This window comes from Xenopus laevis, chromosome 9_10L (assembly GCF_017654675.1).
Source record: "Xenopus laevis strain J_2021 chromosome 9_10L, Xenopus_laevis_v10.1, whole genome shotgun sequence".
NCBI classification, from domain to species: domain Eukaryota; kingdom Metazoa; phylum Chordata; class Amphibia; order Anura; family Pipidae; genus Xenopus; species Xenopus laevis.
In genome coordinates this window covers 129,239,923-129,384,101 of record NC_054387.1, presented here as the reverse complement: position 1 = coordinate 129,384,101, position 144,179 = coordinate 129,239,923, and the positions used below count along the sequence as shown (strand labels likewise).

Below are 144,179 nucleotides of genomic sequence, written 5' to 3'. Positions count from 1 at the left end.
TGTACCCCCTACTGTAAATGATAAGGATATTAGAAGTCACTGAGGGGTTGTTCTGTGAACATATAAAGGCACAAGGCTGCAGGCTGAGTTATACAGGGAACTCTGAGTATCACTCATGTATTATAAGGGATAATGTAGCCCCTACTGTAAATGATAAGGATATTAGAAGTCACTGAGGGGTTGTTCTGTGACCATATAAAGGCACAAGGCTGCAGGCTGAGTTATACAGGGAACTCTGAGTATCACTCATGTATTAGAAGGGATAATGTACCCCCTACTGTAAATGATAAGGATATTAGAAGTCACTGAGGGGTTGTTCTGTGACCATATAAAGACACAAGGCTACAGGCTGAGTTATACAGGGAACTCTTGAGTATCACTCATGTATTATAAGGGATTATATAACCCCTACTGTAAATAATAAGGATATTAGAAGTCACTGAGGGATGCTGTGACCATAGAAAGTTCAGGTATAAAAGTTAGGGTAGATGTTATTAGACTTTTTTCAGTTCAACACCCTGTTGACAGTTCAGTCTTTGATCAAGACCCACTTAGCTCAGATGTAAGGAATATTACTATTTTTGAATCACCGTCACTATTTGTACCTTCCTTTTCCTTGTGTACCACATTTTAGTTTTTGCCTGTCTGGAAGAGTCCCTATATTTCACTAAGGGACTAATTTATGTCTCAGTCATTCAACAATAGTTCCAAAATATCTAGGGCAGACCAGCTTGTGACCACACAAATGAGTGCTGACATGTTCAGAAAAAGGCAGAACTGTATCATGTTTACTGTGCTTTTCCCATCTGGCTGGGCTTGGTTTTTTGAAGCATTGGGAGGATCTATTGATCAAAGCAGGGACAGAGTTACAACCAAAAAGTGCCTTCATGAAAGGGTGCAATTCTCCCTTTCCCTAGTTAGGATGTGATGTTTCAACTGGAGGATAATTATGTAGAGCCAAATGTTATAGATTTCATTTGTCCCAATATTGTCTACAGGTGAGAAGAAGTTTCTCAGTTCTTGTCATTCTCAATTGACTGACATGGTGGGCAATAACTGTATAATGCCCCCAGAGACATATAACAGAGAAACGCAGACTGTAGGAATTATATATTGCCACTCACATACATGATACGTTATCAGCAGCAATAGGCCAAACCACCAAAAAGAAAACGAAAATCATGAAGGCAAAAAAAATCTTGAAATGGTTTAAGGGACCTCTGCCATCAATTATTACGTGACCTCGGCAGGTTTTAGCTGGAGTATTTTCGGATTCAGTTTTTCACAGCTTTAAAGCATAATAAATCTAAAACAATATTTTTTTTTTTTTATCCCGAATAATTTGAGTTTTTAATGTAACTACCCTCGAAAAAAACTAGAATTGTTCTGGAAAAAAACAACTTGACCTTTACTAAATAACCCCCTAATTATTACCTTAGGTACTTTCACCTGCACATTTGTTTGTAATCATAGTTTCACAATTATATCATATAATATATTTCTGGCTCAGCAGTGATGGATGAAACCATACAGTCAGGACAAGACTGGGATTACAAATAGGCCCTGGTACAAAAAGGCCCAAATTTCCGCCCCAGCAGTCCATTAAATAGTGACTGTCTATGGCAGGGGGTCCCCAACCACCTGGCTGTGCCGAACTGGGTCACCTCTGGTTAGGGTTGCCACCCGGCCAACTTTAGACCAGGGGCCCAACCAAAAACCTTAGACCAGTGGCCCACTCTCAATGCTATTATTCTTCCTTTCCTCACTCAACCTCTATTCTCCCAGTCTCTTTTCTTTACATACTATAATCTATTATTCCATCTATTTAGCCTCTTTGTTCTCATAGATATAGAAAATGACCGTTAAATAGGCCAAATGTTTAGCAGCATGAGGGACCACTGACACCTGGGCCCACCGGGAGTTTTCCTGGTATTCTGATGGGCCAGTCCGACACTGCCTAGCCGGTAAAACACCTGCCAAGGCCAGGCCGGTATTACAAATTTTTCCGGCAATATACCTGCTAAATTTGTAATTCGCTTAAAAACACCCCTCGGCCTGCCCCCAATCCCCTGGAACTTAACTTTTTTCTGCATCTTGAAATGTCCATGGCGCGGCCTCGCCCCCTTTTACGTCATGGCCCGCCCCTTTGTGTTCCCGACCCCCACCAGCCGGTAAAAAATATAAGAAAAGGTGGCAACCCTACCTCTGGTCCCAGCTGCAGTCTATTATAGGCGCAAACATACAAAAAAAACGCCCTAATTACCTGAATTCCCAGCTTTCTCACCCCCCCCTTGCTTGAAACTGGTCCATTGTGCAATAAAGGTTTGGAACTTCTGGGTCTATGGCTTCTTACAGGAGCCCCAGCTCCTCTAGCATTTGCCAGAACCCAGATCGCCAGTCCGGGCATTCGTACAGCACTCCTTGTGACTGTCCCCATCCCGCCATGGTGTCGGAGTCTACTATATGGCAGTTGCGCCACTGAACACTAACGATATGGTCGACCAAAATCAGTGATACACAACCATTTCAGACTTATATTGTCCTGAGGAGTCTACAGGGACACCTCATTAGCATTGATACCTGAACCAAAGTCAAGTTTATACAAAAAAACATTGATGTGTTTATGTTTCCAAGTAAGGTTGCGACCTGGTCGGTATTCTACAGGCCTGACCGGTAAAAATGATGGCTGATCCCAATGTTATTAATAGGGAATAAAGATAAATATATAGGAAGGCCAGTGATCCCAATGTTATTAATAGGGAATAAAGATAAATATATAGGAAGGTCAGTGATCCCAATGTTATTAATAGGGAATAAAGATAAATATATAGGAAGGTCAGTGATCCCAATGTTATTAATGGGAATATAAAGGGAATAAAATAATATATAGGAAGGCCAGTGATCCCAATGGTTATTAATAGGGAATAAAGATAAATATATAGGAAGGTCAGTGATCCCAATGTTATTAATAGGGAATAAAGATAAATATATAGGAAGGTCAGTGATATGATCCCAATGTTATTATAGGGAATAAAGATAAATATATAGGAAGGTCAGTGATATGATCCCAATGTTATTAATAGGGAATAAAGATAAATATATAGGAAGGTCAGATGATCCCAATGTTATTTAATAGGGAATAAAGATAAAATTATAGGAAGGTTCAGTGATCCCAATGTTATTAAATAGGGAATAAAGATAAATATATAGGAAGGTCAGTGATCCCAATGTTATTAATAGGGAATAAAGATAAATATATAGGAAGGTCAGTGATCCCAATGTTATTAATAGGGAATAAAGATAAATATATAGGAAGGTCAGTGATCCCAATGTTATTAAATAAGGGAATAAAGATAAATATATAGGAAGGTCAGTGATCCCAATGTTATTAATAGGGAATAAAGATAAATATATAGGAAGGTCAGTGATCCCAATGTTATTAATAGGGAATAAAGATAAATATATAGGAAGGTCAGTGATCCCAATGTTATTAATAGGGAATAAAGATAAATATATAGGAAGGTCAGTGATCCCAATGTTATTAATAGGGAATAAAGATAAATATATAGGAAGGTCAGTGATCCCAATGTTATTAATAGGGAATAAAGATAAATATATAGGAAGGTCAGTGATCCCAATGTTATTAATAGGGAATAAAGATAAATATATAGGAAGGTCAGTGATCCCAATGTTATTAATAGGGAATAAAGATAAATATATAGGAAGGTCAGTGATCCCAATGTTATTAATAGGGAATAAAGATAAATATATAGGAAGGTCAGTGATCCCAATGTTATTAATAGGGAATAAAGATAAATATATAGGAAGGTCAGTGATCCCAATGTTATTAATAGGGAATAAAGATAAATATATAGGAAGGTCAGTGATCCCAATGTTATTAATAGGGAATAAAGATTAAATATATAGGAAGGTCAGTGATCCAATGTTATTAATAGGGAATAAAGATAAATATATAGGAAGGTCAGTGATCCAATGTTATTAATAGGGAATAAAGATAAATATATAGGAAAGGTCAGTGATCCCAATGTTATTAAATAGGGAATAAAGATAAATATATAGGAAGGTGAGTGATCCCAATGTTATTAATAGGGAATAAAGATAAATATATAGGAAGGTGAGTGATTCCCAATGTTATTAATAGGGAATAAAGATAAATATATAGGAAGGTCAGTGATCCCAATGTTATTAATAGGGAATAAAGATAAAATATATAGGAAGGTCAGTGATCCCAATGTTATTAATAGGGAAATAAAGATAAATATATAGGAAGGTCAGTGATCCAATGTTACTAATAGGGAATAAAGATAAATATATAGGAAGGTCAGTGATCCCAATGTTATTAATAGGGAATAAAGATAAAAATATAGGAAGGTCAGTGATCCAATGTTATTAATAGGGAATAAAGATAAATATATAGGAAGGTCAGTTATTCCAATGTTATTAATAGGGAATAAAGATAAATATATAGGAAGGTCAGTGATCCCAATGTTATTAATAGGGAATAAAGATAAATATATAGGAAGGTCAGTGATCCCAATGTTATTAATAGGGAATAAAGATAAATATATAGGAAGGTCAGTGATCTCAATGTTATTAATAGGGAATAAAGATAAATATATAGGAAGGCCGGTATTTTTTTTCCAGAAAAGGTGACAACCCTATTTCCAAGATTTCCGTTTATGTTGATTACAAATAAGCAAACCGTTCATTATGAGAGGGGCCACATACTAAAAACTCTTTATTTGTGACAGGAATAACACAGTGCATCTCTTTCCACTCTCACACCATGTTTTCCACTGCTCAATTTGTCATTTTATTTTATCCTGGCGGCTCTGTGTGGCCATTGAATTGGCTGGAGGGTAAATCAACCTACACCCTCTTATTCAAGTAAATAAATGCTTAACACTCTGCCTTTTCCTAACACTTAGCAACACGGTTGCAGCACAACTATTCCTTGTGGTAAATGCAAGCAACCCCCGCCTGTCTCTCACAGACAAACCCAACGGCAGAAATCTCATCACGTGAGACTGACGTCACTATAACGCTTGAGCGCGGGGACGTAGAACAGACAAATCCCGCCAGCACAAGTCTCATCACGCGAGATTGACGTCACGACTACGCTAAAGCGCGGGGGAAGCAGAACAGACCCGCATTGAGGGAGTGACGGGCAGAGGCGGGAGAACTAATAGTTGCGCATCGGTAGGGGCTGCTTTGTGGCAGTCGTTCCGCTCATAATCTATTTTTTTCTCTTCGCGCAACTCCTACTATAGTGAGAGAATAAAAGCGAGATAATAGCTCTCGCCTTCGTGTTGGTTTCCCGCCATTCCCTGTGGTACTTCAGCTCCCAGTTCTAATGTGTCACGGAACGGGAAACATTTTTCTTTTTTGCCATCTGATCTAAAAGGATAGAGTTTGAGTGCTGGCTGGGCCAGGGAAAATTAGCTTTTTAGGTTTTTTGGGGGGAGGGGGCGTATTTAGAAGATGCCAAACAAGGGTTTATTTTGAAGAAATCTTGGTGAAAATGACCATAACAAGACTGTTACTCGCTGTTTGCTCAGGTCCTAACTCAGCTGCATTCAGCTTCTCTGTCAGTTCCACAGCAGAAAGTTCTAGGATCCCCCAAAGGGCTTTGGTAAAGACCGGTGCTGGCAGTGGTTTCACCGAGGAGTTTGCTTAAAGGGATCCTGTCATCAGAAAATGTTTTTTTTCAAAACTGGTCAGTTAATAGTGCAGCTCCAGCAAAATTCTGCACTGAAATCCATTTCTCAAAAGAGCAAATAGATTTTTTTATATTCAATTTTGAAATCTGACATGGGGCTAGACATTTTGTCCATTTCCCAGCTGCCCCCAGTCATGTGACTTGTGCCTGCACTTTAGGAGAGAAATGCTTTCTGGCAGGCTGCTGTTTTTCCTTCTCAATGTAACTGAATGTGTCTCAGTGGGACATGGGTTTTTACTATTGAGTGTTGTTCTTAGATCTACCAGGCAGCTGTTATCTTGTGTTAGGGAGCTGCTATCTGTTACCTTCCCATTGTTCTTTTGTTTGGCTGCTGGGGGGGGAGAAAGGGAGGGGGTGATATCACTCCAACTTGCAGTACAGCAGTAAAGAGTGATTGAAGTTTATCAGAGCACAAGTCACATGACTTGGGGCAGCTGGGAAATTGACAAAATGTCTAGCCCCATGTCAGATTTCAAAATTGAATATAAAAAAATCTGTTTGCTCTTTTGAGAAATGGATTTCAGTGCAGAATTCTGCTGGAGCAGCACTATTAACTGATTCATTTTGAAAAATAGTTTTTTTCCCCATGACAGTATCCCTTTAAACACACAGAGTGGAATTAAAATTAAACAAGTGACCGGACAAAAGGGCAAATTTACGTGCCAACGGCTTTGCTGACATCACAACACTTCGCAAGGCATCGATTTGCCAGGACAACGCTAATTCACGAAAATCCAATTTGCGTCCAGGGTTCCGAACGCTTGCGAAGTTGCGCTAGCGATAATACAATAAGCAGTTCAAAGTTACGCTAGCGATGCCTAATTTGCATACGGCTGGAAGTTAAAGTTAAATGGACGTATATGTTGCAGCAAATACATTACATTACACAAGCCCAGGGAACCTTAATAAAATAAAATAGAGTTGTTATATTGCCCTACACATGAGCCCAGTGTATAGTTTATGTGCCATATGTTTGGAAATGTAGGGGGGAAGGAGAGAACCCCCCAAAAAAAAATTACAAGCTTTTTCAGCCTATCACCCTGTAAAAAGTAAACAACACCAGCGTTTTTTGGGACTTAGAAAAATTTTCAACTTTTTTTTTTGAGGAAGTCCTATCTACTCTAATGCACTTCGCATAACTCTGCTGCATTCAGGTTCCCTGTGAGTTCTGAGCAGAAAGTTCCGGGGCCCCAAAAGGGCGATGGTGAAGAGCGATGCTGGCAGTAGTTTCCCATTCACAGAGGAGTTAAGTCACACTGGCTGTCACCCACCGCAAAAGACTTTATTTTTTTATTGAATTCTGGTCCAGTGTCATGTCACAACTAGAACAATATTTTTCACAATTTAGTGGCAACTTATGGGCTAATTTAGGAGACTTATGGGGATCAATAATGTTGTTTTAAGGCTCTTTGTTTACAGTGGCATTGGAACAGGCCTTGTTTTCTGCTTGACAGCAGTACCTTCATTTGTCCCACTTTGTCCAAAAAAACAAAACATTTTTGTTTAAATTAGAGCTAGGTGAAATGAACTTATCTTTTTCATTATTCATACATTGGTGTCATAGTTACACAATTGCATCAAATAAAATACAGGAAAATCGCAAAAAAAAAAAAAACCTGGCCAGCTGACTTGTGCAAACTACGGGCAGGTGAAAAATAATTGATCTTTTTATTTATTTCTACTTTGAGAGTCCCAGTAGTTTTGTGCAAACAGGCAAATCTACAACTAATTTAGAAGGCAATGGGTGAAATTGAGCAAATGCAATCATTAACATGAGATGATAATATTTTTCACAATTTAGGGATGACATATGGACTCATTTAGGAAAATCTAATGGGGAGCAACATTAAAGGGATACTGTCATGGGAAAAAAACTATTTTTCAAAATGAATCAGTTAATAGTGATGCTCCAGCAGAATTCTGCACTGAAATCCATTTCTCAAAATAGCAAACTGATTTTTTTATATTCAATTTTGAAATCTGACATGGGGCTAGACATTTTGTCAATTTCCCAGCTGCCCCAGGTCATGTGACTTGTGCTCTGATAAACTTCAATCACTCTTTACTGCTGTACTGCAAGTTGGAGTGATATCACCCCTTCCCTTTTCCCCCCCCAGCAGCCAAACAAAAGAACAATGGGAAGGTAACCAGATAACAGCTCCCTAACACAAGATAACAGCTGCCTGGTATATCTCAGAACAACACTCAATAGTAAAATCCATGTCCCACTGAGACACATTCAGTTACATTGAGAAGGAAAAACAGCAGCCTGCCAGAAAGCATTTTTCTCCTAAAATGCAGGCACAAGTCACATGACCAGGGGCAGCTGGGAAACTGACAAAATGTCTAGCCCCATGTCAGATTTCAAAATTGAATATAAAAAAATCTGTTTGCTCTTTTGAGAAATGGATTTCAGTGCAGAATTCTGCTGGAGTAGCACTATTAACTGATGCGTTTTGAAAAAAAACATGTTTTCCGATGACAGGATCCCTTTAATCTTTAGATTTTAGGCCCTTGCTGGTTTGACCGTTCTCTGATATTTCTCCCATTTTGACCAAAAAGGAAAGCGTTTTTGTGCAAACTAGGGCCATGTGAAAATTGATCTTTGTTTATTTATACTTTGAGGGTCCCAGTATAGAATTTAGTGTAGATGAAGGCAAAGGATAAAACTGACCAAAAATCATCTTTTACTCTTCATATACGCTGGTAGTTCTGCAGGTTTCTAAAGTGTCCTTCGTCTTGGAAAGGGGACTCGCAATATGATTCGGCCTCTTTGGGTTGCATAACTGTGTGGATTGTGGAGGAATAGAAACCTACATTTTCCGCTAAATACATTGTCATTAAAATGTTAATTCTGGCCCTGCACTTTTTTGTGCTTAGACCGTGTACCACAAGACCTTCAGGACTAGAATGTAGGGACTAAGAAGGACATGAACGCTGGTGAATTATTCAAGCAAAGTCCAGTGGTTAGTTATCAGTAGGATCAAGTAGATCCATTATCTGGATATCAGGCAAAGGGTAGGCAACAATTGGCATAGAACCAACAGGGTCCACCTTCAACAGGACATTGACCATAATGGGTTTTTTAAATCTGATTTGAAAATTCCAGCATCTATGCCAGTGGGGCATTGACATACGTCCTTAGGGGAGGCCCAGTTAGTTCTGACTTGACTGTTCTCCTTAAACAAGCCTAAATACAGATTCATAAAGAATGCCCATATTGGATCCATTCAGCTCCTCCAGGTGTCATAGAATCACTTCTATATAACAAACAGCAAAATAACGTTACTCATTCTGCAGGGGAGTCAGTTATAAAATGAAAGAAAAGCGGAAAAGAAATGAATAACAGGGCAACACGTGGGAAGGACCATCTTTAACCAAAAGTGACAGTTATTATGTAAAATCGATGCTATTACACATATCACTGAACTATGGAGAATTCGCAAAATGGTGAAAATTTGCCAAAATGCACATAAGTCTGTGGGCAACACATTTTTTTTGTTGCTCAAGGCGGGAAACTCTGCAAAAAAATATTGCTCATCACTTATTGCTAACAATGAAAGTCTCTTAAAGTTCATTTTCATTTGTTTTATTGAGAAATAGTCTAGCCTTGGGCCACTGCTTCTCATAAACGAGATGATTATTGGGTGTATTCTGGCTTGTAACCAGGGAGCTGAGCAATTATAGGGATTTGTATCCTGCCTTGGTATAAGGCAAATACTCAATGCTAACAATAAAGTCAGCAGCATACCTTATTTACCAAGAACTTTATCAGCACAAAACAATTGTCTTAGCAACAAGAAGAACAAGACCATGTCTTGCAGGAAGCAAAGTGCAAGTCACTGAGCAGAGGGAATCCTGGGAAAATACAGGAATGGCTTTCATAAGGTTCTGATTATAAAAAATAACCAGTAAAAGCAGTGGTTGGACAAACATGGATTTTGTTTGTGAGTTTTAATATATAATGTATATAGGGTTGCAATCTAACCGGTATTTTACTGGGCTGGCCAGTAAAAATTATCCCAATGTTATTAATAGGGAATAAAGCTAAATATATAGGAAGGTCAGTGATCCCAATGTTATTAATAGGGAATAAAGATAAATATATAGGAAGGTCAGTGATCCCAATGTTATTAATAGGGAATAAAGATAAATATATAGGAAGGTCAGTGATCCCAATGTTATTAATAGGGAATAAAGATAAATATATAGGAAGGTCAGTGATCCCAATGTTATTAATAGGGAATAAAGATAAATATATAGGAAGGTCAGTTATTCCAATGTTATTAATAGGGAATAAAGATAAATATATAGGAAGGTCAGTGATCCCAATGTTATTAATAGGGAATAAAGATAAATATATAGGAAGGTCAGTGATCCCAATGTTATTAATAGGGAATAAAGATAAATATATAGGAAGGCCAGTGATCCCAATGTTATTAATAGGGAATAAAGATAAATATATAGGATGGCTGGTATTTTTTTCCAGAAAAGGTGGCAACCCTAATTGTATATGAATGCCCTATCTTTGCTAGTTAACATGTAATGAAAAATTTGTTAGAATTATTTAAAAACTATTTTACCCCATTAAAGTGGACCTGTCACCCAGACACAAAAATCTGTATAATAAAAGTCCTTTTCAACTAAACATGAAATCCAATTTCTATTTTTTATTAAAGCATTCATAGCTGTTGTAAATTCATTTAAACATCTCAGCTGTCAATCAAATATTGTCTGCCCCTCCTCTATGCCAGTGGCATAAAGGTGGGGCAGGCAATTACTTTCACTTTCCATTCAGCACTTCCTACATGTCACTGCTCTCCACACATTCCCCCGTTCTCTTAATCATTTAATTGTGTAGCCAGGGCATGGGGATGGACATTGGGTCCCCTATTCTGGTGCACAAACACGATTCTGAGATGATTCAAGGCTTGTCTTGATAACAGTGTCCACAAAATGGCTCCTGCCTGCTTGCTATAATTTTGAAACCCCAGACTGAAGGAAACAAGATTCAAATAATTTATATAGTGTAATTAAAGTTCATTTTGCTTGACTAATGTGATAAAATAGGATTTTGAATAATTTTTTTGGGTGACGGGTCCCCTTTAAAGGCTTCTTGAGGTTCCTGAGAGTTTTGCTCCTTTCCTAGTCTTAAATACTTAGAGTTTTACATTTTACACCCTTCTCATCTCTTTCTCTAATCACTGGCCTTCCCTGACTCTGCTCCACTCCTCCAACGTTCTCTAGCATTCTCTAGTTTTTTCTACTAAATACATCAAAGAAACCAATACTGAAAAAAAGATTGTTCCCTGCTTTGGCTTTCACTTCTTGATTGCATAATCTAGTCTTGGGCCTCTGCTTCTTCTGTATAAACAAGATGATTATTGGGTGTAAGCAAGCCTGTAATCAAGGCAGGCAGCAAAAGATCTTCCAATAGTTCACAATTAAAGACTTGGTGAGAAATACCTCACCTTAGTATAAAGCAACTAAACTCAAAATTAAGTTCTCGAGAATCTGCCACGATGGATGTGGATGAGCTTAGAGAATATATCCAGTCGTTTAGCCTTAACGAATGGCCACTGGGGAACCAGGGCTACAATCGTGTCCTCCTTCAGCTTTTTGGGTTCCTGGGGCACGGCAAGTCTTCTCTCATCAACTCCTGTAAATATGCTCTGCTGGATACAGAGTTCAAAAAGCATGTGGAGGCTGCAGCCAATGATGGTGGCCTGACCATGGAAAGAAAGTCCTACCCCCTAACAAAAACAATCACAATGGTGAACAATAGAGGATGCGCAATAATAAATCCAAATGAGATGGCGGAAATTTATGCTCAGCTAAGTAATTTGTGTAGTTATTTCCAAGAATGAGGAGAGCACTCAAAAGTAGCAAATTATGCTGTGATTATTTTTATTCAAGGCTACTACATGACATGTTTCGGATCCATGTTGACCCTTTATCAAGTGTAACTAATACAGAATGAATCAGGCTTATATAAGCCATCCTATTAAGTGAATAATTAGCCCGCAGCCATGCCATTAGTTAACTGTGTAAAACAACATTTAACCATTGAATCCATATTTATTATCAAGTGTGTAAAAGTCCTTATTGTCCAAATAAACTGTGCTTAATAATCTTCAATATTCTGAATGTGCTGTAAAACAACATATAAATAAATATAATAATCTATTTAAGAAGAATACTCAACATACATTTAAAAGACATAAAAAACACATGCTCATAAAATGATACTTTTATTGCTTATCTAGCGAATACTAGCAAACTGATACTTTCCTTTCTAATCTAACAAATGTTGTTTTACAGCACATTCAGTATGTTGAGTATTCTTCTTAAATAGATTATTATATTTATTTATATGTTGTTTTACAGCACATTCAGAATATTGAAGATTATTAAGCACAGTATATTTGGACAATAAGGACTTTTACTCACTTGATGATAAATATGGATTCAATGGCTTAATGTTGTTTTACACAGTTAACTAATGGCACGCCTGCGGGCTAATTATTCACTTAATGGGAGGGCTTATATAAGCCTGATTCGTTCTGTATTATCTGTATTATCACTTGATAAAGGGTCAACATGGATCCGAAACATGTCGTGTAGTAGCCTTGAATAAAAATAATCACAGCATAATTTGCTACTTTTGAGTGCTCTCCTCATTCTTGGAAATTGCTAAGTGTATATGGGGATAGCGGTGTACCCGTGGAGGATTTGATGCATTCGACTATACAGCTGAGGCAGTGCGGGGAACGTTCCTATTAATTCAAGATCATTTGTGTAGTTACTATCTATGCTAAGTGCTTTGAGGCTTTGGTGGGAAAACCCTTATTTTGGATCATACTGTAATGAAAATAACATATGCCTTTATAAGACGTTATGCTACACAGGGATATTAGATGAAATGCAGGTCTTGCTGCTTCTTACAAAGGTATCAGATTAATTGCATCATGAACAACAATAAAACTTCAAGGCAGCTATAGGTAACATCTAATAATCCCTGTGTAAGTCTTAACAATAACAGACAGCATAACAGATTGCTAATAGTGTGCATACAGCAAAAATTATTACAGGTATGGGACCTGTTATCCAGCATGCTCAGGAACTGGTGTTTTCCGGACAACAGATCTTTCTGTTTATTTGGGTCTTCATGCCTTAAGTCTACTAGAAATTAATTTAAACATTGAATAAACCCAATAGTCTGGTTTTGCTTCCAATAAGGATTAATTATATCTTAGTTGGGATCAAGTACAAGCTACTGTTTTATTATTACACAGAAAAAGGAAATCAATCAAACTGATTATAATAGAGTTTATGGGAGACAGCCATTCCGTAATTCGGAAGCTTTCTGGATATCGGGTTTCCGGATAAGGGATCCTATACCTGTATAAGAAAAATATCTCTAATATGCAATGTTATTTAGTGTGTCAGAAATATACCACAAGGGTAACGATCAGTTATATATTTATATATAGTTAAATATTTGCATAAATATTTGCTATTGTACCTCTTACTGTAAATAAGGATATTAGAAGTCACTGAGGGGTTGTTCTGTGACCATATAAAGACACAAGGCTGCAGGCTGAGTTATACAGGGAACTCTGAGTATCACTCATGTATTATAAGGGATAATGTACCCCCTACTGTAAATGATAAGGATATTAGAAGTCACTGAGGGGTTGTTCTGTGACCATATAAAGACACAAGGCTGCAGGCTGAGTTATACAGGGAACTCTGAGTATCACTCATGTATTATAAGGGATAATGTACCCCCTACTGTAAATGATAAGGATATTAGAAGTCACTGAGGGGTTGTTCTGTGACCATATAAAGGCACAAGGCTGCAGACTGAGTCATACAGGGAACTCTTGAGTATCACTCATGTATTATAAGGGATAATGTACCCCCTACTGTAAATGATAAGGATATTAGAAGTCACTGAGGGGTTCTGTGACCATATAAAGGCACAAGGCTGCAGGCTGAGTTATACAGGGAACTCTGAATATCATTCATGTATTATAAGGGATAATGTACCCCCTACTGTAAATGATAAGGATATTAGAAGTCACTGAGGGGTTGTTCTGTGACCATATAAAGGCACATTGTTTCCCTGTAGTGTTTTATAATGAGGATATTGATCCAATAATCAATGCAATAATCAATTCAGAAGAAACGGTGTATGATGTGCATTATCAGTTTGATATTGAATGCATAATAAAATGTGTTATCTGTTATAATTATATAAAGCTTGTGTCTTGCATTTTCATAAGTAAAACATATAATGTTAGTAATTTCCAAGGATAATTACCCTAACTGAACCCCGACAATATAAATCATACTCATACCCCTAAAAAACCTACTAAACCCGCCTATCTGTTCCATTTCCTGCTGCCTCCTTTCCCAGGCTGTGCAGGGGAGCCAGCAGCACTCAGCACACTGCACTTTAGTATAGAAACCAATCAGCAGTTAGGATTACCTGATAGGAAACGAAAGCCTTTCTTTGCTTGTGTGACTGCAGGGCTGTGATTGGCTATTACCTTCCTACTGTGCTTCTTGCATGGATCATTAGGATATGCCCACCCCTCATTTGAAACAGGGACAGAGACCACAGCAGATCTATAAAAGCAGATCTATAGGGAGCTGCAATTAAGGGGCATTTTTTAAAGATAATTTTAACTTATTGAGCAACTGTGATTTGGGCAAATACAATTTTATTTCAACTTGGTTTTACCTGTATTCATTAGACTCTCCTGCATGGCGGGTGTGATTTTTCCACTGATGACATCAGCACCACCCATGAAAACCTGGATTCGCCCTATGACTGCCCACTGCCTACTCCATCCCCCGTGATTTCTACATCAGCACTTTTCCCGTACAGATAAACCTATAGTAAAGGCAAAAAAATGCATGAACATTATCCTGAATGCTGTGATGTCACTTTCACCAGCAACTGGTATCATCAATAGATGCCACATTAACTCTTTCCAGAGGCAAAGAAATGTAAAAGCCAATATAATTATTATCAATTTATTTAAAAGAAGCAGTTTATAGTGATAAGCAGTGCTAGTAACCAGACCCGGACTGGCAATCTGTGGGTTCTGGCAAATGCCAGAGGGGTTGCTATAAAGTCCCATAGAAAGTCAGTATTTAGTGGGCTGGTGGGAGCTGTTTGGACCTCTTTGTGGGCTGATTGGGCCTCTGTGTACCTGAAATGCCAGGGCCTATTTTAATTCTCAGTCTGGACCTGTTAGTAAGCTAGCTTGTTTCCCTCCTTCGCTAGGATTCTTACACAGCATTCTATTTTGTACAATCAAGTCCTGCCTTTTCTGTTATTGCCATTTTCCCAAAAATATTGTGAATATATTTACTGTCAATCACAGGCCTGGCGTGAAACAGTTTGTAAAATGAATTACCTGGGAGCACCACGGTGTATGACTTCTCCTCTGTGTGCATCACATTTAGGAAAAGGACCCCGGACAAAACTTCATAGTCAAACTTGTAGGCAGAAACACGGAGCACCACAGGAATGAAGTCGAGTGTTATAATAAAAATCCAAAAATTTATTAATCCATTAAAAACGGCACACCATGGTAGGAACAGTTAAAGAACCATAGGATTAACACGTTTCGTGGCTATCCACGCAAGTGCTTTTGAGAAAGTGGTTGGATAGCCACGAAACGCATTAAGCCTATGGTTCTTTAAATGTTCCTACCATGATGTTCCGTTTTTAATGGATTAATACATTTTTGGATTTTTATTATAACACTCGACTTCATTCCTGTGGTGCTCCGTGTTTCTGCATACAAATCACAGGCCTGGCGACCTGGATCATTGGTTATGAGATACAGTATAAGGAGAAGTAGCTCTATCATGTTTAAAGGGATTCTGTCATGATTTTTATGATGTCATTTTTATTCCTAAATTACAGTTTACACTGCAAATAATTCACTCTACAGTATAAAATGAATTCCAAACCCAACAAGTGTATTTTTCAAGTTGTAATATTGGTGTGTAGGTGCCATTTCAGGTCATTTTGGCTGGTCAAGTGCTTTCAGAAAGAGCCAGTACTTTGTGATGGAACTGCTTTCTGACAGGCTGTTATTTCCCTTACTCAGTGTAACTGATGGAGTTGCAGTGGGACATGGATTTTTACTATTGAATGCTGTTCTTATATCTACCAGGCAGCTGTTATTTGATAACCTTTCCATTGTTCTGCTGATGGGCATCTGGGGGGAGGGAAGGAGGCGGGTGATATCACTCTAACTTGCAGCTCAGCTGTAAAGAGTAACTGAAGTTTATAAGAGCACAAGTCAGATGACTGGGAGCACCTGGGAAACTGACAATATGTCTAGCCCCATGTCAGATTTCAAAATTAAATATACAAAAAACAGTTTGCTCTTTTGACAGAAGGATTGCAGTGCAGAATTCTGCTGGAGCAGCACTATTAACTGATGTATTTTGGAAAAAAAAACCATTTTCCCATGACAGTATCCCATGTTTGGAAAAGTGCATTATGGGATGTGAAGGTTTACTGCTGAATAGAATAGATTTGGCATTTCATCTGTTTAAAGAAGTGCATTGTGGGATAGGAAGTCTGACTGGTGAGAACAGGTCCACCATTAGTCACATGGTTATAGATATGGATTATGGGATATGATGTCGGGGAGGGGGAGGGGCTTACAAATTGCAATGGGAAATTACAAAGGCTGAGCCTTGTGTGGGAATGCAAGCTGGGGAAGAGGCACTGTTTAATCTCCTATATAGAAATGACTATAGCTACAGGTATAACATTGCTTTACAGCCTGTAATGGGAAGTTGTTTTTTCTCTCTCCTGCTTTATTTGCATATCTAATAGCCAAGAACACGACCAAAGCCAGTGATTTGGGGGGGATTCTCCCTTTGTCAGTAAGTTTGACCTGAATATTTATCCTTTATGTTATTCATGCAATATGCATGACAAGTAAATATATTATATCAAATATAATTTGAAAACTATGACACAGTTGTGTTATCTTATCATTTCTAACTGTATTTATCTTTCCACCCAGTGAAAAGTAAGAAATAACTGACACAGACATAAAGGAGATGAAACCTTTTAGAAACTGTCGAGATCTGATCTATTTGTCATGTCCTTTTATTTGCATGTACAGCCATGAGAAGACCTGAAGAAGCAGGAAGAGAAACGCTCCATGGTACTTGCTTGAAGAACCCCCCTGACCGGTGCAGTTTTCTGCTGATAGGAGCACTGGCCTGGGAAAAAGTTTGGGAACCCCTCTTAATTCTGTGGAGTTTTTTTTAAATTAGCTGAGCTTTCAAAGTAGCAACTTCCTTTAAATATATAACATGCCTTATGGAAACAGTAGTATTTCAGCAGTGACATAAAGTTTATTGGATTAACAGAAAATATGCATCATAACAAAATTAGACAGGTGCATACATTTGGGCACCCAACAGAGATATTACATCAATACTTAGTTGAGCCTTTTGCAAATATAACAGCCTCTAGACGCCTCCTTTAGCCTTTGATGAGTGTCTGGATTCTGGATGGCGGTATTTTTGACCATTCTTCCATACAAAATCTCTCCAGTTGAGTTAAATTTAATGGCTGCCGAGCATGGACAGTCTGCTTCAACTCATCCCATAGATTTTCGATGATATTCAAGTTGGGGGACTGTGACGGCCATTCCAGAATATTGTACTTCTCCTTCTGCATAAATGTCTTTGTATATATAAAGTGTGTTTAGGGCCATTGTTGTGGCATGAGTGCAGAAAGGGCTTCTTTCTCATCCCCCTGCCATACAGAAGTTCTTTGTGCAAATTCTGCTGAATTGTAGAACGATGTACAGATACACCATCCGCAGCAAGATATTCTTGGAGGTGATCTTTGGGTTGTCTGTAACCATTCTCACAATCCTCCGCATATGCTGCTCCTGTATTTTTCTTGGCCTGCCAGACCTGGGTTTTACAGCAAATGTGCCTGTGGCCTTCCATTTCCAGATTACATTCCTTACAGTTGAAACTGACAGTTTAAACCTTTGAGATTTGAGCTTTTTGTAGCCTTCCCCTAAACCATGATACTGAACAATCTTTGTTTTCAGATCTTTTGAGAGTTGCTTTGAGGATCTCATGCTGTCACTCTTCAGAGGAGAGTCAAACAGAAGCACAACTTGCAATTGGCCACCTTAAATACCTTTTCTCATGATTGGACACACCTGCCTATGAAGTTGGAGACTTAACAAGCTAATACAACCAATATGGTGTTACCAGTAATTAGCATTGAGCAGTTACATGCAAATTAGCAAAATTACAAGGGTACCACATTTTTGCACAGCCAGTTTTTCACATTTGATTAAATTTCATACAACTGAATACTGCTTCACTAAAAATCTTTGTTCAGAAAACACCCCAGTGCTCATTGTACCACTGTTATTTATTTATTTATTTATTTTTATAAAAGTGGAGTAAATCATTATGCAAGCTGAGAGGGGTTGCCAATCTTTTTCATGTGACTGGATAAATAATCACTTGGGATGAAAACTCAGCCTTCCTTCTCCTTTAACATCTTCAAAACTCTACTCAATGCTACCTCTTGAAGCTTTAAGAATAGATCTAATGCAATATAGGCAATTATAGCTAGAGCCAAGCCAGATGAATGACTGGACTTTTTAGGGGACTCCCCAACTTAGATTGTACGCTATATACAGATGAGTAGCAACCCCTTCCCTTTGATGTTTTTTTTAACTTTACCTGTGATGTAACAAGGTTCTGGAAAAAGGATTTACTTCTGAATGCTATATTGATGTTTGTGCTATTATGGCGTGGGGGTTCCCTAGGTCCTTTCAGCAGAAAAGGATGGCCAGTCAGGTCTTTATATATTGCCAGCTATAGGAAATTGTGAGAGATTTACTAGTTTCACTATGGAACATACATAAAGATAGTTGGTGCTTTTGTGAAACTGGTCCACTAATTACAGTAAGAGCATAATTAAAAGGAGGCAAAGAAAAAAGGGCAAGAGGTAAAAGTGGTGGAGAAGACTAATAGAAGTCAGTAGCTAGAGTAGGTAAATACTTGGTAAGTAAATTGAAGAGGAATGTGGGAGATTAAAGTGAAAACCAAATATAACATTAGGAAGAGAGACTTGACTTTATGTCACATTAGCAACAGTGAAAGGAGGTACAGAAAAGCACAAGGCAAGAAGTGAAGGTGGTTTAGTAATGAAATAAAGTCAGTAGACGAGTAACAGTAACAAGTGCGTAATTGGTAAGTAAATAGAAAAGGAAGAAGGAGGGAGATGGGAGAAAAGAGCAAATACAAAATAGGGAGTGAGAAAAAAAGAAGGAAGAGAAGAGAAGGAGCTTATTAGAATCTCATATGTACAGGAAGCTTGATAAGCACATTGAACCCTTGTGTATTCTTCACATTTGTAAAAAGAAGGGTTTTTGTTCCTGGTCGAATCCTCCACCTGCACCTCCACTACTACTGCTGTTTCCCACATGAAATCCTTCTCTCTTGCTGCTCCTTACATTTGGGATGCTATTCCTGGGTTACTCCAGAGAGAATCCTCCCTCAAAGATAACCTCTTGGAGCATTTTCATAACACCTGAACTGGGAACTGGCTCTTATATGGCAATGTCACCCTATGTGACCCGCAGCACTTAATATCCCTCCGATTTGTGTCTGTAAGCTACCCTCCCATTTAGACTGTAAGCTCTATGGGGCAGGGACCTCCATCCTTTTGTCTCATTGACACTAACTGACATTGTTACTATACTTATACACATATTTATATGTTTTGTATTTTTTTTCTTATTTGTATTCATTATTGCAATGATCCCCTGTTTGTTCTACTTGTTTATTGTTCTACTAAATTATTGTTCTAATGTACAGTGCTTTGCCCTCAAGGAGCTCTATACAAATAAAAATATACATAAATACAAACACAAAATTCTCAGTTATTATGCCCAACATGCCCAACATCAAGAAAAACTCAACTGTCCTAACTGCCTAATTGACTGACTGCTTTTTGTCTGGTTTCATTATTTTGGGAAAGTGTCTTCAAATAATGATCATTTTTAATTACAAGCACCTATGACACCATGTAGACATGTGTTACGTGGGGTCATAGGTAACATGTAGGATACAGAAAGAGTTCCACTAATATTACCATCTTGAGTAAATGTACCATGTACAAAATTAGAAGTGGGTAACTGAGTTCTAGGAGACCTCATACATGGAATATAGACTCATTAGTAGTGATGGGCAAATCTGACCCATTTTGCTTCGCTGAAAATTCAAGAAAAGGCAAACTTATTTTTACATCTAAACACTTGAATTCAGCAAATTTGCCAACGCAAATGTGGAATCAGTAACTCAGATAACTCAGTGACTGTAGATCTTCAATACTATAAGCACTTTTCACAGATGTATTTTTACTTCCAGGTAACTTTTTGCCCCTAAATAAGAGGGTGAATTGGGAAGGTGATTATGAAGACTTTGGGGCAAATTCACTAAGCGCCGAACGCTAGTGTCAATTCGCTAGCGTTGGGCATTTTCGTTACTTCGCAAATTCACTAACGAACGCTGGCGTAGATTCGCTAGTGTTACTTCGCACCCTTACGCCTGGCAAATTTTCGCTACGGACGTAACTACGCAAATTCACTAACGCGCGCAGTGTACTGAACGCTACCTTTTACGCTAAACTTCCTTCGCCACCTCAGACCAGGCGAAGCACAATAGAGTAGATAGGGATTGCTTCCAAAAAAGTTCAAATTTTTTCTAAGTCCCAAAAAACGCTGGCGTGTTTTCTATATCATGGGTGATAGGCTGAAAAAGATCGAGAATTTTTTTGGGGCTCCCCTCCTTTCCCCCTACATTTCCTAACTCATGGCAACTTAACTATACAGTGGGCACATGTGTAGGGCAAAAAAAAAAAATTATTTGATGTTTTGAAGGTTTCCCAGGCATTTGTAGTGATTCTACATATTCCTCCATAGAAATTTGAATTTGGCGCCGTATGCAAATTAACCTTCGCTAGCGTAACTTCGCTTCACTTAGCGAATCAACGCTAGCGCAACTTCGCAACCTTACGCTACCGAAGTTGCGCCTGGCGCAACTACAAATCTTAGTGAATTTGCCCCTATGTGTACAAGCTGGAAGATTCTGAGCTGGACCCAAATTTCACAGACTTTGTTTACATGTTTGAAAGCAGAGGCCATTGTAGCAGTGGAGAACTACTCTAAAGATGATCAGCTACAGACACTGGGGAGAAATACAGATTTCCTTATGCTCCTTAAATCTGCTTTGGATAATGTCACATTCAGAGCTTCCAAGGAAACCAAGGGAAGAACGTATAGAGAGAAAGAAATTCCTGCGCAAATATGCCCGTGATGTAGCTGAGAAACTATACGACACTAGGAGTATGACAGATGCCAGTCAAAGGGAGAGAAGAGGTTGTATGAACCAATGATAATTTGCAGATATGGAAGGGTGTGTATCATAGTGTATTATAAGCAGAAGCAGAAAATCCTGCTCTACATTCACACATTTGGGGAGTTTCCTCACATTATTCTGGGTCCCTTGTGGACGTCACGTAAAAATACACACACGTTTCAGGTCCCCCCCCGTATTCAAAATACTCCTTTGGGGAATTGCTCAGCCTCCTGACTTTCCTCTCAAATTCTTGGTCTAAATGTTGCTCTCTTAGTATTGGCAGGCAGCACCCCCAGCCCCTGGGGAGTTCCTAACACAGACAGGTAACTTCTTGCTCTTTGCCCTGCTCCGAGAGACCTTCCTAAGTTTTCTACTCCAATTAAATCCCTTCTACAGGACAGCCTTCCTGTGATAAGTGAGCTCCATTATGTGAGATGGATTGTCTGTTCCTTCCAGAACACTACAGCTTCCAGGGCCAGACAGACAAAACCCTTCTCTGTTTTATCTCCTTGAAGCTCACATCTCTCACTATGGGGAACTTAAAGGGAAAACTCACCATTTGGCATCTTTACCACAGTATTTAATCAGTATAAAAGTTTCCTTTGTAACTGTATCTACTCCAGGATTTATTTTATTCTTTTAGACCAAGTTCCCCAGGCAAAGTATCACATAAGCAAAACCTTCTACAGGAATTACACACAACTATAAGGTGAAAGGCAGTTACACTTCTGGGAATGACAAGTGACAGATCAATGTTTTGGGATTATATTCCCTTCCTTCCTCAGGAATCCCATTCAGGTAATTGGACACATCTCAGTACCATACCATTCAGATTCAGTACATACTATTAGCATGGCTGCAATTTGAAAACTAATATACAGTATTTATATATGTTTATATTATTGTATTAATAAATGAAGAAAAGCAAAGCGAAAACATCAGATTTAAGGTGAAGGCAAACAAATCAGGTGCCTCTAGAGTCTAGACCAGTGGTCCCCAAATTGTTGGGGTTGGAACCCTGGGGATTCTGAGGATGATTAAAGGAGAACTAAAGCTTTACCAACAAAATAGGCTAGACATGTTGTACATGATGTTTTGTGCTTCTGTACCAGCCCAAGGCAACCACAGCCCTTTAGCAGTAAAGATCTGTGTCTCCAAAGATGCCCCAGTAGCTCCCCATCTTCTTTTCTGCTGATTCACTGCACATGCTCTGTGCTGCTGTCACTTACTGAGCTTAGGGACCCACTCACAATATACAGTACACATAGAATAGAAATGTCACAATATAAGGCTGATTAGTAATTAATACAGATAATTACTACATGGCAGCACAGAAACCAGTGCAATTAGCATCAGAATTGAATAATCAGCAAACCTGTAGCATCAGCTTATATTACAGCCAGGGAAGCTCATTTTCTGCTGGATAATTAGTGACGAGCCCTAAGCTTAGCTTCTCAACAGCCAATCAGAGCCCACTGAGCATGTGAGTGTCACAGACAACTTTCCAAGATGGTTTAGTTCTCCTTTAAGGGTGGGGGAGGATAAAGGATAGTTTAGGCTGAATGCCTATTTGCAGTCCTAGATTCTCCAGGAAGCTTACCAATAAGAGCAAGATTTTGGGTCAGCACTGCTTTTACTTGCTACATTTTATTGGACATATGACTGAATGGCTGATATAACAATATTTTTATATATTTGTAACCATGGTAGAAGCTAAAGGGGGTCAAATGTTGGGCCAAAATCAGGGGCTATGTTCAATTAATAAATGAAAACCACTTCTAGATTTGGGGACAAGTACAGGTTACATAGCAGATAACAGATTTACTCTACAGGATACCATTGTATTCCATTACAGAGTTTATCTGTTATCTGCTATGTAACCTGTGCCTTTTTTTCTTTTTCAGCTTGAATGGCTGCCCCCATGGCTACACAGCAGCTTGTTTATATAAACTATAGTAGTACTTATCTGTTATCTACTGTGTATCCTGTGCTTGAATGGCTGCCCCCATGGCTACACAGCAGCTTGTTTATATAAACTATAGTAGTACTTGTCTGTTATCTACTGTGTATCCTGTGCTTGAATGGCTGCCCCATGGCTACACAGCAGCTTGTTTATATAAACTATAGTAGTACTTGTCTGTTATCTACTGTGTATCCTGTGCTTGAATGGCTGTCCCCATGGCTACACAGCAGCTTGTTTATATAAACTATAGTAGTACTTGTCTGTTATCTACTGTGTATCCTGTGCTTGAATGGCTGCCCCATGGCTACACAGCAGCTTGTTTATATAAACTATAGTAGTACTTGTCTGTTATCTACTGTGTATCCTGTGCTTGAATGGCTGTCCCCATGGCTACACAGCAGCTTGTTTATATAAACTATAGTAGTACTTGTCTGTTATCTACTGTGTATCCTGTGCTTGAATGGCTGCCCCATGGCTACACAGCAGCTTGTTTATATAAACTATAGTAGTACTTGTCTGTTATCTACTGTGTATCCTGTGCTTGAATGGCTGTCCCCATGGCTACACAGCAGCTTGTTTATATAAACTATAGTAGTACTTGTCTGTTATCTACTGTGTATCCTGTGCTTGAATGGCTGCCCCATGGCTACACAGCAGCTTGTTTATATAAACTATAGTAGTACTTATCTGTTATCTACTGTGTATCCTGTGCTTGAATGGCTGCCCCCATGGCTACACAGCAGCTTGTTTATATAAACTATAGTAGTACTTATCTGTTATCTACTGTGGTTTCCTGTGCTTGAATGGCTGCCCCCATGGCTACACAGCAGCTTGTTTATATAAACTATAGTAGTACTTATCTGTTATCTACTGTGTATCCTGTGCTTGAATGGCTGCCCCCATGGCTGCACAGCAGCTTGTTTGTATAAAACAGGATGTTAAAAAAAATTTGGCTGACATTGCCATTGTCTAATGTATTTTCAGCTCATATCTTCTTTATTGTAGATGGCAGCCAATACTCTACCCAATATTCAAGGGCTAACCAGTTCATACTTGGGCTTTCATGACTTCACTTATGTAAGTGTTGGTATCGCCCTGTTACAGTTGTTTCCTAAATTCCGGCAGGACCCTATATATTACTGTCTATAACAGCTCCTGGCTTTGTGAACTATTATATAAACTCAGTGTTTATAGATGACAATAATCTTTAAGGGAAGTTCCATTATGTAACACTAGTTGGGCGGCTGCAGATGGAACACAAGGGTTTCTGTTATCACAATTAGTCCCTTTTATTATAGTGCCAGGATTCTATTGCCTGTGTCTCATCTAAGGTTTCTTACCTTTTCAGTCTGATTGTTCAATCAGTCACAACCCCGTTCGGCAGTACAGAGTCTATCTCTGCCCATAGACATAAAGCAATATATCAGGGCTATATCAGAAAGTCTCATGAAATGATTCTGCAGTGCAGCAATAAACAATGTTTTTTGAGACATACAGACTAACTTTACTCTTATTACATAATCATGTTATTAATACCAGTATCCCTGCAATAGAACTTCCCCTGAGGTTCCGACCAAAGAATAAAACCCTGAAGTCGGCAGTGGGAAGTCCCAAGGCGCCATGCAGGTATCAATGGTCGATTTACTTTCCAAAGTGGATTCAGGAAGATGCGTGGGCATCGAAATATCCAACAAGACCACATCTGTTACTTTATCCTCTCCAAGGTAAAGCCTCTGCCCTAATATATCCTAAAGCCTTAGGGGCAGATTCACTAATGAGCAAACTCTCACCAGCGACCGCTTCACACCCATCGCAAAACTTTGCCAGGCGCAAATACATGACGAATACGCTAATTCACTAAAATGCAAAGTTTCCTGGGCATCGAACGTTGGCGACTTTTCGCTAGCGTTACTTCGGCAGTACGAGCATTTCATAGTGAAGATGCGTAATTATTTATTTGTGCCTAGAGAAACTTCAGTAGTGATCTTGCGCTTAGGTCAATTTGCATAGGGCGGGAAATGTAAAGTTGTACGGACGTCTTTATTATAAATTTTGCTGCAAATGGTTTAAGTTACCGGGTTTATATAACACATGTCCAGGGAACCTTAATAAAGTCAATAGATTTAATATAACCCTACACATGAGCCCACTGTAAAATTAATGTTCAATATGTAATGAAATGTCTGGAAAAAAACGCTTACCCAAAAAAAAAGGAAAAGTCACCATCGTTTTTTGAACTTTGATACATTTTCGGCTCACAGGATATGATGTAAGTGAAGATTTAGCCTCTTTTAAGCACTTCACCTGGTCTGAGGTGGAGAAGGCAACTCTGGCGAAAGAGGTAACGTTAAGTAAAATCAGCATTTTAGTGAATTTGCGCAGTAACGTCCATTCGCCAGAGTGTGAATGACCGCTAGCGACAGTCTGTTTCACTAGTGAATTGGCGCCTGTTAGTAAATTGGAGATGTCCCTGCGGGGGCTCACACTAGCGAATAATCTCTAGCGTTAGCCACTTTGCTCCTTAGTAAATCTGCCCCTTAGACTTTTATAACTATAGCTATGACCAGGATAACTATTAAACTTTATGGAGACTAGGGATGCACCGAATCCGCTATTTTGGATTGGGCCTAATCCTTTGTGAAAGATTCGGCGAATACCAAACCAAATCTTAGGGGTGGGAAGGGGAAAACATTTTTTACTTCCTCGTTTTGTGACAAAAAGTCATGCGATTCCCTTCCTTAGGATTTGGTTAATCCGAATCCTGCTGAAAAAGACCAAATCCTGGCAGAATCCCGGATTCGGTGCATCCCTAATGGAGACTAGTTGTCTAAACTGTGGGATACCGAATACAGAATAAAGTGCTTCTTAGTTTTTCTTCCTGAGTAAAACAATGATCCTTTCATGTCTGAGAGATATTTAGTTCTTATTAAAGACAGAACCCTGACACTGTTTCTATTCCCATTGCAGCACCTACTGTGAAAGTGGCTACGTCCATTCTCCACCACCTCCCACCATCTCTCCTAATGCCACTGACTACTGTGTGTTTGTGAAGAAGGCATTAACAGCCCGTGGCAGCGTGGGGGTCCTCACTTATCATTACTCTACATCACACACTATAGCCATTCTCTTCTCAAACCCCTTCGACTATAACTTACACAGCATATATTTTGGGGTGTGGATCACTGATCAGATCCGTAAGGCTGACCACACCCTATACAATGAGATGTACTACAATAAACACCCGTCCACTGAATTTAAATGTGTTGACGTCAAAAGACACGCACAGGCCTTAGAGGTTTTTCATGGCAACCTGAAAGTCTTGGCCACAATGTCCAATGACTACAAGGCCATCCTAAAATTAGATATTGTAGAGACTGATAAATAGGCTACTGGTAGGTATTGATCATATGGCTGATTGTCAATCAAAAGTCAAGAAGCTTATTAACTACTAAATAGCACCAGTCTAGATATCAATAGCAATTAATAAGAGTTTTACTTTCTACCTTTTACTGAAGTAACTGCTGGTTGGATCAGGAAACTGCAATTTAGCATCTGTCTTAGTAAAAAAGCCTCAAGTCTTTATAACTAAGGCTTATTCTGTACACATATATACTTGTAATTGCCTTGAAAATAATATTATTATGTTATAGTATTTGCTGTAAGAATAACTGATCATCCACCTATTTCAGATACTGAGGAAATGTAATAAAGGTCACAAAGATTGCAATCCATAACAACCAACAAGACGATGGCACCTGGCTTGTACCATCATAAACGCTATTTACTAACTTCCTATTGTGTTTGTTGAATAAAGTGACTTCTGCAAACTATGTACAGTATTATTTTACTAAGGTCTATATCAGCTAAAGTTTTCAGAGGTTTTTCCATAATTTGTAAATGTAAAGCAAAAGGTTCTTCACGGGAGGAGGGGGTCATTCTTCCACTGTATAGAGCACTGGTAAGGCTCCATCTAGAATATGCCGTATAATTTTGGTCTCCATCTCTCAAACAGGACATTATTGTATTAGAGAGGGTACAGAGAAGGGCAACTAAGCAGGTAAAGAGAAAATCTTAGCTTAGGAAAGACTGGCCAAATTGGGGATGTTCCCACTGGAGAAGAGGCGCTTAAGGGGAGATATGATAACTATGTATAAATATATAAGGGGATCATATAATAATCTCTCTATTGCTTTATTTACCAGTAGGTCTTTCCAGCTGACACAAGGTCACCCATTCCTATTAGTAGAAAGGAAGTTCCATCTAAATATTAAGAAAGGGTTTTTTAAAGTGAGAGCTGTGAACAGGGTTGGACTGGGCTGGCGGGGCACCAGGAAAAACCCCAGTGGGCCCAGATAGCCCAGTCCCTGCTTCCTGAATACTCTTCCTGCAGCAGGTCAGGCAAATATACAGTAAGCGCATGTGCATCAGGGGGTGGGTGGCTTGGCGGGTGGACCCAGCAGCAGGGGACCTAGAGGGGGGCCCTGTGACAGCAGCCCCAGTGGGCCCTGGGCCTCTCAGTCCGACCCTGGCTGTGAAGATGTGGAATTGTCTCCCTGAATCAGTGGTACAGGCTGATACATTAGATAGGTATAAGAAGGGGTTGGATGGTGTTTAGCAAGTGAGGGAATACAGGGATATGGGAGATAGCACGTAGTACAAGTTGATCCAGGGACTGGTCCCATTGCCATTTTGGAGTCAGGAAGGAATTTTTTTCCCCCTGTGAAGCAAATGTAGGAACCCATAGGGTTAATGTGCCCCTATGGCTTTATTTCCCTATTCCTTTCCTAGTTACTGGGGAAAAGCTCATGTATCTAGTTTAAGTATTTGCATATCCAATGCTATTGGCCAGGAGGCACTGTGACCACTTCCTGTCACACTTTGTTATAGTGAGTGACAAGGGGTGGATCTTCCTGTTTGGCTGCTGGTGTCCTGATCGACTGGTTGTTCCCATTGAGCCTGGTTACAGCAAAGCCCAGTAAAGTGTGAGCCCTAGAGGGACCGGGTTGGGGAGCAGGGAACCCCGTGAATGAGGTTAGCTAAACAGGGTTAGTTCTGTCATAGACTCTCTAGGAGAGTAAGGTAGAGAGGACCGATAGTAAGAGCAGTTGGAGCTCCATTGAGGATTGTAGTAGGGAGGAGCTTCCCAAGGCTTTTGAATTGCCTGGAGTGAAGGGACTACAGTGGATAGGGTGTCAGGATTAGAAAGGTTCTCTCGTTGATCACTCCACTGGGTGGGAGCCGGACCATTTTGAGATATGTTGCAGAAGAAAATGGATGTACTACCTGACTACCTTGCCTGATGGGACTCACTGTTCTGTAATATAACCTGTTTCAGCCTACTGTGTGGCATTGTGTATGCTTTGTATCTCTGTAAGTAAACCCCGGGCTCATTTGTCATATACAAATAAACTGTTATTCATTTGGTTCATCACAAGAATCTCCTGGCGCCCATTATTACTATTAGTGTGAGAGTTGTAGTTATACTACACCACCTAGGAAATCTTCCATGTAGAGAAGGCCCTAGACGGAAGAGTTTAGAGTAGTGTGTAACCCATGCTCTAACAACTAGCTGGACATTAACCCTTTTTTGGTCTGCCTAGTCAGATTAGCATTACATACATATTGGAGAGGATTCAGAAGGGTTTTTTGCCTTCCTCTGGATCAACTGGCAGTTAGGCAGGTTTGTTGGATGTGAGTCTTTTTCCACTCACTGTGTTACTGTAAGATGCTGAGAATGCAAAACAAAGTACAATGAGCAGAAAAGGAAACTGAAAGGGACAATTTGGGTGTGAAACAGAACATAAAGGGGAAATAGAGGAATCAGGAAGCAAGAAAAACAAGATAGTAAGAGTGTCAGATAGAGAAGATCAGTGAGCCAGAATAAAAAACTAAAGAGGAATCAACACAGAAAGATCAAAGATGATAAAAGAGAAATAGGGTGGGATAGATGGGGCATATTAATGGGGTATGATAACATTCATTTTTAATCTCTAAATCTCTGCATAAAGTTCTAATTCTTCAGTAAAAAATACAAATTAATTATATGATTTGTTTTAGACTTTTCCTTGTATACTGTTTGCTGTAAAATATTAATCTGCACCCTGGGAAAGGAGAGAGAGGGAAGAAATAGCGGCACAGGTACAGGAGAGAAAGAAATAGGGCCCTTAACTTATAACGATGGCCCAAATGCATAAAAGTTCAAAAAACGCTGATGACTTTTACTTTTTTTTTTTAATTGCAAAAGTCCTAACAAACTATTTTTGTCGGGAACTGTTTTTTTCCAGACATTTCATAACATATGAAACATTAATTTTACAGTGGGCTCATGTGTAGGGCATTATATTAACTCTTTATTAAGGTTCCCTGGACTTGTGTAATAAAAAGTGGTAACTTAAACCATTTGCACCAACATTTATAATAAAGACGTCCGTACAACTTTAAATTTCCCGCCGTATGCAAATTGACCTAAGCGCAAGATCACTAGTGAATTTTCGATAGGCACAAATGAACGCTAGCGCATGTTCGCTATGAAACGCTCGCACTGACGAAACTCTGTATATTAGTGAATTAGCGTTGTCTGAGCGAATTTGTGCCTGTTGAAGTAAATACCCCCCAAATGGGCAAACTTACAGAGCATTTATTTTTTTAGATGGGTCAGTGACCCCCATTTGAGAGATGGAAAGAGTCAGAAGAAGACAAATAATTCAAAAACTATTAAAAATAAAAAAATAGAGGTCAATTGCAAAGTTGCTCAGAATTAGCTATTCTATAATATACTAAAAATAACTTTCATTGGAACCACCTTGTGTTTTTGATGTGAGCAGATTCCACATGTGGTGGATAGTTGGAAGACTGCAAGTGGGATAGAGCAAGGGGGGTGTGAGCTGGTGTCATTGGGAAGATCAGTCAACTGAAATATCCTAATGATATAAAGAAGGAGGCTGGTCTGTTGTGCTCTGTGCTGAGGATCAGTCAAGTAATCTGATGTCCCTGCGGATGTAACGTTGGCCAATTGTCGCTAGCGTTAGCCACTTTGTCCTTTAACTCAAAGGTGCACAACCTCTTTAAGACAACTGTTCTTGGTTGCCATGTCCCAGCTCTTATAGATGGCTTCCCAAACTGCACCCTATAGTCAAGGGGAGGTCTAACCAATCACTCATACTTTGACTTTCGTAATATCTACTCTGTGGATGGTACAAATATATTGGTATTGCTCTGTGACATCTCCTTATAAAGCGATTGCTTTACCTTTTTGGTTTTAAACCTATCCAATTAATTTTTTAACTACAACTTTGGTCTGGGTTCTTTGCGGGTGTGGGGTGCAGTGATTCCTGCTCTAATCCTCCTTCTCTAAGATCTCCAACTCTTCCTTCATTCCCAAGGGGCCGTGCATTTGTGGCCTTTTAGGTGTAGCTTAGCCTTTCTTAAAGATCAGGGCAAGTTAAAATACGAGGCCACAGTCCCGGTTACCCTGTCCTGCTTCCATCTTTGTGGTGTCCCAGGTTTAGTAAAACAACAGGCAGTAAGCTTTTGGGACAACTCCACCATCTATATTTTCCAATTTCTCCTAACTACTGAATGGACTTTAGCAACTTGATCTCAGAATTCACCCCAATTTATGGTCACAATTTTTAATCCTCTCTAGTTATATATTAATCAAGTAAATTAATTCTATTTATTGCACTGCACTTAATCTAAATAAGATATGAATTTTGAATGAATTTATAACTTTAGTGATTATACTATAATTAATCGTTACACTTTCTAATTAGCACTTTATATTCAATTACTGGTTTTGTTTAAGCATTCAAACCACACTTTATTCTAATTTGAATTTCATCTAAGTTGTGAATTTCGAATGAATTTACAACTTTATTGATTGTTTTACAATGAATTGATACACCTTCTAATCAGCACTTTATACCTAATAGTTTAATTCTCTATCTCACAAGAAATTTCGAAGATATACAAGCAGCTACATATACTTACATATATTTACTTACCATCTAATAGATTTTAACAATTTTATTTACCCCCCCCCTCTGAGCTTTAGCTGTTCCACTGCCATTGATAAATCAGTGACAGATCTTGATAATCTTTTCAGATAATCAAATTCAGATCACCAAAGTTACCTCTTAGGACAAGGTGAGTAAAGGGAGCTTAGGAATATTGTACATTCTGCTGTTTTCCAGATCTATCAAACCTCCATCTGTGTTTATACTTTTATTGGTTTTATATTGGTTTTATAGGTGTATCTTTCTATCCAGGCTACAAGTTACATAAGGGAGGTTATTCTGCAAGAGGAGCAGGTTATATTTAGAAACATTGGGATAATAGTCACTCTCCTATAGTTCCAGGGGTACCCAGGGCACAATCACTCACCCCAAATCTCCCCCTTATTGGCCTGCAGCGTGGGCCCCCTTAGCTCATAACAAGGTTACAGATATATAGAAACATTGGGGTGTCACCCTGCTATAGTTCCAGGGGTACCCAGGGTACAAATAAGCACTCACCCCAAATCTCCCCTAACTGGCCTTCAGACTGGGCCCCCTTAACTCATAACAAGGTTACAGACTAATGGGGTATTTTACTTGTTCAATAACACTCAAATCCATCATTTCTGTCCCAGTATAGGAAATACATTGCCAGCCAATCGGGGGCTGAACACTACCGGTTTCAATATAATTTGTATTTTCTCATTAAATCAGGCTGATTTATACAGTATTTGATTTATATATTGTACAAAGCTGAGCGATGTTTATTTTCTCTGTTGCACAAATCGCTGTATTCACAACTATACTCAGTGACCAACACATATCATGATAATCTTTTTTTTGCCAATTGGCTTATTTTTATTGCTTAATGGTGTTTGCATCGTTGGAAAGTTTTTATACATATTTTTTATGCAATTTGTCTCTATCAGGGTGTCACAAAAAACATTTTGACTTTTCCCTCCCCATGATCATGTCTGACCATTTTCTATTAAAGGATAAAGGAATCAACAAATATGTTTAATTAAAGTTTATTTTATTGGTAAATCAGTTACAAAGAACAAATACATTTCACAGGTCTATAACATCAGCATTTTACAGTAGATCGGTCTTTGCGGCAAAATCTGTAGGTAAGAATAAGATTATGTTAGTATATTAATCAGCTATAATACAGTTAAATAAAACAGACTCTAAGGGGGGTATTTACTAAACTCCGAATACAAAAATCCCAATTTTTTTAGTATAATATCAAACATTTAAAAAATTATTATTTTTTCAGTAAACCCTGAGGATGGAAAAAGTCCAAATTAGAAAAACCGGGATCTTAGACCTGTCGAGGTTGCATATAAGTCAAAGGGAGAAGTGTCAAAGTTTTTTTGATGTGCGCCTGGTTTCGTGCAATTTTCGTGAAAAAGTAATAATAAATACACAGAAAAAAACCTGTGCGGATTAGATCAGGGTTTGCGGCTGGAAATGTTGAGATAAATTGGACTTTGATAAATAAGGCCCTATCTATAAACCTACATGGAACAATCTAAACAGATATAAATCTCACCATTAGTCCATTGTGCAACAAGGTAGAAAAGGTTCTGCAACTCAATGTCTCTGGCACTTCAATAGTGTTAAACACGTCGGGCATCACATTTCTTCTATTCAAAATATTTCAGGCCAGCGTTTTGAAAGAAGTTTTCCAAATATTGCCAAGATGAAATTAATGCGAGGTGGCCTTCAATCCCAGCGAAAGACAAGAATGATTTGGCCAGATCGAAACTAACGTCGTATCTGACAAAGTTACAGTTCTCGTTGTGTAGAACAGGCTCAAGGAGGTTTCGGAGCATCTCATTGTAAACAGCTCCTGAAAAGGAAACGGCACTACATTGTTATATAAATACACGGTAGTCTTTCCATTCCACCAACAAACAATGACCTTGGATTTATCCAGCAAAGACTTGTGCACCTTCTTAATGTGCAGGAAAGATTTTTAATAAAATGTACAGCTGGAACTATTTAGCAGGGGTCAACTCTCCTCCAGCCAAGAGGCCTACTTTCCTTAATCTGTTGCATGATCTGTGATAAACAAACCTGTAAAGAATCACATCAGTGTGCAAGGCATTGTGGGAGCTGTAGTCTTGGCTGGAGGAGAACTGGCTACTGCTTCAGTGGTACATGTACTCTGTTCAGTAGACGTATGTTTAAAAGTGAGACCTTACCTAACTCATCTCCCTTCACAGCATCTTTGCACATTTCAATACGAGCGGAGTGATGGGGAACAAGGTAATCTTGTAACGCGCTCACGAGAATCACATTCTTGAAGTGCTCCAAGCCTGTAATACAATAATATTCACCATGAGATTCCAGAACAATATTAAGGCATCAATACAGACGTATCTTTCATGAAGTCACGGGCATAATACTTTCAATAAGATAAATTTTAAATCACTAATGTAAGTTACTGAAGAGTATTGGGTCCATGTCAGGTCAATGGTAAGACATGGAAATCTCTTAAAATACTACCTTGCTGGTTATGGTTAAAATAGTTCCCAAAAGTTTCTAATAAAACTTTCAGATCACAGCAGCTTTATTTTAGGGTTTTATATGATTTAATATACAGATGAAAGCCATACGAAAGATGGGCCATATGTCTTACCTTTTTTCTGACTGAGTTTGTAGAGGAAACTTTGTCTTGGGTCTTTGTGATCTGATAATGCCATCTGAGATACGGAGACACCTATATGCAACCGCTTCTCTAACCACAGGCCTATAACAAAAGAGATGCACAGATTTATTCATTGTATTATATGAAAGCATGTTAAAGTTCATTGAAATGTAGGTGTGGGGTTATATTATCAGGAAACACACTGCATCTTGAAAGTTCTAAAATACAGCCGTGATCTTTCCCAAACATAATTTTACATTTTTGACTTTTGTCCTATCATAATGATATATTAATTGTACTTGATGTAAATGAAGCATGGTTAAATCCATATACATATATTACTTGTTGTTTCTAATCTTTGAATTACTTGTCAATAATAAAGCAATGTCCAGTAAATCCCTACCAGTTTTAAAGAGAAACGAGTTGGGGTACAGAAGGCCCATATGTGGTCCACCGAAGGAGAGGTAAGTGTGCAGGTTTCCACGGTAGCCTTCAAATTCAGGTCTCCACAGGGCTGAGCGTATTATTAGATTGCCCAAAGAAAAGCCGATAAAGCTGCGGGGAGAGAAAAGTAACATTACTATAAAAAACTCATATATATATGAGATTATATAGAGATTTTTTGCTAATTACTGTACCTGATCCTGGAAATAATGAGCTTCTTGCTTGTTATGTACTGTAATATTTCATTTAGGAGACTGCTGCCTAATTTATCAATATCACCAGTGGTGCAGCCCTTTAAAGAAAACACAAGAAGTGAAAAATAAATATTGCATCAGAATTAAAACAAGACATACACAGAGACCGACACTAATGAAAACATTATAATTGCCACAGTTATTTAATGGTGTATAAAATAGTAATATTAAAGGGCCTGTCTGCTAACAATCAGCAACAATAATCTTCTATAAGACCTATCCACTTCCCACCTTGTCAATGCGACATTTTTCATGCAATTTAATATAATTTTTCTATATATTTTGAGAAATCAAACCCCACAGAAGACGTTTCTGTTCAAAAGGAATTGTCATTGGTCGATCTATAATAGCGTCAATTTGTTACAGACCAGTTGTTACAGTTATATATCAGAATGATCTTTATGGGCCCCACTATAACTGATCATTTCATATTAATCATCAGTAAACCAATAAAATACTAATAATAAAAGGATTTCTCAGGACAGTTACATTTTATCATCATTGCCTATTAGTTCCCATTGAGCTGAGATGGATAGAATGTTTGAACAGTTTCATATAGGAATGGAGATGACGCCTCATAACTAGACACACAGATATACGTACCTCGTTGCAACAAGACATTAGGAACTTGATTTTCCCATGTGTCACTCCAGACTCGATATGAGGTCTTATTAATAGAAGATCAAGTGCGGAACCTAGAGTAGAAATAAAGTCATTTATTTTAACAGGGCAGGGCAATGGTAAATCATATGACAAAACACACGCAAGTGTTTGTCTCATAATCAAATCTTTAAAATTTTACTTACCACCCAAGCCGTGCGCACTGACTATTAGATGTGTTTCGTCTTCACTACTGGAGTCGTCTTTGGAACCTACAATAAAATAAAATAAGTCAATTTTATCAAAGTAATGTCCTCTTTCCTTTGAAATCAAATGGGAAAATCAATGTTTAACTCACCAGTAGAACTGCTCTGCTGTTTTTGTGTAGGTATAAGTCGCTCCCAAACGAGTTTCTTTTTGCTGGTTTCTTGGAATAATCTACACAATAAAAACACACAATGTTGGGTGTCCATCAGCAATATTAGCATTTATTTTTGCTCTCTGGGTGTGTTGTTGCTTTTCTACTCTATGAGCTAATATTCTAAGAAAATGTTATAATGCATTTCTATGTATACATATATATATACAATATATATACTATATATATATATACAGTATTTACAGTATCAGATTGCATCAGACAACATTAACTTTACATAAGAATAATGATTTGTAAAAAGCACCAGCCCCAGTAATCAATAGCAACCAATTAGATTCTCCCTTTCCAATGGACGACCAATCACATACTGATTGGTTACTCAAAGTTACTTGTCCTGGTGGAAAACTTACAACTTCCAATTCTATGTAATGCGCATAGTAAGTGCCCTGTCTGCTGCCTCCCTCTCTTTGTAGATATATAGATTGATGATAGATATATGATAGATAGATAGATAGATAGATAGATAGATAGATAGATGATAGATATATGGATAGATAGATGATAGATGATATTATGGATAGATAGATAAATATATAGATGATAGATAGATGGATAGCATTTCTGTATGTACAATATCACATTCTTTACCTGATCCTGGATATGATTAGACTGTTAGATTCCACAAGTTTTGCAATTTGGCTCAATAGAGAATTAGCCAAAGAATTATATTCATCCAGAGTTTGATCCTAAGAAAACAAACAAACAAATATAATTAGTAATTTGAAATAAATGCAGCATTGCCTTGAAAACCAAAGAATTAGAAGACTAACTGAGACAATGCCTTGGCCATTCTAACGACTAATTTTAAAGCCCCTTTCCTATAACAACTTATAGGGGCTGATTATAATAAAACATCAAAAACATCAAAATAAAACTTTGATGCAACAAAGCAGATTAGACTGTATTTCCTCTTATCATTTGGCTGCTACAATATTGTTTCAATAGTCAGAACCAGCTATGCAGGAAATAACAAGGGGCAAGCAAATAATATATTCCATAATCATTTCTCCCTCAGTTATTGATCTTGTTCCAAGTCCCAGCTACATACTGTACCTTGTTTCCTAGATGTCCGATGACAGCAGTTCTTCCACCGAGACATCCATATACAAAGGTAATTATTGCTTGCGGATCTGTTGTATCTAGGGTAAAAATAAGAACATGGTTAATGTTCAAGTTACGGTAAAATATGTTATATTCATATTTCTCACACGAGAAGATATAGTAAAAAGGGAATTACAATAAGTAGGTCTCATCCTGATATGCACAGATATTCCTTCATTTGATCCGTTGTCTAGTTCCATGCTCAGAGTAAACTCCTTGGAAGGGTTGTTGGAGAAGAATTGACTTATCCATTTTCTCAGTTCTTTTTTAACGTCAAATAACCTAAAAAAAAAAAACAAAATATATATTTTTAGGCTAATACCGATATCTGTAAAACTAACTGACACCACTAGGGGAAATCCAAAATTCTTGGTGAAAACACATAAACCTGATTTAACAATAGGGTATTGACTAAGCAAAATCTAGTCTTAAGTATATATACATTCTCTATTTGCTTTAGTAAAGCATGAGAAGTCTGTGTCTCTTGGATTAAGAGTCTTGAGCTCCAAAAATAAATCATTTGTAGAAAACAAATGTCCCCAATGAGGTGCTTGTATGCCATACCCAATGGCTCGGCCTCTGCTAGCCTGGCTTTATGATGAAAAGAACTTGGGGGGATGTTACATTCTTATAAGCACAGTGAGAATATGACCGCTCAAGACTCCACCCCCACCCCACCACGCAACAACAGGCCTATGATTAAGGGAATGTCTCCCGCAATGCGTAAGACGATTTTGTTACCCTAATGTTGCAATAAACTCCTTCAAATTTATCCGGAGTGCCGCTTGTATCGCTCATTTTGATTCTTATAAACAGCAAAAAAAATCCAGTTGTTCCAGTACAAGCCACGTTATCTTTTATAGCTGAATGCAAGTGACTATAGTTAACTAGTGATCCTGGGATACATACTTATTTAGGATTGTTATGGCCCTTTATATATTTTACGATTTGATTTTATTTACATTACATTTTGTGCATTATATTTATATTTGGTAGGAATCAGAACTTACCCTTTCTTCAAAGACAATGGCATGGCATAAAAGTAGGGATTTAAACCATCGTCTGCATTGATAGCTGACAGGAGTGACATAATTCTCTTGAGGTTATCTTCAATACTGTCAACAGAGGATGGTTTAACTTCTGCTGAACAATCGATAAAGTCTCCTGAACAATCGATAAAGTCTTCTGAACAATCCATAAACTCTTCTGAACAATCTATAAAGTCTTCTGAACAATCCATAAACTCTTCTGAACAATCTATAAAGTCTTCTGAACAATCTACAAAGTCTTCTGAACAATCTATAAAAACAAAATTTTTAACGTTAGCAGGAAAATGCCTTCCCATCCACACTCATATATAGAAAAGTGATCTTATCTTTCATTCAGTACGTCACCTCAGTGGTTCTATTGTACAGAGCGGTGGGATACGTTGGCACTTTAGAAATACGTATATAAAAAATAATAATGAACGGAAGGAGTTCTGGATGAACAACTATCACACACTGAGGCAGCAGCACCTGTGGATTCTTTCCATACGTACCTATTGCTTCAGGCTCTAAGTACCGGTCTTCAAAGACAACGGGGGCAGATTTTGATACCATGTCCGTGTCCCGGCACTCGAGACAATCGTCTTTTGGAGCTTTTTTGACTTTTTCATAAATCTCTTTGTGGCTTTCGGTTCTGCAATGAGAAACGGGTATATTTAGAAATAAATCACATCCAGAGATCAGTAAACTAAAAACTGAGGGATGGAATAAAAAATCTGGAGTATCCAAAAGCAACCAATCCTATGATTTTAAACGCCTGATAATCAGGCCAATTACATCTGTTGTTTGGTTGCTAAGGATACTAGACCATTTATTATATTCCCATTTATTATATAAGTATGACAACAGCATGACATTTTTATATATAAACATCACTTGCAAGTAAAACTGTAAAGGACCGTAAATGTCCATAAAATGTGTAAATGTAATATTCCCCAATCAAATAAGAACTGGCTATCTCTAAACATAAATATTTGAAGAAACACCATGTACTCACATCTTCTCATCATATAAAATAGCTTCTTGTTGGGGATGGTCAGTAGAAAAGAATAATTTCTTGAACTTTTCTTCCTATAAAACAATAAAATAGACACAGTTCATAAGCACAACCTTGAGAGATAACGGCAGTGTAAAACAATAAATGGAGTCACACTGAAGATTGAGCACTAAGCTTCCCCTGCCTTAAAGCCTATTCAATGCGCTTCTTACCTTTATTTGCTTCTTCTCTTGTTCACTCTCGAAGGAGGATTGAAGAAATTTTCCCCACAAATTGAGAAGTTGAGCTGATACTTCTATTAGGCTGCTATTTATTGCGTCTGCCAGATCATTGGGGTCTTCTATTTCCTATGGTTAAAATATTAAATAATCAACAATTTGTGTAAACACAGAGAATACAGTATGTAAAGCACTTTTTAATACCCCAATAGTATAAGGAAACTAGTTTGGGGTGACAGGTTAGTATCAGATTACAGAATAAGCAATGAGCAAACTTACCGCCACTTTGTCAGATAATTCACTGAGCCGGACTTTCAGATCCAGTTTTTCTGTGGAGGAAACAAAGACGGCATTATATTACATTTCACAATAATGTTTTGTATATCTAAGAATATAAGTTTATTCCCTTTCCCACGTGTGTTACTTTGCTGTTGTGATGTAAAATATGGAGTGGATCAGACTGGAGAGGAATGAGAGCCCCTAGGATATAGCAATGGTGCAACAGAAGAATCTAATCTTGGGAGTTTTCCAGGTGACCTATGTCATTCTCCAACATCTGTTACCCACCACAGGGAACATCTCAATAAAATGAATAAGAGGAGCCTTGTTAGACGTGTAGGCAATAATTGTAGGTGCCCAGTTACTCGCGGTGCTTCCTAATGATGGTGAGTGACCTAATATGAGTAGCGGGTGTTTTACCATTTGCCACTGCCCTAATATTGACTCTATGATGAAATCAAGGCCAGTGTGTAAACTAACGGTCACTTTGGGATACCTAAATGTGCACTTTGTTTGATCATGCCCATAATCTTTCAACTTCCAAGAGGAAAGAATGTTTTCATTGACTCATCAATATCTATTATTCATTTTGGATGTTGGGTGGTCAGAGAAGGGTCAATGTCTAAATGAACTAATTTGAACAAAACCTAAAGAACAGGACAACTAGGTGTCACAAAGTAGAAGCAATCACATACCAAGCTCCAGCTTGCATGAGGAAGGCAGCGTTTCTGAGACGGAGATGAAATAACTGTACAGTCCATCATAGGAAAGCAGCAAGCAGGATCGTAGTGTTGAAAGGAAACGGTAGGCATGCTGCAAGTATTTCTCTTCTATCACAAAGCTTTTACCCTAAAATAGAGAAACAGAGTCATGAAGCAAGAAAGAAAGCAAAGAGGACACAAATCATTACAAGATGGTGCCCTACTACCCCACAGCACTACTCTTTTGCCAGTTAAAGACATCGGTGAAATGGTGAGACTCGTTGGGGTTCAGGAGGAGGGAGGGAGGCAGTTAGTGGGGCCTGGGGTTGTCTGTAATTATAATTCCACTCACAGAACTGTTTTTACCCTCTGGAAGGTTCAAATACAAATTCATGTTTATTACTTACGTCTGCTGCCAATTTCTTTTTGAAGTTTTTGCCCAAAATGACACTTTCCACTTTCGTTTTTTTAGCCTTTGTCCACCGGCTGGGAAGAATTCTTTGGAATACTGAGTTTTTCTTGGAAAAGCTATAAAAACAACAAATACAGATGATTGTATTATCTTGAAATTGATATTATTTCTTAATGGAATAGTAAAATAATGTCATCATCTCTATCTGACAATAACAATCCGTGTACTTACGTCTTCAGTGGGGGTTGTAATACAACCAACAGGCCATGAACAATGATCGACAGCTTTGAACATGACTCAAACACTATATTCGTCTGGCCGTGAATCCCTCGATGCAGGTTAAAGTGCAATTTCATGTCCTCTCTCCACATTGGTGCCGAACGCTTACATTTGCTTAATCTGTTCAGATAAAACCAGAAGATCGATATGTTAAACACAAATCAGATTTCACTAACCCATCAGTCTTGTTAGCTTTATTGTATTAGAATTAATTATATTCTGATTAATTGAACAGAACTGATGTAGATAGTGATATTCTGAGACAATTTACAATTGGTTTTAAATTCAAATTAAATTAAAAAAAAACTATTAAAAATAAATAATGAAGACTAATAGGAAAGTTGCTTATAATTAGCAATTCTATAACATATGAAAAGTTAACTTAAAGGTGAACCACCCCTTAAACTGCTCAGGTAGAAAATCAGTTTCTATATGTAAGTCTAACTGGCCAATACATGGGGGGTTGGGGGAATCTAAACATTTTCCAGTAAATCAAAAACATTAGAGAAATGGGAAAGAAAGGAATTACAGCACAAATATAGAGTCAGAGTTTTAATCTATTCTTCAATTCTGATCATTTCTCTACTTACTCTTTATGGCTTTCTGCATAGTAAAGGCCAAAGTTCATCTTGCTCTCCAGGGTATTCAGAGTCTCTTCAATCTGCCATTGTAGAGAGAATAGAAGAAACATAAGATACGGTATACGGAACACACAAACACAAAGCTGATCTAAAAGACTTTTTATCACTTACTTGACTCTCATCCAGGAGGATATTAACGGTGTAGATCACAACGTCGTCAATTCTAATAGCGCGTTTGGTTTTCTTTAATTTAAATGCACTGCTGAAAAGGACACTGCCCTTAACTGAAGCCGGATACTTCACGTTATCTAAAACAGAAGAGTTTTAATCAATTTACCAAACTATAACACAACAGAGTGAACAAAGAAGACTGTCAGCAATAAAACTCCATATGCAGAACTAGGTAACGAGGTTATAAGTAACAAGTACCTTCAGTATGGAAAATCCTTGCTTCGATTGTGTGAGGGATGCTCGTCAGAATCTCAAAGGATGTCTTAATTTGGTAACATCTAAAAGCAAAAACAATGTGACATTAAAATCAAACTCTCTCTGCTCCTCATGAACACGTTCTGTTAAAGGGGAAGTTCATTTGCCTGAATGTTTCTATGTGCTCCTTTCACTGCTACACAAGCCGCCCTTTGCTGCTGTCCATATGTAGGGGGTTATTTACAAAACTCCAAATGCAAAAATCACAAAAAATCATGATTTTTTTGTTTGTAAAATCAAACTTTTAAAATATCACGAATTTTTCTGAATTTATTAGGATGGAAAAGTCCAAATCGGAAAATCCGGCATCTCAGACCCGTCAAGGTTGCATATAAGTCAATGGGAGAAGTCCCAATGATTTTTTGATATGCGCTGGGTTTCATGCAATACCCCGAAGTTTTAAGAGTTTTCGGGTGAAAAATCCGAAAAAATCGTGAAAATCAGATTTTTTCCAGCAAAGCACATTTTTGGGAAAATGTAATAATAAATAAGCGCAAAAAAAAAACGTGAGCGGATTTTATTGGAGTTTGCAGCAGAAAATACTGAGATAAATTTGGACTTTGATAAATAACCCCCACAGTATAAATGTAATTTCTATGAAGGAGATGCCAATCCAAAAACAATTGGAATATGTTGCTCAATGTCTAAAGGACCTAAAATGATTTTACTGCAGGGCCCAGTAACTTGCAGTTTTACTATTTACTCAACACTGATCATAGGACATTGTGAGTATGTGAGAGCAATTGCCTTACAAGCTGCCATATTGAAGTATGCGCCAAATCTAACATTCAACTCAGTCCTAGGACGTTTTTGGAAGATTTGGATTCAACCAAATTGGACTCCTTAAAGCATCAAGACACACTTACCCACTTTGAAGAAAAAACGGAATCTGGAATTGCTTTAGTTGTAGTGAAAATTCAAGTGTAGCTTGTACTTTTTCCATAGTTATTGTTGTTTCAGGTTAATATTCTAAAAAGCAAAAGAACAAAGAGGAAAATCATGTTAATGCTTCAAATCATCTGATAATGTGGCTGTAAAAGGTGTTGTACGTGTTCCCTGGTGTGTGTAGGTTTGTGTTACATGTGAGTAATAAACCATCCTACCGGCCAAACCCAAATCTACAAAGCTGGAAACGAATGAACATTGCAAAATGCACTTTTTTATCTGTCTCATTAATGAAATATGTTCAAATGTAATAAAATTCAAGATTTCAGGGTTTTTTTTCACTTACCTAGTAAAAAAGATGAAATTGAGAAGGAAAGAAAGAAAGAAATAAAGAAAGAAATTGAGAAAATCGAGAATAGAAAGAGAATTGAGAAAAGTCGAAGTAAAAGCGGGGAAGTTTTTCTGCGATGCGTCACGATGCGAAGATGCAGGAAAACTGATGCTTAATATGTGTTTACTGACTTATCACAGGATGCCTTGTGATGTCATAATGGCATTGACTTGTTTACTGATGCCGTTGCCATGGTGACGATGATGTCATAGTGGTGCAGCTGTAAGGCAAGTTGAAGTGTTGACTGAACGCAACTGGTGATGTCATAATGGTGCGTCATGTGACCCAATGTCCAGCCTCCCAGAGCTGCAAACAGCTGTTTAACTGCACATCATATAAATGAGCCTGACGCTCGTAATGAGCTCAAATGTCTTTCTCTTATTAAATATCTATATTTACTGACTGTTACACAAACGGACGATATCAGCAGAAAATAAGTGAGGCTTGAGGAACGGATCAGTTTAATCACGACCATATCAGTCCTCATTCCCCATGTTTATTCTGCCCTTATACAGGACTTTATCTGGCCTTTTAACTTACACTTTTAATTCATTCCCTGCTTTTTGTACTTTTATACATTTTCATGTTTTATTATTTTGTGGTTTTTGAGTTATTTTTGAGCTTTTTATCCAGCAGCTCTCCTGTTTGCAATTTCAACAATCTGGTTGCTAGGGTCCAAATTACCCTAGCAACATGCATTGATTTGAATAAGAGACCCCTGTTGGATAAGAGCAACAACTGTGTGTGATGTACAAAATGTACAGTAAAAGTTCAGAGTAACCCTGCCATGTGGATCCGTTATCCGGAAACCCGTTATTCAGAAAGCTCAGAATTATGGACTCCATTTCATCCAAATAATCCAATTCTAAATATGATCTCCTTTTTCTGTGTAATAATAAGACAGTCGTTTGTATTTGATCCCAACTAAGATCCTTATTGGAAGCAAAACCAGCCTATTGGGTTTATTTGACGTTTATTATGACTGTCTTGCTATAGCAAAATAAAAGCACCTTGGGAAAGCAATTGAGCAGAAAAGGAACCATTATTGGCAAATATATATATATATATATACTTTATGTATTTCATCTGTAACTTCAACTTAATTATAATAATAACACAGAAGATGCCAAAAGGTGGATTGTGTTTGTCAGTAAATGTCTCAGTTGGATTTTACAAGAAGGCAGTAGCACCCAGACCCCACGTACAGACCAGTGACTATGTTGGCCCATGTATTGGTCTAGGTTTTTTTTATTAATTTAAAAAACAATTCCCTCCTCATGAGTTGCCCGACCACATTCCCACATTAAGTCATACTCAAATGAATTGTAATATCAATTTCCACTTTAGTGTAGCTACATAGTCACTAAATGACTCCCTATGAATTAGGAAAGTAAATTATTACACTTTGAAGGAAAAAGTGGATTTTTACATTTAAGGTTTTTCTTTGTTTATTTAATTGAAACAATATATGTAAGAATAGAGAGAATGTGCCACATGTAAACAGAGTCCCCAGGTCTCCTTGAAGGCGACTGAACTCGTTGCTACACTGAATACGGGAAGATGTGCGGCCATTGAAATAATCAATAGGATCTACCACTTGGCTTTCTCCATGGGAAGCAGAATGTTATGTCTTCCGGCTTATACATCTCCCATAGTGAAAATAAAACTTATTAAAGATTCCTGAGAGGGCTAAAGTAACTTCAGAAATAGGACATGTTCTTTGACTGGATAAGGAAAGGGTCTTCTTTCCATAAAATTCAATCATTTTTATTCACTGTATTTGGTTTCAAAGGAACATATTGGGTTAATGTAATAAAGCAAATAAAATAATATAATAAATAAGCAGGAACCATATTAAGGACCAGTGTAAATGTGGCATTTTATGTTTATTACACACACTGGGCACCGGTGCAACGAGAACAAGTTGTTTTTCACTGTGAGCCTTTGAAAACTTGTATTTTATTATATTTACACCAAGGAAAAGTGGTTCACATCATACAAATTTTAACACACAACATGTTGGTCAAGCAATAAGCACCAGTTAGGTTATTATTCTTTACCAACATCTCTAATAAAGATCTATATGACCTATATGTACCCGTCCTATTCAAATTGACCTAAGCGTAAGAGTATGAACAACGTTTTCCTCGGGGGAAAGAACGAACGTTCGCTACTTTCCGATGACGAATTTACACTTGAGAAACTTAGCCGGCGTTCAGTTGCATTTTCGGAAATTAGCATAGTGGTCAGTGTCGGACTGGCCCACAGGGATACCAGGAAAACTCCCGGGGGGCCCAGGTGTCAGGGGGCCCTTGTGCTGCTAAACATTTGGCCTATTTCATGGTCATTCCTAGGGATGGGCGAATTTTTTCGCCTTGTTCCGCTGAAAAAATGACGCCCATAGACTTGTATGGCATTGTGCGTCACAATATAAAGACATGCGTCAAAAAATTTTTGCTGCGCGACATTTTTTTGACGCCCATAGACTTTAATCGGCATCTGCGATATTTCACCGGCGGCAAATTTTTGGCAAAACTAAATGGGTCAAATTCGCCCATCCCTAGTCATTCCATATTTCTATGAGAACAAAGAAATTAAATAGATGGAATAATAGATTATAGTATGTAAAGAAAAGAGACTAGGAGAATAGAGGTTGATTGAGAAGAAGAAGTATAATAGTAGTGAGAGGGGCCCCTGGTCTAATGTTTTGAGTTGGGCCCCTGGTGTCCCAGTCCGACACTGATAGTGGTAACGAATTTGCGCCTGATGATGGTGAAAATTCTCACTTCAGTGAATTTGCCACACTGTATTTATTGCAGCACATGATCAGGTCTAAAGAACATGCAGCACCATTATATACTTATACATATGTAGTTTTAATGAGCAATGCCCTTTATTTGATTGCAGATTATTCAGAGGGCTGTTCATGAGTGGGAATTATGTGTGTGACTATAGCAGAGCAGTTGTGTTTAGGCAACAAAGGCTGCAGAGCTGCTGGGCACATTGAAGTAATGAAACAAATGTAGGATACAGACTAGTAATAAAGGATAAAGACTAGTTTTAATTGTTTTGGGGTCACATATCCCCACACCAATGATTTGCACACCTTATAGGAAGGCCTAGAGTTTGTGTTATAACTAAACAAATAACTAATGGAGGCTGGACGCAGTCATTGCTTCATTCAGAGCACGGCAGTAGGACAGATATTGGTTCCTGCAGTTAATATGTAAGTTCCTCTGCCCAAGAGACTCGGTATTCATGTTCCCCACCTCTGACAGCTGCTCCCTCCTGTCCCCCAAAACAACTGCATAGTTTTGTACGAATGACAGAGAGAGGCGGGAAACAGCAAACAGGAAATAGAGGCGGGACATGGAGAATGGCGACAACAAACAGGAAATGGAGGTGGGACATAGAGAAAGGCGACAGCAAATAGGAGAGGGAGGCGGGAAATGGAGAATGGCGACAGCAGTCAGGAGAGGGAGGAGGAAAATGGTGACAGCAAATAGGAGAGGGAGGCGGGAAAAGGAGAATGGCGACAACAAACAGGAGAGGGTGGGGGGGCATGGCGACAGCAGGCAGGAGAGGGAGGAGGAAAAGGGAGAATGGCGACAGCAGGTAGGAGAGGGAGGTGGGGCATGGAGAATGGTGACAGCAGGCAGGAGAGGGAGGAGGAAAAGGGAGAATGGCGACAGCAGGTAGGAGAGGGAGGTGGGGCATGGAGAATGGTGACAGCAGGCAGGAGAGGGAGGAGGAAAATGGAGAATGGTGACAGCAGGCAGGAGAGGACTGTGACGATGATGCGTTACAAATGCACGTAAGGGGGAGGGGCAACAGCGCAAATAAAAAGACCGGGCGCGGCAGAACTATTGCGTAATCCTTATTGGAAGCAAAATCAGCCTATTGGGTTTATTTCATGTTTACGTGATTTTCTAGTACAGGTATTGGATCTGATTTCTGGAAACCATTTATGCAGAAAGCTCAGAATTACAGAATGGCCGTCTCCCATAGACTCCATTGTATCCAAATATTTCATGTTTAAATAATTTTCTAGTAAACTTAAATGGGTTTTTCACCTTTAAATGAACTGTTAGTATGATGTAGAGAGGGATATTCTGAATAGAAAGACCAGTAATAAAAAGCAGTGATAACAATATATTTGTAGCCTTACAGTCCTACGGTTGGGTACCCGCGGGTTACCCTTAAAAACCTGCGATACCCTGCGGGTTGCAGGTAGAAATTTCGGGAGTGGGTATAGACGCAGGTCGTTAGTTCTCTGTGTTTGCAGGTAGTGGGTCGGGTCACGGGTCTTCTCAATAGCGGGTTTTACTCCTTTTTTTCTGATCACGCCTACTTCTAATGATGTCACTTCCGCTTTACAAAGACAGCACTTCCTGTTTCTTGATGGTCAGCGGATCGGGTTGCAGATAAGGTCGGGAAGCAGGTAATTATGCGGGGTGTGGGTTGCGGGTCGGGTTTAACAATTTGGTTCCAAGCAGGACTCTACCTTACAGTACAGTTTTCTAGATAGGGTCACTGACCCCATTTGAAAGCTTTAACGAGGCAGAAGAAAAGGGCAAATAACTCAAAAACTATAAAGAAAGAAAAACAAGTGACCAATTACTTAGAATTAGCCATTCTATAATATACTAAAAGTTAACTTAAAGGTGAACCAGCCCTTTAAGGTATGAAGATCCAAATTACAGAAAGGTCTGTTATCCGGAAAACCCCAAGTTCCGAGCATTCTGGACAACAGCTCCCATACCTGTAGTTATCCTGCGCCTTTTGCTAGGGTGCCTGCCCAAAAAACTGGCAAATATCTCCGTTCTCTGATAAGGCAGCGAAATGAAGGAACGCCTGTTTAATTTTTAAAATCAAATGACTTTTTTTAGCAGATGAATTGCTGCTGAGGTACAGGCGCTATATGAGGAAGCAGCAGGGACTTCATCTTTGAATATTCCATCCAAACGTGCAATTCTGCAGTCCCCAACAATGAAAGATAAAGCGGATCAGTTAAAACTGCCTTTTGAATCACTTTCTCACAGACCGATAATAAGTCACAGCGTAACAGTCGCAAAAACAAATAATCTAAAACGAGCAGCTGTCAGTTGCTCAATATGATCAGCAATTATAAAGAGAAGTTATCACGCTTAATAAATCAAGTAAACAGAGAGATGAGGCAGGAACTGGGAGATGTAAAACCAGCCCATCCCTTACCAACATTTATTTGGGGTTTCATTTCCCTCATTTCAATTCTAGGGGCAGTTAGAAAGACTTAGGGGCAAATTCACTAAAGGACGAAGCGCCTAACGCTAGCGTTAATTCACTAGTGTATCGCATTTTCGTTAATTCGCCGATTCACTAACAGACGCTGGAGTAAATTCGCTAGTGTTTCTTCGCAGCCTTACACCTGGCGAATTTGCGCAACGGACGTAACTACGCAAATTCGCTGACGCACGCATTTTTCTGAACGCTACCTTTTACGTCCAGACTTCCTTCGCCCCCTCAGACCAGGCGAAGTGCAATAGAGTAGATAGGGATTGCATCAAAAAAATTTAAAACATTTTCTAAGTCCCGAAAAAACGCTGGCGTTTATGGGTGATAGGCTGAAAAAGATCAAAAAATTTTTTGGGGCTCCCCTCCTTCCCCCCTACATTTCCTAACTCATGGCACCTTAACTATACAGTGGGCACATGTGTAGGGTAAAATAAACATTTTATTTGCTGTTTTGAAGGTTTCCCAGGCTTGTGTAGTGATGCTACATATTCCTCCATTGTAACTTCAATTTGGCGCCGTATGCAAATTAATCATCTCTAGCGTAACTTCGCTTTGCTTGTCGAACTAACGCTAGTGCAACTTCGCAACCTTACGCTTCCTCTGAGCGCAACTTCGGATTTTAGTGAATTTGTGCAGCGCTGGCGAAAATACACGAAGTGCGGCGAAGCAGACGCTGGTGCAACTACGAATCTTAGTGAATTTGCCCCTTACAGTGTCTCTAAAAAGCTCCCCAATTATAAGTCTTCTACTGAATCAGGATCCTTAGATAATACACAAGGGCTCCCAAGTTTTATACAAATGTATCTCAGTCATCATGAGAATGAGATATTAGTTCTGCCATTTAAAAGGTTCTTTAAGGTTTCCAGACGTTCGTCCCTGTAGCCGTTTCTGTCCCGTTCTCCAACCAGTAAAACAATGTGTGAAACAGTCGCTTCACAAGGAAGCTCAGGGGAAGACAAAACAAGAAAGAAATGGTGGAAATATAGTGTAGTATATTTTGTTGATAATCAGCCACTCCAACGTCCACCAACGTGTCTTTATATGGTCACAGAACCCCTCAGTGACTTCTAATATCCTTATCATTTACAGTAGGGGGTACATTATCCCTTATAATACATGAGTGATACTCAGAGTTCCCTGTATAACTCAGCCTGCAGCCTTGTGCCTTTATATGGTCACAGAACCCCTCAATGACTTCTAATATCCTTATCATTTACAGTAGGGGGTACATTATCCCTTATAATACATGAGTGATACTCTGAGTTCCCTGTATAACTCAGCCTGCAGCCTTGTGTCTTTATATGGTCACAGAACAACCCCTCAGTGACTTCTAATATCCTTATCATTTACAGTAGGGGGTACATTATCCCTTATAATACATGAGTGATACTCAGAGTTCCCTGTATAACTCAGCCTGCAGCCTTGTGTCTTTATATGGTCACAGAACAACCCCTCAGTGACTTCTAATATCCTTATCATTTACAGTAGGGGGTACATTATCCCTTATAATACATGAGTGATACTCAGAGTTCCCTGTATAACTCAGCCTGCAGCCTTGTGTCTTTATATGGTCACAGAACAACCCCTCAGTGACGTCTAATATCCTTATCATTTACAGTAGGGGGTACATTATCCCTTATAATACATGAGTGATACTCAGAGTTCCCTGTATAACTCAGCCTGCAGCCTTGTGTCTTTATATGGTCACAGAACAACCCCTCAGTGACGTCTAATATCCTTATCATTTACAGTAGGGGGTACATTATCCCTTATAATACATGAGTGATACTCAGAGTTCCCTGTATAACTCAGCCTGCAGCCTTGTGCCTTTATATGGTCACAGAACAACCCCTCAATGACTTCTAATATCCTTATCATTTACAGTAGGGGTACATTATCCCTTATAATACACGAGTGATACTCAGAGTTCCCTGTATAACTCAGCCTGCAGCCTTGTGCCTTTATATGGTCAGAGAACAACCCCTCAGTGACTTCTAATATCCTTATCATTTACAGTAGGGGGTACATTATCCCTTATAATACATGAGTGATACTTAGAGTTCCCTGTATAACTCAGCCTGCAGCCTTGTGTCTTTATATGGTCACAGAACAACCCCTCAGTGACTTCTAATATCCTTATCATTTACAGTAGGGGGTACATTATCTCTTATAATACACGAGTGATACTCAGAGTTCCCTGTATAACTCAGACTTGCAGATTTGTGATTGGGGTTGCTCTCACTTCATGTATATTTTTTGTTTCTCACTCCTTCGGGTTTTTTCCCAATTGTTGTCCTCACCTTCAAAACAAGTGGAAATTATTTTGAGGTTGAAAAGATGTTTAGATGTTTGGGTGCAGAGGTGATTGTAGCAGTGGAGAACTACTCTAAAGATGATCAACTTCAGACACTGGGGAGAAATACAGATTTCCTTTCCCTCCTTAAATCTGCTTTGGATGATGTCAAATTCCGAATGGAGAGGAAGAAATTCCTGTACAAATATGCCCATGATACTGATGTAGCTGAGATAAGAAAGAAGGATGCTGAGAAACTATACGACACTAGGAGTATGACAGATGCCAGTAAAAGAAAGAAAGGAGGTTGTATGAGCCAATGATAATTTGCAGATTTGGACGGGTGTGTATCATAGACAGAAGCAGAAAATGCTTAAACCTCTAGCCTCTATTAAAAACCATAGTTGTGTGTCCTGCACAGGTCCAGTTGGGCAAAGCAGTGGCCAACCTAAACCTACTGACCCACAACCAACCCAGACCCAGTACCCAGGCAGGATACCCATAGGCTGGATGGAATCGGGGATTTTCCACCCCTACAGATATTCCATGGATACCCAACCCAATGTAGGAGTCCAGCATGTGTATTGTAAGCTTGTGGGATCCACAACAGACACTGTCTTCAAATTAAGGCAGTTTATGTATTTAAACACAGGGTGACCATTTTAGCATGAGAAACACAAATCATAAAAATAAATCCTGCTCTACCTTCACACATTTGGTGAGTTCCCTCACATTATTCTGGGTCCCTTGTGGACTACAAGTAAAAACACACACATGTTTCAGGTCCCCCCCTGTATTCAAAATACTCCTTTGGGGAATTGCTCAGCCTCCTGACTTTCCTCTCAAGTTCTTTGTCTAAATGTTGCAGTCTTAGTATTGGCAGGCAGCACCCCCAGCCCCTGGGGAGTTCCTAACACAGACAGGTAACTTCTTGCTCTTTGCCCTGCTCCGAGAGACCTTCCTAAGTTTTCTACTCCAATTAAATCCCTTCTACAGGACAGCCTTCCTGTGATAAGTGAGCTCCATTATGTGAGATGGATTGTCTGTTCCTTCCAGAACACTACAGCTTCCAGGGCCAGACAGACAAAACCCTTCTCTGTTTTATCTCCTTGAAGCTCACATCTCTCACTATGGGGAACTTAAAGGGAAAACTCACCATTTGGCAACTTTGCCACAGTATTTAATCAGTATAAAAGTTTCCTTTGTAACTGTATCGACTCCAGGATTTATTTTATTCTTTTACACCAAGTTCCCCAGGCAAAGTATCACATAAGCAAAACCTTCTACAGGAATTACACACAACTATAAGGTGAAAGGCAGTTACACTTCTGGGAATGACAAGTGACAGATCAATGTTTTGGGATTATATTCCCTTCCTTCCTCAGGAATCCCATTCAGGTACAGTAATTGGACACATCTCAGTACCTTACCATTCAGATTCAGTACATATTATTAGCATGGCTGCAATTTGAAAACAAATATACAGTGTTTATATTATGTCTTAAGGCATGCACTCATAATATAAAATAGAAACAGAAAAGAAAAGTAAACACGTCATTGAAGTTGAAATCAGGTGCCTGTAAAGTCTAGACCAGTGGTCCCTAAACTGTTGGAACCCTGGGGATTCTGATGGTGGTTAAAAGAGAACTAAAGCCTAACTAAAGAAGTAGCTAGAAATGTTGTACATGATGTTTTTTTGCTTCTGTACCAGCCCAAGGCAACCACAGCCCTTTAGCAGTAAAGATCTGTATCTCCAAAGATGCCCCAGTAGCTCCCCATCTTCTTTTCTGCTGATTCACTGCACATGCTCTGTGCTGCTGTCACTTACTGAGCTTAGGGAGCCACTCACAATATACATTACACATAGAATAGAAATGTCACAATATAAGGCTGATTAGTAATTAATACAGATAATTACTACATGGCCGCACAGAAACCAGGGCAATTAGCATCAGAAAATGCTGAACCCAATAGGCTGGTTTTGCTTCCAATAAGGAAAATTACTGTTTTATTATTACACAGAAAAAGGAAATTATTTTTAAAAATTCGGATTATTTGGATAATACCGAATTCGGATAATTCGGTAATTCTGAGCTTTCTGGATGTCGGGTTTCTGGATAAGGGATCCTATACCTGTATATTTTTCAAAACAATAGTTTTTGCTAACAGGATTGTTACCATAATCGACATTAATAGATATCCTATCTGACGGTTCTAATTAGGGATGCACCAAATCCACAAGACGGAACCCAGAATCCTTTGCGAACGATTTAGCTGAATACCAAACCGAATCCGAGCCATTAATTTGCATATGTAAATTAGAGTAGCAAGGGGAGAATAGAACATGTACACAGCAAGCAGCTAAAACATTTTTGACTTTCTTGTTTGTATGACAAAATGTCACATGATTATTTGGATTTGGTTCAGCCAGGCACTTGGATTCGGCTGAATCTGAATCCTGCTGAAGAAGGAAGAATCCCGAACCGAATCCCTATCTCTAACTACAGTATAATGTTCTGATCATGTTTTCGATAGGCTGGCACCAAAAAAAAAAAAAAGCACACCGCCTCATAAAATAAAAAACACTGTTTATTAAACCATTAAAAAACAGGTGGCTGTAGTGTGGCAGATGCCCAACGGGTTTCGGGAACACCCCTTAGTCATAGGCTGAGATGGCAGTGAGATGTTCTTTTATACCCACCATCTACTGTCAAAAATCTAAAATACACACAGTATGTAAACAATATGAACAATTAATAGAATGCAGAAAAACTATATGTTTAAAAATCGAAACAATAAATGAGTGACAGAGAGACGCACAACAAGGCATACAGGATAGAAATGTATAAGTTATACAATTGTATATTTATATATCAAATTATTATCTACTTCCCTAGAGAATGATGGACAAGAAAAAGGAGACTTTACATAATAATATGTAAAAAAAATATAAGTTAATATTAAATAAATAACATGTCAAATTGTGTATGAAATATCCCATCTTGAATTTAAACCCAAAGGAGACTGTACTGTATGTTCAATTCGAATATCCAGAAACTTCTCTGGAGTTCAAAATCCTTAGGAAATCACCTCCTCTGATTGGGGTTTCCACTTTTTTTATTATTTGAAATTTTATATCTTTAGAACCTCTGGGAGTACAATTTTTAAAATGTCTACTTAAAGGGGAATTAGAGTTCTCTTTCGAATAAATATGTTCCTTAAAGGGCATGTGAAGGCAAAGAAATAAAATCCCATTTTTACTTTCTTTAATGAAAAAGAAACCTATCTCCAATATACTTTATTTTAAAAATATGTACTGTTTTTATAAGAAACCTGACTGTATGCAGTGAAATTCTCCCTTTATTTACTGCTGTGGATAGGAATTGTCAGATGGTCCCTAACTGCTCTGCAGGGAAACAATCATACTTATGTACAGCAGGGGGAGCCCCCGCCTTACTTCCCAGCCATGCAGAACTCAAGCAGCTTTGTTTATGACAATCCCTAAGCAGCCCAGACCACACTGAGCATGCGCACAGTCTTAGTCTTGCAAAGATGTTTAACAAAGTTACAAGATGATGACCCCCCTGTAGCCAACTTTGAAAGCATAAATTATTTGTTTGATTAGGCTTGTCGTGCAGTAAGTTTATGTTTATGTTTAGTATACAAAATACAGCATTTCTAGCCGTATTCTATTTTAGACTTTACATGCCCTTTAATCCTACTTTTTAGGGAGTGTATAGTGCGGCCAGCGTATTGTTTATGACAATTTAAATATTCTAATAAATTCTAGAATTGCAATTATCATAATTTCTTATCTTGTATTGTTTCTGTGTAATGTTAGACCTAAAGTCTACACTCTTAGATATAAATTTACAGGTTTTACACTTATCGGATCCACATGGATATTTACGAACTCTACGCAACCAATTTAACTGAGAATACCCTGAAGTAGAAGGAACCATACTACAGTAGGAGCGAGTTCATTCGCCTGGTAGGTGCTTTGTGAGAAACAAATTTAACTGAATAGGTTTGCAATATGTCATTCAACTTAGTATCACTATAAAGTACAGGAAGAAATTGTTTGATATGGCAGATTTTGCTAAATTCTCTGAATATTCAGTTGAAAAATAAATATCTTTGCTAAAACCTTCTTGGCATTTATCATTTTTAACAAAGGGAAAGAGTTGTTTTAGGGAAATATTTGATTTAGGGAAAGACCTTAGGGTTGGTTCTGGGTTTGGGACACCATTTGTTACATTATATTGGGCCATACATGGAAGCTGAAGGAGCAGCTGCATCCCATGCCACTACAGAGGTGATCCTGATGAGCCTTCTCAAACATCTTGGAGAACAAGAGGCTAAGCAGGATCAAATTGTCCAATGCCTCCAGAGGTTGTCCGAAAGACTGGAAGTTATCCAACAACAACCGGCCATTCCTGCTCCAGCTCCCCTCCCGGGTAAATATGTGGTAGAACCTAAGATTCCGTCCCCCGCAAAGTTTAGGGGGGATCGGAGTAAATTTTTCGACTTCTAGGATTCATATAAACATGTTGGGTTCCTACACTGCTCTTTTCCCATGAGGAATCCAGAATTGATTTTGTTATTGCTCAACTCCAAGGGACCCCCAACTGCAGGCTTTTAACTTATCACCTTCTGATCCAGCTTGTCTCTCTCTTGAGGTCTTCTTCAAGGTTATGGCAATAATATGAAGACCCTGACAGTCAGGGCCGCCTTCAGGGGGTCGCAGGGGGGACAATTCTCCCGGGCCCAGAGTGTTTTCAACTCTAAGGGGTCCCGGCCGTGCCGCACTTTTGTGATTAGCCTGGCCCCACGTTACTTAATCCAATAGGGCCTGCCCGCTGTAAATTACATTGGTGGTCAGCGGCTGTTCTAGTTGGCTGTAGCCCTTGCTTACGCATGACGTCAGTACGCACGGGCACAGCTCTATTGAAGCAGCCTGTAGTGTGCCGGCTGCAGGCAGAAGATTGAAGACGCGTCGGATGGCGGTGCTACTTCCCGGAGAGGAAGACGCCACTTGCTGGAGACGAAGATGCCACAGAAGTAGTTGAAGACGCGCAGAAGGAGAAGAGACCACAGGAGGCTGAATTTGCCATGAAAGGATGACACCATTAAGGAGGCACAAAATTCTTGATATTATAAGTCCTGTCAAATTTCATTCAGTGCTACCAGCATCTGTTAAAATGTGCAATGTGTTTCATGCTTCTTTGTTAAGCTGCTCCAAGCCACCAAATAAGTGGTCTAGTGGCCCCCCTGAGAGAGGGGGGTTATGTAACATCCTGCCTGGAGTTGAACCAGGAACCTGGTGTTTCTGTGCTGTCTTTATTGCTGCTACTCTATGTGATCAAACAGCTAAAGCCCTGATTCACTCATAAAGTATGGCTAAGCGGTGTAATTGCTAGTAGGATTGGCTTGTTTCACCTGTTGCCAATCTGGCCACAGGTGATCAGTGTAAGCCATTCGTCTGCCTATAAAACCCTCTACCCTGCACTGTCTGATTGCCCAACGTACGTCTATTTTCATAGTTCCTGGGTGCTATTTCTTGTAAGCCTTGCCTGTTTCTGATCTTGCTAGTTCCTGACCATTCTACTTAGCTTTCTGTCCTGACTTCTGCCCATTTATTGACTACTCTCTCAGATCTCAACTTTGTACTTTGCTATTGTTGCTATTGCTCGCATTCAAGACTTTGCTGCACCCCTCCTCTGAAATTCTCTCCCAAAGTCTGTCCGACCTTTCCAATTTCAAAAGATCTCTTTAAACGCAATTATTTAAAGAAGCCTACCCCGCTCTGTTTAGCTACATCTCCCACCTGCGTATTTCTGATTTTGGCCACTGTAATAACTAAAGCCATTACAAATCAGTAATTAACATATATAGGAAAGATGCCTAGAATTACATTTTCCTCTTTTATACCTCCAAAAGGAAAAACACATTGGTGGTGATTCCTCTTGCCGATTGAGCAATATTATGACTGCTCTCATTCGTGTCAAAAAATAATCAAATGAAATGTGTAGAATATCCTATGCAAATATGTCTCTCAACATTTACAGAAAAACAACAGGAATGTACCAATAATATAATCCATTTGTCTGGAGCAGCTGTACCAGCTTTTTGTTTCTTTTTTTGTTATGCGTCTGCATTATTTGCCTAATTATATTTATTAATCCGTTTACATTATAGATAGGTATTTCAGCTGTGTTTTATGCACTGTATATAACTGATACTTGCCTGTCATGTCTCTGCAGTTTTTTAAAAAAAACGTTCGTTTGTTGCATCTCCTGCTCTGGTAATGTGACCATCACCTTGCAATAAAAGAGCAAAAAAGGAAAGTGGAATCAAAGCTAAATATGGGCAAAAGTTTGGGTTATTTGTATTTTTTTATGCCTTAAGGTGATACTCAAAGTGATACAATTGGCAGATGATAGAGTTCCTCATGGTTGGCACATGCGTTGCATGCATTTAATTATTGTAGTAACTGTACAATCCTTGTGCATGTGCCCAACATTTCAGTAATACTGTAAGTATAATTAACACCCAATACAATCACAATGTACTCCATGTAACACTGTCTTTTTTGTCCGTAGGAGTTGGGACCAAGGAGGAAGATGTGTGCAGATTGGCAGCAGAAGTCCAAAACGTGTTACACAGAGGGTTAAGCAGATCAAGGTCAAAACCCAGGCAAGATGGTCAGGCCAGGTAGTGAATCAGCATTGTTAGAATCAGGTAGAAGGGTCAGGAACCAATGGTGCACATTATAGTGCACCCAGGAAGCCAGAATTAAATCCTATATTTGGGAATTGGTCCAGGGTACATCGCACACTGGTGAGAAGCTACTTGGCGCACCAACATCATAGCATTGTGCCAACTTTAATGTGAAGAAGAGAGCTCCTGACACTATTAGTCTTCTCTAAGTTTGCATAGATAAATGTAATAGTAAAAACTTTACAGGGAGCTCAAGTCCTTGAGTGGTTCCCACCTTGCTGCCAAAGTGTCATGTGGCTGCTAGATACAGATTTGGGGCTTGATATTAACAGTGAGATGAAAGCAGCTGGGGAGCCATTTTTATGGCCAATATTATAATTGCAAAGTAAAGAACTTAAAAAACATTCCTTACTTATAAATATATACTGGAACTATGAAGTCTGTGTAATTTGGGTCCAAATCAGTATCTTCTAGCTTCTACATAAAGTCTTCATAATCACCTTCCCATTCCACCTTCTCATTAAGGGGCAAGAAGTTACCTGGATAGAAAATATTAATCGATGAAGCCTCCAGCCTTCTCTCTCAGATCAGCAATCCCATCCTGCTTTATAAGATTCCAATTTACTTAAATGATTTCAGTAAATAGTTCCATCAGAATTCATTCAAGTATATATTTTTTTACTTAAATAGATGCGTCAGTAAGTAAGTTCCTATTTGTATAATAACCAAAACCAACACTACCTCTTAGAAGTCAAGGAGCCTCCAAAAACACTAGGGGCCCAACAGAAATCTGTTATATATTTACTATTGAGACAGACACTAAACTGAAGGCGCATAGGTTGGATTCCGTTGTGGATAGAAACGCTAAGTGAAAGAACTGTATAAAATCTTCTTTTATTGAATCTTCATTAAAAGCACCAAAATCTGGATGAGCAGAGCCGGGGAGTGCATGGCTCAATGCGTTTCGTGACTACAACGGTCACTTCATCAGAACTTGAAAGTGTTCACTTTCAAGTTCTCTTATATATTTACTATTGACTATTATATATTTATATATTTACATATTGACTTATGAAAAGTCAAACTTCTGAAGTTATAACAGTTATAGCAGCAATTATGGAGTTTGAGGAGGGGTTACTACAGCCTTGGATTAAGTTTTTCTTTTCTTTTCCACTAATTTCCTTCAAGTTAGGAATACAAAGGAAGGTAATGTAACCTTGAATGGCTTCACTGCTGATAAAAAACATTGTGCAGCTGGTTAGTTTTGTATTATTTCTGAATGTATCCAGTTTATCAACCTTCACTGAACTAAGACATTTCCTATTTAACAATTTATTTTCTGTGGAAAAGAATTGTCCGAGTCCTTTCTCCCTGTGTGGGATTTGTATTGAGGAGTAAGGATTCAGATACCTGCCATTGTGCTGACACTCACTAAGGTGTTCAAATAGGTTGAGCATATTCAGACCTATGCTTAAAGGTATATTGTTTGATAAATGTGTCAGTTTGTTAAAGTGGACCTGTCACCCAGACATAAAAATCTGTATAATAAAAGTCCTTCTAAAATTAAGAAAGAAATACAAATTCTTTCTTTTATTTAAGCATTCATAGCTGTTTTAAACTCATTTAAAAATCTCAGCTGTCAATCAAATATTGTTTGCCCCTCCTCTTTGCCTTGGGCATAGAGGCGGGGCAGGCAATTACTTTCACTTTCCATTCAGCACTTCCTACATGTCACTGCTCTCCCCACATTCCCCCGTTCTCTTAACCATTTAATTGTGTAACCAGGACATGGGGATGGACTTCAGGTCCCCCATTCTGGTGCACAAACAAGATTCTGAGATGATTCAAGGCTTGTCTTAATAACAGTGTCCACAAAATGGCTCCTGTCTGCTTGTTATCATTATGAGTTCCCAGACAGAAAGAAACAAGATTCAAATATTTTTAAAGTTCATTTTGCTTGACTAACGTTATAAAATAGGATTTTTAATATTTTTTTTGGGTGACAGGTTCCCTTTAAAGCCCTATTCTGAGCATCAGTAAATTGTTCCTTATGGTCAGAAATGTGTTAATAAATGAGGAAAATACTTAACTAATGAGAATTCCAAAGGCTCCTCTGGTTTGGTATGTGATATATACAGTATATAAGCCCCTTGATTTGAGTTAATGGACATTTTTTAAGAAAAGATTTGGACATTCTGTGTCAAAATAGGTTTTTAACGTGATATCTGTCATCAATGGGCCATATTTATAGAACTATGTAAAGCTGGCACAAAACTACATTTTCCCACATTGTTTTTTAAACAGCAAAAGGCAAACACTGTTCACTAACCCAACTGAGCCTCCTATGGATTAGCACCTCGTATTTTCGTTCAAGGGTGTGCGTCTTCTTACTTTGATATTTTCACTTCCCGGATTAAGGGCCTGATAAAGATACTTTAACTATAGCTACACGTAACCGTTTTTTTTTTAGTTCTTAAAGTAACATATGCTATAAATAAAGTGAATAGAAATCGAATCACTTCTTAAAACTTTGCAACACAAAAAAATGCTAATTTATCAATTAATATTAAAGTGACTAGTGATAATTATCATGGCCAACCTGCGGGGTTTCACACCCCTCAGTTACAATTCATTGCAACTAATAAGTGACTTGAGCGATTATTTATATTAAACAAAAAAACACCACACTTGACCCCCTCCATTGATCATGAGGAAATAGGGTACGGAAAATTAATTTTTCAGAAGGTGGAGGATTCCCAGAGTATCTGCCAACTCAATAGTTCTGGAGATACCACAAAGAGTAGGAGAATGTCAGGACATCAATGGCGGTGGTCTTGTGAGTACATTCCCTATCTCTTAATAAAGAACTGTATAACCTGAAAAACCACAAACCCAAAGCACCTTGGAAAATTAGAAAGAAGAAATAGAGTTATGCAGGTCTGGAGATTTTACAAGGAAATATTGGCTTGTAAAAGAATTACAAGCTCCTACCAACACCTTAAAACACTTGTTAAAATGTTAAGATATTTCTAGAGATTGCCTTTTTTTAAAGAGCACCATCATGCCACTCAAAACAGTGTCTGCGTATTGATGTAAGCTCCTTGTCATCATTTATTGTACATTAGCCGTGGCTTTAAGTGATGGGCGAATTTATTCACCAGGCACAAATTTGCGGCGAATTTGCGCGATTCACCGTCGGCGAAAAAAGTCGCGACACGCCTGCAAAAATTTGGGCGTTTCGCGGATTTTTCGCCATTTCACGAATCTCGCAGGAAATTCGCAAATTTTTCGGCGAAACGTCGCAAATTCGCCCATCACTAGTGGCTTACAACACTTTGCACACATTTTTTGCAGGTACATAGCACAAGGTCCACTACCCCTTAAGTATTAAGACTAAAATATTGTTTGATTTTACATCTTTTATTAAATCTGTCCAGTTTGCATTTACCACAAGGTCTCGTGTCTGATTGCTGAATGGGTTTATACCAGAATCATAATCAAACCTGATCAATTTGTTTTAGGGATTAGGTGCCTTCTGATAGGTTATCTGATCTGATGCCGATTCCTTTGATTTCTGTCCACTTATTGGAATAGGCACAAATACAGTAAATCTTCTCTTTTTGAAAACTGTACTATCTGAACAATTACTTCGCGAATGAAGGAATTCTCCAGTGGGTATACCACACTTTACAGCCTTACAATGATGGCTACTGTAAAAGAAAATCTAGTTAGCGGCCATTGGTTTTAGGAAGAGATCACTACCAATGTCTTCCTGCTTATAAATAAACCCAAGAAATCATCCTGGCTGGGCTTTAAGTGTGTGTTTATTTAATGTTAAAGTCTCAATAAATTCAAAAAGTAATTAATCATTACCAACTGTAAAACGATAAAGGTTACTATATACCGATGCAGATACTCCAGTATCAAATGTTGAACACACTATTTGCCACCCCATGAGCAAATTTGTGTTCAAATTTGAGTTGGTGCAAAAGCAACACCCACTGCTTCTTCCTGGGTTTGTAGTTAAAATCTTTCATTAAAGACAGATTCATTGTGGGTAAGGCAGAGACCAAGTCCTTGTAATCCATATCCTAATCACTGTGTGTCTGTATCTAGTTTCCAGGAGGCTTGTTTTATGGGAAATATAATTATTCAACTCTTCTGCATCATAACCAACATGACTACCAGCCTCCCCTGTGCCTCTAATACAGGATGGGAGGTTGACCACAAACCCGTGTATACTCCTATCAAGAAACTGGTTTATTTACTCAAACTGCCCATTCCTGACAAAATTGGTGGTCTGTGGGTATTGTTGTGCACTTTAGGTAGTAGGTAAAATATAGGAGTAGTGGACACAACCCTTTGAATTTCATGTATGATAAGACCAGTGTCCAGGGCATCCCTCACAATCATATTATGCGCTTTTCTAAACTATATGGTTGGATCGAAAGTCAATTTTTGGTAGCATTTCTCATCTGATAGCTGCATAAGTGCCTAAGCATATGTAGATCCGTGCCTCCTGATTGCACTCCCACCAGATAGTTAAATTAAATAGTTAAAATGTTTAGTGGTTGCGCCCAACTCTTTTTTTGTAAATTTCTAGTTTTCATTCTATGTACCATTGAAACTGTTGCAGTAATTAGTCTTCTTCTGCCAAGACTCCAATTCACTGAACTGAGCAATACAGAAGTGTGTAAAGCAATATGGGGAATGGAGCATTGTCTGTTGTGAGAAGGAGCCTAGCGTATAAACCATATCTGAGATTAGTCCTATAGGATAGAACAGAGCCCAACCCCTTTTCTGAGGAACTCAATATCAGCCTCCGTTAATTTAGAGATTAATAACATTAGACATTTACCTACTGCATGTGTAGATCTGTGCCTCCTCCCATGTTGCCTGACCCTGTATTCTCCACCTCCCACATTTACTAATGTACCTATGAGGTACCTCGATAAAGCACATTTGCAAAATTGTGTCTGTTGTACACCACTATTGAGCTCCACTCCCAATAAATGTGCTCCGGATGAGACCTATAATCTTAGGGAGTGAGCCCTCACAACGGTGTGGAGGCAGGGTGTAGTGTAACTGTAACTGGATTCAGGGTATAATAATTGGGCGCCAGTGGTTCTTATAACTTAAACATGAACTTATTTATTGAACATACACAATCCTCAGTGGAGTATACAATAGAGCATGACAGGATTTGGCATCACATTGAATAGGCAATACTCATTTGGTCAGTATTAGTCCCCACAGTCAAGAGGACGTGCTCAGCAGCAATAAAGGTACACCCAGCTTTCAGCCTTTTCCCTAAGTGGAACCTGAGGGGAATCTATCTACCCTGTTCCTATACACTTAGTCCCTACTTCTGGGCTATTTGTACCCGGGATCTTAATCCCTCTGACTCTCCTCATTGGAGCCTTGAGCTGCTCAGATAAATAACCTGTCTGTCTGTTACTCCTAGAGTAACCTATAATGGTGAGTAGCCTATTCTTACTAGACCTGACCTGTCTAGGTTCCACAGGGCTCTACCTGCCTGTTCAGGTCAGAGCCAGCACAAAATGGACACTGAAAGCATGGCTTCAGAGCCTTTTATATCCCAGCACAGTGCCATCTGCTGGTCACTGTGAGAAGCAGCAAGGGGCATAGCTTAGAGCAGAAAGAGCAAACAGTACCCCTCCTAACTGTATTTTAGGACCCAGTTAGGTGTCTATAACACTGAGGGACTGTCTGACAATAATACTAGGGGTGGCTATTTTACACATCCCTACAGTACGTTAGTGGCATTTTACCCTATTTTTTTATTTAAAATTTTAGCCGGATTGACTTTTAATACAAATACAGGAGTGGAAAAGCTTTTAATCTATAACAAGCAATTACATTCTCTTGAATTCTCTCTCTTCAAGACGCATTGGATTTGTGTTTTTTATAGGGAAGATAGCAAATAACAGATAGGCAAGGTAAAAAATGAGACCACAGTCCTATGCGCTCTGTCTTCTTCCTCTTGTGGTGTCCCAGGTGTGGTGTCCTCATATAGAAAGATACCAGATAGGACAAACCGGGACAGCTCCACCTCTATAATTATTCCTTTTCCAAGTCCTTTACTAATTATTAACAAAAGGCAAACACTGTTCACTAACCCAACTGAGCCTCCTATGGATTAGCACCTCGTATTTTCGTTCAAGGGTGTGCGTCTTCTTACTTTGATATTTTCACTTCCCGGATTAAGGGCCTGATAAAGATACTTTAACTATAGCTACACGTAACCGTTTTTTTTTTAGTTCTTAAAGTAACATATGCTATAAATAAAGTGAATAGAAATCGAATCACTTCTTAAAACTTTGCAACACAAAAAAATGCTAATTTATCAATTAATATTAAAGTGACTAGTGATAATTATCATGGCCAACCTGCGGGGTTTCACACCCCTCAGTTACAATTCATTGCAACTAATAAGTGACTTGAGCGATTATTTATATTAAACAAAAAAACACCACACTTGACCCCCTCCATTGATCATGAGGAAATAGGGTACGGAAAATTAATTTTTCAGAAGGTGGAGGATTCCCAGAGTATCTGCCAACTCAATAGTTCTGGAGATACCACAAAGAGTAGGAGAATGTCAGGACATCAATGGCGGTGGTCTTGTGAGTACATTCCCTATCTCTTAATAAAGAACTGTATAACCTGAAAAACCACAAACCCAAAGCACCTTGGAAAATTAGAAAGAAGAAATAGAGTTATGCAGGTCTGGAGATTTTACAAGGAAATATTGGCTTGTAAAAGAATTACAAGCTCCTACCAACACCTTAAAACACTTGTTAAAATGTTAAGATATTTCTAGAGATTGCCTTTTTTTAAAGAGCACCATCATGCCACTCAAAACAGTGTCTGCGTATTGATGTAAGCTCCTTGTCATCATTTATTGTACATTAGCCGTGGCTTTAAGTGATGGGCGAATTTATTCACCAGGCACAAATTTGCGGCGAATTTGCGCGATTCACCGTCGGCGAAAAAAGTCGCGACACGCCTGCAAAAATTTGGGCGTTTCGCGGATTTTTCGCCATTTCACGAATCTCGCAGGAAATTCGCAAATTTTTCGGCGAAACGTCGCAAATTCGCCCATCACTAGTGGCTTACAACACTTTGCACACATTTTTTGCAGGTACATAGCACAAGGTCCACTACCCCTTAAGTATTAAGACTAAAATATTGTTTGATTTTACATCTTTTATTAAATCTGTCCAGTTTGCATTTACCACAAGGTCTCGTGTCTGATTGCTGAATGGGTTTATACCAGAATCATAATCAAACCTGATCAATTTGTTTTAGGGATTAGGTGCCTTCTGATAGGTTATCTGATCTGATGCCGATTCCTTTGATTTCTGTCCACTTATTGGAATAGGCACAAATACAGTAAATCTTCTCTTTTTGAAAACTGTACTATCTGAACAATTACTTCGCGAATGAAGGAATTCTCCAGTGGGTATACCACACTTTACAGCCTTACAATGATGGCTACTGTAAAAGAAAATCTAGTTAGCGGCCATTGGTTTTAGGAAGAGATCACTACCAATGTCTTCCTGCTTATAAATAAACCCAAGAAATCATCCTGGCTGGGCTTTAAGTGTGTGTTTATTTAATGTTAAAGTCTCAATAAATTCAAAAAGTAATTAATCATTACCAACTGTAAAACGATAAAGGTTACTATATACCGATGCAGATACTCCAGTATCAAATGTTGAACACACTATTTGCCACCCCATGAGCAAATTTGTGTTCAAATTTGAGTTGGTGCAAAAGCAACACCCACTGCTTCTTCCTGGGTTTGTAGTTAAAATCTTTCATTAAAGACAGATTCATTGTGGGTAAGGCAGAGACCAAGTCCTTGTAATCCATATCCTAATCACTGTGTGTCTGTATCTAGTTTCCAGGAGGCTTGTTTTATGGGAAATATAATTATTCAACTCTTCTGCATCATAACCAACATGACTACCAGCCTCCCCTGTGCCTCTAATACAGGATGGGAGGTTGACCACAAACCCGTGTATACTCCTATCAAGAAACTGGTTTATTTACTCAAACTGCCCATTACTGACAAAATTGGTGGTCTGTGGGTATTGTTGTGCACTTTAGGTAGTAGGTAAAATATAGGAGTAGTGGACACAACCCTTTGAATTTCATGTATGATAAGACCAGTGTCCAGGGCATCCCTCACAATCATATTATGCGCTTTTCTAAACTATATGGTTGGATCGAAAGTCAATTTTTGGTAGCATTTCTCATCTGATAGCTGCATAAGTGCCTAAGCATATGTAGATCCGTGCCTCCTGATTGCACTCCCACCAGATAGTTAAATTAAATAGTTAAAATGTTTAGTGGTTGCGCCCAACTCTTTTTTTGTAAATTTCTAGTTTTCATTCTATGTACCATTGAAACTGTTGCAGTAATTAGTCTTCTTCTGCCAAGACTCCAATTCACTGAACTGAGCAATACAGAAGTGTGTAAAGCAATATGGGGAATGGAGCATTGTCTGTTGTGAGAAGGAGCCTAGCGTATAAACCATATCTGAGATTAGTCCTATAGGATAGAACAGAGCCCAACCCCTTTTCTGAGGAACTCAATATCAGCCTCCGTTAATTTAGAGATTAATAACATTAGACATTTACCTACTGCATGTGTAGATCTGTGCCTCCTCCCATGTTGCCTGACCCTGTATTCTCCACCTCCCACATTTACTAATGTACCTATGAGGTACCTCGATAAAGCACATTTGCAAAATTGTGTCTGTTGTACACCACTATTGAGCTCCACTCCCAATAAATGTGCTCCGGATGAGACCTATAATCTTAGGGAGTGAGCCCTCACAACGGTGTGGAGGCAGGGTGTAGTGTAACTGTAACTGGATTCAGGGTATAATAATTGGGCGCCAGTGGTTCTTATAACTTAAACATGAACTTATTTATTGAACATACACAATCCTCAGTGGAGTATACAATAGAGCATGACAGGATTTGGCATCACATTGAATAGGCAATACTCATTTGGTCAGTATTAGTCCCCACAGTCAAGAGGACGTGCTCAGCAGCAATAAAGGTACACCCAGCTTTCAGCCTTTTCCCTAAGTGGAACCTGAGGGGAATCTATCTACCCTGTTCCTATACACTTAGTCCCTACTTCTGGGCTATTTGTACCCGGGATCTTAATCCCTCTGACTCTCCTCATTGGAGCCTTGAGCTGCTCAGATAAATAACCTGTCTGTCTGTTACTCCTAGAGTAACCTATAATGGTGAGTAGCCTATTCTTACTAGACCTGACCTGTCTAGGTTCCACAGGGCTCTACCTGCCTGTTCAGGTCAGAGCCAGCACAAAATGGACACTGAAAGCATGGCTTCAGAGCCTTTTATATCCCAGCACAGTGCCATCTGCTGGTCACTGTGAGAAGCAGCAAGGGGCATAGCTTAGAGCAGAAAGAGCAAACAGTACCCCTCCTAACTGTATTTTAGGACCCAGTTAGGTGTCTATAACACTGAGGGACTGTCTGACAATAATACTAGGGGTGGCTATTTTACACATCCCTACAGTACGTTAGTGGCATTTTACCCTATTTTTTTATTTAAAATTTTAGCCGGATTGACTTTTAATACAAATACAGGAGTGGAAAAGCTTTTAATCTATAACAAGCAATTACATTCTCTTGAATTCTCTCTCTTCAAGACGCATTGGATTTGTGTTTTTTATAGGGAAGATAGCAAATAACAGATAGGCAAGGTAAAAAATGAGACCACAGTCCTATGCGCTCTGTCTTCTTCCTCTTGTGGTGTCCCAGGTGTGGTGTCCTCATATAGAAAGATACCAGATAGGACAAACCGGGACAGCTCCACCTCTATAATTATTCCTTTTCCAAGTCCTTTACTAATTATTAACATGTTGAATTTGTGAGTGGACCGGAAAATAATTGGATCAAAGTGAAACATTGTTGCGGGTTAAGGTTGTTTAATAGGGAACTTAGTTGATGGTGGGAGGTGTGAATTGATGTCAGCACTGAACTGGCACCTTAGAAATGATCACTGTGTGAAGCACTAGCACTTTATTATACTTTTGATTGAATTCATCACATAGAAGTTAATGACTTTAATTATGGAGCAAAATGAATTATGAGCGAGATAAGCACATGGCACTTATAAAATAATTGATTTATTATATATACGGTACAGAGGTTAATCAATTAAAACTTCAACATCGTTAATTTATTTTTAATCATTTATTACGTCCTTTTTTGCACACAGATACCAATAAGTTATAAGGGTAATAATACAATCGAGCAACATAAGTAAACCGGATCCAAGGGAAATCAATTGGTCCACTTTATAGCAATATATAATTGATTTAAATAATCACTGAATGTAGGCGGGGTTAATATACTTCTTAAGTAGTAAATAGTAAATTAAATTGTAACATGTCATTGAGTTGTGCATGTTTTCTTTTTATTGCTGCTACTAGCTGGATCACATTCTTCTTGTTCGATTGTTGCCTCAGCCAGTCTTGTAGCCTCTTCTTGTTCCATTGTTGCTTCAGCCAGTCTTGTAGCCTCTTCTTGTTCCATTCTTGCCTCAGCCAGTCTTCTAGCCTCTTCTTGTTTCATTCTTACCTCAGCCAGTCTTGTAGCCTCCTCTTCCTTTCTTTTAATCTCATTGATCTTATTAGTTACATCAGTATCATGGACATATGTATTTAGGAATTTCTTTCTCTGTATACGGTCTTCCTTTGGTTTTCTTGGGTGCTCCATCCGGAACATGACATTATCCACGGCATGTTTGAGGAGTGTAAGGAAATCTGTATTTCTCCCCAGTGTCTGTAGCTGATCCTCATTGGAGTAATTCTCCACTGCCACAACCACCTCTGCACCCAAACATCTAAACTTCTTTTCAACTTCAAAATAATTCTCACTTGTTTTGTGTGTGAGGACAATGATTGGGAAAACACCTAAAACAGTAAAAGACATAAATATGGATGGAGGATAAGATGGTTTGGCTAGGCAGAAGCATACAGTAGTTATATATCAGCAGCACAGAAGTTAGGTTTGTCTAAGTTTTCATCTATTGTAGACTCTTTCTTTCTGTCTCCATAAATTTTTGTAAAAAAAAAAAATATATATATATATTGTAGGGAAATCGCTCAGTGTCGGACTGGCCCACCGGGATACCAGGAAAACTCCCGGTTGGCCCAGGTGTCAGTGGTCCCTCCTGTTGCTAAACATTTGGCCTATTTCATGGCCATTCCCTATTTCTATGAAAACAAAGAGGCTAAATCAGGGATGTCCAAACTTTTTGCAACGAGGGCCAGATTTGGTGAGGTGAAAATGTGTGAGGGACGACCATTCAGCCTGACATCCATTCCGAGGAAGCTAGCTTGTAATCAGGATCATTCACTCCTGGAGTTGGACACGTACACGGGGTTTAGGCAGTGGAGAAGTGGAGTATGTTTGGACTTATGCTCAACACCTCATTTAAACAAGGAATCGCGTAGCCGCAGCAGTAATCTTTGGGCACATGATTAGTGAAATGATTGTCTATACTGCTGCCTGTGAGCTGAAGGTGTTAGTAATAGACACGTACTGGCACATAGTGATGCACCGATCTCGCATACGTCTTTAGTTTACTGTACTGGCACGTGAGTACGTCTATTGACACCTTCAGCCCTAAAGAAGTATGTGAGAGCGGTGCATCACTATGTGCCAGTACGTGTCTATTACTAACACCTTCAGCTCACAGGCAGCAGTATAGACCAAGTGGCAGATCATTTCACTAATGTGCCCAAATATTACGCTACGGCTACGTGATTCCTGATTGCACTGTGCTGGCGGGCCACATTATTATTAATTTCTTGACGGAGGCTGAGGGCCGGTTTAAATTTGAAAATGGGTCGCAATTGGCCCCCGGGCCTGACTTTGGACATGCCTGGGCTAAATAGATGGAATAATAGATAATAGTATGTAAAGAAAAGTGACTAGGAGAGGTTGAGTGTGGAGAGGAGGAATAACAGTACTGAGATGGCCCCTGGTCTAAGATTTTTGGGTGGGTCCCTGGTGTCCCAGTCCGACACTGGAATCGCTCTTTAGGTAGTAGCAGCAAATCCTTTCACACAGTTAACATACAGTGCACAGGGTTTCCAACTGAACTTTGTGTTGAATTTATTTGACATAGCAGCTTAGACATGAAAGGCGAGTGCATAACTTCTGAGGTTGCAAAAAAGCAAAATAGTAACAGCCTTGCTTTTAAAGAAAAATATTCGTTCCCAAACTTGGGCAAGTTAAACCCGACAAGCAAATGAAAATTTGCATTTACAGTCCTTTTGGAAATTCCCAGTGCTTTTTTCTCTGATGCAGCTGCAGCTCACGCCCAAGTCTATAGAGCAGCTTGTAGTCAGTAATTAACAGTAAAATAATTAACCGCTATTGGAAAAACGCTTATAATAACTCGTCAAAGCCAAAGGGGATTTACATTTTTGACCATAGATCCCCTTTAACTTCAGGTGAGGCTAATCAGACCTCACAAACAAACAAATCTAAGGAAATTACCTGTTTGACTGAAAGAACAAGATTCTCATACTTGATTAACGTGTTAATTAGCCAATCAGAACACATCCCTCAGTGAGACTACAACTGTATATCTTAGGTAGTTCTCACAGAGAGTGAAGAATACTAAGGAAGGTCAAGGAAGAGACTTGTGAAGGCTGTTCCCTATACAATATATCCTGTGGGCACAGTTTAATACATCTTTGTATCATTTGCTGTCTCTGGGCTGAATAATCTTAATAAATCATTTCATCCCTTGGAACCGCAATGTTACATCCATTTACCTGTTGTAAATTGCAAAATCTACTGTTTATCTCACACACTATACGAATATACAAATGTATAATGCATAGAACAGTAAGGACCAGAATGAGTGCAAGTTGTTTTGCTGATAGCATTTAAGTGCACAGTTTTATCTGCATTTTAGGCATTTTCTACTGCAGGTCATAAGTGCTCCTTTATACAACAGATGAATAAGAAGAATGCAAGACATTGCAGTAACTGGGGCTTTGGCTGGATGGGAACTGACTTTTTTTTAATTGTTTCAAGAGTTAAGCTGGCCATAGACGCAAATATCCGTGAATCCTCAAACGATCGGACTTCCCCATCTCCCGACCTGCCGCTAATCATTCAGATCAAATAAAGTAGTAAAAGAACAGATCAGCCGATATTCTGCCCCTGACAGCAATCTTACAAAAGTTAAGTCCAACCAAAGTTAGTGACAGTCTTCCTCTGAAAATCGTACGATCGGCGATACACGCAGAGATATTAGCGGCAGCCGACAGAAATTTTCTAACCTGTCCCATCGACCAAACGACCGGATGAAAAATGTCGGGACTCTCCACACACGGTCCGAAAATCGGATCTTTGCGTCTATGGCCAGCTTAAGAATTATCCGTGCAGCAATGGACAAATAAAGCTATCGGATGTAAAAAACGCCAGTGTATTTCTACCTTTATTCTACCATGTCACATGTCACAGTAATAATATTAGTACCATTGTCATTACATGATGTCTCTACACTGCATGTAACTGATATTTACCTGTCATGTCTCGGCAGATTTTACAAAATGCTTTAATTTGTGACATCTCTTGCTCTGGCAATTTGGTCTGCACCCTGTAAGTACAAGATAAATATCAGGGGAAAAGTTGTATTTGCTCCCTAAGGTGATATTTAAAATGACACAGCAACAGTGGATTTATAGAAGGAAGTAAATGATGAATTTATATACAGTAGTGTGTAAGGAGCAGGTGTCCAACAAGAATCAGTAAAGCAATTCAAAAACAAAGTAATAATGAAACACCTAGGGGCCGATTCACTAAGGGTCGAATATCGAGTGTCAATTAACCCTCGATATTCGACTAGGAATTAAAGTCGAAGGATTTAGCGCAGATAGTTCGATCGAAGGATAATTCCTTCGATCGAACGATTAAATCCTTCGAATCGTTTGATTTGAAGGATTTAAATCCAACGATCGAAGGAATATCTTTCGATCAAAAAAAGTTAGCCAAGCCTATAGGGACCTTCCCCATAGGCTAACATTGAGTTCGGTAGCTTTTAGATGGCGAACTAGGGGGTCGAAGTTTTTTCTTAAAGAGACAGTACTTCGACTATCGAATGGTCGAATAGTCGAACGATTTTTACTACGAATCCTTCGATACGTAGTCGTAGTCAAAGTAGCCCATTCGATGGTCGAAGTAGCCCAAAAAAACTTCGACATTTAAAGTTTTTTACCTTCGAATCAATCAATCGAAGTTAGTGAATCGGCCCCCCATTATCATCAATCCCCACAATGCTGTGCGCGGTTTAACAGTAAATGTAGTTAAGACTGAATCCCAATATTCAGTGCAGCACTATTATGAATAAAGTCGCGAAACACTGGTGAAAATTCGCCGGCGTCAAAAACGAGACGCCGCAAATTTTCCAGCGAAGCGAAACGGCGCAAATTCGCAAATCACTAAAGCTTGGCAATTAAGATTCACAACGCAATAAAAGCCTAAAGAAGAATATTACATTCGGCAAGTGAATTTGTTATTTGCGAATTTGTTCTCTTTGCGAATGTATTCGTTTCCCACTAAGTGACTCCCACCTGGGTGCCAATGTGCAATGAGACTAAAGGAGCTGAGCTGAAGCCTGAATAAAATAATTACTTACTTATAAACAAAGACTGGAACTATAAAGTCTGTGTAATTTGGATCCAACTCAGAATCCTCGAGCTTGTACATGAAGTCTTCATAACTGTCTTTCCATTCCACTTTCTCATTAAGGGGCATGAAGTTACCTGGAAGTTAAGAAATAATCCTCACAAGCATTCCTGTGAACAGTAAGGGGCAGATTTGTCAAGGGTCGAATTTTGAGTTCATGGGAGTTTTTTTAAACTACCATGAACTCAAAATTCGATCAATCAAAAAATTTTTTTAAAAAAATCAAATTTCTTTCGGGTGAATAGGATCGACCTGCAAACTCGAATCAAATTCAAACCGAGTTCGATTCAAGTTTTTTCGCCGAAAAAACCTCAAATGTCAACAAGGCTGCAAACAACTCCAAATTGATCCCAGGACATCCATAGGCTACAACAGCAATTCAGCAGGTTTAAGGCAGCGAATAGTCGAATTTGAGTTCTTAAAGGGCCAGTGCATGATCAATTTTGAAAATCGAATTTTAACAATTCCCTAGTCGAATTTCACAGTTTTGGCAATAAAATTTTTTACAAATTAGAATTTTCACTTGGACCCTTAATAAATCTGCTCCTAAGTGTAAGCTTTATGACTGACCCCAATCCATGTGTTTTGTTACTGGTAGCCCACAAATACTAGTCTAGTGGGGGAACTTACCTCTACCCAGTGGACAGGATTTATTTTTATGATTTATGTTTTGTATTCTGAAATGGTCACCCCCTGTGTATTTATAAATTGTCTGAAAGTGAAGAAAGTGTCTGTTTTGGATCTCACAGGCTATATATTGTCTCCACTTAACTTAAAAAAGGAGAAGTTAAAGTTATAATTACCTCTCCATAAAAATTATAGTATTAAGGTTAATGGATGTTACTCCTCCACCTAAAAAAAACATAAGGGTTAAAGGGTGTGCCCCTTCCCTGGAAAAAAGGGGAAGAGAGTTGAAAAGAAGTTTCCTCTACACTCGAAAAATAAAGAGGGTTACAGAATAAGTTGCAGTTCTACATATACAGTAAGATAGAGTTAACAAGCAAAGGATGAACTCAAAATTCGACCAATCTGAATTTTTTTTTTTAATGGGTGAATAGGATAGACCCACAAACTCAAATCAAATTTGAATTGAAATCGATTCAAGTTTTTTCTCAGAAAAAAACTCAAATGTCAAGAAGGCTGCAAACAACTCCAAATTGATCCCAGGACATCTTCTATAGGCTAAAACAGCAATTCAGCAGGTTTAAGGTGGCGAATAGTCGAATTCGAGTTCTTAAAGGGCCAGTGTATGATACAGTTTGAAAATCGAAGTTTAACAATTCCCTAGTCGAATTTCACAGTTTTGGCCATTTAATTTAAATTTTCACTTGGGGTGTGCCCCTTCCCTGGGAAAAAGGGGAAGAGGGTTGAAAAGAAGTTTCCTTTACACTTGAAAAATAAAGAGGGTTACAGAATAAGTTGCAGTTTTCCAAATATAGTAAGATTATACAGGCAAAGGATTCCCCAGTTCAAGTTAGCATAGTCAATTTGACTCAGACCAGCTTATGACTTGATATCTATAAATAATGGGGCCATATTTATATAAACTGTGTAAAAACTGTCACAATGGTACAATTTTTGGGATAACTTTTTACGTAACACTTCACTTACCCAACTGAGCATAAATCATGCTCATCTCATAGTCATTCATGAATACAAGTCCTCTGTTATCCACAACTGTGATGGTGGGTGTGAGTGTGTAGACTCTTCTCTCCATAGTGTAAGAACCACCATGAGTTGTCACCCCTGATTCAGCTTCAACTGAAAATGATCCTCTATACAGAACATATTTGAGTGAGTTTATGAGGGCAGACTTGCCGTGCCCCATATACCCAAACAGCTGCAGTAGGACCCGGTTGTAGCCCTGGTTCCCCAGAGGACAATTGTCCAGACTGAAGTTCTGAATGTCGTCTCTGAGCTGGTTATATTCCATTGCTGAATTAGGAATCTCTCTCCTGTTCCAGTGACTGTTCCTCGGTGTATCTCTTGTCTCTAAATCTTTCACTTTCATTTTTCTCTTTTATATTTATTTGTGATAACTATTATCAGCTCTGTCTTACCAAAGGTCACATATTCATATAACAATAATTCACTTTTTTTATCATCACATTACATTTTAAATGTTTTATTACACTTTTTTTAGATTTGAATTCACCAGATACAGGAAACAAAACATTCAATATTCAATATATGAAAGAAGTTCGCAATTCTTCTCTAATTTTGCCTAATCTGGGTTCACACAACATGGTGATATCACTGGCCCTGTGTATGTGATTGAAACCATTATATTTAGTAACACACGTTATTGGGGCAGATTCACTAAAGGACGAAGTGACTAACGCTAGCGACATTTTGCTAACATTGACGGTAACACCCTCCCTCTTCATAACACGCCCACCGACCTAAACATTAGGTTACAGAAGTAGCCAACCTTATTAACCCCCCAATTGAAGCAGCCTTGGATAAAGCAATTAATAGAATCCAAGCAGACATACATAGTCTATCTAGCAGCACAACTTTCCTCACAAAATGATAGCATTTCTGAGATGGAGGAATTGGTTTCTTCTTTAGAAGACAAAGCCTTCTCATTAAACAATAAACTAATGTTCCTGGGAAAAAAAACAAAAAAAAAGAAAACAAAAATGAAGACTTGGAAAACAGGTCCAGATGAAATAATTTACGCTTTATTGGCATACCTGAAAATGACAAACAACAGTCCTTAATACCATTATCTCAATGTATACCCAAGGCTTGGGGTTACAGAAAGAGATTCCAGTACTGAAAATAGAAAGAGCTCACAGAGTTGGCTCAAATACAGAGATAAATAGACATAAACCAAGAACAGTATTGGTGAGATTTCTAGACTACAGCGATAAAAACAAAATTTTGAAAGCCTTTAAAAAATGTAGAAATATGCTTATAGAAAACCATAAAGTACTGGTCTTTCAAGGCTTTTACCCCGTTTTATCAAAAAAAAAAAAAAAAGACAAAATTTCAACAAAGCCTGCCAAATGCTGTTTCAACTCAAAATCAAATTTGCATTGCTTTCTCCAGCAATCCTAAAAGTGTTCCTACCCACAGAGACACACTCATTTGAAGACTACAGAGATGGAGAGAAATTCATTTCCAGGCTAGAATCTCAAACTGGTCCAAAAAATCATCCTGATAATTTTTTAGATAATTTTTCAGCTTCACAAAAAAATGAAGGTTCCTCTAAGAGAGCATCCAATTCAGATATGTCCTCTGAATCTCATATCTCCAGAAGTAACTCAATTCAAAAAGAGATATATAAAGCACTCTTCTAACCAGCGCTCTAGCTCTCCACACACTCCAAGGATCTCCCCTTCCAATTCATCTAAGATGGACACTTAAGAGGTCTTCTAGAAAACTATTTATATTCATTATCTATATTTTCACCATTAATTGACATATTCCATTTAATGAGGAGGTAGGTTAAGCCTCTATAGGTTAGATTTGTTACAAGAGTCTATTTAGCTATTCTCTAACCTCTCTAGGAAAAAAGAGTCTTTGATATAACTTACTAAATAAGCAATTGTCACTCAGTTTAGTGAATTTTATTTACAATGTTATATGTACTTTGTATTACATTATATGTTTATGTTTTGTTTATTTTATATATGTATTATAGTTTTTCCTTTGTACTGTTCTGTACCACTAAGATTATTTTTTGCAAGGCTTGTTTATGCATAAATGAACCTATTTATTTCTTAATACTTTTTATTAAGATCTATGGATGCGTTTAAAATGGTATCCTGGAATGTTAATGGAATGAACTCTCCGGTGAAATGTACATTTTTTTTTACAGGAATTAGAAAAATTGAAAGCAGATATTGGTCTACTACAAGAAACCCACTTAAATAATGACCATAACCAGAAGTTATGTTCCTCCTAGATAGGAGAATCTTTCCACTCCCCAACCATTAAGAAAAAGGAAGGAGTTTCAGTCTTATTACATAAAAATTTAAATTACCACTTGTTAAATAAGAAAATAGATAACAAGGGTAGATATGCACATGTAGAGATGCTCATCGACAACCTGCGATGGAATATCTGCTTTATATACGTCCCTAATGATGATAAAGTGGAATTCTATTTGGAAATGACCCACACAATTTGCTCCCTTAACCCTCACAATTTAGTTGTAGGGGGGTGATTTCAATGAGTCTCATATGTGGATACTAGATAAATGTAATATGAGTTTAAAATCAACTCATAAAAAATCCAAACTTCTTTCAGATTTTCTTGAGCTAGCTAATTTTAATGACAAGATCTTCAATCTTCGGGAAAGAGACTTTACCTTCTACTCACATTCCCATAGCTCAACCACAAGAATAGACTATATTCTAACTTCCACAAATCTCTTAAAACATATACAAGAGGCCAATATAGGAAATTTTTCATATTCAGGCCACACTCCAATCAACATTATTCTTACAACTCACTCAGTCCCTAGATCTTACATTCCTTGGATTTTTCCTTTATTTCTGGCTTCAAAACTAGAGTTCCAAAAAATGCTAAAAGATTAATAGGATATTTTTTTACATGACAATGTCAATCACAAAGACAACCCAATTCTCCATTGGGACACATGGAAAGCATTCACAAGAGGTGAAATTACTTTCAAATCTGCTTTTACAAAATGTTTACAACTAAGAAAAAAACATAAAGAAACATATACTGTATATCATTCAAAACAAATACTACTCATAATTAGCGTTATATATACATCTAAAGCAAAAAAAAAAAAATACCAACTACTTTAGTTGGCATTGATGCGGAGAGAGCGTTCGATAAAATTAGCTGGAATCACCTGAATGACTCTCCTTGTGCTTTTGGATTTCAAGGACCCTTTATTGACCTTATAAAACTATTGTATTCTTCCCCGGCAAAGAAGATAATTGCAGCAGGTGAAATGTCTGAATCGATCCACCTGAAGAGAGGAACCAGACAGGGTTGCCCTCTTTCTTCACTCCTTTTTAACCTATCTCTGGAACCTCTTATCAGATCCATAGTCCAAGATTTCACCGCAATATCGGGATTTAAAATAAATATTAAAAAAACTTAGGAATAGTTAAGAGACAAACTTATATAAAATACTTGGGTCTTCTCTTACCTGTAGACCTACATAGATTATATGCATTAAATATCCCACCAATAATAAAAATGATCACCCAATTCTGTGACAAATGGATAAATGCAGTCCTAAATCTAAAAGGGGGAATTGCCCTTTATAAAATGATAGCATTTCCTAAATTCATCTATCCTCTTATTAATCTTCCTCTAATGCTAAAACACAAGGACATTAAGACTGTAGAATCTTCACTCTCACGGTTCCTATGGAAAAGAAATCCACCTAAAATAGCCCTCCAAAAATGGAAAAGCTCAAAAAAATACAGAGGACTAGGAGTACCGGATTATATAGCATTTAACTAATCAGCTATTTCTCGTTATATTCTGGAATGGATTCGTAATACTGGAAAATATACCAACTCTTCAATCGATTATATACAGAATCTCACAAAGATATTTTGGTAATCTTCACTCTCATGGTTCATATGGAAAAGAAAACCACCAAAAATAGCCATCCAAAAACGGAAAAGTTAAAAAAAATATGGAGGACTAGGAGTACGGGATTATAGAGCATTTAATTTATCAGATATTACTCATTATATTCTGGAATGGATTGGTAATACTGGTAAATACACCAACTCTTCAGTCGAATTATATACAGAATCTCACAAAGATATTTATCTACAGAGATACTTTTTCCGTATGGGGAATTATTCATAAACTATATAAGTTCAACTGTCAACCCATTTCATACCTACCAGTAATAAAAAATCTGAGTCTCCCGAGTTCATATTCACCACCTTTTTCATCTTCCTGAAAAATTAAAGGACATGACTTCTACGAGACATCATATCTCCTATTTCAAAGAAAATATTATTTTGGGAAGACTTTGGGGCACATTTACTAAGCTCGAGTGAAGGATTCGAAGTAAAAAAACTTCAAAGTTTTTTTTGGGTACTTCAACCATCCAATAGGCTACTTCGACCTTCGACTACGACTTTGATTCGAACGATTCGAACTAAAAATCGTTCGACTATTCGACCATTCGATAGTCGAAGTACTGTCTCTTTAAAAAAAACTTTGACTACCTACTTCAACACTTTAAACCTACCGAGCTACAATGTTAGCCTATGGGGACCTTCCCCATAAGTTTGCTAAGCTTTTTCTGATCGAAGGAAAATCCTTCGATCGATGGATTAAAATCCTTCGAAACGTTCGATTCGAAGGATTTAATCGATCTAACGATTTTTCCTTCGATCGTTCGATCAAAGTATTTGCGGTAAATCCTTCGACTTCAATATTCGAAGTTGAAGGATTTTACTTCGAGGGTCGAATATCGAGGGTTAATTAGCCCTCGATATTCAACCCTTAGTAAATGTGCCCCTTTATGTCCAAATTTCTGATTCCAGGTAAATAAAAATGCAATTATATACAATTGGTCCATTGGTTTAATGAATTAAGACCAAATGACTCTCTTTATTCTTATAACTCCTCCTTAACATAATTTAACATAATAACTTCTCTTGCTCTCCACCAGATAAAAGAGTCAGATTTATCCAGATGAATTTATGAAATAATAACAATGACCTAGCATCTCATCTCATGGAACCCACAGCAAAAAATGCAACAGGATATCTCTACAGACTTCTTGGTTAATGCAATTATTTTGACAAGTTAATTTCCTCGGAAATTTGGAGAGAACAAAATTACAAGCTAATTCACTTGGCTTATAAAGCTTTCCATTTTCCATAAAAAATTGCAGTTATCTCAACATATGCCCAAAACGTGACTCTTCCTCTCTGATCACTTTTCATTTGATATGGGATTGCCCATTAATAAAAAGTTATTTGAAAGAGATAAAATAAAAAATCTCATATTTCACTTTCTCCAAAAACAGCCCTTTTTGGTGATGTTACTGATATGGATTTTAAAATCTTAAAAAGGAATACTAAAGAGTGGAGCATTTCAAATATATCTACTTTTATCACATTGACTTTGGCCGCTGCACGTAGAATTATCTTCAAAAATTGGATAAAGTCCATGACACCTTCTGTTAAGGAGGTTCTATCAGAACTTCGAAGTCTGTTTATCAATGAACCTTAGTTTTGATAAAATGAAGACACAACAAAAACTAACTTCCAAGTGGAAAATGTATTTACATATCTTAGACTAGGAAGATAGAGATAATATTAATATATTCCTTTACAGTTCCTATGATTTATTATTTTTTTTATGATCTAGCCTTAATAATATAACTACTAACCACAAATTTACTTAGCATTTTCCTTCTAGAAAAATGAACCTACTTTTTAAAGTTAAATAGTTTATTCTAGATCTAATTTCATTAAGACAATCTTTCATATATTGTTTAATATACTAAACATTTAATTTTGGACATACATTAATTTTTCAATATGTTAAATATTGGGTATTGGAAAATATGTTATACTCCAGTATTGATTAAGTTAAAATATGTTTCATTTGTGCACTCATGACTTGCCATTCAAACATCCATTGTTCCTTAAAGGGCATGTAAAGGCAAAAATATAAAATCCCATTTTTACTTTCTTTAATGAAAAAGAAATCTATCTCCTATATACTTTAATTAAAAGATGTCTACAGTTTTTATCATAAACCTGACTGTATGCAGTGCAATTCCCCCTTCTTTTACTGCTGTTGATAGGAATTGTCAGATGGTCCCCAACTGCTGTGCAGGTAAACGATCATACTTTCAAATGGCAGGGGGAGCCCCCCCACCTTACTTCCCAGAACTCGAGCAGCATTGTTGGATTCCCTGTAGAGATTTGTATCCAGAGATGCAGTGCAGTCTCTATATTATGATTATTAATCAGTCTTGCTGTATTGGCTTCTATGGCAGATATTATTTGACTTGTGCTGTTTTGATAATTTATGACGATCCCTAAGCTTAACCTCCCAACTGAAGCCCATACCACACTGAGCATGTGCGAGTCTTGATATTGCAGAAATGTCTAACAAAGTTACAAGATGACAGCCCCCTGCACCAACTTTGAAAGCATAAATCATTTGTCTTATTAGGCTGCTGGTGCAGTAAGTTCATGTTTATATTTAGTATACATAATACAGCATTTCTAACATTATTCTATTTTAGACTTTAGTTGCCCTTTAAGTCTGGAATAGGATTAGGTTTCAGGAAATATATGGAATGTCTTATGGGTAGGCTGGGGGGAGGTGTATACACAGTTTTTTGAATATATCCCTAGACAAAAAGCAGTTTTACAGAAACACATGGACTCTCACACAATATAGACATACATAGACTGTCATACAGCATATTAATATATACATACATTTTTGTATTATTTTGGTAGGCTGTCAATAGAGCATTTGACTGGCTAACTATTTGATAATTTGTATGTATCTTCTGTAATGCATTTTTACACATTAAATGTATTTAATGATCACCTTGGTGAGTGATGTTTGTTGACCATAGAACTTACACAAATTATTTAAATATATAAACAATATTATATGCTATATTGATTTTCTTTTATTCTGGCAGGATTGCTACTTTTATTGATGTTATTGTTTTTGATATTGATTTTATTACTTAATTTATCAATTGTATTCTTTTTCTTATCTACTAATAAAAACATAAAAAAAAAAGCTCCAGCTTTATTACTCTTTACTTGGTGGTTTTCCACTTGGTGCACTTCCTTATCTTAGCAGTTTCTCTTCCCTTTCTCTAACAATTCTCTGAATTTTAACAGCTGAGGTGTTATACATGGAATTGCCATCCTACTATGAATTCTGGGGGTATTTATACATGGAATTGCACTGTGCCGTCCTACTATGAATTCTGGGGGTATTATACATTGAATTTACCTGTGCCATCCTACTGTGAATTCTGGGGTATTATACATGGATTTGCCCCTGTGCCATCCTACTGTGAATTCTGGGGGTATTATACATGGATTTGCCCCTGTGCCATCCTACTGTGAATTCTGGGGGTATTATACATGGATTTGCCCCTGTGCCATCCTATTGTGAATTCTGGGGGTATTATACATGGATTTGCGTCTGTGCCATCCTACTGTGAATTCTGGGGTATTATATATGGATTTGCCCCTGTGCCATCCTACTGTAAATTCTGGGTTTTTATACATGGATTTGCCCCTGTGCCATCCAACTGTGAATTTTGTGAGTTCATACCAGAACCATAATAAAACCTAATCAATTTGTTTTAGGGATTAGGTGTCTTCCTATAGGTTATCTGATATGATGCACATGCGCATTAGAGTGAAAAGTTAAAATTTAAAAGGTCGGCTTTTTCGTTCTACTGCACATGCGTCCGCTCCGGGAAATTTGAAGAAAGAAGAAAATGGAAGAGGATCGCTCCGTGGTGCTCACTGGTATAACCCCAGGCCGGTGCAGTTTTCTGCTGATAGGAGCACCAGCCCGGGGTTTCAGGTAAATACATTCACTTGGGGTGCCTAACATTTGAGACCTCCAAGTGGTAAAGGACTTTCCTTCTCTTTAATGTTAAAGCTAAGAGTCTCAATAAATGCAAAAAGTAATTAATCATTACAAATTGTAAAACTATAAGGGTTGCTATATACTGATGCCACTCCATGATCAAATTTGTGTTCAAATTTGAGTTGGTGCAAAAGCAACACCCACTGCTTCTTCCTGGGTTTGCAGTTAAAATCTCATTAAAGACAAATTCATTATGGGTAAGGCAGAGACCAAGTGAATCCATCATAATGTCCTTGTAATCTATATTCTAATCACTGTGTGTCTTTATCTAGTTGCCAGGAGGCTTGTTTTATGGGAAATATAATTATTCATCTCTTCTGCATCAATGACCATGACCAACGTGCCTCTAATACAGGATGAGAGGTTGACCTCAAACCTGTGTACCCTCCTATGTACCTCTATACACCCACCTGTGTACTGGTTTATTTATTCAAACTGCCCATTCCTGATACAATTGGTCTTATTGATGGTCTGTGGGTATTTTTGTGCACTTTAGATAGTAGGTAAATCATAGGGGTAGTGGAGGACTTCAATCCAGTGTCCAGGGCATCCCTCACAATCATATTAAACTCTTTCCTAAACTGTATGGTTGGATCAAAAGTCAATTTTTGGTAGAATTTCTCATCTGATAACTGCAAACGTGCCTAAGCATATGTAGATCTGTAATAAAATCACTAAAAAAGGAAAGCCAGCGCCAAAGGCACAGGAGACAGACAAAACAAAATATAGGGTAATATTGTTTTACAAGGTTGCCACCTCTTGGGTGCAATAAAAACAATTATCTCCACCTTATAAGTATTACCCTCATTTGGTATTAACCACCACCAAAATGTTAAAAAACTTTCCTTAGAAAGACTTGTTTAGGTGGGTACGTGAACTATCAAGTATCAACAAGCATGTAAAGGATCATGAAGTACTTCTCCTGTATACGCTGTAGAATGACATGCAGCAGCAAATCGTGTAAAATTACCTCTTTATTTTTTTTAAATAAAAGATTAAAATGCACTCACATGGCAATGGTTATTTAAAAAGCATATCTATGCATCGTCCTACTGGAAGCTCCCCCTGTGTAGAACGTCCGCACAAAAAGTCCCAAGGGTCAGAGTTTCTTGGGAAGGTATTAGGTCAGCTTAAATCGTTATTTCGGACTTGAAGGGATACAAGTAGGAGCCAGCTGGGATTTGTGGACACAATTGGACCTTGGGACTTTTTTTCTAGAATATGTAGATCTGTGCCTTGCCTTGCCCTGCATTTTCCACCTCTGACATTTACTGATTCACTTTTTGGTTAAAAAACACTTCACTTACCCAACTGAGCATAAATCATGCTCATCTCATAGTCATTCATGAATACAAGTCCTCTGTTATCCACAATTCTCTCCATAGTGTTAGAACCACCATGAGTTGTCACCCCTGATTCAGCTTCAACTGAAAATGATCCTCTATACAGAACATATTTGAGTGAGTTTATGAGGGCAGACTTGCCGTGCCCCACATACCCAAACAGCTGCAGTAGGACCCGGTTGTAGCCCTGGTTCCCCAGAGGACAATGGTCCAGCCTGAAGTTCTGAATGTCGTCTCTGAGCTGGTTATATTCCATTGCTGAATTAGGAATATTTCTCCTGTTCCAGTGACTGTTCCTCAGTCTCTCTCTTGTCTCTAAATCTTTCACTTTCATTTTTCTCTTTTATATTTATTTGTGATAACTATTATCAGCTCTGTCTTACCAAAGGTCACATATTCATATAACAATAATTCACTTTTTTATAATCACATTACATTCTAAATGTTTTATTACAATTTTTTTACATTTGAATTCACCAGATACAGGAAACAAAACAGTCAATATTCAATACATGAAGGAAGTGTGCAATTCTTCTCTAAATTTGCCTAATCTGTTCTTAGGTGTTGGTAATGGAAATCTCTCCCCTATAAAAGCAACAGTGGGGTGTGATCAGTCTGTGAGACCATTGACCAAATAATACATGCAGGGAGGTGCCAGCCTATAAAAAACATGACTAGTGATGAGCACATTTTTTCGCCAACCATGGATTCTAAGCGAAATTCCACATTTCGCCAACTGCAATTTTTTTCGCAAAACTGTCACAAAAAAGACGGCAAGATAAAAATGTCACTGAGACAAAAAAAGTCACCATAAGAAAAAATGCCAATCGAATTTAATTTGGAGCTAGAAAAATATTGCACGTGTAAAAAATTGTCACTCGTAAAAAACATTTTTGTCGCCATTTCACTTTATTTCATTTTTTGCTGTTTTGTGAATTCAACCATGAGAGTTCACATCTTATAAAGACATAAACAGGGAGCATTTTTGGAAATGACTTATTGACAATGATCAATAATATTAGATGTCCCATTTCAATCTCTTCTAAAAAGAATAGTTGACTTCTAAAATTACAGGTATGGGATCCGTTATCCGGAAACCCATTATCCAGAAAGCTCCAAATCACGGAAAGTTCGTCTCCCATGATATGACTTTATGACTTCAACTAAGCTCTCTTAGAACCCAGGGGTGTATGCCATCTGGCCCTGGCACCTTGTTCATATTCATTTTTATTAAGCTTTATGGTACAGGTATTTTAGATATCAACTATCTGTACAGTTTTACATATAATAAAGTACATGTTTTTCAATAAGAAATTGTTTTGCACCTTGCTTGTTGTGCATCTGACTTATTTCCCTAATCAAACTGATCAGGGGGCTGCAGAACTTTTTGCTCCATTTTAGAGTGCTGTGCCCTGAAGCAATTTAGAGGAGTGCAAGGTATGGAGCAAAGTGCAAAACAACATAGTGGATGGCACCCAATTTCTGCTCCTTTCCACCAACCCCCTACTTAGTAAATTAAATGGTTTTGTCTTGTCAAGTGTGTACCACCCTTGTCCAGACTGGCAATCTGTGGATTCTGGCAAATGCCAGAGGGGCTACTGTAAAATGCCATAGACAGACACTATTTATTGGGCTGCTGAGGACTGCTTGGGCCTCTCTGTATTTGAAATGCCAGGGCCTATTTTGACTGCCAGTCCCACCTGGGTGTCATTCTGCCATGTGACTGAATCATGTGTTCTGAGTGGAAACAGGCTTGGGGTTTGGTCAGATTGGTCTGAATGGTAGGAAAGAATAACTTATCCTAGAATATGATAACCCACTTCTATTTCTGTATATGCTTTGTTTAAACAAGATGGTAATATACATGGCTCAATTTCGGTGACTTTTGTTCTTCATACTTTAGCAACACATGTGTCTGTGAGTTCCTAGGTGAAATAAGATGTATGCCCTATAGAAAGCTACAGCAGGAAATGATTAGTCTTTGAAGACAAGGCATTAATATGAAGATACCTTTTTCCACCTACCATGGCCCAGGAACCCAAACAGCTGCAGTAGGACCCGGTTGTAGCCCTGGTTCCCCAGAGGACAATTGTCCAGCCTGAAGTTCTGAATGTCGTCTCTGAGCTGATTATATTCCATGGATAAGCAGTCCCCAAGAGCATCTGTGAGTTTAATAACTAATTTCCAATTGGGTTTATGCTGAGTTTTTATGACTGTATTCTGCATGATCTAATAACACACATCTACATGGTGTCATAAGCTATAGTAATTAAAGGGATACTGTCATGGGAAAAAATGTATTTTTCAAAATGCATCAGTTAATAGTGCTGCACCAGCAGACTTCTACACTGAAATCCATTTCTCAAAAGAGCAAACAGAATTTTTTTTATATTTAGTTTTGAAATCTGACATGGGGCTGGACATATTGTCAGTTTCCCAGCTGCCCCAGTCATGTGGCTTGCACTCTTTACTGCTGTACTACATTGTTGGTGGTAAAAAAAACATAGGTGGTCAGGGGCCTATATAGTATTTCAATAAGACATTGGTGGCCAGGGGTTTAATAAAAAAAAAAAAACACATTGGTATTCAGTGGAACATACCTAACATACCTTAGGCTACCTTTTCACGGCTTCAGGCCTTCAACTTCGGGTCTTTTCACAGCTTCGGCTCAGTTTGTGGCTTTTGTTTGTGGTCTTTGGGACTTATCGTGGCTTCAGGTCTTCGGCTCTTCGGGACTGTGGATCTTCGGGTGTTCGGCTCAATGGGACTTCTGCAGTTTGTCGCTGCCAAGAGGGACCCGGCTAATTCGAAAAGTGCAGCACAGCCAGGCCCCTTACAAATGTACCCCCTGAGCCCCCCTGATGGCGGCCCTGCTTCAAGTTATCGAGCTAACACCACTCATGGATAATGATAATGTGTATACAAAATCTAGGAACAGCTATAGCATAACACCTTCATGTAATGTTGCTCCTCTCGGTTTGCATTTGGATATGAGTGTAAAAAAGTGGCCTGGTGAAGTTGTAGATGTTTTTGCTCTCATGCATCTAGAAAAAGATTCAGTGGATAACACCATGTGTAGAGCAGATGACTCAGAGAATAAAGTAAAACAAATGGCATACACTATTAATAATTGGTTGCATGTTTTTAGTTCACACGCTAGTGTGTTGTACCAGAAATTCCCAGAAAAAGGTTCTTCCATTTTTTGTTACTTATTAATGATTTGGGGTGCTTATATGATGTATGGTGACATGGCTTGAATATGACAGTTCTGACAAAGAATGGTAGGTAGAGCCATAACTCATATTTACTAACAGTCTTAAGTTCACTTTTTCAAGAGAAATGTGGTGATTTTTTTCCTAGCATAAATTTTCTGTGAGTATATTTTCCCCATAAAATAGTAGTAAGTAGGTCATAGTAACAGTAGGTAAAATTCCCTAGAGAATTTTTATGGTCAATGTTTATGGAGATTAAAAAGTAGATGCTCTATCCTATTGAAGTTCGCCAGCCTAAACATGGAGCTATTTTTCCTTGGAGAAAATACATTCTTGTGCTCTTAGTGAATTGGAGAATTTCTACTGGAGAACAAACCTGGCTTCGCCACTGCAAAGTTAATTCTCCAAAACTTTGTGCATTCTCCTTTTAGTATATTGACGATGTTGAGAGAAATCATCAATTTTTAATGAAACTACACAACATTTTAATTTTCACCCTTTAGTAAATGTGCCCCATTGTCTCAAAACACCTTTGAGACATCTTATCCTAAAGGTGTCTTCTGGTCCATTGAACTTTTTAATGGGAAAAAGATCCACTGCTATTTGTCTATAATGTACTCACAAGTGTCTTTTTCGTAATTTGGAGTTATTTAGCTTTTTATTCAGCAGCTCTCCAGTTTGCTATTTCAACCATCTGCTTGTTAGGATCCAAGTTACCCTAGCAACCATACATTGATTTGAATAAGAGACTGGAATATCAATTGGAGAGTGCCCACATACAAAGATGAGTAATAAAAAGTAGCAATAATAATACATTTGTAGCCTCACAGAGCATTTGTTTTTTAGATGGGGTCAGTGACCCCCATTTGAAAGCTGGAAAGAGTCAGAAGAAAAAGGCAAATCATTTAAAAACTATAAAAAAGAAAAAAATTAAGGACAATTGAAAAGTTGCTTAGAATTAGTAATTTTATAACATACTAAGGGGCCGATTCACTAAGGGTCGAATTTCGAAGTTAAAAATACTTAGAAATTCGACCCTCGGATTGAAATCCTTCGACTTCGAATATCGAAGTCGAAGGATTTAGCGCTGATCCTGCGATCGATCGATCGAAGGATTTTTCGTTCGATCGAACGATTAAATCCTTCGAATCGAACGATTCGAAGGATTTTAATCCAACGATCGAAGGAAAATCCTTCGATCAAAAAATCACAGGCAAGCCTATGGGGACCTTCCCCATAGGCTAACATTGACTTCGGTAGCTTTTAGCTGCCGAAGTAGGGGGTCGAAGTTTTTTTTAAAGGGGAAGTACTTCGACCATCGAATAGTCGAACGATTTTTCGTTCGATTCGTTCGATTTCGTTCGACTTCGAACGAATTTAACCAATTCGATGGTCGAAGTACCCAAAAAATACTTCGAAATTCGAAGTATTTTTACTTCTAATCCTTCACTCGAGCTTAGTGAATCAGCCCCTAAAAGTTAACTTAAAAGTGAACCACGCATTTCAAATGTGATTTCATAATTTAATGTAATGTACAACAACTTTACAAGTGGTTTTGTCACCCAAACTTGGCTTAAAACAATACATTTTATAGACAGATATAACATTCATATACAGTTAAGTACACAGTTATGTTGCTGCTGTGCAGTCTCTGTGGCTGCTCTAACCATTGGGTTTAATTTTTCTAGCATTTAGTGATGCACCGAATCCATTATTTTGGATTTGGCCGAACCCCCAACTCAGCCGAATCTGAACCCTCATTTGCATATGCAAATCAGTGAGGGGGAGGGAGAAAGAAATCTACGCACTCAGCGCGCAGCTAAAAAAAATTTACTTCCTTGTTTTGTGATGAAAAGTCACATGATTTTATGGATTCGGTTTGACAAGGCACAAGGATTTGGCCGAATCCTGCTGAAAACAGCTGAATTTTGGCCTAATACTGAACTGATTTCTTGATTTGGTGCATTTCTTAACCTGAAAGCATTGGGATAGTACAAGGGACTATGGCACATATATACAGTCAAATATACAGATGTAGGTAGAGATGCCAACTTTCTGTTTGACCAACTCCATGTAGGGGGCAGAGCAGGTGACATAGGGGACGGGCTGGGTGATGTAGGAGGTGGTGTCATTGCTGTAGGGGTGGGATTGACTGATCGCCTTGCCATTTACCGCAAATGTCCTGTCAGGATTTCCTAATTTGGAAATCCGGACAGGCAGTTTGCAACCGAACAATCCTTCCAAAAACCAGGCTGACTCGGTGAAAACTGGACAGGTGGCAACACTAGATGTAGCTGAGCTGTGTACACTTGTCAATCCTCAGTGTTGATTCTGTGCAAACAGGGGGAGGAGCCCCAAACAGGGGGAGGAGCCCCACCCTCTGTGAGTTGACAGGAAGGAAGTGAGAGAGAGGAAGTGCTGCTGGGAGAGCGTAGCAGCACAGTACAAGCAAAGTGCTGCAAGCTCCCGCAGTTTTTCTGTGTACGAAAGTTAGTAGGGAACCCCCAATGGCCGAAAAGCATTCTCTCTTTAGGGTGCGGAAGGAAAGGGGGTCCTTGTCAAGGCTCTGAAGTGCTCTTCTCAGGGCAGGGGAAGTCAAAGGGAGTCCTTCTCAGCAGGTCTGGACTGGGAGTCAAACTAGGCCCTGGCATTCCAAGTACCTAGAGTCCCAAACAGCCTCCACCAGCCCACTAAATAGTGACTCTCTATGACACCTTACAGCAGCCCTTCTGGCATTTGCAACCCACAGATTGCCAGTCTGGGCCTGCTTCTCAGGACTTTAAAGCAACTGCCACATAAGTGGGGACTTCCCTCAGCAGTTCAGAGATCAATAGATGTGTTATTTCAGTAAAGTTGCTCCTGGCTGGCAGGCTACCTGTATCACTGTCATTTAAAGTTATAGTGTCCTGCCAATAAATCCATCAACCTTCCCAGTGTGTATGTGTATTGCAGATCAAATAAGTTTCTCAGGGAGGGGTATTACAGTTCAGTCTGTCCTGACCCTGGGTGGAGGCACGACATTTTATAGTGTACCTGCTCTCCCATATAGCGGAGGCACAGGACTAACGTAGCCACACTCCAGTAAATGTGTTAGATCTCACACAGTAGCAGAAGAGGGCTATACAGACTTAGTTCACAAAATACACAATGAAATGAAGCAAATGTATATGTGGCTTGCAATAAAACATATATATATATATATATATATATATATAATACTTATGTGTGGTATGAACAGTTGTAGATTTGTCACAAAGCAGAAATACACTGATAAAGAGCAAAATTACACATAGTAAATGTACATACAGCACCCAGTATTATATAGAGATATGTGCTGGAGAGCAAAGCTGCAGTCCAGGATTAGAGTGGCATCTGCATGACAAGTGGGCTCTAAGCTTTATTTACAAATGTAAATTAAAATAAATGCCCAAAAACGTAGTGGTACCAATTTGAGAGGCACCTCTGTAACCCTAGATCCTGGCTAGATATCTCAGGTCTGATGTTTCTCCACAACTCATGGCAGAATAAATTACAAATAAATAATACCCCAGCATAGAGCGTGATAAATACAGTGTTAATACAACTGGGACAAGTCGACTAAAGTGTAAATTGATTTCACCTCAATTCATCAAGTGTATTTTTATAGAACATCCCATGTGCACTATAAATCAGGCTGTTGGGGGCACAGTTTTCAGCACCTACAAAAAGTATGAAAACTGCTGCTATCTGTTTTTCAACAAAGGGTCTGTCGGAAAATTTCTACTAAGCAACACAGCCAGTGGTCATCAGAACATACTTAATTATAAACAGCTGTCAGGTCAGAACGTTAAGCATCCAATTCTGAAATATGCTGAATTTTGTCATTTTGGCATAAACATTCACCAGTGATTTTCCCCATATAATTGCTGTGAACAAAACACTCTAGAGAATGTACGCAGGGGCGCTTCACCAACGAGGCAAGTTGAGGCTCTCGCATCAGGCTGCAGCGCCCCACTAGGTACCAGGGGCAGCAAAAATGCTGCTCCTGGTGCTTTAAGAGCCGAATTTCTGGTTTTCAAACCGGAAATTTAGCTCTTCTAGCACATAGAGTGCAATTAGGATCTCTGTGATAGCGTCCTGGCCCTCTGTGCCGCCTAGTGGACCCCCCTGGACCCCCTCAGGCACAAAAAGGTAAGCGCCAGGGAGAGGGGGCGGCTTGCAACTGCTGCCTCAGACGTTGGATGGGCCAGGATTGCCCCTGAATGTACACCGCAAATAAATGACTTATGTGGGATATAAGCATGAAGGAGGTGATGCTCCACTGCTGCATTAATGGTCTGGCCTGTGAACTGTTATAGTTGGTGCTGGATTGGCTGTACCACTGCTCCGGGGCATTCCCCCACTAGTCTGCTTCAGAAGTCCAAATATCATGCGCCGCCCCCCCCCCCAGAAGCCCCAACTGGGGTTGTGCAGCTCCTCCTCCCATTAGCAGGGGGACCCTGGGGGTGGTACCCTCCTGTCATCCCCCAAGGCCTCATCCTGTTCAGCACTCAAAATCTGCCCCAGGCTGTAGTGAGACCTTTATAGTAAAAAAAACCTTTTTTTTAATTATTTGATTAAAATGGAGTCTATGGAAGATGGCCTGCCCATAATTTGGAGATTTCTGGATAATGTATCCCATTCCTGTTCATACATTGTGAGGTTTTTTTGTGGGATTCTGAATTTATAAATTGTCATTGAATGTTACAAATGTTGTTCTTTGCTGTTTGCTGTTCCTTTTCTTTTAGTTTCTCTTCCCTCTTAGCTACATCAGTATCATGGGCATATTTGAGCAGGAATTTCTTCCTCTCTATACGTTCTTCCCTTGGGTTCCTTGGATACTCCATTCGGAATGTGACATCATCCAAAGCAGATTTAAGGAGCATAAGGAAATCTGTATTTCTCCCCAGTGTCTGTAGCTGATCATCTTCAAAATAGTTTTCCACTGCCACAATCCTCTCTGCACCCAAACATCTAAACTTCTTCTCAACCTCAAAATAATTCCCATGTGTTTTGCTTGTGAGGACAACGATTGGGAAAACACCTGAATGAGTGAAAAAAATTATATTGTATAATCAAACTCCCAGATACAGTTTATACAATCCCGTACATTACAAGGTGCTAATAAACAGTCCATAGAATGAAATATATAGATACATTCAATCATGATCCTAATCAATGATTAGTCCAGTTGTTTTAGAATTACTTATATTAGATATACCATGACCTGGATGAATGAAAATCTTCATAGTCATAAATACAGTCAATCATACATTTTTAAACAACATTACACCCTTGTTTAAAAACTATACAAAGCTCTGTTGTATTGATTAAAAAGCTGCTGTGTATTTGACTTGCTTGTAATGGGATGGACTTGCCTAGAATTAGCTAAATACTCTCTGCACATTACCTGCCATCTCCTGCTGTACAGTAGGCCCTCAAGGCATCCGTTGAAGCAATTTGCTTCAAGGTGTTGTTCTGTTTTAATTTTTTTTTTACATCTGTATTTAATATTGTGGCTTGTTTGTTTCTTCTTTTATGCATTGGGACATGGTGTGAACAAATACAATTAAAGTTCTCAGTGACTATCCTCTCATCCACAGGGATGTCAGCTACAGTACTTTAGTTTAATAAAAAATTGATCCCTGTTCAGTGGCCCATGTCATTTGCTATTTCGTGCTGATGCCCATGGAATCAATAACACTTTGTCAAAACAATCCCTAAATTCAGTTGTTAAATCCAGGGTTCCCTTGAGTCCCATCTTCCCAGTAGTTTGCATGTCACATGCTATTGCTTGCAATTCATAATAGCAGGCTCAATCGGGACATTGTTTGAACATGAATAGGCACATGTCCATTTGTAAATAGCATTTAAAGGGGTTGTTCACCTTTGAAATAACTTTTAGTATGATGTAGAGTGATGTTCTGGTTTTCATTTTTTATTATTGAAGGTTTTTGAGTGAGACTGGAATCTGAATAGGAGAGGCCTGAATAGAAGGATCAGTATTAAAAAGTAACAAGAACAATACATTTGTAGCCTTACAGAGCATTTGTTTTTTAGAAGGGAGTCAGCGACGCCCATTTGAAAGCTGCAAAGAGTCAGAAGAAAAAGGCAAATAACTATTAAAAATAAATAATGAAAACCAAATGTTGGACTGGCCCACAGGGATACCAGGAAAAGTCCCGGTGGGCCCAGGTGTCAGTGGCCCCTCATGCTGCTAAACTTTTGGCCTATTTCATGGTCATTCCCTATTTCTATAAGAACAAAGAGGCTAAATAGATGGAAACATAGATTATAGTATGTAAAGAAAAGAGACTAGGGGAATAGAGGTTGAGTGAGGAGAGGAAGAATAATAGCACTGAGAGTGGGCCCCTGGTCTAATGTTTTTGGGTGGGCCCCTGGTGTCCCAGTCCAACACTGCTTAGAATTGGACGTTCGATAACATAATAAAAGTTACCTTAAAGATAAACCACTCCTTTAAGCTTTTACCTGCCAAGAACGTAGGTACTGTACTTAGTTCTTGCAGGGAAAAGCCCCAACTGCCAAGCACTTAGTACCTACATTCTTGGCTGTGAAGGGCTCCTCTCTGCATTAGCAGCAATTGCCACTTCTGCAGAGGGCTCCAGTGCTCTTCCAACCCCCTAGGCAACGAGGAGGGGGAGGTCACATGCAGGCCGGACTAGCAATCTGTCTGGTCAGCAAACGCCCGAAGGGCCACTACATTTAGGTCAGGGGTAGAGAAGCATACAGGCTCTGCTTTGATTTTTGTGATTTTAATGTTTTATTTAGCGTAGCTTTGCAGTATGATAGTTTGGAGTAGAAATACATTTTTTGCAATTTTGTATTCATCAGAATTCGTACTTTACAAAAATATGTGGTTTTGGGGGGTCTTTGTGCTGTTAGAAGGGTCTTGTGACAGATAATACACAGTACGGGTCTTTCATCAGAGAAGGCGAATCGACAACAGAGAAAATTCATATGCACTATTTTTATTTGTGGTCCACACATGCCACCCGCTTTGGTATATCTATGCATATTGGGCATCACACTGTTCAGTAGACCCTTGGCCTCAATATTTAGGGTGTTTTACAATTGTATGTAAGAAATTGGGTGAGATAAATGTGGGAAATTGCGATATATTTAGGCAGTTTTCAGAAATGTCATAAAAACCGCTACCATTAGCAAAGCTTTGCACTATGGTGGTTTGGAGTAGAAAGACATATCACCTACAGTATTTTGAATTCATCAGAATGTGTACTTTCCAAAAATATATGGTTTTGGGGGGGGCTTTGGGCTGTTAGGATTGTCTTTTGGCAAATAAGCAGTCACTGGTCGTTGTTCACAGAAGGCAAATTGGCAGCGGAGAAAATTCAAACGCACTATTTGTATTTGGGGTCTGCACATGCCAGCTGCTTTGGTATTTCTATGCATATTGGGCATCAAACTGTTCAGTAGACCCTTGGCCTCAATATTGAGGGTGTTTTACAATTGTATGTAAGAAATTGGGTGAGATAAATGTGGCCAATTGCAATATTTTTAGCCGATTTTCAGAAATGTAATAAAAACCGCTGCCTTTAGCATAGCTTTGCTGTATGGTAGTTTGGATTAGAAAGACATAATTACCCATTTTGAATTCATCAGAATGTCTACTTTCCAAAAATATATGGTTTTGTGGGGGTCTTTGGGCTGTTAGGAGGGTTTTTGGCAAATAGTATGCAGTCACTGGTCTTTGTTTAAAGAAGGCGAATTGGCAGCAGAGAAAATTCAAATACAATATTTTTATTTGGGGTCTGCACATGCCAGCTGCTTTGGTATATTTATGCATATTGGGCATCAAACTGTTCAGTAGACCCTTGGTATCAATTTGATAGGGAGTTTTACAATTGTAAGAAGTGGGTGAGATAAATGCGGCCAATTGCAATATTTTTAGGTGATTTTCAGAAATGTAAAGTAGAGAATCAGATGGCACACACTCTGGCAATTGTGCTAAATACTTGTAGTCTATTGAGATCAACACACAACGTTTCGGAGGTACACCCTCCTTTCTCAAGTGCTCTCTTAAGTGTAACTGAGTTCACAGGTATATATAGGTGCACTGGAGGAATACTCCTCCCTTCCAATTAAGTGACATTACAATGTGTGTATACAAACATGATTACAACAAAACTTGATACTGTGTAAATTATATGCTACTAGACATTAAGCCCGTTAAATTAACGGGCGCTAGAACATATTAGTCTGAACATACCTCCCAACATTTCAGAATAAGAAAGAGGGACAAAATTGTTTGCCGCGCCCATTTTTTGACCACACCTCCTAATTACCATATTAAGTTTACAAAATGTGGCTGCTTATGAAAGTTTAAACACACTCCCTTTCCCTCCATGTTTGCTGTTCAGCCCTCCCTTCCCCTCAGTGCTTGTTGCTGTCAGCCCCCCTTCTGTGTCCCTGTTTGTTGCTGTCAGCCCTCCTTCTGTGTCACTGTTTGTTACTGTCAGCCCCCCTTCTGTCACTGCTTGTTACTGTCAGCCCCCCTTCTGTGACCCTGTTTGTTGCTGTCAGCCCCCCTTCTGTGTCACTGCTTGTTACTGTCAGCCCCCCTTCTGTCACTGCTTGTTACTGTCAGCCCTCCTTCTGTGTCACTGCTTGTTACTGTCAGCCCCCCTTCTGTGTCACTGCTTGTTACTGTCAGCCCCCCTTCTGTGTCACTGCTTGTTACTGTCAGCCCCCCTTCTGTATCACTGCTTGTTACTGTCAGCCCCCCTTCTGTGTCACTGCTTGTTACTGTCAGCCCTCCTTCTGTGTCACTGCTTGTTACTGTCAGCCCCCCTTCTGTGTCACTGCTTGTTACTGTCAGCCCCCCTTCTGTGTCACTGCTTGTTACTGTCAGCCCCCCTTCTGTGTCACTGCTTGTTACTGTCAGCCCTCCTTCTGTGTCACTGCTTGTTACTGTCAGCCCCCCTTCTGTGTCACTGCTTGTTACTGTCAGCCCCCCTTCTGTGTCACTGCTTGTTACTGTCAGCCCCCCTTCTGTGTCACTGCTTGTTACTGTCAGCCCCCCTTCTGTGTCACTGCTTGTTACTGTCAGCCCTCCTTCTGTGTCACTGCTTGTTACTGTCAGCCCCCCTTCTGTGTCACTGCTTGTTACTGTCAGCCCCCCTTCTGTGTCACTGCTTGTTACTGTCAGCCCTCCTTCTGTGTCACTGCTTGTTACTGTCAGCCCCCCTTCTGTGTCACTGCTTGTTACTGTCAGCCCCCCTTCTTTGTCACTGCTTATTACTGTCAGCCCTCCTTCTGTGTCCCTGTTTGTTGCTGTCAGCCCTCCTTTTGTGTCCGTCTTGCTTAGCCCTACCTTCTGTGTCCGACGTGCTTGCTTCTCAATATCTCACCCTCCCTTCGTTCTATGTCCATGCTTGACTCTGCTCTCCGCACCCGCCTTCTCCTCTGATCTCAGCCAGCCCCGCATTCCTTTCTCCTATGCACTCTGCCTGCCTGCCTGCCCGTTCTCGTCTCTCAGCCAGCCCCTGCTGCTCAGAGGAGAAGGGCCTGTTGTGAGAGAGTGTGGCTGACTGGAGCGGGTTGTGGCTGCAGCATGACCCGCGTTAGTAAAATAAAGATGGCGGAGCCGGCTGGGCTGCAGCATATGCGCAGTAACTTTGCGGGACAGTTAGGAGGTATGTCAAACATTCGCCAGAGACGGTCCGTGGGGCACATGCGCAGTAGCGCAATCCCACGGACACAGGGACTGGACGCAGAGACACTTCAACTTTATTATATAGGATTATAATACCTGTGTAGTGACAAGCAGTGCTTATTAATTGTGCCAAAACAGCAGTGATAAAGGTGAAATGTCCATAAAAATTAATGCATTTGCACATGGATGAGTATATTTAAGCTTACTTTGGGGGGGACGGGACTTGGTCCTTGATAGAGTAGCAGCGCACTGTAAGAGCTCCTGCATGTGAAGGCGATATTTTTCAGAGATTTGCCCGATTACTGAACTTAAAAAGAGCAGAGGGTTTCCATAACACTCTGGCAACATGGTGAAGAGGGGCAAGAAGCAACCATTGAAGCTTACTGAATTCTATGGTAAGAAAACTCCAGATTGCGCTCACCGCATGGACGACAGCCAAGATGGCGGAGCCGCCAGTCCACAGGCCCTGAGAACTGCGTCAGAACCGTTCAGCCCAGATCGGGTCCTGCATGCACGCAGAAAGGACTTGGGATTCGCTGAAGAGTCCCCGTTACCTGCCATTAAAGACATGCTGGCAGAATTTCGAGCAGACCTGCGAGCGGATCTGGCGGGGGCAGTGAAAGAGCTGAAGTCGGAACTACGCTCCATAGGAGAACGCACTGACCATTTGGAAGGTAAAATGTCGGAGATGGTCTCAGCTCACAATAACATTGTTGACACAACGCATGCCTTGGAGGAGGAAGTGGCAGGGCTTAAATCTAAATTGGCGGATCTTGAAGATCGTAATAGACGCAACAATTTACACTTTCGGGGCATTTCGGCAGACGTTAAGCAAGAGGAGTTAGAGGACTATTTACAGGGCCTCTTTAAGGTGTTATTGCCGCAGATGGAACAGCCGCTATTGCAGATTGATAGAGTGCATCGGCTCCCTAAATCCAGGACCGCACCTAAGACAGCCCCGCGTGATGCCATTGCCCGTATTCATTTCTTCCAAACCAAGGAACAGATACAACAAGCGCATCGCAACATGAAGCAACTACCAGATCCCTACAAGGATCTCAAAATTTTTACGGATCTCTCGGCGCAGACAATACAACGGCGGAAAGAATTCCAACAGGCCACCGTAATACTCCGCGACCATGGGATAATGTACAGATGGGGATTCCCCACCAAGCTCATCATATTGAGAGAAAATCGGGCCATCTTCGCAAAATCACCTGCGGCAGCGATGGCGTTAATTGAGGAGTGGGATCTTACTGCACCGGACGCGCCAAAGCAAGCTTCCCCACAGCACTCCCCTAAAGTTGGCCCAAGTTGGCAAACCTCTCCAGTGAGGAGTGAGTGAGTATAACATCATTGTTACACAAGCCTAGATTCTGGCGCAAATCTTATTTCCTCTTCATAAATTTGACTGTTTACCTGCCTTTCTTTATGGCGTGATCTGCTGAATGCAGCGTTATTCTTACCCTATGTTTGTGAATTTTATACTGAAGGACACCAGCGACAGCTTTTATTTTTGTTCCAGTTCGCATACCTACCCCCACATCGGAATATATTCCTATTGCTGGCTAGCTCCGGAAGCTATGTGGATTCCAGATTGCTATGCTACCCAGTTGTTTTTGATTTATATGTTAATTTTTCTCTCTCTACTTTCTACTAACACTTTTATAGGCACTTCCAAACAATTTACGTATATATATGCGATCTCTGCTCAAAACTTGTTTGCAGGCACTAGGAGACGGTTGGATATTGGTTGCCAGCTGGGTCACCCCATATCAGTTCTCAATCAACCATCATGTCACTGAAATGTATGTCACTTAATGTGCGAGGTCTTAATACCCCTTACAAGAGATCAAAACTTTGGAATGAGGCCAGAATCCAGAAACCAGATTTAATCTGGTTACAAGAAACTCACTTCAGGAAATCTGATCCTATGTTGTTGCATAACACAAAATATCCGACTATACGAATGGCATCTGCTTCTACTAAAGTTGCTGGGGTTGCCATTTTGGTCAAACACGATTTAGGTTTGGAGATAACTGATGAATGGGTTGATCCAGCTGGAAGGGCCAACATTAAGAATGTCGAATATACTTTGGTGAATGTGTATGTTCCCAATGAAGGTCAAAATCCCTTTCTACATAAAGTTTTCACTAAAATGAATCAGATGAAGCGAGGTTCCCTGATAGTTGGAGGTGATTTTAATCTTCCCCCTGACCCAACTATAGATACCACTAATCAGGCATATTCCACCCAAGCCTCTACTGGATACTATAAACGGATATTGGCTAATGCAGCGAAACTTAGGAAGTTGTTCCACACTGAAGGTTTATACGATATATGGAGAACCCTTTACCCGACAGCACGGGATTATACCTACTATTCCCCCACTTATAAAGAATATTCTAGGATAGATCTATTCCTGACTGATGCAACTTTTTTACAAAGTACCCTTAGTCTCACTGTCGGCCCGATAGCCTGATCGGATCATGGTCCCGTCACTATGCTCATTGCCAATGGTGCTTCTATGCCACGACCTCAGGGCTGGAAATTAAAATCACTTTTACTTGCTGACCCAGAATTTCATAAGACAATTAAAGCAGCGATACACAACTTTTTCGTAGAGAATGATACTCCCACTTTGACACAGGCCACTATATGGTGTGCACATAAAGCCACAGTTCGGGGGCTACTGATAGTCATATCAAAAAACAGAAGGCCCAAAAGAAAAGGGACTTATGGGGACAATTGACCAGTTTAACAACCCTTAATAAAAAAAATCCCACAGGAAATAGGGCAGCCCAAATTCAAGAAATTAGAGACCAGTTGCAAGAAATAGACATGGCCAGTTGCGAGATTGCCCTTAGGTCACTTAAATTGGAACATTATTATAAGGGGAATAGGGCCTCCAATTATTTGGCTAAGCAGGTCAAACACCAAAGGGCCAGAAACTCCAACACAAAGATAGTACCCTTTACAACACAAAAGATATAGCGGACGCATTTGCTGATTATTATACTAAGTTATATAATCTCAGGGACGACGACAACATATCTCAACCTACTACTGAGGCAATTCATGATTTTCTGGACAGTTTGGCTCTCCCCAAATTGACATTGGAACAACAAGACGGATTAAATGCCCCTTTTTCCTTACTTGAGATTCAGGAAGCTATTAAGGCCCTACCCCTCCACAAGGCACCAGGCCCGGACGGCTTTTCTAATGTTTATTATAGGGAATTTACAGATGTCTTGGCACCTCGTCTTCTCCTGCTATTTCAGGAGGCTCAAAGACAAATGTCGTTTCTAGCAGAAATGTTAACAGCTACTATTTCCACTATCCCAAAACCAGGTAAAACTCCTGAATTGGTAACGAATTATCGTCCAATAGCGCTACTAAATTCGGACGTAAAGATATATGCCAAATTGTTAGCCACTCCGCTTCAACGAGTCATGCCATTTCTAGTGAACCCGGATCAAGTTGGCTTTATCAGACAACGCCAGGCGTCGGATGCAACGAGACGAATGATAGACCTAATTCAAATAGCTCAATGTAAACGCACTCCAATGTTATTATTGGCCCTAGACACAGAGAAGGCCTTTGACGGGGTTCACTGGGGCTTGGTTGAAGAAGCGATGAAACGCTTTGAGCTAGGGCCACTGTTTATAAAGGCTACAATGGCTTTATACTCCAACCCTAGGGCTCAAGTCAATGCGGTTGGTTTTTTATCACGTCAGTTTGCCCTAACGAATGGCACGAGACAGGGCTGTCCCTTATCTCCAATTATATTTGACTTGACAATGGAAATTTTAGCCCAAAAAATTAGACAGGCCAACATGATAGAAGGAATTACTGTAGCTGAGACGGAACATAAAATAGGCCTTTATGCCGATGATGTCATTATTATGACCACTAACCCTCAAAATGCAATCCCACATCTTTTACAAATCATAAAAGATTTTGGTGACATCTCTTATTACGGAATCAATGCGGAAAAAACTCAGGCGTTGCCAATAGGTCTCAGTTCACTAGTGGTAACAGAATTACAACAATGTTATACTTTTGATTGGAGATCTGATAATCTTAACTACCTAGGTGTTCGGCTCACCAAAACTATACATGCTTTATATAAACACAACCACTGCACTCTGGCACCGGTTTTAAGAGATTTTGCAGTATAAAATGACATATGTTTCATGGTTGGGTCATGTCGCTGTAGTTAAAATGCTGATGTTACAGAAAATGTTGTACATGCTCAGAACGATACCTATATTACCTCCAGATATCTTTTTTTATGTCAGTTCAAAGATTAATGCTGGACTTTATATGGAATGGCAGAAGAAGGCGGGTTGCTAAGGACACTTTATTCCGACCACGGATCTCAGGGGGCCTGGGTTTGCCGAATCTCAGGGAATACCACAAAGCGATAATGTTGGAGGCAATTCTTTACTGGTCACTAACTAAACCCGACAAACATTGGGTGGCCATTGAAAAACAGGCTGCCTGCCCGCTAAATATTGAGGAACTTGCCTGGTCTCCAACAGCGATCAATCCACTCAAGTATAATTTTACCTTACAAACCATCAAAGATATACTCCTAATTTGGAGACGTGTCCGGAAACACAAGATGTTTGCTTTTATCACAACTCAATTACAACCAATATCCAGTTTAGAAAAAGCTATACCGGATTTATCTCTGCAAACCTGGAAACGTCACAGCATCCGCAATATAGCGTCGATTATAAGTAAGGGTTATATTCAATCATTTCCCAACCTAGTGCTGCAATATGGGTTACCCAATGCTGACCATTACAAATACCTACAAGTACACCACTATCTCACTACACAAACAACCTTCCCTTAGGACAAAAAAACCTGGTTGGAAACTGTTTGCCTCCAAGATAAGCCATTAAAAGGCATGATATCCTCCTTATTTAGATTGCTGCTTTCGACTTATTTAGAGACAAAAAGTAATCACATGGTAAGATGGGAAACTAAACTTAATTTACAGTTGGAGGTGGCTGATTGGGAAAGAGTTATTCAACACGTCAAAAGGGCCACCAGATGTGGCAATCATCTGGAACAATATACCAAGCTCCTACTTAACTGGTACCTGACTCCGCATCAGTTAGCACATATTTATCCTAACACCTCTGCTCTTTGCTGGAGACAATGTGGAGCCGTTGGTACTTTACTGCATGTCTTTTGGGACTGCCCCATGTCTTTTTTGTCTTTTGGGACTGCCCCAAGATTAAGCCATTATGGAGGAGACTTCTTACAACCAAGCTGAATATTACAGTACTGGTCACCCCAGCTATGACTCTGTTGCATATTTTCACATCAAATCTTGAACGTGGGGAAGAATTTATACTACATCACATGATGTTTGCAGTGAGGGCTTCCATAGCTAGACTGTGGAAGGCAAATACAGCACCAACTAAGCATCAAGTGATTAAAGATGCTCAATTCAGCATGTCAATGGAGGAATTAATGGACTGTGATATTAAGCGAGCAACCCAAAATACCGCTAACTGGAGAGTCTGGAGACGCACACAATTACTTGACCTGTGTCGGCAAACCTTATCCATTCCAGGGTCAACGGTCCCATTAGCCTGATCTCACTATACTGTGAAATACTTTGTTGGTTTTTTATTTGAGCAATGTGATCTTGGGTTAAACTCGGGATATGCCTTTTTCTTTTTTCTTCCCTTGTCCTCCTCCTCACTAACAAACCTCTTCTCCCTTCCCCAACGGTATACTTGGTTAATCATAGAGGAAACTGTATGTTACATGAAAATATGTTGTATACCTGATCTGCCTTACTCTTCTCTTTGGAAAATAATAAAGAATATTTGGAAATTAAGCTTACTTTGGCTTTTATGCTAACAAAATAAACGCTATGTTTTAAACTTTTATATAATGGTGTGCGACCACCATATATATATATAGAAAAAGAAAAACCAGCACTAGGGGTCTTTTGCATCAAGCAAGCAATGTATTATTTTGCATGTGAAACCAACGTTTCGGTCTCCATTGGGACCTTTTTCAAGGTGAAATTACATACAGGATCAACTCTTAAATAACTTCCACCCACATAGTGAGAACATGTCAGTGACATCACATGCGCATCTAACTCTTGTCTGGCTGAAAACAAGCCTGGACAGGCAATCTGTGTGGTCGGGCAAATGCCCGAAGGGCCACTCCATGTAGTGGTGAAATGGGCCGCTTCTATTTGTGGCGTCTGGTCAGTAGTAGAGAGTACAGCAAGCACTAAGGCTCTGCTTTTCCCTTCACACACACACAGAGCTGCCTTACATCTCTCCCTCCTCCTGTGATCAGTCAGGGAAAGGCAACGTCCCACTTATTGGCCAGCAGACTGGTTGGGAGGTGTCAGAGTTCCAGTCTTGTTTCTGTGAGACACGAAGCTCTGAGGAGAGAGGTAGAGGGAGGGGAGTGTGTGGGTGTGTGTTTCTGTCTGTGGGTGTGTCTGTCTGTGTGTGTCTGTCTGTGTGTGTCTGTCTGTGTGTGTGTGTGTGTCTGTGTGTGTGTCTGTCTGTGTGTATCTGTCTGTCTGTGTGTGTGTGTCTGTCAGTGTCTGTCTGTGTGTGTCTGTCTGTGTGTGTGCATGTGTGTCTGTCTGTCTGTGTGTGTGTGTGTCTGTCTGTGTGTGTGTTTGTGTGTGTCTGTGTGTGTGTGTGTCTGTCTGTGTGTGTGTGTCTGTCTGTGTGTCTGTGTCTGTCTGTGTGTCTGTGTGTGTGTGTCTGTCTGTGTGTGTGTGTCTGTCTGTCTGTGTGTGTCTGTCTGTCAGTGTCTGTCTGTGTGTGTTTGTCTGTGTGTGTGCGTGTGTGTCTGTCTGTCTGTGTGTGTGTGTGTCTGTCTGTGTGTGTGTCTGTGTGTGTGTGTCTGTCTGTGTGTGTCTGTCTGTGTGTGTGTGTCTGTCTGTGTGTTTGTGTGTGTGTGTCTGTGTGTGTGTGTCTGTCTGTGTGTGTGTCTGTCTGTGTGTGTGTGTCTGTCTGTGTGTGTGTGTCTGTCTGTCTGTGTGTGTGCTGCTTTTATTTTTTTTGTCCGGGCTGCTTTTTACTCTCAGTCCGGCTCTGGCTGAAAACCTTAAGTGTTAGTGCCTATATTTGGCCACTATAAAAGAAGGTGCCATTCGACCATATAAATATCTTAAAAATGCCCTAAGGCATGTTGAAAAGTGCTAATTAATAATTGTATTAAGATTATTTATAAATACAGAAAGGTTTTTTAAAAACAAAATGCAGCCATACATAATTTCTTGCAGATACCCACCACCTGTGTCTCACTTTACCCCATACTACATGGATCCATAAATATTATAAAGTATCAAAATATATTGAAAGTATATATATAACTATATAGATCCACCTCTTTGTGCTTATGCATGGAATACTTCTGGCTTCAGTCTCTCTATTAAAAAAACGAGTAGAAAATAAATTGCAAGGAGCAGAATGCAGCATTAGTGGGTGTATGGCTGCACTGTGCTTACCGTCTGACAGGTCCGGACTGAGAATTAAAATTGGCCCTGGCATTTCAGTTACACAGAGGCCCAATCAGCCCACAAAGAGGCCCAAAAAGTCCTCATCAGCCCACTAAATAGTGACTTTCTATGGCACCTTATAGCAGCCCCTCTGGCATTTGCCTGAACCCACAGATTGCCAGTCCGGGCCTGCTGTCTGTCATAGGGCAGGTGGCTAATTGATCTGAATGATGTGCAAGTTAGGGGAGGGGCAGTGAAGCGTTATATTCATGGGGACAGTCACAGGCCTCTGTGCAGTACAAATAGAGTAGAAACAGTGTGGGAATTGAAGTCTTGGCTGTAAGAAAACTGGCTTTTGTTACATTGAAGAGTCAGAAACAGCAGTGCATTGAGGGATAAATAGTTTCTTTTGCAGTAGCAATTACCTTTGCAAATTACTTTAAACCACTGAAAACTAGTAATTTTGGATCCAAAAATGTCCATATCCACAAAAATATTTGAATCTGGTGTAGGGGCCCCTATGGGTTAATCTGCCCTGCAGCTTTAAGGCCCCCACCTTTTTCTTAGAGTGATCTGCCAGGAGAGGTGTGACAGCTTCCTGCTACACTGCTATATAGTGAGTGGCCACTTCCTCTTTCGCCTCTGGATGTGATTCCAGCTGGATGAGCTCAGGGGACTGAGTGCAATAGGCCCAGAAGAAGTCATGTGACCAAGTCGGGGACCAGGAAACCCCGTGAATGAGGAATAGTTACACTAGGGCAGACTTGTCATAGTCTCTCTAGGAGAGAAAGGCAGAGAGGTGAGAGAGAAAGAGCAGCTGAAGCTCCAACAAGGATTTGCAGTAAGGGAGGAGCTTCCCAGAGGCTTTATGTGTTGCCTCCAGTCAGGGACCTCAGTGAAGAGGGACTGTAGGGTACAAGCTGCTTCCTGACAACTTCCAGGAGGGAATGAGTGTAATACTGAAAATGCCTAATGGAGGCCTCATGAAATACCTGTGTCTGCTCTAGGTGAGCTGCCTGCAGATCTGTGTGACCTCTCTATATGCTCCTGCGTGAGTACAAACCTGATGTCACTTGCCTCGTGCAGAGTAATAAACCTTGTTCTGTTTTATATAGAACCTCCTGGCGCCTAAGTCTTTTGTTATTGCACAGTAGCCTGTGGGAGTTGTAGTTACACTACATCTTTAATCTGCCATATAGGGAAGGCCCTAACCTGAAGTGTTAGAGTCACGTGTAACCCATGCTCTGTTGCACTAGCTGGTGAATTAACTCCATATGGCCCAAATAGGTGTTACACTGTTAATGTAGCAAGCCTCTAATCACTCACTCCTCAGTGGGCCAAAACTGAATTTGAATGCTAGAGATGATGCTAATTTTTCCAAAGCAACTTCTGCCTTGCTATACATATGACAAGTCATATTTGAGGTTCCGCCTAAATATTGGAAAGGGGTTACAGTAAGAGCTGTGAAGATGTGAAATTGTCTCCCTGAATCAGTGGTACAGGCTGATACATTAGATAGGTATAAGAAGGGGTTGGATGGTGTTTAGCAAGTGAGGGAATACAGGGATATGGGAGATAGCTCATAGTACAAGTTGATCCAGGGACTGGTCCCATTGCCATTTTGGAGTCAGGAAGGAATTTTTCCCCCTCTGAGGCAAATTGGAGAGGCTTCAAATGTGATTTTTTGCCTTCCTCTGGATCAACTGGCAGTTAGGCAGGTTATATATAGACTTAAGGTTGAACTTGATGGATGTGTGTCTTTTTTTCAACCTAACTTACTATGTTACAGTCTAAATGTATTTAGTATGAATACATTCTAAATATATTTCAATCAGCCTTTTGTAATGATGTGATTAATATTTACCTGTCAGGTTTCTGCAGTTCCTAAAAATATCTCTCGTTTTTCCCTTTTCATTTTCTATCAGCACACATTGTACACTGCAAGATAAAAAGCAATAGTAGAAGACTGGCATGAAATTGACAGTTTTGAGCTCTAAAATAACACTAATAGTAATACAGCTGAAAGAGTTGATGATGGTTGGTGTATGTATTAGATGTACCAAATTACTATCTTCCATTCCTTGCTCCATTAAAGGAACAGTTTAGTGTAAAAATAAATACTGGGTAAGTTAGCCAAAAATGTTTTACCCAGTTTTTATTTTTTACACCAAACTGTTCCTTTAAGTGAGTTCAGCTGCCAATGTAAAGGAAGCTAAGTAATTAGGCTGCAGATGAGCAGTAATTAAAAGGAGAGCTTCCCACTAGAGACATCCATGATTGGAGGAGGGCTGTTAGAACCTCCTTGAATGGAGGAAGGAAAAGTGTGTGTAGCTGGGAAAAGAGTGTGATTCCCACTGAGATAAAGAGTTGGAGAGAGCTCAAAAATGACTGGAGAGAAACCCCTCGCAAGAGACAAGAGTGAGCCACAGAGAGGATCCTGGGAGTTGTGTACATCCACACCAGTGAGTGCTGGAAATGTGAGTTTGAGTGAACACCAGTGAGGATGTTAAAGCGGGACAGCCTTTGTTGAAGCAAGTGTGCTAAAGAATTGATTTGTGTATAATAAAGGCCAGCAAAGCTGTATTTAAACTCTTAAAGGTGGTGTCAGTCTACATTTCTGTGCTGAAAACTGTGCCGTGGCTGTGGTTTTCACTACCTGAAGGTCACAACAGGTATGGGATTTGTTATCTGGAAACCCATTATCCAAAAAGTTCCAAATTACGAAATGGCTCCATTTTAATCAAACATTTACCATTTTTAATAAGTATTTCCTTTTTCTGTAATAATAAAACAGTAGCTTGTACTTGATCCTAGCTAAGATATAAATAACCCGTATTGGAAGCAGAACCAGCCTATTGGGTTTATTTAATGTTTATGTGATTTTCTAGTAGACTTAGGGGCAGATTTATTAAGGGTCGAATTGAGAATTCGAATGTTAAATTTTTTTTGTATGGTCAAAACTGTAAAATTTGACTAGGGAATTATCCAAATTATTCCAATTTGATATTTTCCTACTCTGGCCCTTTAAGAGTTCAATTTCAAAATGAAAAATGTATCTAATATAGTTAGTTAGGCAAAAATGTAATGTATAAAGGCTGGAGTGAGTGGATGTCTAACATAATAGCCAGAACACTACTTCCTGCTTTTCAGCTCTCTAACTCTGAGTTAGTCAGTGACTATAAGGGGGGCCACATGTGACATAACTGTTCAGTGAGTTTGTAATTGATCCTCAGCATTCAGCTCAGATTCAAAAGCATCAGTTATGACCCATGTGCCCACTCTCAAGTCACTGATTGGTTACTGCCTGGTAACCAATCAGTGGAAACCAAGAGAGCTGAAAAGCAGGAAGTAGTGTTCTGCCTACTATGTTACACATCCAATCACTCCAGCCTTTATACATTACATTTTTGCCTAACTAACTATATTAGAAACATTTTTTATTTTGCACGGCCTATCTATTTTTCCCATTTTTATTTTTACACTGAACTGTTCCTTTTAAGATATTTGATTTTTTCTTAAATAACCCCCCAGTCAATTTTCAAATATTTGAATTTAAGGGAGTTCTAAAAAAACTCACATTAATTCCAAATTTGTCCCTTGATACTGCAAATGTGCCTCCTTATGAATGGAGATCACAAATTATGGAAAGATCCCTTATCCAGAAAACCCCAAGTCCAGAGCATTCTGGATAACAGGTCCCATACCTGTATCAGTAACACAAAAAGAAAGATAAAATCAGCTGGGAGTATTGGAATATTATTTTTAGAGAAAATGAAATATTGCAGAGCAAATAAACTTTTCATACGTATGAACAAATACTGGAACTATGAAGTCTGTGTAATTTGGATCCAAGTCAGCATCCTCTAGCTTGTACACAAAGTCTTCATAGCCATATCTCCATTCTACCTTCTCATTAAGGGGCATGAAGTTACCTGGGAATAAAAAGAAATTATTATAAAAACTCTTTATGCACAGTAGCTGTACGTACCTTTGGCAAGTGTTAATCTCAAATTGATGTAGATATCAGTGGCCTAATGGGCCCACACCTCCTTGGAGCCTGTCAGAGCCACAATTATTTTAATATTGTTTGTTTGCTTTGGACAGTACATCACTTAGATTCTAGCTATCTGTATAACAGAGCATTGTGTCCCAGTGGCTGCACAGATCCTATCTGATCCCCATTGTAAGCAGCAGTCCTGTCCTGCTTTATGGCAGCTGAGATTCTAGCTATCTGTATAACAGAGCATTCTGTCCCAGTGGCTGCACAGATCCTATCTGATCCCCATTGTAAGCAGCAGTCCTGTCCTGCTTTATGGCAGCTGAGATTCTAGCTATCTGTATAACAGAGCATTCTGTCCCAGTGGCTGCACAGATCCTCTCTGATCCCCAGTGAAAGCAGTCGTGCATCAGAGAGCTCTCAGAGAACCAGAGGAATGGAGAGTGTCAGCCCAGGCCATGCAAGGCCTGGGTGGGCAAACCCCCAGCGTGAGGCCCAGGCCTTGGGGCCTACACTGGAAGGTGTGAGATCCACCAGGACGGTGCAGACAAGGAGTAAAGCAGCAGGGAGTGAAAGGAAAGGAGCAGCAAGAAGGTCGAGATCGGTTTCCTTGGGAAGGATTTCTTCCACAGACATGGAGGATTTGGGAAAGGCAGCTGCCAGTGCTGTGAAAACGCCTGACAGGGAAGTAAAGTGTGTGATGAGTGAGAGGGGGGGGAAGGAAGGAGATTGTTGGTAAAGAAAGACAAATGGAAAGTAAAGCAGAAATTGTATCTGTGACAAACATGGAGGGTTGTGTGCAAAATGTCAGTTCTGATATTTGTGTCTTAAAACATAAAATGGAAAGCAGTCAGCATTTTATTTCTCCTGATCTCTTTGAAATCTCTGTCAGGGCAAGACTGTGAGTTTGCGGGTGGAGATGCAGCACAGAGCAAACCCAGCAAACAATCAGGGGCTGAATATGAAGCAGCTGCTTTGCACCATGCAGCCGACATGTAGTCTCACGTGGCTGATTGTGGGGGAGGAATGGCTGCTTCTAAAACTTCCCCTGAGAGGCATCAAGCATCCCATGCTCTGGTAACAAAAACTGCCTCATGTGCATGGGTGCGGGTGGTGTCTGGAGCTGGTGTGGAGTCAGGGGAGGCAGTGAGAACAAACTCCAGCAGCCATATTGCTACTCCCTCTGTAGAGATGTATAAGAGTCTCACAGGGAACAGCCATTTTGGTACTCCCACATCAGAGAGAAACAATTGTTCTGATATAAAGGAAAAACCCCAAGCAGAAAGCCTCTTGAAGGGACAGTATGCTGGTTCAAGTCACAGCCAGGATCAAACACCTACCACTGATGAACTGGTTGAATTAATAAAACTGGCAAATGAACAGGAGCTGCAATGGAAAAAATTTAAAGTTGAGTTGCAAAAAGCATTTTATAACTATTCAACTGCTGATGTGGAGAAGCAAGACTTTTATTTAGCAAAAGTCAACAAAATAAATGAAGAGTTCAGAACCTTAGAAAAACAGATTTTGCAGAATTATACAAAAATTGGTCCCCTTTCTGAAGTCTATACAAACAGGTTCTTAAACAGCCGGCTAAATACAGGTCCATGAGGCAAATTGCATCTGCTTCATCTACTTCTGATAGTGACAAGGAGACTAGAAGGATTGGCCAGCTGAAACCAAAGAAATCAGTTGTTGCTCAGATACATGCGCCCAATTTTATCTTCAGCTTGGATGAGGCAAATAAGATAAAATGGGAAAGAGAAGCCAATCTGCTCATATGGAAGAGGAAAGCTTTGTTTTCTCAGAACAGGATTTTCCCTCCCTTCCCTCTACTTCTCAGAATGACTGTGCCCATCAGCCCTCAGCATCCAAGGAGACCTTCACTCATCAGCCAATAATACAGAGACTTCTGCAGTTGTGCAGAGTGCCCCAATGTCCTTGGCACTGGGGCATGGGAAGCTGAGTGAGCAGGAATTGACGACAGCTGCTTGTGTGGGAGAGTCTGGGAAGGATGGAGTGGATGGAGTGGAGGCTGGAGCAGACTATGTGAATGCAAGTGATGTTATGGAGTGCGGTGGTGGAGACATCAGTGAAAGTGTTGCAAGGCAGTGTGTGGAATCTGTGCTTGGTGATGATAATTCATTGCCCAATGTGATACAACCTGTTCCTTGTACCACCCCTTTAAGTACTGCAGCTTTAATTTCTATTCCATCTTCTTCTGCTATACTCACCACCTCTTCTATGGCCTCAACCTTTTCCCCAGCCCTTACAGTTTCTCCAATAACAACTTCCCCTTTAACTACTCCAGCTGTTTCTCAGAATACTCTGCCTACAGTGCCCTCCGCACAGCCAAGTTCTGTATCTGCACCTGTTTCTTCCTCTGTAAGAAGACCAAATGGTCAGCAGTCAATTCCTTCAGAAAGTGCAGGCAGGAGAAATGTGGCCCCACCACCTCCACCAAACGCTTGGAATAGGCCACTGAATAGGGTGAGGGTGCCTGGAGTGCAAAACAATATCACTCGGCCGGTTTTCAAGCAAAAGAATGTGATTAGGCTCAGGTGGCAGGGGGATAAGGAACAAATGCTTTCTAGGGATGTGATAGCCAAGGAGATGCTGCTTAAGCAAAGTACTTTAATACCTGTAGGTGTCAGGGCTTATATAAAGTTTTCTGACACAGAATATGACATTGTGTTCAAAACATCACAAGCCCTGGAATTTTTTTGGCAGGATTATGACAGCTTTAAACATTCAGTCCTGTGGGAAAGTTTTAGAGTCATCTCAATAACTAAACCTGAGACAAAGAAAGTCACCATTTTGTTTAAGAATGATTGTGTCCCACCCGAGGATATTCTAATATGGCTTAGACGTCATTGTAAGGTGCTTACCCCTTTAAAGAAGGACATTGATAATAATGGATATTGGTCAGGTGGGTGGTGTACTAATGTGGAATTGTACATGAGGTAAAATGTGCCACAGCATCTTCCAAACTCTGTCTTCATTGGTAGTGAGCGAGGGGTGTTTTTTTTTTATCCTGGTCAGCCAAGGGCCTGTTTCAAATGTGGTTCTTACTGACATCGGGCAAGTGCCTGTGCAGTGGTCAAGTGTTCACTATGTGGTGATGTAGGACACTCCGGGAAAGATTGCAATGATGTGAAATGTAACTTGTGCGGAACCTATGGCCACTCACATAGGGCTTGTCCAGAGGCTCTTCATAACATAATGGAGAGCTGCCCTCAGTTAGAGGAAGAGATGGCAAAGGATATGTTGGAAGAGATACGGGATGAGATGGATTATTTCCAGTCTGATTCACAACCATCGGTCATTCCCCATCTCAGCCTCATGATACTGTAAAAGATCAGTCAGCTGTGGCAAGAGATGCAGGAGATTCTGTTCCCCTTACTGTTTCCTCTTTGTCTCAGGGAGCAAATAATGAGTTGCCAGTTTCTATAACAGAGGCCCCTATCATTCAGCCTTTGGGAATACAGCCTCTTCCCCAGAGACAGAAACTCTTGCACAGTCTGGAAAGGGAAATTGTGAACCAGCAGTTAAGGCAATTCCACCAGTAAGACTAAGTTAGTCCCCTTCCTCACAAGACTGGACAATAATAAAGAACAAAGACCTTTCAGGAAAGCAGTCCCCTCCAAAATACATTCCACCTATGCAAATCAGCCTAGAAAACAAATTTGAACTTTTGGCAGAGAAAAAATCTTGGGCAGATGCTATGGAAGAGCAAGATGAATTGGAAAGGATAGATATGGAAGACAAACAAAGTGTGAAACCGTGTCATGGTCAGGCTGATGTGGGTACAGATAGTGGTGCTGAAGGCAATACTGACAGTAAGGGAAAGGAGGAAGTTGTTTCAGGGTCTGAAATGGAATGTAACAAATTGCAAGTCCGCAGGAAAATTGTCTCGGTTGAATTCAGAGAAGGTGATAAGGCTTTATCTGATGATGCAAGTGAGATGATATCGTTAGATGATGATCCAATCCCATCTGGTACACAGATTAAAAGATTTGGTGATCAAGATGATAGTCAGGATGAGAGGAGTAGAAGGAGGAGGAGGCACAAGAAAATTAATAACACTTAACTATGGCTTCTTGCCCCCTCAGGTTTATTTCAACAAATGTTGCAAGCATTAAAGTGGCCAGTACAAGATATCAAGCCTTTGCAGCCTTAAGGTGGCCATAGACTTAAAGATCTGCTTGTTTTGGCGACCGCCAAACAAGCGGATCTTTCCCCGATATGCCACTAAACTGCGTGGCTATATCGGGGGTAATTTGAGCGTTCGGCCGTATGGCCGAACGATCGAATTTCGATGCGCCAAGCGGCTCCGACGGGTAAAAATCCAACCTTCCCGATCGATATCGTAGCCAGATATCGATCGGGATGACCAGTCGGAAGCCGCCATACACGGGCAGATAAGCTGTCATATCGGTCCAAACGACCGATATCGGCAGCTTTATCTGCCCGTGTATGGCCACCTTTAAGCCACACCTCAGCTGACATCATCTTCTTGCAAGAGACCAGACTGACCACCACTGCAGATATCAAGAAAGCATCAAAAGATTGGCTTTGGGGTCCAGCTTTTTTTTCAATTGCTGCAGAACCTGGGGGCGGTGTTGGTATTTTGTTTAAAGGCTTTTCTGGAATATTTGTGCACCGCCTTATAGAGGTGGAAATAGGCAGGTGTCTTCTATTAGATGTCTCTGTTGCAGGACGCAGACTGAGACTTATTAATGTTTATGGGCCTCAATCTGGGCATGGGAGAAAAAACCTTTTGAGGGAAATTCAGCCATATCTCCATACCTCCACTTCAGTCATCATGGCTGGTGACTTCAACCAGGTCCTTAGAGCAGAAGATAGATCAAGGCTTTCCTTTGACAAATATGAAAGTAATTTTCTTACAAACATACTTGAGCAAACAGGCTTGGTTGATGTCTTTACCCCTGGCGGTCGGATGTCAAAGCATACTTACCATTGTGCAGGTCAAAGCAGCAGGATTGACATGGCTTTTGTTCGGAGGGGGGAGATCTTTACACAGACTGAGGAAATCTTGGTTGATTACTCTGACCACCTTGCCTTATCTTTTTTGCTGGGTGTCTCCTCGGTTCCAACAAAAGGTAGTGGGTTATGGAGATTGAGTTCAGATACCCTGGAGAGTGAATCAGTGCAGCACTCCTTTGAGGCACTCCTTCAGTTTGAGTTGACAAAGATTGTGTTTTTCGACTCAATGTCACAGTGGCAGGAGGAGGCCAAGAAGTCATTCCGCACCTTCTTCCACAGACTATCTGTTACAAGGGAGGGAAACAAGTATAAAAAGTACCTTGCCCTATGAAGAAAGCTTGAATCCTTAATTTCGGACAGGGTGGTTGGGGAGAAAGTTTCCAGACCAAAGCTTCAGATCAAACGGCATCAGTATAGTCGTTACAGGTCCTTGGTTTTGGAGAGGGATTATGGGGGATTCCATTGCCCGGATCCCTGTCGGAATTGCAGGGAAGCTGTGACGAGGAAGTTGATTGTTGGTTTGAAGGACTCTCCGGGTATAGTTCAGAAATCTAAGGGTGGGATCCTGTGAGTTGTTCAAACCTACTATGCTAGTTTGTTCGGAAGTAAGGTTTTGGATAGGGGAAGGATGAAAGCTTTTCTGGAGGGAACCCCAGGTCCAGACCTGAAAAATTTGGATTTTTCACCCTTGATTGAGGACATCACAGAGGAGGAGGTCAAAAAGGCAATTGAGCAGCTAAAATTAAAGAAAGCCCCAGGTCCAGATGGCCTAACAGCCGAATTCTATAGAACTTTTAAGAACCTTTTGACCCCGATTCTTGTGGAGGTCTTTAAAGAGGCATTTTGCCTCCCTCCATGAGAATCTCCTCTTTGGTGTTATTATCCAAGGGCAAGGATCCTACAGATGTCAAGAACTGGAGGCCAATTGCCCTCTTGAACACAGATAGGAAGCTTTTGGCAAAGGTTTTTTTTCTAGGCTTGTTTTATTTTCAGGCACGTTATTGTCCCGTGAGCAGTTCTGCATGGTGAAAGGGCGGAGCATCTTTGGGGCAGTCTTGTCTGTACGAGAAGTGCTTGAAACATGTAAAGCCCAAAATAAGGGGAAGTATGTGGTAGGTCTTGACCAAGCTAAGGCTTTTGATAGGGTGGATCATGATTATCTGTGAGCGACCTTGCGTAAGTATGGCATCCCGGACCAATTTGTTGATTGGCTTTCTGTTTTGTATAAGGAGGGGGAAAGCTTCCCACTTGTCAATGGGTGGTGTGGTGAAACCTTCGGGGTTGAGGCTGGGGTACGCCAGGGTTGCCCTCTTAGTCCACTGCTATATGTCTTTGCGATTGACCCATTTCTTTGTGGAGTTCAGGCTTTGGATTTGGAGGGCTTCCAGTTCCCCTGTTACCTGCCCCTGAAGTCGGTATCCTATGTGGACGATGTCTCGGTTGTCATCTCCCGTCCTGAAGAAGTTGGGATGTTGGCCGGGGTTATCGAAAGTTACTCAGAGGCTTCAGGCTCTCTGGTCAACGCTGATAAGTCGGAAACTTTCTGGACCTTGGATGGTGAGCCGGATTTTGCGCTCCCTGATTTCCAGCATGCCTCCGGTGAAATAAAGATTCTAGGGGTCAAATTCGGGAGGGGTGATAATGCCAGGTTAAATTGGGAGTCAAAACTGGATGCTGTCGACTTAAGGATACAGCGATGGAAAAACTGGAAGCTGTCCTATAGAGAAAGAGTGAAGCTCATCAAAGCTTACCTGGTTCCTATCCTCCTGTATGTGTCTTATGTTTACCCCTTGACAAAAGCTTTCTATGTAAGGATCCACAGCTTGTTCTTTCAGCTCCTTTGGGGGAACAAGCTGAATCATGTCAAAAGAGGGATCACTTACCTACGGACTAAAGAGGGTGGGCTGGGCATGTTATGTCCTGTGGCCTTCTTTGGCACAATTTTCTTGAAATTTAATTTTGGGAATCTGGGCCAAAGAACTGATGTTCCGTGGGAAAACACTGTCAGGGCCTGGGCATCCCCTTTTATAGGGCAATGGTTACAAGGCGATAGGGTAAAGTTGGTGCGGGTGCGACATGGTCAACTCCCACTGGACTTTGTTGCCGCACTGAAGCTTTTAAGAGTTTGGGACATAAGGATAGGCGAACTTGGCACAGCCTCCAGATGTGATCTTTATAAGAGGGTGTTGAGTGTCTATTTTGCTGTTCCAATGGCCTTGAAGGACTGTGTAGGGGGAACTCTTGTGGAGAGCCTGCGTTACCTAAACAGTAAGAGATTACCCCCAAAGTTTTTTGATCTGGCATGGCTCTCTCTTCAGGGAAGGCTCTTTGTTAGGGGGAATGTGAAATACCTGTCTGCAGTAGATAAAAATTGTCCCTGGGGGTGTGGTGTGGAGGAGACCCAGGAGCATTTTCTTTTGCAGTGTCCCATGACAAGCAACGTCCTTCATCAAGTTTCCCAGGCCATATCTGCCCCATCTTTAAGTTCCCTTAACTATGCTGAACTTGCATATGGTGTTTTGGCAAGAGACCTTTCATATCAAAGGGAGACAGTGTACATCATTATTACTGCCTACAAATATCACCTTTGGCAGGGTCGTTGCAAATACACTTTTGGTATGGATATTAGTGCAGAGAGGATAGTGTCTTTTATACTCAGAGAGTTATGTTTTATAAGACAGATGGAAAGATCAAAATCCTCATCCAATATTTCTTCATGGAGGGATTTCATATTCTAATGTTTAGTTTGAGCCTGATGTTTTGTTCAATGTTTATTATTTTACTATGTACACCTTGCAGGAAAATTACTGCCTGCTTTGTTTTGTCCTTGGGGGTCCTTTGTTTTGGGTGGGGGATGGGGTTAGGGTGGAGGGAGTGTGTTATGAGGACATTTCAAGCAGACTCTGGACTTGAATATGAATGTCCTTTATTATAGGGAGGGGAGGATGTCAGTATGGACAGAGTTTGGACAATGGATTCTGACTATCCTCTGGAGGGTGGATTGGGTGGTTTGGTGTCACATACTACATGAGCTGCCACAAATGGACTCTCATTAATTAGTGTTTGCCTCATGCTTGTAATTTGATGGTGTGCATTATTTTGTAAAAGGGTTTTTATAATATATGTAAATAAAAAAATTCCTATCTGATCCACATTGCAAGCAGTCATGTGTCAGAGAGCTCTCTCATGTCTGGAACAAGCCCAGGCCCTGCTAGGGCTGGTCGGGCTACCCGGAAAGCTGAGGCCCAGGCTTTGGGGCCTGGCCATGTGGCTGAACTTTCAAGGCCAAGACTGCGATCCTCATCTGCTGGGACCCCAAGAACACCACGTGGAAAAACCAGCAGTGAGAGTGAGATGGAGGTGGAAAAGTTTGTGGCTTAGACCAGGAGGCAGAAGCAGAAAAATGCAGCAGCAGCTCGTGCTCAGGAGGTGGAACGCCGCAGAGGTGCTCTTAAAGGAAAGATCTCCCCTGGAGCTGCTAATGTTAACCCTGTGCTAAAGGGGAAAGTGGAGTGAAAGCAAATATCGGATGAGGAAATAAATCAGCAGGAACATAAAGGTATGGAAATACAAACTGTGCCTTTAATTTCATCAGAAGTTAAAGGGATACTGTCATGGGGGAAAAAAAATTCTCGAAATGAATCAGTTAATAGTGCTGCTCCAGCAGAATTCTGCACTGGAATCCATTTCTCAAAAGAGCAAACAGATTTTTTTATATTCAATTTTGAAATCTGACATGGGGCTAGACATTTTGTCAATTTCCCAGCTGCCCCAGGTCGTGACTTGTGCTCTGATAAACTTCAATCACTCTTTACTGCTGTACTGCAAGTTGAAGTGATATCACCCCCCCTCCCTTTCCCCCACCAGCAGCCAAACAAAAGAACAATGGGAAGGTAACCAGATAACAGCTCCCTAACACAAGATAACAGCTGCCTGGTAGATCTAAGAACAACACTCAATAGTAAAAACCCATGTCCCACTGAGACACATTCAGTTACATTGAGAAGGAAAAACAGCAGCCTGCCAGAAAGTATTTCTCTCCTAACGTGCAGGCACAAGTCACATGACCAGAGGCAGCTGGGAAATTGACAAAATGTCTAGCCCCATGTCAGATTTCAAAATTGAATATAAAAAAATCTGTTTGCTCTTTTGAGAAATGGATTTCAGTGCAGAATTCTGCTGGAGTAGCACTATTAACTGATGCGTTTTTAAAAAAACATGTTTTCTGATGACAGGATCCCTTTAATATTGAGCTGGCAGTAATAAATGTTAATGTACAGGAAGATAAATATGTTTCTGTGAAAAAAACTGACTTTAAAACAAATGTGCAAAGTGATTTAAATATTTGTCAAAGTGCCTCCCAGCAATGTGTGACTGTGGAGTATGAGCAGCAGAAAGTCCAGCGCTGCAAAACCAAACAAACTGTTTCTCCATTGTGTGAGCTGGAATCAGTTGGCAGGTGGGGGAGGAATCAGGTGCAGGAATTAACTCTCCAGTTTGTGTGTTACCATCACAGCCAGTTTTCCAGGAGAGTGGGGCTACGGGTGCAGCTGCCAGACCTTGCACTCAAGCAACCACATCTTCACACCATGGAGCAGCCGGCGCCACTTAAGTTCCCAGTGGAAAGGAGAGAAGGAGTAACGTTTCCAGAATTGCACCAGTTCCCCATGGGTCAGAATGCAACAGCCCTGGTGTAAGCCCTGGAACCAGCATTGTTCATAACACCAGTAAAGGAGCTGCATTTAAAGGGGCAGAGCAGAAACATGCAAGTATTAAAGGTAAAGTTAAAGAGACAATTACTGCAGAAAAAGTAGCTGAAGCATTTAAAGAATTGGCTACATTACAAAACAGGAAAAAGTCTTTGGAAATATCAATAAAACATTTAACAAATGCAATGGTGTTTTCAGATGATAAATTTAAGGAATCCATCAAATGCAAATGAGATGAACTGGGGAATGAGCTTGCTGGTATAGAGCTTCACATTTCTGAGCTGTATAAAGATGTCGGTCCCTGGAAGGAAGTTTATCAAAATAAACAGAGATTTACAGCAATGGCAACCAGTGTCCGCACTCCAGCAGCAAAACCAGCTTTGGGAAAGTCATTTCAGACAAGCACATCTAACAGCCCTGTGTCATCTGAGAGTGAGGCGGAATTCATAAAGCCTTAACCCCCCCAGGCTGCAGAGGCGACGGTGGCAGTGGAAAAGAAGAGCAAGGAAGTGCCCAGGATCCAGCTGGAATTGTGTCAGTAGAAGAGGAAGAACTGCATGCAGAAGAGATGGGTCATTACACCAACAAAAACTACTTCTTCCAGTGTGAAAGAGAGTGAGAGGGCGGAGAGTGGGGTGATTGAGGAGAATGAAGTGGAAACCTCTGTAGCTGTTGGGAATGACAGTGTGAGTGAGGCTGTGACAGGTGTTGGGGGAATGGAGGGTGAATGTGGGGGAGTGAAAGCTGGAGGGGTGGCTGGGAATGTGGCTTTTTCTGCTGCTAATGTATTGGCAGAAGATATCCAGGGACAGGTAGATCAAGGGCTTCCAGAAGCTGTAGAGGTAGTGTCAGTTCAGGTAGTTCAGCAAGTTTCTGGGAGAGAAGGCGCCTTTTCGCAGTCCCTGATTTATCTGATAATGACCCCTTTAAGAAAAAGAACTGGGTTAAGCTAAAGTGGGATGGCAATAAAGAAGATGCCCCTTCAAGGCGGCTTTGTAAGTACCATGTTGTTAGATGGGATGGGTTTCTCACCAGATGACTTATCAGCTGTAATTGGACAAACGGCAATAGATTACGACATCACCTTTAAGTTGCCTGAGGCTTTAGACCATTTCTGGTGGATTTATAATTTGCAGAAAAGAGCAGGACGCCAAAACTGGGAGAACTTAGTTGTCATTCCAATGACCAAGCCTGAGACTAAACTCATTACTATAGTAATGAAAATTGATGTGGTTCCCCAGGAGGATATCTTGGTTTGGTTGCAGCGCCAGTGTACAGTTTTGTCTCCATTGGTAAAGGTCTATGATGAGGATAATGTCTGGGGAGGTGTTTGGCGCACAAAAGTTAGGCTGGAGGGGACAGGCCCAACCATCTGCCCAATGCTTTTTTCATAGGGAACGAAAAAGGTTCTTGTTTCTTTGTAGGCCAGCCACGGCGATGCTTTAAGTGTGGGGCTAGAGATCATCTGGCAAAAGCCTGCGCTATACTGAAGTGTGCACTTTTCAATGCTATGGGGCATGAGGCAAATAGCTGTGACCAGGTCAGGTGCAACCTGTGCAATAGAATGGGCCATTTCCACAGGAGGTGTCTGGAAGCATACCATAACATGGTCAGACTTTTCCCTGAGATAGACCAGGAGATGAGAAAGGTAATGGAGCCGGCGGAAGGGGAAGGAGAGCAGGAGCAAGAGGAGGAGGTACCAGCAACACAGGAAAAAGTCATTCCTAAACGGCAGAGGTTTAGGCAGCCAACAAAGGATCAGAAAAAAGGAAAGCAACGGCCAACAAAGGATCAGAAAAAAGGAAAGCAACCAGAGAAGGCAACTAGAGGGAGTGAAGTTGAGGTACCAAATGATGGCAATGAAAAAGATGGCTGGGAAAAAGTTAAAAACAAAAAGTCTAAAAAATATGCCCATCAGTTAAATCCAGGAGAAGGTCTCTCAGGAATAAATACTTTCTCTCTTAGTACTGGGAATAAATTCTCAGTGCAGGATAATCATTCTGAGACCTGGGGTGACAGGGCAGAAAGAGAAGAGCAAGAGGAGCTGGAGAGGATAGAGATGGAAGAAGCTGGGGAGAGGAACCCAAGGGAGTTGGAGGAGGAGGATATGGAGATTCAACTGGCTTCAAAGAAAAGAACTAGGGAAGGGGGTGAGCACCCAGTCAGTAAGAAAGGTGTAAGAGAACCTGCAAACAGCTCCCAGACTCCGGCCAGCAACCCAGTGAGTGAAAATGAAGAACAGCAGCTGCAGTCAGGGCCCCAAGTTAAGCGATATGGGGATGCAGTTGGTTTTTCAGCAAAGGGAAAGAAAGGCAAATCTATGACAAATATTCATGATGGCGTCGTCTCCAATTAGGTTTTTAACATCTAATGTGTGTAGTGTCAGAACTCAGCGAGTCAGATTTTTGGCTTTTGAAAGCCTAGGTAACTCCGACACTGAGGTGTTTTTCCTTCAGGAAACCCGTCTTACTACTCAGGCAGAACTGAGAAAGGCAAAGGCTGACTGGCGGCATGGGCCTTCATTCTGGTCCATAGCGGAGGAGCCATGTGGAGGTGTAGCGATATTATTTAGAGGTGGCCTCAATATAAGAGTACATCGTCTCCTCAAGATTCAAGTGTGGCGCTGTTTGATGTTGGACGTGACTGTAAATAGCAGACACTTTGGTCTTATAAATGTTTATGGACCGCAGTCTATTTCAGATAGGAGGGCTTTGCTGGCTGAAATCAGGCCCTATTTACATACATCGCTGTCTGTCATCCTGGCTGGCGATTTCAACCAAGTCCTTAGACCAGAAGATCGGTCAGGTAGATCAGAAAGCTTTTTCTTTTTTTTTTGTATATTCTTTATTTAAGGAATAAGCATTTTCTTATACAGAAAGGAAAAAAAAAAATAAAGCAAAAATATTCACATAGCAAGTACATCGAATCCAATAATTTCTCATACAAAGTGTGTTTAAGTAACTACGTATAAGGAAATTAAGCAAAAGCATCATGCTGAATATGCAAACACATTATCTCGGTTACTCATCTAGGCATTCATGAGCTAAAGGCAATCCTGAACAGCGAACCATAAAGTGATACAAGCCTATGCATGTCATATATTAACCAAATAAGCTGTACAATAGTACCGAGATAAAACTAGTAACAGTCTTTATAGGATTCAGTCATATATCAAGCTAGTGAGGAGATAAAAAAAAACAAAAACAAGAAGAAAGAAAAGAAAAGAGAAGTAAAAGTAGGAGAGAAAAGAGTGCTCAGCCAAATCCAATATAAAAAAAAAAGAGAACATATGCCTGATACTATACCGAGTATGTACCCATACAGGCACCAATGAAGTTATTGTGTAAAACGTAGCCCCTAGTCCGGGTAAAATTACATCGGAGGTAAGGTTGCCACAAATGTCACCCAAGTGGACCAAGTCCTCACAAAGCTGTCTTGTCGGCCCTGTGCAAAACTCAAAAGCTCCTCCATGCGCATAATTGAGCCCATTTCCGTGTACCATTCTGTGAGCGTAGGTGCGACAGCTGATCTCCAATGACGGGGTATCACCGCTCTGGCAGCACCCAAACAATATCCTGTAAGTGATCTCTTATATGGAGCCACAGGACCAGGTAGAATTGACAAGAGTCCAATAGCTGGATCGAAGGGGAAATCAACACCTTCTACTGTTTTAATAACCTGAAACACCTGTTTCCAAAAAGGCACAAGCAAATGGCATTGCCACCAGATGTGCAATGGAGTGCCAGCTGCCACATCACACCTCCAACATAACTCCGATACTGCCGGGAAAATTTTATGCAAAACATCTGGACATTTATACCATCGAGAGAGGATTTTGTAATTAGTTTCTTGTGTTCTACAAGCAACTGAAAATTTATGCGTTAAAAGGAAACTTGTATTCCATTGATCTTGAGTGAACTCCACCTGTAATTCACATTCCCATTTTCTAGTAAATTTAGGTAGGACTAGTTTGCCTGCAGACCCTATCAGTTTATAAAGTATGGAAATAAGATGTTTCATTGGAGCTTTTGCTAGACACAGTTCTTCAAATGGTGTAGAAGGTGAAAACCTAACTTTTTTATTTTGGGGGGAACATAACCAGTGTTTTAGTTGATTATATTTAAACTTAACCAAAAAGGAGTCTGAGTTCCCCGGGCATAATGTAGAAATCGGCAATAAAGCGTTTTTCTCCAATACATGGAAACACACAAAATTCTCAGTGCGCCTCCTACCCAGAAATCCTGCACTTGCCATTCCTGGAGGGAAACCAGGGTTCCCCATGATTGGGGTAAGGGGACCTTCCCGGGAGATCATATTTGGGTTCAAGCGTAAGTAACGGTCAGCACAGATTAGTGTTTCTCTACAGATTTTTGGTAGGGTGGAGGAAGGAGGTCTAAGGATTGGGTATAACCACCAAAGTGCTTGCAGAGGTCTATCCACCAAAGATTGTTCAATTAGGATCCATTTCTTATTGTCATAATTGTGAAACCATTCCAAAATTCTGCTCAATATGGAGGCTTGTAAATAATCTTTCAAATTAGGCATTCCCAAACCACCTTGCTCTTTCGGTTTGGACAAAATATGTTTGTTTATTCTAGGTCGCGAACCATTCCAGATAAAGGTACAAAAAGCTGATTGTAGGATATCAAAGAAACGTTTTGAGGGTGTTATCGGTATCGTTTGAAACTGGTATAAAAGTCGCGGAAGAATGTTCATTTTGATTAGGCTAATGCGACCAAACCAAGACAGCATAAGTGGTTGCCACCGTTTAAGATCTGACTGTATTTGCCCCAACAAGACCATATGGTTCAGCGCAGAGAGTTTAGTAAGGTCAGAAGGAATTTGAATCCCCAGATATTTTATGGATTCAGTCTTCCATTTAAAAGGGTAATTTGCTTGTAAAGATAACTGTGTTTGGTGAGGAAGTGATACATTTAGCGCCTCGGACTTATCGAAGTTTATCTTGTAATTGCTGAAAAGACCAAATTCTTTAAATTCCTGCATTAAAGAAGGCAGGGAGGTATGTGGTTGTGTTATGAATGCTAAAAGGTCATCAGCATAAAGTGCCAACTTATGGTTGACCCCTTTGATGGGTAGGCCTGTAATATTTGGATTTTCCCTAATCGCTATAGCTAAATGTTCCATAACCAAGGCATACAATAGAGGGGAAAGGGGACACCCCTGGCGCGTCCCATTGCTTATCATTATAGGATCCGAAAGTTGTCCATTAATTTTTAATCTCGCTTGGGGGTTAGTATATAAAGCCATGATACGTTGTAAAGCTTTTGGACCTAGGCCAATTTGGATTAAAGATTCCCGAAGAAAGGCCCAGCTGACCCTGTCAAACGCTTTTTCAGCATCCGTTGACAGGGCCAGCATAGGAATCTTGTTACTAGTGGCATGATCAATTATTGTAATAGCTTTTAAGGTATTATCTTTAGCCTCCCGAAAAGGGACAAAACCCACTTGATCTAAATCTATGAGATAAGGTAAATGTATTTTGAGTCGGTCGGCAAGAATTTTAGCGTATATTTTAATATCCACATTCAATAGGGAAATAGGCCGGTAACTAGTGCACGTTAATGGGTCTTTACCTGGTTTTTGAATAAGGGAAATATGAGCCTCCAGCATAGGTGAGGGGTTGCAGGGATTTGAATCTAAATTATTAAAGGCATGCAACATTACTTTCAAAAGGTCTGTCTGTAAAGATTTATAAAAGATGGCCGTGAGGCCATCAGGGCCAGGCGCCTTACCCACAGGCGTACTCTTAATAGAACTCTGTATCTCTTCTACAGAAATAGGGAGTTCCAGGAGTTCAATCTCCTCTTGGCTAAGTGTCGGCAGTGCCGTCTTTGCAATATAGTTTCGTAGACGGGGTAGTAACCTATCCTTACCTTCGCTAGAGGCGTTATCGATGTTATAAAGTGCTGAATAGTATCGTTGCATAACTTTCAGTATATCTTGGTTTTTGTACACTATTTTGTCCTTGTCTGCTTTAATAGCGGGTATGAAGGACGACCCTTGTGTTAATTTAACAGCTCTAGCAAGTAATTTCCCGGGCTTATTACTATGTTCATAATATCGACTTTTGCATTTTAGCAACGCAGCTACCGATCTCCTATTTAGTTCCCCTTTTAATAATTCCCTGGTTGCCGTAAGCTCAGACCAAGTATCCCCATCCATGGTGTTTTTGTGCTGCTGCTCTAACATTGCAATTTTTTGGAGTAGATCAAAAATACGTATAGAATAGGCCTTCTTTAACCTAGCCCCATGCTTAATAAAAATACCCCTAAGGACAGCTTTCAACGCCTCCCATTTTATTACTGGGTGCGAATCATCTGAAGCATGCACTTCTTGAAAGCAGGTTATTTCCCGTTTTATCTCAGATAAACAATCAACATCCTTTAAAAGGGAATCATTGAGTTTCCAACTCCAAATTTTACGTTCAAGGCTAGGGAGGGTTAGCTTCAAAAATAGTGGTGCGTGATCAGATAATAGCTGAGGCCCAATTTTACAGTCCTGTACCCATTGTAATGCATAATGAGAAAGAAAAAGATAGTCAATACGGCTATAGGACTGATGGACCTGAGAAAAATATGTATAGTCCTTATCTAATGGATGAAAAATCCTCCAGGTATCCATTAACTGATTATTATGAAATAGATTTTTGATACGTTTTAAAATCTTATAGGATAGATGAGAATGTCCTGAGGAAGAATCGAGTTTGGGGTCCAAAGTCAAGTTTAGATCCCCACCAAACACAGTTATACCTTCGGAAAAGCCTTCAAGCCGGGTCAGGACCATATCCAAGAATTTATATTGATCTTGATTAGGAGCATAACAATTGACTAATGTGAATTTATGACCGGAGAGGAGTATCTTAAGAAAAACATACCTCCCTAGTGGATCAATTAAGGAATCTATCAAGGAGTATGCGAAATTTTTATGGAATGCTATAGCAACTCCTTTACTTTTGGAGTCAGGATTATCACTGCAATACCAGGTGTGGTAGTACCTATTTTTGAAGGATGGCCTGTGACCCAGCTTAAAATGTGTTTCCTGTAAAAAAGCAATCATGACATTTTGTTTATGTAGACCTGTGAGAATTTGGGACCTCTTCATTGGGAGATTTAAACCCCGGACATTGTAGGAGCATATTCTAGTATCCGCCATCATAATAACTTCTGTTCGAAATGCGCACAAAAGGAATGGCTGAGCAGTAGGAGAAAGAAAGGAAAAGTTAACATTAAGAGAAATGTCATTACAACTAAGTCTGAAAAACTCGAAACAACTCTAAACATTATGTTTAGTTTAACATTATCGAACTCAATATCATAAGATGGGCATTCCTGCCTGACCATCTGATACCTAGGGGGGGGGGCATAGGTGGATCGTAACCTCACGATTTAACCTGCCAAATAAAATCCTGCAAAACTCACGTACAACTCACAAGCCGAAGCATATTTAACAAACTACAATAAGACTCAGCAAAAGAGAAATTACGTAACATAGCACCCAGTCATCGCCACCAGCTGAAGTCAGAATCTGTAGCATTCCTCCAAGACATCAGAGAAAAGTCAGCGGTTGAAGTTCCTCCTCTTAGTGGGGGTGTTCTGACCACTTCTTGGAACTTGGTTTCTGGAACGATTCTGGTTAGCATTGGTAAAGCTGTTCTGTAGATTCCCTTGAGATGCCATCCAATCCCAGGTCTCCTAATTCGGGACATCAATATGTGGTAAGTCGAGAAGATTCAGAAAGGTCGAAATATCTCTGTGAAATCTTATCGACACAGGCTTCCCATTTTTAATAACTGTAAGGGCAAACGGGTATCCCCATTTGTATCGGATCGAATGTTCTTTAAGTAAATCCAAAATGGGTTTCAGCGCTCTACGTTGTCGCAGAGTGTTCCTAGAGATATCCTGAAAAAGTCGAAGTGTAGTACCTGCAAAGTCTATGTCCCAAATGTCTCTTGCCTTCAACATAATGGTTTCCTTAACCTTGAAGAAGTGTACCCTGCAAATCACATCTCTAGGAATTTCTGACGATGGGTCCTTTGGCCTCAGTTCTCTATGTATTCTATCAATTATCATAGGTTTCTCTGGAGGTTCTCCCAGAAGAGTATTAAAGAGCTTTTTTATTGTGGGTAGAAGATCTTGCGAAGCAACAGACTCTGGTAAACCTTTAATTCTGATATTGTTTCTCCTAGATCGGTTCTCTTGGTCATCCAAAAGATTTTGCAGATGTAAAAAACGTGAGTCATGTTGTGCTAGAGTCTTTTCAATATGCGCAAGGTTCGTCGCGTTCTCATTAACGGACTTCTCCAATTGCGTGTATTTTTCTCCCACTTGCTGTAGTTCTGTATGCACTACATTAATTTCAGACTTTAAAGCAGTTTCGGTGTTAGAAATAAGCTGTTCAATATCCCGTCTGGATGGGAGCGACAATATGTGTGCTCGCAGCTCATTATCCCCAGATGCACCAAGGCCTAGACAGCCTGATTGTACTGCAGGCCTGCCTGAGTTAGGGTAACTGGGTGTCAAGGGGTCAGGGGCCCGTTCCTGATCGAAAAGAATAGGTGGAGTAGTGGGTCGCATGAGATGGGGATCGAGAACATCATGCAAAGGAAAATGTTCCTTACCGGGCAAGGCATTAGGAGGATCCATCAAATGCGTCACAAGCGGAGGCGCAGGCGGTATTTGCCAGTCATCGCCGCGATCCCAGCTGGGTGAGGCCTCTTGCGGCGTCATAAGCAGTGGATTAGGGGAAGGGGGTCCGGACAATTTTCCGGAGATGGTTGGAGAGGCATGTAGTTCGTCTGCGCCCTCATTCCCCTGTGAAAGGCTGTGCGGGGAGCGGCCCGATGGAGAGGGCTGCCAAGATGGCGGATGTTCGCGCCCGTCCTCTTGCACATCTGAGCAGGAGGCCGAGCGTCGTTGAAAAAACTTCGCTAAATGCGACTTTTGCGGCAGCTCCTGTTCTTCCGGGCCTTTCCGCCCTCTCTTGGTCTTCCCCATGGGTGGAAACTGCAAATACAAGTCTGCTGAAATGGCTTATAATCGGCTCTGTGTACGGAGCTCAACAAAGCACGTCTTCACTCGGTCATGCCCAGACCACGCCCCCCAAGCTTTTTCTTTTAACAACTCATCCAACAAGCCAGATTGGGTGATGTTGCCACGTGGGGAGGCCGGAGAGCGATTCATAATTACAGGTGTGGGCCTAGGAGTAGCCATCTGGATATGGCTTTTGTCTAGATGGGTGAGGAGTTTGCTGATGTTAAGGAAATCGGGGTTGAGTACTCCGACCATATGACCTTTTCCTTTACATTGGGCACTTTGTCTACTCCAGAGAAGGGCAAGGGTCTGTGGCGGCTCAGTGCAGATTCCCTGGAGGGTGAGGCAGTACAACAGTCTTTTGAGGCTCTTCTTCAGCACCAGTTTGGGAGAGTTGATTTTTATGACTCTATGTCATTGTGGTGGGAGAGTGTTAAGCGCTCATTTTGGGCTTTCTTCCAAAATCTATCTGTACGAAGGGAGGGCAATAAGTATAAGAAGTATCTGACTTTTATAAAGAAGTTGGAGTCCTCTTTTTCAGATGGCGTGGAGGGGTCAAAAATTGCCCAGCTGAACCCAGATCAGAGAATGTCAGTACAGCCGGTACAAATCTCTTGTGCAGGAAAGGGACTATGGGAGTTTTCACTCGCCGGACCCCTTTTTAAACTGCAAAGAGAATGCTGGGCGAAAACTTGTCACCAGTCTGATCGATCCCAAGGGTGAGTTACAAACATCAAGGGAGGGCATCCTTGGGATTGTGAGAGACTTTTACACTTCTCTGTTCCGGGCTAAGGCTTTGGATAAGGGGAGGACTTCATCCTTCCTGGAGGCAACCCCAGGGCCTGATGTAACGAATCTGGATTTTGAGCCTTTGACAGCTAAGATCACAGAGGACGAGGTCAAAGCTGCCATCGACTGCCTCGTTAAAAAGAAGGCTCCAGGACCGGATGGCCTTACAGCCGAATTTTATAAGAAATTTAAAGATTAGCTGGCTCCGGTTCTTGTAGAGGTCTTTAGAGACTGCCTGGAAGGGGGTATCTTGCCCCCCTCTATGAGAGAATCCTCCTTGATCTTGCTGTCAAAGGGTAAGGATCCAAAGCGGGTTGAGAAATGGAGGCCAAGTGCCCTTCTCAACACTGATAGGAAGCTTCTCGCACGGATATTTTTTACTAGACTGAGTTCATTTTCAGGCACTTTATTATCTCCTGTTCTGCACGGTGAAAGGGCGGAGCATCTTTGGGGCGATCCTTACTATTAGGGAAGCCTTGGAGTTATGCAAAGTCCAAAACACTGGGTGTTACTTTCTGTCTCTGGACCAGGCTAAGGCCTTTGATCGAGTGGATCATGAATATCTGTGGGCTGTTTTGGCAAAGTATGGCATCCAGGGAACATTCATTAGATGACTCTCAGCTTTGTACAAAGGGGCAGTAAGCTTTCCACTTATCAATGGGTGGCGTGGTGAAAACTTTGAGGTCGGGCAGGAGTGAAACAGGGGTGTCCCTTAAGCCCTCTGCTGTATGTTTTTGCGATTGATCCCTTTTTAAGGTGTTTGCAGGCAGTGGAAATGAGGGTCTCTCTGTTCCCTGTTGCCAGCCCCTCAGGTCGGTAGCCTATGCGGATGATGTCATGGTAGCAGTCTCTTGTTCTGAAGATGCGAGAATGTTGTCGGAGACAGTCAGAAGTTACTCAGAGGCCTCTGGGTCTCTGGTCAACATGGATAAGTCTCAAGCTTTTTGGTCATTAGACGAGGAGCCGGCCTTTCCGCTCCAAGAATTTTCAACAGCCCCAACTCAGATTAGAATTTTAGGGATCAGATTTGGGAAGGGAGATGATGGTAGGCAAAACTGGGAGGAAAAGTTGGATGCCGGAAATCAGTGGCATAACTAGATGTTACTGGGCCCCACAGCAAATTAATTTTAGGGCCCCAAACATATCTAGAGGTTGTCCTGTTTTACCAAAATGTATTGAAATTGTATGAATTTGAGCCTCATGGGGCCCCCTGTACCTCCTGGGCCCCCTGCAGCCGCAGGGTCTGCTTCCTCTGTAGTTACGCCCCTGCCGGAAATGCAAAGGTACAGCGATGGAAGGGATAGAAGCTGTCCTACAGAGAAAGGGTGAAGCTCGTGAAGACTTACCTGGTCCTATCTTTTTGTTTGTTTCCTACGTGTATCCGCTGCCTGAAGCTCTCTATGCTCGGATCCAAAGCCTGTTCTTCCAGTTAATCTGGGGGAACAGGCTGAATCCAGTAAAAAGAAGCATTACTTACCTGCAGAGGAAAGAGGGAGGATTGGGCATGTTGTGTACAGTGGCTTTCTTTGGATCCATCTTCCTGAAGTTCAACTTTGGGATCTTGGGCCAAAGAACTGATTCCCTGTGGGAGAGTTGCATCAGGAGCTGGTGATTTTGAGAGAGAGCTTGTGATTTTGACTTACCCAGGCCCTTCTGGGTCTGGGGAGGTTGATTTCTCAGCTGTTTTTGCGGCTTTATAGCCTTTACTTTTCATTTTTGTTTTTGATTATTTATTTATTTATTTTTGGAAATGGGTAAGAAGTTGCCCCCAACAGAGGAAGCAGGGGCAATGAATACCCGAGCAAGGCTGGGATCCAGCAGGCGTGCAGTGAGCCAGAAAGCTGTGGTTGGTGCAGAAAAGAAAATGGCTGCTACCGTAAAGAAAGTGAACAAGAAAGTGAAAGGTTTGCCAAAGGAGGAGGAGGTGTCTGTGGAGGTTGAGGAGAAAGAAAAACTGGATGAGGTCCCTGAATCAAGTCTGTCTGGGTTTGCGGCATCTGAGCCCCCTGTGCAATGTGTTGTGGAACTACAAGTCTCTACATCTGGAGCTTCAGCAAAGGTTGGTGAATCCCAAGCTACCTGTGTCCCAGAGAGCACCCCCAAGGAACGAGCAGGTCCCCCATAGCTATGGAGGAGGAAAGTCCTGTGGCCAGCGCAGACTGGAGCCCCTGGTCTGGTATTTGCATCAGTCAGGGAGCAGAGGGGAGCGGTGCTTTGCTGGGTGAAAATGAAGGTACAAGCAGCTGTACTGACACACAAGCAGCTGCTGCTATGGAAAGTGACCCCCAGCTGAGGGAGAAAGCAGGTACCAGCTGCACTGCTGTAATGGAGGCCGGCCATGTGCTTGGGAAGGAGGAAGCCATTTCGGAAGCAGAGACAAGCTTGTGCACAGCAAAAGGTAAGCTCCACCCATCCAGTGAGAACTGCAGAGAGTCCAGCAAAGACAGTGAGAAAGGAAAGATTCCAGCAAAGAACCAGACAACCCCCCACAAATGGCACCGACTGCTGCTGCAGCACCAGAGGGAGGAATGGAGGCAAGCATGGACTATGGCTACCTGGCAGAGACTGTGGCTTTACAGGTGCTGGAGGAGAAATCTGCAGGTTACAAACAAACTGACTTTTCCTTAATTGCCTGTGTGGGGGAGGAGGTTTCCACTAATTAGACTGTTGCTGCTACAGACTGTGTCTCTAAAGACTTTTCTGGGGCCTCCACCTCTAAAGACTGTATAAATCAGGAGGAAATTGTTAAAGCTTTAAAGACTATGGAGTATTTGCAGCAGAGGAAAAAAGAACTAAATAATGTAATTGCAAAAGAACTTAGTTTGGCTGCCAAAGTGACTGGAGAGTTAAGAGGGCAGAAAACAAGAGGGCAGAAAACAAGAAGGACTGCTAAATACAATAAAGAGTTGGAGGAACTGGAGGAAGAAATTAAAAAGACTTTCCTTATAATTAAACCATGGGAAGAGATTTATAAGAACTGGGAAAGGTTTGAGCAGATGGAAAAAGGGAAAAGTTTTTCTTCTAATGTTTCCTCTAATATCCCTGCTGATGTTGTTGTGCAGCCAGAGTGTGTGAGTGCAGGTGTGAGTGGGACAAGTGGTGAGAGGCTGTGAGTGAGGGGGTACAGGGAGGTGAGAATGCTGGTGTGGGGGGGATGGGAGAGGGGACTATGGGGGGCAGTAAGGCTGCTCCAGAGGTTGGGCAGAAGAAGGGCCAAGCACCTGTGAATGTGTGGGAAAGGAGGATTCTGTTTGCTAACTCATCTGGTGTAAACAGATTACTTGATGGCCCAGTATTAAAAAGCGCAATGTGGTGAGGATTAAATGGGAGGGGGAGCCAGACAAATTCCCTGGTTGGCGGTATAGTTAGTTACATAGTTAAATTGGGTTGAAAAAAGACAAAGTCCATCATGTTCAACCCCTCCAAATGAAAACCCAGCATCCATACACACACCCCTCCCTACTATTAATTAAATTCTATATACCCATACCTATACTAACTATAGAGCTTAGTATCACAATAGCCTTTGATATTATGCCTGTACAAGAAATCATTCAAGTCCCTCTTATAGTCATTAACTGAATCAGCCATCACAACATCACCCGGCAGTGCATTCCACAACCTCACTGTCCTGACTGTGAAGAACCCCCTATGTTGCTTCAAATTAAAGTTCTTTTCTTCTAGTCAAAAGGGGAGGCCTCTGGTACACTGATCCACTTTATGGGTAAAAAGGTCCCCTGCTATTTGTCTATAATGTCCTCTAATGTACTTGTAAAGTGTAATCATGTCCCCTCGCAAGCGCCTTTTTTCCAGAGAAAACAACCCCAACCTTGACAGTCTACCCTCATAATTTAAGTCTTCCATCCCTCTAACCAATTTAGTTGCACTTAGTCTCTGCACTCTCTCCAGCTCATTTATATCCGTCTTAAGGACTGGAGTCCAAAACTGCCCCCATACTCCAGATGAGGCCTCACCAGGGACCTATAAAGAGAAATAATTATGTTTTCTTCCTTTGTGTTAATGCCCTTTATTATGCAAGACAGAACTTTATTTGCTTTAGTAGCCACAGAATGACACTGCCCAGAATTAGACAAGTTATCTACAAAAACCCCAAGATCCTTCTCATTTAAGGAAACTCCCAACACACTGCCATTTAGTGTATAACTTTAATTTATATTATTTTTGCCAAAGTGCATAACCTGCATTTATCAACACTGATTTTCATTTTCCAGTTTGCTGCCCAGTTTTGCAACTTTGACAAATCACTCTGCAAATTGGCAGCATCCTGCATGTTCTGCACAATTTAGTATCATCTGCAAAAACAGAAACAGTACTTTCAATGCCCACCTCCAGGTCATTAATAAACAAGACCTAGTACAGAGCCCTGCGGTATTCCACTAACAACACTGGTCCAATTAGAAAATGTTCCATTTACCACCACTCTTTGTAGTCTATCTTTTAGCCAGTTCTCTATCCAGGTACAAATACTATATTACAGGCCAACATTCCTTAATTTAACCAGTAAACTTTTGTGTGGCACTGTATCAAATGCTTTAGCAAAGTCTAAGTAAATCACATCCACTGCCATCCCTGAATCGAGGTCTCTACTTACCTTCACATAAAAAGAAATTAAGTTAGTCTGGCAAGATCTATTACACATAAAACCATGCTGGCACAAACTCATAGTATTATGATTTGCTATGAAGTCCAGTATCTTATCCTTTATTAACCCTTCGAAAAGCTTTCCTACCACTGACGTCAGACTAACTGGCCTATAGTTTTGAGGCTGAGAACGGGATCCTTTTTTGAATAGAGGCACCACATTAGCAATTCGCCAGTCTCTCGGCACTATGCCAGATTTCAATGAATCCTGAAAAATTAAGTAAAGAGGTTTGGCAATCACAGAGCTAAGCTCGCTAATTACCCTGGGATGAATACCATCTGGCCCTGGACCTTTGTTAATCTTAACATGTTCTAGTCTCTTTTGAATTTCCTCATGTGTGAACCATGCATCATTAGTTGTATTACTAGAATTGGGACTAGCTGGAATAAAAACTTGTCATTCAGCATATTTACAAGCCTACTAGCTTTTTCTGTCTTAGCAACCCCATTACCCCAGTCAATGTATGGATAATTTAAGTCACCCATAGCAACAACTTGACCCAGCTGTGAAGCCGCTTGTATCTGCAAGAGTAGCTGAGCTTCATACTCAACACTTATACGAGGTGGTTTATAGTATACACCAATGATAATTATTTTTGTAACTTTTTGCCCAGTCAAAATCTCTACCCAGAGGGATTCTACACCCTCACCAGTGCCAGCTATGGTTATTTCTTTAGCGCATGGCTTTAATTCAGGCTTTACATACAAACACACATGGCGCGTAACCTGGTGAAAGAATCTATGGGTTTTACTACCAATGATATATAAATACTTTTCTTGACACAGAATATGATATTAGTTTTAAACTGTCCCAGGGGTTGGAGAGGTTTTGGGCTCTTTATGATCAAAAGAAAAGCATAAAGGGTGGGAAAACTTTAGGGCAATCCTGATGTCAAGGCCTGAAACTAAAACTGTAACTATTATTTTTAAACATGAATCGGTCCCCCCATAGGATATTCTTGTTTGGTTAAGGGGCAATGTAATGTACTAACCCCTCTCGCCAAAATCTATAATGAGGAAGGTTTATGGCGGGAGGATGGAAAACCCAAGTGAGACTAGAGGTTCAACACAATGTCCCCAAGCACCTCCCCAATTCATTTTTTATAGGAAGAGAAAGGGGGGTTTGTTTTTACCCGGGCCAACCTCGCCAATGCTTTAAATGTGGCTCAAACAGGCACTTGGCCATTAACTGTGAAACCAAGGTGTGTGCTCTGTGTGGTGCTAAAGGCCATACCAGCAAAGAATGTAATGTGGTCAGGTGCAAACTTTGTGATACTCTGGGTCATAAACACAGGGACTGCCCCAATGCTTGGCCTATCATTGTAAGGGATTGCCCTAATTTGGAGCAGGAATTTCAGGAGGAGGAGGGGAGGGGGCATGAGGAAGGCATGGAGCTGGAGACCAGGGTGGAAGGAGTGGGGGAACCTGGAGTTCCCGAGGAAACTAGGGGGAAAGAAAGGAAGGAGAAAGGGACAAAGGAAGATGAGTGGACTGTGGTAGCAGCAAAGGGAAATAAACAGCAGGGAAAGATGGTTATTAAGGAAAGTATAAGTACATCCAACAGGTTTACCCTCCCAGGTGGGAAGAGTTGGGGGGAGATTGCAGAGGAGGAAGAAAGGAGGACCAACAGGGAAGAAAGGGAATGTGAGGAGAATTAAAAGAGCAAGAAAAGACGAAAATCAAAAGAAGGAGAATCCCCAGAACCTGAGAGAGGCCAGACTCTAAATCCAGAGGAACTTACGGGTAAAGAGCAGGGGAAAAAGAGGAAGGAGAGTTGCCCTGGGGAGGGAGGTTCCTTTTGAGCAGGAGTTTCTAGTTTTTGTAGAAGGAGATGAAGCTCAGGGGATGAAGGTTAAGATGCATGGGGAAGGTGGGGAAGAGTCTTCAGCAAAACTCCCTAAAACATGATGAAGAGTTCCCCAATTATTTTCTGTACTCTCAATGTGAGAAGCATCAGGTCTCCTAAGGCAAGATTGGTAGCTTTTGAATTTCTATGTTCTTTGTTTGTGGATATCCTTTTTATCCAGGAAACTCACCTAACTAATGTATATGATACCTATAATGCAAAGAGAGACTGGCAGAAAGGGCCCTCATTTTGGTCCATAGCAGAGGAACAGGCTGGAGGAGTGGGGATTCTGTTTAATGGTGACAGGCATATAGAGGTTAAGAGGTTGGTGGAGGTTAAAATGGGCAGGTGTTTATTATTGGACATTAAAATAGATGGGGAAGATTTAAGGTTAATTAATATGTATGGGCCCCAAACAGTGGCGGAAAAGAAAGAGCTCCTAAGGGAAATGAGACAATATTTACATACCTCAATGCCAGTCATCCTAGCGGGGGACTTCAGCCAGGTAACAGGACCAGGGGATAGATCTGGCAGGTTTAATAAATATGAGGGTGTTTTTCTGAGTGAAGTGGTCCAGACAGCAGGGTTGGTGGATGTGGCTACTGAAGGGGGTAGGAAGGGCAAGCACACCAATTTTTTGGCTCTCGCAGCAGAATTGACCAGATATATGTAAAGGCTGGTACTCCTTTTTCAGGAGTTAAGAAGATTGAAGTGGGGTTTTCGGACCACTTGGTTCTTTTCTTTGAATATGGGGTATCACATAGTCTGGGGGTTGGTAAAGGTCTGCGGAGGTTGGGGTCAAAAATATTAACGGATGAGGCACAAAAACCCTTTTGTGAGTTTGTTATACAAAACATTCTATCAAAAATGATTTTTTTATGATTCACCAACACAGTGGTGGGTAGAGACCAAGAGGTCATTTCGGGCTTTCTTTAAGTCCCTAGCTGTTATAAGGGAGGGAAATAGACAATGGCAGTATCAGTGCTTGAGAAAGAAGTTGGAGTCCTATATTTCAGATAGGGTGGTAGGGGAAAAAGTGTCCCAGTTAAAGAACCAAATGAAGCAGTATCAGTACACCCACCAGAGGTCTCTTGTTCTTGAGAAGGATTCTGGGATGAAAATTTCCCCAGATCCTTTTAGGAACTGTAAAAAATCAGTTAAAAGGAAACTGGTGAGGGGTCTCATTGACTTCCAGGGTAAGGAACAAAAGATAAGTGAGGGAATACTGGAAGTCGTGAGATCCTACTATGGTGCTTTGTTTGGGGAGAGAACCTTGGAGAGGGAAAGGATGACCGCTTTCTTAGAGACGACCCCAGGGCCTGACACAAATAATTTGGATTTTTCCCCCTTGACAGCTAAAATCACAGAGGAGGAGGTAAAGTTGGCGATAGAATCTACAGAATAAGAAAGCTTCAGGTCCAGATGGTTTAACATCAGAATTCTATAAGGCCTTTAAAGATTTGTTTGCCCCAGCACTTGTTGAGATGTTTTAACTGTTGCTTAGAGGAAGGTGACCTCCCGCCATCTATGCAGTTTTCCCTCTTTGATTTTGTTGTCAAAAGGTAAGGATGAGAAACATATTGAGAACTGGAGGCCGATTGCTCTGCTCAATACAGATAGAAAGATTCTCGCAAAGGTTATTTTTTTTCGTTTAAGTTTATTTTCAAGCACTTTTTTTTCTGACTGTCAGTTCTGCACGGTGAAGGGGTGGAGCATTTTTGGATCTGTCTTTACCATTAGAGAGGCTCTGGAATTATGCAAAGCTCATAGGTGGGGGAAATACGTTCTGTGTTTATATCAGTTAAAATCCTTTGATAGGGTGAATCGCCAGTACCTATGGGCTGTTTTGTCTAGATACGGTATCCCGGGTCAATTCATTAGGTGGATAATGGTTTTGTACAAAGGGGCAAGAAGCTTCCCACTGATTGCCCTCTGAGTCCTTTGCTGTTTGCGTTAGATCCATATCTTAGGTCGCTGCAGGTAGGTAACTTTGAGGGTATCTGTGCACCCAGTGCTCAGCGCCTAAGTTTGGTGGCCTATGTGGATGATGTGATGGTGGTTATCTCAAAGCCTGAAGAGGTGTAGAGAGTCTCCTGTTGCATCAAAAGCTACTCAGAGGCCTCAGGGTCTCTGGTCAACAGTGAAAAGTCGGAAGCTTTGTGGAGTCTGGAGGAAGAGCCCAGTTTTGAGTTAAGAACTTTCCCTGTTGCCATCTCTCAAGTTAAAATACTAGGGGTTAAATTTGGGAGGGAAGATAATGCCAGGCTAAATTGGGAAGAGAAGCTGGATTCCAGTTTGGCAAAAGTTCAGTGTTGGGAAGGGTGGAAGCTAACCTATAGGGAAAGAGTTAAACTTATCAAGACTTTTCTGATCCCGTTGTTTTTTTACTTGTCCTGTATGTTCCCTTTGCCAGAATCTTACTATGCTCAAGTCTATAGCTTATTCTTCCAGATGATCTGACCTCCTCCCTAGGCTTATCTTTGTGCTCAGACTCCCCCTCTCACTCCAATGGTAATGCTCTGGATCTCATATTTACCAGACTCTGTTCAACCACCAATTTTACTAACTCACCATTTCCCCTCTCTGATCACAATATGCTCACATTTCAACTCTCACTAACTCCCTCCTCACCCCTGCTATTCCGCAAACACGTACTTACCGTGACTTGCAAGCTGTAGACGTGTCACATCTCTCTTCTACCTTTGACTCTCTTCACTCTAATATCTCAGCCATCTCATGTCCTAATGTGGCTACCTCTGTCTACTATAGTACTCTCACCACTGCCCTAAATGAGCTTGCTCCTATAAAAACTAAACATTCTAGACCCAAACCACTTCAACCTTGGCATACTGCTCATACAAAACGCTCCAAAGACATTCACGTGTACTTGAGCGTCGCTGGTGCAAATCCCGTTCAGAATCAGACTTTTGGAGCTACAAATCTGCCCTGCGCTCCTATAACACCAGCCTCTTCCAAGCCAAACAAACATACTTTACTTCACTCATTAACTCCCTTTCTAAAAAACCAGCACAACTTTTCTCCACCTTTAACACCTTTAACACTCCTTTCGCCTTCTCCACCCCCTCTGTGCACATCTGTCTCTGCTCAAAATATTGCTGAGCACTTCAAAAACAAAATTGACACTATCAGAAGGGACATTACACTACTCAAACCCCCTAGACTTCCACCACCCTCCCTCCACACTCCCCAGTCTATCCTGTGCTCCTTCACCCCTGGCACTGATGAGGAAGTCTCAAAGCTTTTGGCCTCTTCTCACCTTACCACCTGCTCGCTTGATCCAATTCCCTCAAAACTTCTCCGCAATACCAATCCTTGTCTAATCAAAGCCTTAACTCACCTTTTTAATCTTTTGCTCTCAACTGGACTGTTTCCTTCTCAACTAAAACATGCTCTTGTCACCCCCATTCTGAAAAAACCCTCTCTTGATCCCTCCAATCTTGACAACCTCCGACCTATCTCTCTGCTACCTTTCATCTCTAAACTACTTGAGCGCCTAGTCTACAACCGACTTACCTCATTCCTCTCTGACAATAACCTGCTGGACCCCCTGCAATCTGGTTTTAAGCCACAACACTCCACTGAAACTGCCCTAACTCGACTAACTAATGACCTTTTAACCGCTAAAGCCAACTATCATTTCTCACTACTAATACTGCTTGATCTCTCAGCCGCATTTGACACTGTAGATCACCCTGTCCTCCTCCAGTCCCCCCATTCGCTTGGCCTTCGTGACACAGCCCTGTCCTGGTTCTCTTCTTACATCACCAATCGTTCCTTCAGTGTCTCCTACAGCGGAGTATCATCTTCTCCCCTTCCTTTCTGTTGGAGTTCCCCAAGGCTCTGTCCTGGGACCATTACTATTCTCCCTCTATACTTCCTCCCTCTGCAAATTAATCAACTCGTATGGTTTCCACTACCACCTCTATGCTGACGATACTCAGATCTATCTCTCATCTCCTGATCTCAACCCAGAACTCCTAACTTGCGTCTCCTCCTGCCTGTCCACTATCTCTACCTGGATGTCGCAACGCTACCTTAAATTGAACCTCTCTAAAACTGAAATGGTTCTCTTTCCTCCAACTAACACCAGTAAAATCCCGGAAGTATCCATCATAGTTAACAATTCCACTAACACCCTCTCCCCAGGCCCGGTGCCTTGGGGTTATCCTAGATTCTGCCCTGTCATTCACTCCTCATATCCAGTCGCTTATTAAATCATGTCACTTCCACCTAAGGAACATATCCGAAATACGATCATTTATCACCCAAGATGCTGCCAAAATTCTTATTCACTCACTCATCATATCGCGTCTAGACTACTGTAACTCTCTTTTAATTGGCCTTCCCCTCCAGAGACTGTCACCCCTCTAGTCCATAATGAACACTGCTGTGAGGCATATATACCTCAGCAACCGCTCCTCCTCTGCCTCGCCATTCTGTCAATCCCTGCACTGGCTTCCGTTACCTTCCGCCTACTACGCTCCTCTACTGACCTGCTACTCAACTCTTCTCTCATTACCTCCTCACATGCTCGCATTCAAGACTTTGCAAGGGCTGCACCCCTCCTCTGGAACTCTCTCCCATGGTCTGTCTGACTTTCTCCCAACCTTTCTACCTTCAAGAAATCTCTTAAAACGCACTTCTTTCAAAAAGCCTACCCTACACTCTGCTTAACTACCAAACGCAACACCACATACAGTACCATATTTCTCACCCACTTAATTCAATCTTGCCCACTCCCACACCTTGTGTATTACTCCCTTCCTTTTAGAATGTATGCCTATGCATAGGGCCCCCCTCACCTTTTGTACCTGTTTTGATTGTGATGTATGTAACTCCATATGTTCTATGTATAGAATTCATGTGATTTAGTTGTATAATCACATTTACTTTACAGTGCTACGCAATATGTTGGCGCTATATAAATACATGTTAATAAAAATAATAATCTGGGGGAGTAAGCAAAGCTGTTTGATAATGCCTGGCTGTCACTGCAGGGCAAACTGTATGTACGAGGCAATGTAAAATACCTGAGCCATGTAAATAAAGTGTCCCTGGGGGTGTGGGGTGGAGGAGAGTCAAGAGCACTTTTTGTTGGGTTGTTCTGTTTCATGTAGTTTATATGAGGGTGTGCTGAAGGTGTTGGGTATTTATAACATATGTGCCAATGATTAAGCTGAGAGAGCCTATGGACTTGTTCATAGGCAGCATCACTATAACAGAGAGACTATATATATTATTTTGTCTGTGATTCGGTATCACCTCTGGTGTATGAGATGCAGGAAAACTATCTGGAGAGAGAATGAATCAATAGGTCTTACAGTAAACAAAATCTTAAGGGAAATCAGTTTTATTAAGATTAACGAGATACAAAAGAAAAGTGTGAATGAGAAATATTGGATAAACTTGGATCTCTCTTGGACGGCATGGGCAACTTCACTGGAAGTTGTGAGATCAACCAGAAAGGTACATAAGGCTTTATCTGATGATACAAGTGAGATGATATAGTTAGGAGATGATGATTCAATCCCATCTGGTACACAGATAAAAAGATTTGGTGATGAAGATGATAGTCAGGATGAGAGAAGGAGTAGAAGGAGGAGGAGACACAAGAAAACAAATAACACTTAATTATGGTGTTTTGCCCCCTCAGGTTTATTTCAATGAATGTTGCAAGCATTAAAGTGGCCAGTACACAATATCAAGCTTTTGAAGCCTTAAGCCACACCTCAGCTGACATCAACTTCTTGCAAGAGACCAGACTGACTATGTCTTTGGGGGTCCTTTGTTTTGGGTGGGGGACAGGTTTAGGGTGGAGGTGGTGTGTTGTGAGGACATTTCAAGACTCCGGATTTGATTATGTATGTCCTTTCTTATAGGGAGGGGAGGATGTCAGTATGGACAGAGGTTGGACAATGGAAGCTGACTATCCTCTGGAGGGTGGTTTGGTGTTGGTTTGGGTCACATATTACATGAACTGCCCTAAATGGACTCTCACTCTCGCTTATGTTTCATGTTAGTAAATTGAAGGTGTGCATTATTTTGTAAAAGGGGTTTTATAATCTATGTAAATAAAAATTCCTATCTGATCCCCATTGCAAGCAGCAGTCCTGCCCTGCTTTACTACACGCTACTATTACAAATGGAGGCAGCTGCATAACTTCAGGTATCCAGACATTGACTGGAGCAATGAGGCAACCAAGTTAGTAAAAGTTATAAGCTTTGTAAAAATGCTAAATTACAACCAATAGTAATTTGATCTAGTAAAAGCGGATAACATGAACTTGATAGCTAGACTTTGTATGAGTGAGCATTTAGGGAATAGTGAATAATGTTACTGAGAGAACACTATAAGGGAGTAGAGTTGAGACTTTTATCAGGTACAATAAATCATGCAAAAAAACTGAAAGGCAAGTTGAAATAATGATGTAAAAATCTATTTAGATTTTTAGAGGTTCTCGTTGGTTTTTTTTCTATAGGAATTGTCTAAAAAGCTATTTTTTGAAGAGGTTTTCAAGGTGCAGCATTAGTATTTTTTAGTGCATAGTTCAGAGTAATTTTCAATTTGTACTTTTTTTATTCTGATATTTTAATAAATCCCATGACAATCATAGTTTTCGAGTTGGTGAGTTTAGTCTTGGATTTAAGAACTGCTAAAACCACGAAAATGAGACTTTTGCTAAATAGCCCTCCAAAACTGAATTGTTTTATTACTAACACTTGTATTTTGTATTCCTGATTGCTTCTATACAATACTTGTTGTACAAGTATAAGATCTATTATCCAGAAACCTATTATTCTGAAAGCTCCAAATAAAAGGAAGGACATTTCCCATAGACTCCTCTTAGGGCTAGTCCACACGGGGAGATAGCGACGCGTTTGCGGTCGCGGCGACAAAGCGCCGCGACAGTCGCCGCGACCGGCGCAGGCGACAGTTTTGTATGGGCGCCTATGTAAAAACGCCTGTGCTAATCACACGAGGCGATGCGCTTTTCAACAGTCGCCTGAAAAAGCCTGGCGAGGCATTTTCAGGCGACTGTTGAAAAGCGCATCGCCTCGTGTGGTTAGCACAGGCGTTTTTACATAGGCGCCCATACAAAACTGTCGCCTGCGCCGGTCGCGGCGACTGTCGCGGCGCTTTGTCGCCGCGACCGCAAACGCGTCGCTATCTCCCCGTGTGGAATAGCCCTTAAGCAATCAATCCTAATTAGTGAATTTCTTTTTCACTGTAAAAATGAATAAAGGAACTTGGAAGGAGTCAGCGATATTAGTTTGTGTTTGATTTTGAAGGCACCAATGAAACCCAACTTAGGAGAGGGTTGATGGAGCCTTTGTAGAGAGCCAGCTCCAGGCAATTTAGCAGTAACATTGAGTAGGAAATTGTCTGTGTTTTTAGAAAATAATATAATAAATAATATAACAGAATTACCCTATATCATAATATCTTTACTTTCATACATGACACACTGAATACTTACTGGGAAGGGGTGGGGGCATTTACAAATACACTTGCACCTGTGCAGAAACCCATGAAAACCAGATCAGATGATTTACTTTCTGTGTTCAACCTGTGATCTAATCATTGAATGGTTGCAAATTTGCCCGATGTTTTTAAATGAGCCCCACTGTAAGTACTGTAAGTATACACCCAAAAAGGGTTGGTACAGCATGACCTACATCATGGGGCCAAAAGGCTTCAAAGGGACAAATGTATTCTCCAATGAATCTACTGAATCCTCCATAAAATCCATTCCCATTTTAATATATATAGTAGAAGGGCAATATTGTGCAAGCTGAAGCAGATACTCCATTGAGAATTTACAGTAACATTACAGTTTACATAACACATTCCCATTATGTAATATATTTGTAAACCCAAACTTCACCTAAATGTATCTACAAAAATGTGTTCAGATGAACAGATTGCTAATTTGTCACATTCCTCTGCCCAGGCAATTACATTTGCATAGATTTACTCACTGTAGATATTCCTGTATCATAAGTAAGTCTTGATAGATCGCTGTCAATGGTCACTTTCAGGTGACAAGCACATAGAAGTACATGTAAGTAATATATGGAATAGACTCTAAAAAACACTGCACAATATGTCACTGCTACATAAATAAATACATATAATAATTAACACTGGCAGCTACTCTGTATGAAACCATTCAGCCAGTTATCTATCCATGCTCTTGTATAAATATTCTTCTTAAAAAGACTGTGTTTATATTCCTTTGTAACAAAAATCAAAAGACAAAGACATTAACCACAAAAGAACTATACAGCCTAATTACTAAGCCACAGAGAACAAGTAAATATATTTGTTACAGTATCTTTTCTATAAAACCATGCTGACTGCTATTTTAAGAAATAATAGAAAAGAAATCCAACTTTGAATTCAGCCAGAATTATTCCTCTGATGAACTGCACAATGGCACGAAATGCGTCAGGACGGAGTGGCTGACACAAGGTATGCAGATGGGGGGAGACACAGCCATGTGGTGTATTATGCTATGGAATTGTTTATTGATATATTTGTTGATACATTGTGGTGAATTTGCACAGTTAAATGCTTTGACGTGAGATTCTGTGCATGTACATTTTTTTCTTTGAGAATTATTGCTTGCTATAAACTATATCAACATTGAACATTATAAATGTCAAACTTAGAACAAATGGACAGCTAAAAGCTGCAAGGATAATTGTCCCATCAATGCCCATTAGCTCCAGGGATAGTGAGCTCTCCATGCATTTTTACCTATGTCAATATTCACAAGTTGGATTGATGGGAATAGTGCAGGCTGTGCAGTCTGAAATTGTGACATGAATGAGGTAGAGAATTACAATGCAATTCATACAATCTGCAAAATTTTCTAGTGGGCCACAGGGTATTTCAACGTGGGTAAAAAATAGCACACAGCTAAAATCTGATGCATTGCTTTATATTCAATGCTTCTTTGTGTAAATAGTTGCAACCACTCACTTACCCAGCTGTGCATAAACTGTTCTCATTTCAAAATTATTCATGTGCGCAAGTCCTCTGTTATCCACAACTGTGATGGTGGGTGTAAGTTCATAGGCTTTTCTCTCCAGAGTGATAGCACAACCTGATTCTGCGTGCATTATATACTTTCCTTTAGACAGAACATATTTGAGTGAGTTTATGAGGGCCGACCTGCCCTGTCCCACATACCCAAACAGCTGCAGTAGGACCCGGTTGTAGCCCTGGTTCCCCAGAGGACAATTGTCCAGCCTGAAGTTCTGAATGTCGTCTCTGAGCTGGTTATGATCCATAGCTGGACAGTCTATGAGATTCTCTGTGCTTGTTCCAGTGGCTGCTCCCTCTGTGACTCCCTTTCACTTGTATATTCTATTTTATAATATTCTGTATTTTTACTTTTATCTTTTACATTCTTTGTGGTTACTGTTATCAGCTCTGCCTTGCCAAAGGTTGAACATTCATACTATAAACACAGTTAATCTTTAACACAGGTTAAATAACATATTATCCATAGCTGTGATCAAAGGGCAATGTGAACTGTACTACTGGTAGGCAGCAAATATCCTACTTATAACTTGCACAAATGTAAATGTGTACTTGAATGACTGCCCCCATGGCTACACAGCAGCTTGTTTATATAAACTATAGTAGTACTTATCTGTTATCTACTGTGTATCCTGTGCTTGAATGGCTGCCCCCATGGCTACACAGCAGTTTGTTTATATAAACTATAGTAGTACTTATCTGTTATCTACTGTGAATCCTGTGTTTGAATGGCTGCCCCCATGGCAACACAACAACTTGTTTATATAAACTATAGTAGTACTTATCTGTTATCCACTGTGTATCCTGTGCTTGAATGGCTGCCCCCATGGCTACACAGCAGCTTGTTTATATAAACTATAGTAGTACTTATGTTATCTACTGTGAATCCTGTGCTTGAATGGCTGCCCCCATGGCTACACAGCAACTTGTTTAAATAAACTATAGTAGTACTTATCTGTTATCCACTGTGTATCATGTGCCTGAATGGCTGCCCTCATGGCTACACAGCAGCTTGTTTATATAAACTATAGTAGTACTTATCTGTTATCCACTGTGTATCCTGTGCCTGAATGGCTGCCCTCATGGCTACATAGCAGCTTGTTTATATAAACTATAGTAGTACTTATCTGTTATCTACTGTGTATCCTGTGCTTGAATGGCTGCCCCCATGGCTACACAGCAGCTTGTTTATATAAACTATAGTAGTACTTATGTTATCTACTGTGAATCCTGTGCTTGAATGGCTGCCCCCATGGCTACACAGCAACTTGTTTATATAAACTATAGTAGTACTTATCTGTTATCTACTGTGTATCCTGTGCCTGAATAGCTGCCCCTATGGCTACACAGCAGCTTGTTTATATAAACTATAGTAGTAATCCTCTGTTATTTACTGTGTATCCTGCGCTAGAATGGCTGCCCCCATAGCTACACAGCAGCTTGTTTATATAAACTATAGTAGTACTTATCTGTTATCTACTGTGTATCCTGTGCTTGAATGGCTGCCCCCATGGCTACACAGCAGCTTGTTTATATAAACTATAGTAGTACTTATCTGTTATCTACTGTGTATCCTGTGCTTGAATGGCTGCCCCCATGGCTACACAGCAGCTTGTTTATATAAACTATAGTAGTACTTATCTGTTATCTACTGTGTATCCTGTGCCTGAATGGCTGCCCCCATGGCTACACAGCAACT

General features: G+C 40.2%; 6 protein-coding genes and 1 long non-coding RNA gene across 8 annotated transcripts; 1 reads left to right on the top strand and 6 right to left on the bottom strand.

Annotated features, from left to right (window-relative positions):
* Positions 1-24,670: 24,670 nt before the first annotated feature.
* LOC121397934 (DELTA-thalatoxin-Avl1a-like) lies at positions 24,671-26,754 on the top strand. Its single transcript, XM_041576225.1, has 2 exons — positions 24,671-24,874; positions 26,118-26,754. Exons 1-2 carry the CDS (start codon positions 24,771-24,773, stop codon positions 26,533-26,535), a joined length of 522 nt encoding a protein of 173 aa, XP_041432159.1. The 5' UTR covers positions 24,671-24,770; the 3' UTR covers positions 26,536-26,754.
* Positions 26,755-32,007: 5,253 nt separating this feature from the next.
* LOC108706454 (protein FAM135A) lies at positions 32,008-35,291 on the bottom strand. Of its 2 annotated transcripts, XR_005964234.1 has the most exons (7): positions 35,099-35,291; positions 34,436-34,533; positions 34,201-34,352; positions 33,789-33,899; positions 33,352-33,465; positions 32,697-32,996; positions 32,008-32,265 (listed from the first exon to the last, which is right to left on the bottom strand). XR_005964234.1 is itself a non-coding variant. In XM_041577373.1 (6 exons), exons 1-6 carry the CDS (start codon positions 35,273-35,275, stop codon positions 32,791-32,793), a joined length of 858 nt encoding a protein of 285 aa, XP_041433307.1. In that variant the 5' UTR covers positions 35,276-35,291; the 3' UTR covers positions 32,588-32,790. The 2 variants fall into 2 exon arrangements, 1 of the variants encoding a protein (XP_041433307.1); XM_041577373.1 differs by lacking the exon at positions 32,008-32,265 and having other exon boundaries at positions 32,588-32,996.
* A 2-nt stretch (positions 35,292-35,293) lies between these two features.
* LOC108705459 lies at positions 35,294-37,980 on the bottom strand. Its single transcript, XM_041576330.1, has 6 exons — positions 37,646-37,980; positions 36,772-36,917; positions 36,588-36,673; positions 36,123-36,220; positions 35,454-35,533; positions 35,294-35,367 (listed from the first exon to the last, which is right to left on the bottom strand). Exons 1-6 carry the CDS (start codon positions 37,978-37,980, stop codon positions 35,294-35,296), a joined length of 819 nt encoding a protein of 272 aa, XP_041432264.1.
* Positions 37,981-38,069: 89 nt separating this feature from the next.
* LOC108706172 lies at positions 38,070-39,540 on the bottom strand. Its single transcript, XR_005964167.1, has 3 exons — positions 38,891-39,540; positions 38,679-38,752; positions 38,070-38,315 (listed from the first exon to the last, which is right to left on the bottom strand). It is a non-coding gene; the product is annotated as an uncharacterized LOC108706172 (long non-coding RNA).
* A 322-nt stretch (positions 39,541-39,862) lies between these two features.
* LOC121398005 (protein FAM135A-like) lies at positions 39,863-41,452 on the bottom strand. Its single transcript, XM_041576329.1, has 4 exons — positions 41,158-41,452; positions 40,520-40,687; positions 40,284-40,404; positions 39,863-40,024 (listed from the first exon to the last, which is right to left on the bottom strand). Exons 1-4 carry the CDS (start codon positions 41,256-41,258, stop codon positions 39,863-39,865), a joined length of 552 nt encoding a protein of 183 aa, XP_041432263.1. The 5' UTR covers positions 41,259-41,452.
* Positions 41,453-67,286: 25,834 nt separating this feature from the next.
* LOC121398145 lies at positions 67,287-73,995 on the bottom strand. Its single transcript, XM_041576805.1, has 4 exons — positions 73,591-73,995; positions 71,930-72,056; positions 70,818-70,891; positions 67,287-68,183 (listed from the first exon to the last, which is right to left on the bottom strand). Exons 1-4 carry the CDS (start codon positions 73,988-73,990, stop codon positions 67,660-67,662), a joined length of 1,125 nt encoding a protein of 374 aa, XP_041432739.1. The 5' UTR covers positions 73,991-73,995; the 3' UTR covers positions 67,287-67,659.
* A 14,877-nt stretch (positions 73,996-88,872) lies between these two features.
* Positions 88,873-142,819, bottom strand: LOC108705458. The gene is made up of 4 exons (XM_041576771.1): positions 142,422-142,819; positions 107,159-107,285; positions 105,218-105,291; positions 88,873-91,202 (listed from the first exon to the last, which is right to left on the bottom strand). Exons 1-4 carry the CDS (start codon positions 142,726-142,728, stop codon positions 90,853-90,855), a joined length of 858 nt encoding a protein of 285 aa, XP_041432705.1. The 5' UTR covers positions 142,729-142,819; the 3' UTR covers positions 88,873-90,852.
* Positions 142,820-144,179: the final 1,360 nt, after the last annotated feature.

Excerpts from the sequence above, each read along its gene's own strand:
- LOC121397934 (XM_041576225.1), top strand. The coding sequence starts at position 24,771 with ATGCAGGTATCAATGGTCGATTTACTTTCCAAAGTGGATTCAGGAAGA. Across the intron at positions 24,875-26,117 it reads GTTACTTTATCCTCTCCAAG|CACCTACTGTGAAAGTGGCT; the intron begins GTAAAGCCTCTG and ends TTCCCATTGCAG.
- LOC121398005 (XM_041576329.1), bottom strand. The coding sequence starts at position 41,258 with ATGTTTCTTCTATTCTCTCTACAATGGCAGATTGAAGAGACTCTGAAT. Across the intron at positions 40,688-41,157 it reads TATGCAGAAAGCCATAAAGA|ATTAAGCAAATGTAAGCGTT; the intron begins GTAAGTAGAGAA and ends TTATCTGAACAG. Across the intron at positions 40,025-40,283 it reads AAAAGAAATTGGCAGCAGAC|GGTAAAAGCTTTGTGATAGA; the intron begins GTAAGTAATAAA and ends TCTCTATTTTAG.
- LOC108705459 (XM_041576330.1), bottom strand. The coding sequence starts at position 37,980 with ATGGGAAGGCATTTTCCTGCTAACGTTAAAAATTTTGTTTTTATAGAT. Across the intron at positions 36,674-36,771 it reads CAGGATGAGACCTACTTATT|ATACAACAGATCCGCAAGCA; the intron begins GTAATTCCCTTT and ends TTTTTACCCTAG. Across the intron at positions 36,221-36,587 it reads TCGGACATCTAGGAAACAAG|GATCAAACTCTGGATGAATA; the intron begins GTACAGTATGTA and ends TTGTTTTCTTAG.
- LOC108705458 (XM_041576771.1), bottom strand. The coding sequence starts at position 142,728 with ATGGATCATAACCAGCTCAGAGACGACATTCAGAACTTCAGGCTGGAC. Across the intron at positions 107,286-142,421 it reads AACAGTTTATGCACAGCTGG|GTAACTTCATGCCCCTTAAT; the intron begins GTAAGTGAGTGG and ends TTTTATTCCCAG. Across the intron at positions 105,292-107,158 it reads GTTCCAGTATTTGTTCATAC|TGTACAATGTGTGCTGATAG; the intron begins GTATGAAAAGTT and ends TTTATCTTGCAG.
- LOC121398145 (XM_041576805.1), bottom strand. The coding sequence starts at position 73,990 with ATGAAAGTGAAAGATTTAGAGACAAGAGATACACCGAGGAACAGTCAC. Across the intron at positions 72,057-73,590 it reads CATGATTTATGCTCAGTTGG|GTAACTTCATGCCCCTTAAT; the intron begins GTAAGTGAAGTG and ends CTTAACTTCCAG. Across the intron at positions 68,184-70,817 it reads AATCTGCCGAGACATGACAG|GTGTTTTCCCAATCATTGTC; the intron begins GTAAATATCAGT and ends TTACTGTTTTAG.
- LOC108706454 (XM_041577373.1), bottom strand. The coding sequence starts at position 35,275 with ATGAGACAAACACTTGCGTGTGTTTTGTCATATGATTTACCATTGCCC. Across the intron at positions 34,353-34,435 it reads CTCATTATTTCCAGGATCAG|CTTTATCGGCTTTTCTTTGG; the intron begins GTACAGTAATTA and ends CTCTCCCCGCAG. Across the intron at positions 33,466-33,788 it reads CAAACTCAGTCAGAAAAAAG|GCTTGGAGCACTTCAAGAAT; the intron begins GTAAGACATATG and ends ATTGTATTACAG.